Source organism: Haemaphysalis longicornis, unplaced genomic scaffold, assembly GCF_048455015.1.
Source record: "Haemaphysalis longicornis isolate Haplotype H1 unplaced genomic scaffold, Haemaphysalis longicornis Haplotype H1 scaffold_2, whole genome shotgun sequence".
Classification (NCBI taxonomy): domain Eukaryota; kingdom Metazoa; phylum Arthropoda; class Arachnida; order Ixodida; family Ixodidae; genus Haemaphysalis; species Haemaphysalis longicornis.
This window is the reverse complement of record NW_027526295.1, coordinates 229,980,147-230,097,069: the sequence shown is the minus strand read 5'-3', so window position 1 is coordinate 230,097,069 and position 116,923 is coordinate 229,980,147. Positions and strand designations below refer to the sequence as shown.

Genomic DNA, 116,923 nt, shown 5'->3' with positions numbered 1-116,923 from the left:
GGCTAAAGCGTAGTGTTTTGCCATATCGAACATTTACTCTGTGTACAATGAGCCCATCATGCTGTACTTGAAAAAGGTGGCTTTCCTTTATTTTGCACATACTAACAGCGAAATACTCTTTGCATGGATATTTTCAATCGAATCATTGACGCCGCGAGAGCGGTCATGCGGCTTTTCGTCAAGACGGTGATCGCGTGCAAAAAGAGCACCGAACATGTCTCCAGTACGCAAGAAATAACTTTATATAAAGACAATTATCAGATGAATTCTTCGCGAACGTCTATGCAGGTATAAACCTAACTCCTTCTCGAAGGCGAGGTAGTAGGTTTCCCCTCGAATGCAATGTTTTCTCTACGATTTTTATAGGCCGGAGAAGATAGTAGCACTCGGCCCATGGTAGTGCTATTTGCTAGCACAAAGTCAGCGTGCTGGTCAATACATATTGGGGTACATGCAAAGTAGTACGTTTCACAAATGCAAAGAATACAAAGTAGTACGTTTCACAATGCAAAGTAGTACGTTTCACAAATGCAAAGAATACAAACTAGGACAATTAAGCGCAATAATAAGCGACGTCTTCTGCTTGAAGTGGCCTAAGAAGCACTGCATCTTTGCCGGAAATTTCGCGAAATAAATTGAATTAGTATAGTTTGTTGCTACATAAATTGTAATCAATGTAATTGTTGCTGTGTTTTCGTTAATTCCATACCCTCGAGGCTTAGTAGATACGAAGCTAGTGGGATCGATATCCTGGAAGCTAGGTTAGCATCCCCGACATAGCACAGCAAGGAACGGGAATCAGGACCATGGAGCCACCGAAGGTAATAATTGTCTAGCGGCAAATGTAGGTCTGCCGCCATCAGATGTTTTTTTTTTTTTTCGAATGGCCTTGGCTCTAGGGGATGTCCGTAATAGATGGCGAAGGTATGCCTGAGTCGTTGCATTCGAGTAGGTTGGGCATTTCCCATGTGCGTGGTAGTTGCGTGCAGTCACTCAGGAAGGAGTAAGCTCCAACCCCAACCGGATCCTTCGTGGGACAACCTCCTTAATACTGGTAAGGTTGAGAGGGACGAGAACCGAACACGGAGGTACAAGAGAACGCGTTCGGCATCGAAGGTCCTCCTTTGCAGCCATTCTTATGGGTCGCATGGGAGCTAGGAAGGGGATGACGGGGCCGGGCAATCATGTGACAGGAAGTCAGCCCGTTCATTGCCTACAATATTGGTGTAACCAGGCACCCGTGACACAAGCACCTTTGACGACCGTTTTGCTGTAGAGCTGTTGGATTCGTTGGCAAATTATGGGAGTCTGCGCAACCTGTCTGAGATAATTGATCACCTGCGTGGAGTCGGTACGAACATTTGTGTTGGGCAAGGCTGAACTGGAAGCGGCTGCACACAGCACGGCGTCGTGTACAGCCTGAAATTCTACCAGGATTGGGACGCATGCTGCAGAGATGCAGGGAATACGGCCTTCTATGCACGGGTGAGTGGGGCTGACCACCGCTGTGGCTCCACGTGTTCCTGTGCATGCAGCGTCGGCGTATAAGAAACATAGATCGTCTAGTCCCGGGTCATTTAGGAGGAGAGAGGGCTTTGCCTCGCCCTCCTCTGTTCGCCTTTTCTGCAGATGGCTTGTTCTGTTGTCGGTTATAATCGTATAAACCCACGAAGGAAGGTCATCCCGAGTTTCCGGAGGCGCTAAGATGCCCGGATTAAAATGATCGTACAGTGAATGACTGTGTTCCTGATATGATTACCTTGACAGTCGCACAGCTCGGCGTTGAGCTATGAACCTGTGTTGAGTTGAGCTTGTTCTTTGAGGACCGCTATCGGGAGACCGTTAATGACGCGCAAGGCTTCCCGATTTTTGGCTACCTGTTTCGCATGCTGGGAAACGGTGAGACCCTGAAACGGCTTCATAAACGAATCATGGTTGTAGCACAGCGCACACCAGCCTCCGAGTGACTTCAGTTTTTGCACCACCTGCTTTGGTGCAATGCCGCGGATTCGACGAATGTTATTTTCCGTCTTTTGCCTCACGGCTTTGAGCCATCCTGTAGCGATACCAGCCTGGTGGACATGCAGGCCCAGGATACGAAGCTCTGTTGTTTCTGCAAGCTGATGATTACCTATGCGTACAGATGGAAGTTAGACGGCGAGTTTCTTAAGGCCAGCTTTGTTTGCAACCGCCATGTCTTCTCGGCGGAGACAGTGAGCCAACCTTCGCTGCAAACTCCTGGATAACATAAGAGCATTCTGCAGGGCTGTATACTGCATCTGTACGTTTTTGTGTGTCGACCATACTGTGACATCTACCGCATATATGAGGAAGCGTGTGGACTTCACAGTTTCGCGCTGCCAAGCTAAGTGAGTAAATACTATGCTGAAAAGTACGGGTGAATGGACAGCTCCCTGGGGGACACCACGCACAGAGTGAAACAGTCCTACTGGCTTCCACTCTGCACGCGGAAAGCGAACGCGGGACTTTAAAAATTACGCCCACCTCCCCTCGCGGGAACCCTGGTGTGATGCAACGCATCTCATGGGGGGTTCCATTGGCGTTTTCCATCGTATTGATTACGCTTATAGCAGGGATTCTCACGCGAAGGGCAGGTGGGCGTAATTTTCCAATGTCACCATGCAATGCACATGCAGTACACGTATGCTCAGGTACGGTCTTTATTGCAGACGAGAATGAGTGCCTTGTGGTCCGTGCACAGTTAGGGGCTCGACGATTGCATCAAGCAATCGTCGAGTACTGTGACAGAGTGCAAGCGCAACGCGAACGACCGTCGACTGAGACCGTCGGAGCGTGGCATGCCGCTTTATATTCACAGCGCCCGAAGGAGAGGAGAGCGCGGAGAGAGAGAATACTGCACATGCGCCGAGCGCGCAGCGCCGAGCGCAGCGCTGCCCACCGGCGCCTAGCAACGGAGTGAGAGCGCGCTGCGCCAACCCGCAGCTGTTAGGGAGAGAGTGTGCGCTATCGGAGAGAGGAGAGGAGGAGAGGCGCAGCTGAAAGGAGGACAACGCCGGACAGGCGCAGGAAGGACAGAGGGGCGAGCATGAGATACGTTGCATATAAAACGCGGCGACATAATCAACCACACGACACGGCAGGCCCAACTCAAGCATAGCGCGAATGATAGCGTCATGGGATATATTATCATACGCTTTTGAAATGTCGGTTGCAAGTAGCGTGTTGTGACTCGCATCCCAGCTCGTCACCCAAGTTGGGAATCAGTCATCGCGACGCTTCCACCAATGTTGTGTCTCGGCAATCCCGACGCTGCCACCGCTGTTGCTACTGGGCCCTCTCACCGCAGCCACCACTGTTGCGACTGGCCATCCGAGCGCAGTCACCGGTGCAGCGACGTTGCCTTGCTCCTCCCGCTATCGAGGCGGCGCAGAGTAGAGCGATGAAGTTCTTGAGCCGACGAAAAATTGAAGCAACATTTATATACAGTATGTACAAGGGTAATAAAGGCGTTACGTGACTCGCAAAAAGGGGACAGCACCTCTCCACTCGGTGCCTCCGAAAAGTGCCGCCGGTAAGCGCCTCCGTGCGGGTTTTTATACCCCCGGGAGTCTGTTGCAGCTCCGAAAAGTTTAAATCACTCCAATCCGGACTCTCGCTGGCCGAAGTTTGAAATCCAACAAATGGAGGCGGAGCAGTTGCGTTAACCGAGCCGCCAGGATGGGGAAAGGGAAGGCGACACCGTCGCCGTCTCCGCAAAGCCGTCTCCAAGCATGTAGCCGCACGACGGCCACCGCATAGAGTTTTTATTGAGAAACTCCATGGGCCACCTGTAGTTCACCCGACGCATGATTCGGCCGAGGCGCCATGACGGGAAAAGGAGAGGCGACAATGCAGTGACGCGAGTTTGGGCCTGTCGGCCGCAGACTGTTTGATCTGGTTTGGTCGAGGCGTGAATCGGTCCCGCTGTCGCGCGTCGCCCCGTGCAACGAATTTGGGCCGGGCGCTCTGGCACAGCAAGCGAGTGACGAGGCTGTGGGAGGAGACGTTAAGATGTCTTCGGCCAACATCGCCACACCATCCTCCGTGCCCAGTCCAGGACGAAACCCGATTTGGGCTGGATGATGTTTGCGATGCTTTCACAGTCACCAAGAAAGACGTGCCGCCAGCATTCGTTCTCCTAGTTTGCAGATGGTGGTTGTCAAAGAGATCGGGCGGAGATTGTCTAATCGATTAGGAGGTCTTAACCAATGGGACAACTATTTAGTGCTTCCATTCCGCCGGGATTGTTGAGGTTGTCCACGTCTCATTAATAATATGAGAATAGTACTGAGAAGATCTCCCTTCAGGTTTTGATCTTCCTCGCACTGTTTACCATCTGGGCCTGGTGTGATACATTTTTTAGAACATTCAATAGCGGTGATTAGTTCTGGAAACGTAAACGGAGTCCCCTATCCGTCCGTATCTGCGGCAGGAGGAGGCAGATCTTGGGGAAGCGTGAGTGGCACATCGTATACAGGGAAGAATTGTCGAGCTGCCCGTTTGGCAAATTCTTCTGGAGTCTCCTGAACTGTACGGCGGTAGCGTAATTAAAAACGGTGACCACACGCGAATTGTCCCTGTGTATGCCTTCCTAGTTTTGGCGAATTACCTTAGAGCTTGTCTTTTACAGCGACACCTGTTAGATGTGTATATTTACCGATATCCCTGCGCATGCACTGTCTGGCATAGATCTTAAATACAAAATGCGTTTGCTTCTTCTGAAGTTCACGAAACTGAACGCAGGCCCTCCCGCTACTGAGGCGGCCGTCATAACCATCTGGCTACAAGTATTTTTACTTATTTCATGGTATTTAATGCACCTGAATAGAATGCAAATACGAGAACTATTTAAAAGTCAAAGCGCTCACTATACAAAAACAAAGGAGGTAGCTGAAGCCAGGCTAAAAGCTAAACAGCGACATTAACACTTGCGTAATGGGGCTGTTAAAAACATGGAAGGAAGTAGAACAGGATAGCAAAGAGGTCTGAAATAATTGTGTCCAGAGAAACAATTAAGAGATACCCCGATTTAATTGAGCTGCTATTTTGGAGCTGTTATCGATTCGATGAGCCTCACAAACATGCCCGATTCCCTTAATTAAGCTATCTAAGCCCACCCGGAAAAACACGTCACGTGGCACCTCATCGCATCATCTTCATCAAAATATCGCTGTCTGCGGCTTGTCAAGGGAAAGTGCTTTTGGTGTGTCCTTCGAAGGACGCCCGAGAACAGTATAGCATCTTTACAGTCAACGAGACACCACTCAAATGTTTTCTGGACAAAATAAGGCTAATAATTCACAGAAGGCACGAAAATATTTGTACTGCGCAGCCATGTATAAAAGTGCAAGTTTTCAGTGTGATAGTTAAAAAGAACGGTTTTTTCTTACCGGGAGAAAAAAAAAGACATTTTAAAAACTCGCGTAAGAACGCCATGCACACTTGCAAACCACGGTAAATTCTGATGCTTCGAATGCGGCGTACACTGCCAGCTCTACAGGAATGTACTACGACAGGGGCACTTCATTAGTTTGCGTGTGGGCGGAGGGGGTCACTGAAGATAAAGTCAATCACACAGCACTTCGTACAAGCTCAAACGTTTGATGGCACGATTCTACACATTTCACAGTCCGCCGGAATTCTCGCTGTACAGCTTCATGAGAGAAACATTACAAGATATATTTCATGGCGCTAAACAAGCAGACTATCTTCTTTTGAGAAATCCCTTTTTAGCAAATATAAAACTTACTATCTTCTTTTGGGAAATCCCTTTTGGGCAAATATAAAACGTTGGATTTAGCGCTCAAGTTATAACTTTCAGAAAACAGAGGGCTCGCACGAGTGTGTATGACACTCAATGACGTTACAGGATGTTATTTCGAGAGGGCTTCAATGTTTCGTGGGTTGAGCGGGTTCCCCATTTACTGCAGCATTTCGGAACTGCAACCTACTTGTTTCTACTACACTCTGCAGGCGTGGTTTATTGGCAGCTAAGCAGGTGCTTTCATCTTCACAGCGCTTCACGAATACAGCTTTGCAGCTGAGATTGTCAGCGCTTCCCTCACTGCCTTTTGATTCTGTTCTGGGGATATCTTACTGCAAAGCTCGAGGAGTTTAGTTCAGTCAATGCAAGACCTTAGCATCTTGTGTGGCTTTATATTATTTCATGTGCTTTCTTGCTACATCGGCGCAATAAATTACCGTTTCTTAAATGCTCGTCAGTTTCGTAACAACTGTATCCACAGTCTGAATAAATGAACCTTACCCGCATAGATACTGAGCACTCCACCGAAGTTATCCATTGTAGCCGCCACACTGGCCACTTATGTGTCCGAGGCAGTCATGCGGATTCTGTTGAATGGCTCGGTAAATTTATTATGAAGACAAATTCAAGCTCCACCGTTGTTGGTGTTACATTTCAATTAATATAATTCCGGTACTCCAGAGTTCATTGTGATCCCTGGATTGCAGATCCTTCGTGCGCTATTCACGGACGAATTATACTTCATCCGCCTTTTGGAGCCCAATGTCCGTGCACCATAAATGCTTCGACGGGATTTCCGATTACTTCTTGGCAAGAGATCTCGGAACACTCAAGCGCGGCATCAGGTGGTTGAGCTGTCTAGCTGCCACAGACGCACGTGAGGTCCATCCTCGTCACAAATCACGCATCTGAAAGAAAAAGGTACATCAGCCATTGTAAACGCTGTGGTTTGCTACATCCGTGAATGTGCAATGCTGTGATAGAGAACTTGTATGAACTTAGAGTATCCCCAGAGTGCCGAACGTTTAACTATGATGCCTAAAATATACTTCTAAGCACTTTAGTTTTACTGCAATAGTCCGTTTCGTGCGGTTCTGCTAGAAAGGGCGTCTCTCTCTCTCTCTCTCTCTCTCTCTCTCTCTCTCTCTCTCTCTCTCTCTCTCTCACTTCTGCGGATTGGTACGTGTGGCCATTAAACGGACGTACCTTAGCTACCGCCCCACCGTGGCCCGTAGCATGCGCGAATACTGGACTTACGGAGGTTGTCGTCATCTTTTCTTCTGTCATATGGAATCATCCCCCCCCCCCACCCCCCCCTCAAGCCTCCCTTCGCTGAAATGCGGAGATTTTACCATGCCCGTGAATTGAGCGAATGTTGGTGTATACGCGAAGCAGACATTTGTAATTCCCCTCTCTTTACGAACGTGTGTTACTTTTGTTTATTTGACTGAAGCCAATTCTACTTCCGTGTTGCATGAGCTTCCATTAGAAGAGCGGTACTCGAGTTTTTATGCACTTATATCGAAACAAAATAATGCCTCCTTTGTCCGCTAAGGACATAGGCAGGCATAGTTTCGTGGTTTTCTTAATATAGGTTAGAACGAGAGAGAGAGAGAGAGAGATTGAGAGAGAGAGAGAGAGAGAGAGAGATTTACCTAAAGCTATTGATGTGTCTATTGATTTACCTAAAGCTATTGATATTGAGGTGGCCAAAAATACGCTTCTGGTGGGCAGCCAGAGGGGAAAATAAACAGCTGGATATTCTAATTCACGGGGAAAGTAACGTGTGAACCAGAATTTCCAAGTTCTGAGCGCAGATGTCCCCGTCACACTACTGCCAAATGCCGTAATGCGTGCCCTACACAGCTGATTCACGCCACTCGAAGGCGTCCGTGTGTTCTCTTGTGTCGTCCCTTTACCAGTTGCCGTATTCATTGCCGCCCGTTCTTCGCCGTGGGCCTCACGCGATGTGCGTGTAACCACTGCCCATAAGCACTTGGCATTTGCTCTGCGTTCGTTTCGGGGGTATCTTTCGATTTGTATGTTTTGCTGGTCAATGGTGTATTTCTCATTGTTTGGTTTTCTTTTTCTGTCACCCCCTTACTTAAACTCTCTCGAACACTCAAAGCAATACCTTTGATGGGATGTTTGCAGGGATTTTATAGCAGGCGGTATCACGAAAGCTTGAAAGGCGTAACATTTTCTTAAAGGTGCATATCCTTAAAACTACATAATTTTTTTCGTACTTCAGGCTTTTACTGGTATTTTTGGGAGGAGCTTTGCGCACCAATCAACAACTTCTCTGTAATTAGTTGCCAAAAGCTGACCCCCACAAGTTCCAAGGAATTCTCCGGAACGCTGTGGCTGTTTTACACGATGTAAGCTAATACATTGAAATACTGAGTCACAAACACCGCAGGAACAGGACGATAGGAGGATCACACAAACACTGCGTTGTAACACAGCACCGTGTAACACAGGATCGTGTAACACAGAACGCTGTAACACGTACAGGATCACACAAACACGGCGCGGTGTTTGTGTGATCCTCCTATCGTCCTGCTCCTGCGCTGTTTGTGACTCAGTTATGTTCCAACTGGCCCGCCTACAATCCGTATTATATTGAACTAGGTCGGTATATTTCGGGATGGGCTGAGGTCCCCTGCGTGCGCAAGTGGTCGGAGAAATAAATATTCCCCTCTAGTCTTACAAAAACTACGACTACTTGGACCGAAGAGCTTTCTCTGGCGAGAGTAGACAGGGTAGGTAGCCTTGACTAGTGGAGTACGAATCGCTCACCTGCTATACGCAGTGGGAGCCGCCGCACCCTTTGGGCCGGCACTCGAGTCCCCGAGCCTCGCACTCCTCGTCGGTGCACTCTTCGTACTCGCAGTCTCCCCGCTTCACACGGGCGTTCGGCAACTCCACCGAGGCGCTGCAGGTGCTGACCACCAGGCATGCGACAGCCAGGAGTACGAGCAGCGTAGTAGCCTTCATGGCAAATCAGCGTGCGCTCACCGGAGGAAACGACGTCCGACCAGGTGGTGTCTGCCGGTTTGTGAAGGCTGTTTTTATGCCTATAGCGCGCGCCCAACCCCTTCCGCTTTCCTCTCCCACTCTCTGCCTCCTCGGTCTTCTCCCTTCTATCTCTCTAGCGCCAAGTTGAGGCGGCATTGTTTCGTGATATCGGTCTTCGTTCACCCGGACAACAAGTCCGTAGAAATTTCCACCGCTGACCTCAATTATTTGTCCCAATTATCGTCTCCGCTTGTGTCGACAAGTATTACCTCTCGTTCGTCAATACAATGGGTTTGGTGAGCAATCATTTTAGTGTTTCTGCCGGTATTCTTCCAGATAAACATGACAATGTTATCGTAAGCACGTCCTAATGTGCAGAATCTCCTGACACGTTTGGGATGACACTGACCTTTGAATCTAGTATCTGTAACATATATTTCCTGAGAAACAGGGGCGTAGCCTTATAGGGTGGGCAGAGGGGGGGGGGGGGGGCTGGTAAGGGGGTTCGAACCTCCTCTGAAATATTTTCCAGGCAGTGCGTAAGCGAAGCTTACTGTTCCTTTCGGCAAAACTCATCCCTTCGGATAACCCATAACACCCTCCGAAATAAATTTCTGGCTAGGGCCATGCTAACGAAAACGTTTACCTGAAAAGAAAAAAAGGCGCCGCAACCGTCCACCAACGTACTACCGGGAGTTATAGGAAAATGGCAGCTTTTTTGTCACTTCGTACTTTATTTGGCCCACGACGCAATAATGACTTTTGGCTTCTGAGGTGTTTGCTATACCGCGGCACTAGCGCTTGATCTTGCTGGCGTTGAAGTTGACCTAGATTTGTGCTTACCGCCTCTCGGTCAGCGTAAGCCAGCCCAAACCTAATTACAAACTCAGCGTGAAAGAACAAATTTCGCGTTTGTTTTGGAGCACAGTACACGCACTTATCCACGTTTTTTGGGGATTTATCCCTGCGCTCATCAGCGATTTTTCAAAAGTAACGTCACGAGCTATCTGTTTTTTCTTTTTTTTTTTCTGTGGATGCAGCGCCAGGATATCGCCACTGCATCGGTAGCATAATGTACCGTTCTTAGGGGCAGGGGTCTATTCAGAATTTCGATTTTTTTTTTTTGGGGGGGGGGGGTTCCAACTCTTCCTTGGGGGAAGGGGGGTGTTGGGGGGGGGGGGTATATAAATACCTGCTTAGGGGATTGCTTGTGGTGTGAGTAAGCAAAAAAGTGAGGAGAAATTGTGCTTTAACAATAATGTTACGTCCAGCAACGAAACCTGAAGCGGAAGTGTATTTTCTGTCATATGAAGTATTTATTTTAAAACCTAAAACACGAAACATTCTTCAATTTTCTTTAAAAGCGCCTCTTATGCACGGGCACCTTGGCTGGCTCGTCTAAATTTCAAAACAGTTTTAATTGAGTTGTCGTTATCGCGTTTAATCCACGTCCTCCGGGCTTAGTGGGTAAGAAGCGAGTTGTTCTCGAAATTTTCTGCAAATAACCATCTAGTTCGGCGCAGCCGACAAGGGTCGAGAATTCCTTTTGCAATCCCCATACAGTACGGTGAAATTTCGAGAGGCCAGCCAATAGCCGACGTTAGATTTTAAAGACGGTAGTCTTTCTTGGGCTGCTATAGACCCAGAAATTTCGGTCTGCCTGTCTGTCTGTCTGTCTGTCTGTCTGTCTGTGACTCGATTCAGCCACCCGGCCAAAGTGAAACAAAATCTGCGCAATAGTCTTATATACTCACAGCTAAATCTAAACGTCTACGTCCGGTGTCAATGTTCATACTTGTCAACATTGTTGAACAAGAACAAGACATTACTCTAGTATAAAGTAGAAAATCAATACATGAGTAATATTTGCAGTGTTCCTTTATTAAAAATTCACGGATGCTTGGTTTTTGCGACAGCAAATGAAATAATACATCAACTGCAGAAAACCACCGTCTCCTGTTTCCCGCGCTACCTGGTGGCATTTAAAAAATCACACGGCAACAGCAGGGAAAGGTTCCACTAGATATGTTCCACGTTCTGCTTGGAACGCACGTGGAGTAGGGCAACGTGGTTCTATAAACGTTTAATTAGGACGCCTCGATTCATGCGCGTCACCGCCGTACTGCAGCGCTGGCATCGAGGAACCCAGCCTGTAGCAGTAGAACGCGGTAATTTAAATAGCCTTGCGCAAACCTTTAGTGTGTTTACCTTGGGAGGAGCGCGACGGAAGGAGAACAGCGTGAGAGGTGAGAGGGAAAGCGAAGGGGGGGGGGGGCATTTACTTGGCAAATATCCACAAAGACTATCGTATTTTGTCGACCTTTGCAACGAAAGGAGCAGATACGCGGATATTTTTTTTTCTGCCTGATTGCAAGTGTCTGAAATGCTTGCAACACCGTCCGCAACTATTGCACGAAACTGACAGCTGCAGGATGTGGCTGCAGGCGGGTTGAATGCCCCCACGCGCCGCGAGACGGGCTGATAGAGCCCCGGTTCCTTTACAAGAAAGGACGAATAAAAGAGAAGAGGCCTATCTCGATAGCAATCTCTCGTGCGAACAAGCAAAAAGGCAGGCCCGGCAAAGGAATACAACTTTGAGCGTATGCTTTTGCAATATTAGGGTCAAGCCTACTAATTGCTGACCTACACTTAAAAATTAATTCGCAGTGTCCGGAGTGACGTCTCGAGAAAGGAACGTTTGCCTTTTCGATATAGAGGTTCCACCTCAGCTCCGTGCTCCTAAGGGCCGTCATTCGGGTCCTGGGCTTACTGCAGTTTTTTTTACAGCTCAAGCTTCAATTAAAAATTTGATGGCCTGGTTAGTTTTCTGTGTTTTAAATGATTGCTCCCTGCACGTTAAGTTAGGTCAAATAAGGTAGGGTTCCATTAGGTTACGTTTTACAGGGAAACGCTGGCTGACATCACTTTAGTGATGTGCTTATAGTACCATCGGGTGGCCCTCTAGACATAGTAACATTAATTCTGCCACACATTAAGAACACTCTTGGACTTTAAGTTTCTGGGAAAAAAATTGTGGAAGCAAAATTAAATCACGGTTGCATAATATCAAAGAGATTATTAAATTGTTTTGCTTTTACTTTGCCTGTAAGGCACAAAAACAAACTTTTTTTTTCACGTACTGTTGTTTGGTAAAGTCGCAAACTTTTGCCCTTCTCGTAACCAGCTTTCCCTGCAAGGAGAAGCTCTCAGTGACGCCCTGAGTTAGAATAATAATAATGATAATAATAATAATAATAATAATAATAATAATAATAATAATAATAATAATAATAATAATAATAATAATAATAATAATAATTTCAGGCACCCATTGTGCCTTTGCTATTTCGTTACTTATCGCAGGGGTTCAGTACCCACCATAAAGAGAATCAGTGCCCAAACCAAACCAGCCCGTGTAAAGGGCTCAGAAGGATCGCGAAAAATGATCGTATGCGGGATACAACTGTTGATGCCTTCAAAAATTGTCGCGTTCGTCAACATAGCGTGCATAAATAAGCTAAAATACCCGTCCAAAGAAATGTACCAAATAATACACAAAAATCATACTTTGTTTATCTCAATGGCTCCTCATGCCTGTAACATATTCGATTGCGCCACATGCTATATAGGCCTGATTAAAGCAAACATGTCATAGAGTGGTTCACCAGTACACCCGAACGATAATATTCGATGGAGGGTGACAGCATATATTACCATAATTTCTCAGTGCTCGTTGCAAAATACCCCAGAAGACGGAGTCCCCCTCGCACAACCGGAAAAAAGGAGTTATCTCACCGGGGTTGGCTCACTACGCGAAGCGAACACCAAATAAACCGCGGGAAACCCAGGTATACAGCCTGCATTCTGACACACGAACGGTGCAACACCTGTGAGGCATAAAGAAGACGGGTTACGAGAAATGTGTTGCCCACGCGTAAACGAAAAAAGATTAACAGCTGCCGCTCAAACCAATCAATCGCTTGGAGCTGTACCTTCACAGCTTGCGCCGGCCAGTGCGAATCGGTATTACAAAGCTGCTGGAGGGGGACGCATAAGTACCGCGGAGCACTACTCCGTTTGGTTCCTGCGAAATAATTGAGTGCCGTACCCTAGTAGTCAAACAGAAAACCACAGCTCTTATGGAAATTCACGCAGCACCTAAAACCTCATAAAATTCTCGTGTAATAGAAAGTACAGTCTCCACGCTTGCCTTGTCGGTGCAAAAGAAAGCTACGGTCATCGGCATGTATACGTCATCGGCTCAAGGTACAAGAAAAACAAAACAGATGTCAAAATACATCCTTGAAGAATCGATGAAATAAGATGCACTAATTAGATTTAGCATATCATTCTGACGAAACCATAGGCATAACAGGTGCGAATACCAAGCCATGATATTGTCACGGGCTCTTGCACATTGGCAATCCAGGTGTTGAGTTATGGCCAACCTCTCCTCCAGGGATATGCGCCACTGCCAAGCTGGTACACAGCCTTGAGGGAGAGACGACGACGACGCTGAGTATGGCGGACGTGCGCGCTGTACCTGGAACACTGTTGCTGCTTTAGCTACCAGCTCGTATTTGCCTGTCAACACATTTTATTACGAGCAGTCGTCTTGGTGCAAAAGAAAGATGGTTCGTGGCGCTTCTGCGTTGATTACCGGCATTTGAATAGAATCACTAAGAAGGACGTTTACCCGCCCCCTCGTATAGATGATGCCCTCGATTGCCTGCACGGTGCGTCATATTTCTCGTCTATCGACCTACGATCTGGGTATTGGCAGATTGCTGTTGACGCCATGGACCGCGAGAAGACCGCTTTCGTGACGCCGGACGGCTTGTACCAATTTAAGGTCATGCCGTTCGGTCTTTGTAATGCGCCTGCGACGTTCGAAAGGATGATCGACTCGCTGTTGCGTGGTTTCAAATGGTCGACGTGCATCTGCTACCTGGACGTCATCGTGTTTGCCCCAACATTCGAGACACACCTCCAACGTCTTTCGGACATCCTTGCGGTCTTCCGCCGAGCCGGCCTCCAGCTCAACGCGTCCAAATGCCATTTCGGCGGCCAAATTTAGATGCTGATGGTGTGCGACCTGACCCTGACAAGGTGCGCGCCGTCAAAGAGTTTCCTGTCCCTCGATCTGCGAAGGACGTTCGCAGCTTTGTTGGCCTATGTTCTTACTTCCGCCGCTTCATCGAGAACTTCGCTGACATAGCCCGCCCGCTCACGGATCTTCTAAAGACCGATACTTCGTTCTCGTGGGGCTCCGCGCAAGCCACGGCTTTTTCCACTCTCATTGACTGTCTGACCCGTTGTCCGATTTTGGCCCATTTCGATGCTACGGCTCCGACAGAAGTTCGTACTGATGCGAGTGGGCATGGCATAGTAGCTGTATTGGTCCAGCAGCAGGCCGGTCGCACCAGAGTGATAGCGTATGCCAGTCGCCTTTTGAGCCCGGCCGAACGCAACTATTCTATCACTGAGCGTGAATGCCTCGCACTTGTATGGGCTGTAAGCAAGTTCCGCCCGTACTTGTACGGTAAATCATTCGCCGTAGTTACGGATCACCATGCGTTATGCTGGCTTTCCACTCTAAAGGACCCCACCGGACGACTTGGTCGTTGGGCATTACGGCTACAGGAATACGACTACTCGGTCGTCTACAAGTCTGGTCGCATGCACAGGGACGCGGACTGCTTGTCTCGTCACCCTGTTGACCCCCCTGACCCTCGAGACAATGCCGACGACCCTGGCGTATTCGCTCTGTCGGACTTGCTTAACATTGCTAACCATCAGCGCCGTGATCCGACTCTTAGCAAGATCATCGAACGTCTCAGCTCCGAGCCGGCCGACCCTTCTACGCGTGCATTTAGGCTTCGTGATGGCGTCTTGTTCCGCCGAAACTTTCGCGTGGACGGGCCTGACGAGCTACTTGCTCTGCCTCAGCATCTCCGCTCTGACGTCCTCCGCGAGCTTCACGACGCGCCTACAGCTGGTCACCTTGGCGTGGCTCGGACTTACGACCGCGTGCGTCGGCGCTTCTACTGGCCGGGCCTTTACCGGTCCGTGAGGCGATACGTTACGGCTTGTGACCTCTGCCAACGCCGAAAAACGCCTCGTTTGCTTCCAGCGGGCACCCTTCAACCAATCGCTGTCCCCGCAGAACCATTCTTTCGTGTAGGATTGGACCTGCTTGGCCCTTTCCCCTTGTCCCGGTCGGGAAACAAGTGGATTGCTGTCGCCACCGATTATGCAACGCGTTACGCTATCACACGTGCCCTCCCCACCAGCTGTGCCACAGACGTAGCCGACTTCCTCCTGCATGATGTAATCTTGCACCACGGCGCTCCTCGTCAACTGCTTACGGACCGTGGGCGCTACTTCTTGTCTCAAGTTATTGATGACCTCCTTCGTTCCTGCCGTACCAAGTACAACCTTACCACCGCCTATCACCCCAGACAAACGGACTTACTGAACGCTTCAACAAGACGCTCACGGATATGCTGGCCATGTACGTGTCCGCCGACCACCGTGACTGGGACGTACCACTACCCTACGTTACTTTTGCTTACAATTCTTCTCGCCTCGACACTGCAGGCTACTCTCCCTTCTTTCTTCTTTTTGGGCGCGACCCTGCCTTGCCATTGGACACCGTATTGCCTAACTCGGGGACGATGAGAAGCGAATATGCACGAGACGCGATAGCGCACGCTGACTTGGCCCGACAGGTTGCCCGCGCCAGGATATCGACAGCACAAGCAGCCCAGAAAGGGCGCTATGACCAGCACCATCGTGATGTGTACTTCGCCCCTGGCACTTTAGTCCTCCTGTGGACCCCATCGCGCCACGTCGGCCTCTCTGAAAAACTGCTCTGTTGTTTCACGGGCCCTTACCGCATCCTACGTATGGTAACTCCCGTGACCTACGAAATTGGACCCATCACGCCTTCGTCGTCATCCCATGCAACGTCGCAACTTGTGCACGTCTCTCGTCTGAAGCTGTACCATTCCCGCGATCCAACCTGCCTCTAACCTTGTTCCGTCGTTTGCACCGGGTCGGTGCTCTCGCCGCCGGGGGTTATGTCACGGGCTCTTGCACATTGGCAATCCAGGTGTTGAGTTATGGCCAACCTCTCCTCCAGGGATATGCGCCACTGCCAAGCTGGTACACAGCCTTGAGGGAGAGACGACGACGACGCTGAGTCTGGCGGACGTGCGCGCTGTACCTGGAACACTGTTGCTGCTTTAGCTACCAGCTCGTATTTGCCTGTCAACACATTTTATTACGAGCAGTGCCTTCATTGCCACGTCACAATATAACGCTCGTGCGCTGTAGAGCACGAAACAGGAATTGAGGGCTCACACGATCAAAAGTCAACTGTAGTTTTACTAAGGCCAATTAGACTGAAGTTCCCGTAACACAGTCAAGTATAGACCTTGCAACATTATCAACACTTTTAAGCGCTAAAAATGTCAGACGTAGGACGTAAATGACAATTCGACTAGCGCTATCACCTGCCCTTGTTATCGAACCCACAGGTTGTAATATGAATTCAGATTTGAATGTATCGTCCGCGAATGCGAAATATGTCGACGACTCTTGGAGCTCAATTACCGCCTCAAGACGGTTGGGCAAAATCGTAGCAAATAGTTTGTAATCCACATTATTGTTTATTAAAGACATTGGAATATATCCTTTTGACTATAGTTTGTCAGGATCGCTACTGTTCGCGACTAGAGCCGTGCGACCTTCAAAAGCGTAGGTAGAAGATATCCGAGTCTGTAAACCTCACGATAAGCTTAAAGTAAAAACGGAGACCACAAAGAACAGAATGCGTGATAAAACTGGGCAGCCACGGACGATCCTTAGCCCTAACTAAATAAATGTGGTCCAAGTGAATGCGTTGGTATGTTCCACTTACAAACTTCTGTCACAGGCATGTATCGAGGCCTACAGGAGTAATTATGCCAAGCACGTTTACGTACTTAATAGCGTATATGTAGGGCTAACTAGGGCGATTGGTTAAGCCTCACAGTTATACTATATAGAGACGAAAACGACGCAGTCAGAAAATGATCATGACTACTGGCTAATACCCCTTTTAGGTACATGCGAAATACATAGTAAACATTTATTGACGCAAATTTGGGGGTCGGTACCGAATACACCCAAAAGAAATTAAATTCTCGGTTTTTACGCGCCCGAGCTACCACGGAACTGATGCGCGCCGTAGTAGAGGGTTGTTCCGGAATAATTTAGACCACCTGAGGACCTTTACCGTGCGCCGGAATATGGACAGACGGGCGTTTCCATTTCTCGCCCCCATCAGAAAAACGGCCACCGCGGCCGGGATCGAACCCGCGTTTTGGGGCTCTGCGGCCTCTGAGTCAGCGCGCGCGGGTCTAAAAATGCATCGAAGGCATTACTATGATAATGACGACAGTAATGGGAGGACGCAATCGCAGCTTTGGACACATTTCAGCATGTCTGCGCTGTCAGTTCTGCCATGGACTCCGAACCGTTTAACTCACATATGCGGAGAGTTTTCATTTTCCCAGGGGGGGCTCTGCCCCCCCTAATGATGATTATAAAATGTACCCATCATTATGCACACACACACACACACACACACACACACATATATATATATATATATATATATATATATATATATATATATATATATATATATATATATATATATATATATATATATATATATATATATATATATATACAACTATATGATGCATATATGATGATACAATGATGAGGATACATACATACATACATACATACATACATACATACATACATACATACATACATGCTTCTAGTGCGCTTCTAGTGCACTCGTCCTCATATATGGTACAACTTCGAAGGAATAAAAGGAAAGTATGAAAGTAAGCCGTCTACGTCTCCGGCAATTCAATGAGGCAGTAAGCTTTGAGCCCCAATAAAAAAATGAAAACTGATAATGGCATTTGTAATGGCACTGGTAATGACACTTGGGGTAGAGGGGGGGGGCAGGGATCAGCATCGCTGGTGGTGGGGGGTGGGGCGGGGGGTGCAGAGCCTCCTCCGGGAAACACCGGAGATAGATTTTTGAACATTTGAACTGAACATTTTGAACATTTAAACTGAACATTGAACAGAACATTTTCTACAAGCGGGGGGTGTTTGGTACCTCCCTGGTAATAAATTAGCATAATTTATTACTGTAATAGCCTATGTAATAGCCTTTCCTACACGGTAACAGCAGCGTCACTCGTCCATATGGATTGTGATCCAAAAGAAGTAATACAACGGATCATTTGGGGATCATTTGCAATCTATTGTAATCCAAAATAAGCTCTAGGATGGACCATTGAGGGATTATTTACAATATCTAATCCTGCGGATGTCCCCCGGAAGCCCAGAATAGGATCCATGACGTTTGGACCATTTGAGGACGTCCTCAGGACGTTTTGCGTTATCTGGGAGAAGGGAGAAGTGGGCAGTGGCGCACTGCGCCATGCTGACCGGACTCCGAGAAAGACGACAAACCGAAAGCATCATACCCTTATAGTGTGCGTGTAGTCATGGCCGACCAATCAATCATCACTTCAACCATTAAGGTTCGTGTCTTCCGTGTTGCCGCCACCTAAATAATGAGTGTGACGTACATACGGTCAGATGAGACAGCAATGTGGTCATGCTCGCCATTACAAAGTGGAACTAGCTATTCTGTTCCTCCGCCTAATCAAGTCATTTCTATTTGCTGAAAAAAATAAAAAAATAAAAAACTCACACGACCGTGCCACAAGTAAAGGTAGCATGAAAGAAGTCCCACAAGCGGATATAAATAAGTGCATCGCATAGGCGTCAACTACGTGGGGGCAACGGGGCGCGTGCCCCCACCGAGCTTCCCCGGTGGGGGCGTCGCCCCCACCAGGGAAGTTTGCGTGGAAGTCTCACCGTCCGTCCGGCCGGGGCCATTCTATTGATAGTTGGTGAAACCTGTAATGACCTCGCAGCTAGTGTAACTATACCGACCAGTACGCACCCGCTCTTTGCACGCTCTAAAGCGGCAACTACCCCTGACAACTGACATTTCGCCGGCGTTACAAGAGAAACATCGACGTCTCTCAGGTCCCTTCGACGCAGTCGCACAGGAAAACGCGTCTTTCAATACTCCCATACAAATTATCGGCCTTTCTGCTGGCAAGACCGCAAAGGTGCGGCTCTCCGCCCGTTGTGCGCTTAATTAAATTCGCGACATCTTGGTTTTCCCAGAAAAACAATGAAAGCGTGAACGTCTTCCACACAACCCTGGCTGGGTGCATAAGCGGTCCCAGAGACTGTTTTTTTTTTCTCTCTCGTTTTTTTTTTTTTTTTTTTTTGGGGGGGGGGGGTGCGAATTTCGATACCGAAAAAAACAGTAAAAAAAGACAGTAAAGAAGAAATAAGAGGGCACTCGTCGTTATTATTCGATGCTCCGCAGCATGCAGGTGTAGCGGTCCCCTTTTCCGAAATCAGTTAGGGGCGAAGAGGCTTTATTGCACCGCTGAGGATCTTTGACTTGTTCCCAAGCCTGCGCTCCGCGCATAAACGTGACGTCAAAGGTCGCACCCCCACTACAAATCAGTCGATGGCCTAAAACCATTCGTCGTGACGCACGCGGAACGTGCCGAAATGCCGCATGCTGACAGGACCATCCGATACCCAAACGGCAAACGAACACACACCCGTCATGCCTCGGAAGCTGCCGGTGCACTGTTCTCGGAATGCGTCCTGAGCCGTGCGCGCACGCACACACACGGTTCGTAGAAACGGTGAGGAAGCTAGAAAAAGGAGGCGGCCGGTGGGGAAGCGTGCGGCCTTCAATCCAGTGGGACACAGGGAAGCCGCAGTAACCCAACGCTCCAGCCTCCACGCAGTGTAGGCATCGCAAAGGCGGAAAATGGGGCCGGCCGGCTGTTCTGCGGACGCCCCAGCCGTCGGCAACTAGTAAAGGAAGCGACTTCTTCGAAACAAGTGCACGTGGTTCGGCGGTCACGGCTGCAGCCGTGGCCGCTTCTGCGGAGGAGGCGATAACCATGCCGGCGTGTGCGCGTATGCGGTGTAACCTTACGCGAGAGCCGCTAACCTCGCAACTACGAGGTTAGCGGCCCTCGTCTTAGAACTAAATTCATTTGAATTGAACAATGAGTACTTTCGGCAAGTTAGTGGAACCGCCATTGGAAACAAGATGGCACCAAGCTACGCCAACCTGCAGGAAGTTAGAGGCCACATTCCTGTCTGAACCCACTTAAAACCCATCCTGTACAAAAGGTACATTGACGATATCTTTTTTACTTGGACCTACAACGAGGATGAGCTCCTCCACTTCATCGACTGTTACAATTCTGCACACCTGAACATCAATTTTACTCACACCTACTCTCAAGAGAGCACAAACTTCCTGGATGTGACCGTGAAAATTGAAGACGGTGAACTCACGACAAAGCTGTATCGGAAGCCAACGGATCGCCAGCAATATCTGCATTACCAAAGCGACCACCCACGTCACTGTAAAAATAGCATTCCTTATAGCCAGGCCCAACGTTTCAAACGAATCTGCTCAAAATCGGAAGATTTCACTACCAACGCCAAAAATTTAAAAACCATGCTGGAGGGGCAGGCGTGTAACTGATGACGCCATAAAAAAGGCCGAAGCGCGCGTGGACCTATAATTGCGAACCGTCCCCCACAACGCGACTTACAACGAACAGACCTATGCTTAACGTACTGCACCAACTTCCCTAACGTAAAAAAAAAACATCTTGAAGCGGCACTACAACATTCTCGAACAAAGTGAACGCCTCAAACGGGCGTTTCCGTCCGTTCCAGGCGTCGTCTACCGACGATCCCGGAACCTCAAAGACACACTCGTGAACGCAAGGACAAATTCATTGTCCGCGCATAATGAATGCCGGCCATGCCTGAAACCGCGGTGCCTTGTCTGCAAGACAATGCAACAGACAAGCACTGCTCAAAGCTCCAACTCAGAGTACTCTTTAAAAATTCGCGGGAACATGACGTGTGACACTTCCAATGTGATTTATTTGATTGAATGCAATGTGTGTCGAATGCAATATATAGGGCAAACAGGGACCTCTTTCAGGTTCCGGTTCAATAATCACAAAGCGCACGCCAAAACGCGCCCGACCCTGCCCCTCTCCAGACACCTCAGCCTTCCAGATCATTCTTTCGATAAACTAAGCGTCACGCTCTTAGAGACGGGGTTCAGGTCAAACCGGGAACGAAAACAACGTGAATCATACCTCATATACCGATTCAATACAATCAAAAAAGGTATAAATGAGGACCCAGGCACTCTAGCTTGCAGCGATTAAAACATTGTCATCTACCTAACCGTATCAGTGGCGCTGTGTATGTAGCCGGAACCGGATTCTCGAAATCACATGCACGTGAGCGTTTGTTCAGTGGATTTTTCCCACATTGCTGATGTCTTTCCGTTTTTGTTTTCATTTTTCTTCCTTCTCTCCTTTTCCGCTCTTCGTGTTCACTCCTATCCTGTTCTCGTTTTTTTTAATTATCTCTTTTATAATATTGTGTTATAACTTTGGAAACCTTTTCTAAATCTCCATCACAATCTTACAATTAAGTAATGTTGCTTAGTGCCGGTGCTGTTTCAGCAATAACTTCTGTTTACCTTCTCCCCAAAACACGTGTTCAAAAATTGGTTGGGAGATTTGAACGTTCAATTGGATATGGCGCATAACACAGAAAATAAGCAATACAATTCTCCCGAGCGCACATATCTTTGCCGCTGTTATCACTATTCGCCCCCGCGGACTGGTTACATTTTTGACGGCTTGCAAATCTATTTTTTCCTCCCTTGCACCTACAGTCGTCTTCTAAGCCGGGCTACCGAACCACGGCAGCTGGATGAGTGCGCCTTTCATCCAGCGGCCGTGACCGAACCATCGGGGTTTATTTTCTCCGTTTTCCCCTCCATCCCGTTGAGCAGCTTGCATTCTGGTTTGGCTGTTCCCCCCCCCCCCCCCGCATCCCCCACTCAGCGGAGGGGAGACACCGACGACGCACGGGTTGTCGCTGAGCTGCAAAGTGGCAGCTCTTAACAAAGACCTGAAAACTCGGCCTAGCGCCCCGTTCTCGGAAGGCATCCGTCCGGCGAGGGAACGGTGGAATGGTGGCAGACCGTTTCCTTCTGCACGACCACAAAACGTCCTTTCATTGTCTCAGCTCCGGGAAAGGGCCCATAAACGGGCTGTAAAATGCCTTGTTCGCACTTTCCGAACATATGGCGGGACACTCGCTTTCAATCAACGGAAACGCGATCCCTCCGAGCGTCTGGGCGTTTGCATGGTGACGGCTAGCGGCGGAAAATATATTGCCTTCTCTCCTTTGTTCTACAACCCCACTTTCGGGCGCTGTTGATCTTTTCGCGTTTCCGCCACCACTCGAATTCCTGTTCAGTGCTCTTTCGTCTCCCTTCCTTCCTTTTTTTTTTTCAACTATCTTGGCGTCTCTCTCTTCATTGTTTATTTTTTGTTCATTTTTTGTTCATTCTTATAATAAGGAAGATTCCCGCTTCGTGTTTGTGTTATTCACGTATGTTTGTGTGTGGTATCGTTTTCCATTCGTAAACCCGCTTTCCACTCTCGACATATATGCTATCTTCCGAAGCGACCAAAGCCATCATTCCCGTAGAAGACTTGTCTCGAAGTCGAAACGTCGAAATAAACCCTCCGCTGTTGCTGCTACCGAGGTTTCTTTGTGTTCACCACGCCTTCGGCCCCATCGCCAGCATGCCAGTTATTTATATATATATATATATATATATATATATATATATATATATATATATATATATATATATATATATATAACACAGAAATAAGGGTTGGCAGTCGAGAAAACCTCGGAAAGCAAAGGGGAGGATGTGGTAGATCATTGAAACAGATTAAGAATTTGGAAAGAAAGAAAGAAAGTGAAGAAAAAATGCCCGCCAGGTGGGATCCGAACCCACGACCTCCAGAATACCGGTCTGGTGCGATAACCACTACGCTACCGGCGGGGCGATTTTCCCATTCACTTTCTGGGGTATTTATGTTAGGTATGTTTGTTTCCTGTGCTTGGGGTGGTAGCCAGCGCCATTCGGACTAATCGGGGTGAAGGGGACCTTCTTTTTAACCCCCGGGTCGTGACTCGAGTGTCTACGACATGTCCAGAGTGGTCGACGAGCTTTGAACCCTCTTAAGCTCCCTTTGGCAACAAGACTGCCAGAACAGAGGCCCTCGCTATGCATGTAGCGAATCAGAATAGGAAATGAGGGGCTCGTTGAAAATAACACAGAAATAAGGGTTGGCAGTCGAGAAAACCTCGGAAAGCAAAGGGGAGGATGTGGTAGATCATTGAAACAGATTAAGAATTTGGAAAGAAAGAAAGAAAGTGAAGAAAAAATGCCCGCCAGGTGGGATCCGAACCCACGACCTCCAGAATACCGGTCTGGTGCGATAACCACTACGCTACCGGCGGGGCGATTTTCCCATTCACTTTCTGGGGTATTTATGTTAGGTATGTTTGTTTCCTGTGCTTGGGGTGGTAGCCAGCGCCATTTGGACTAATCGGGGTGAAGGGGACCTTCTTTTTAACCCCCGGGTCGTGACTCGAGTGTCTACGACATGTCCAGAGTGGTCGACCAGCTTTGAACCCTCTTAAGCTCCCTTTGGCAACAAGACTGCCAGAACAGAGGCCCTCGCTATGCATGTAGCGAATCAGAATAGGAAATGAGGGGCTCGTTGAAAATAACACAGAAATAAGGGTTGGCAGTCGAGAAAACCTCGGAAAGCAAAGGGGAGGATGTGGTGGATCATTGAAACAGATTAAGAATTTGGAAAGAAAGAAAGAAAGTGAAGAAAAAATGCCCGCCAGGTGGGATCCGAACCCACGACCTCCAGAATACCGGTCTGGTGCGATAACCACTACGCTACCGGCGGGGCGATTTTCCCATTCACTTTCTGGGGTATTTATGTTAGGTATGTTTGTTTCCTGTGCTTGGGGTGGTAGCCAGCGCCATTCGGACTAATCGGGGTGAAGGGGACCTTCTTTTTAACCCCCGGGTCGTGACTCGAGTGTCTACGACATGTCCAGAGTGGTCGACCAGCTTTGAACCCTCTTAAGCTCCCTTTGGCAACAAGACTGCCAGAACAGAGGCCCTCGCTATGCATGTAGCCTTTCAGAATAGGAAATGAGGGGCTCGTTGAAAATAACACAGAAATAAGGGTTGGCAGTCGAGAAAACCTCGGAAAGCAAAGGGGAGGATGTGGTAGATCATTGAAACAGATTAAGAATTTGGAAAGAAAGAAAGAAAGTGAAGAAAAAATGCCCGCCAGGTGGGATCCGAACCCACGACCTCCAGAATACCGGTCTGGTGCGATAACCACTACGCTACCGGCGGGGCGATTTTCCCATTCACTTTCTGGGGTATTTAGTCACGACCCGGGGGTTAAAAAGAAGGTCCCCTTCACCCCGATTAGTCCGAATGGCGCTGGCTACCACCCCAAGCACAGGAAACAAACATACCTAACATAAATACCCCAGAAAGTGAATGGGAAAATCGCCCCGCCGGTAGCGTAGTGGTTATCGCACCAGACCGGTATTCTGGAGGTCGTGGGTTCGGATCCCACCTGGCGGGCATTTTTTCTTCACTTTCTTTCTTTCTTTCCAAATTCTTAATCTGTTTCAATGATCTACCACATCCTCCCCTTTGCTTTCCGAGGTTTTCTCGACTGCCAACCCTTATTTCTGTGTTATTTTCAACGAGCCCCTCATTTCCTATTCTGATTCGCTACATGCATAGCGAGGGCCTCTGTTCTGGCAGTCTTGTTGCCAAAGGGAGCTTAAGAGGGTTCAAAGCTGGTCGACCACTCTGGACATGTCGTAGACACTCGAGTCACGACCCGGGGGTTAAAAAGAAGGTCCCCTTCACCCCGATTAGTCCGAATGGCGCTGGCTACCACCCCAAGCACAGGAAACAAACATACCTAACATAAATACCCCAGAAAGTGAATGGGAAAATCGCCCCGCCGGTAGCGTAGTGGTTATCGCACCAGACCGGTATTCTGGAGGTCGTGGGTTCGGATCCCACCTGGCGGGCATTTTTTCTTCACTTTCTTTCTTTCTTTCCAAATTCTTAATCTGTTTCAATGATCTACCACATCCTCCCCTTTGCTTTCCGAGGTTTTCTCGACTGCCAACCCTTATTTCTGTGTTATTTTCAACGAGCCCCTCATTTCCTATTCTGATTCGCTACATGCATAGCGAGGGCCTCTGTTCTGGCAGTCTTGTTGCCAAAGGGAGCTTAAGAGGGTTCAAAGCTCGTCGACCACTCTGGACATGTCGTAGACACTCCAGTCACGACCCGGGGGTTAAAAAGAAGGTCCCCTTCACCCCGATTAGTCCGAATGGCGCTGGCTACCACCCCAAGCACAGGAAACAAACATACCTAACATAAATACCCCAGAAAGTGAATGGGAAAATCGCCCCGCCGGTAGCGTAGTGGTTATCGCACCAGACCGGTATTCTGGAGGTCGTGGGTTCGGATCCCACCTGGCGGGCATTTTTTCTTCACTTTCTTTCTTTCTTTCCAAATTCTTAATCTGTTTCAATGATCTACCACATCCTCCCCTTTGCTTTCCGAGGTTTTCTCGACTGCCAACCCTTATTTCTGTGTTATTTTCAACGAGCCCCTCATTTCCTATTCTGATTCGCTCTATATATATATATATATATATATATATATATATGTAGCGAATCAGAATAGGAAATGAGGGGCTCGTAGAAATAACACAGAAATAAGGGTTGGCAGTCAAGAAAACCTCGGAAAGCAAAGGGGAGGCTGTGGTTGGTCATTGAAACAGATAAAGAATTTGGAAAGAAAGAAAGAAGGCGAAGAAAAAATGCCCGCCAGGTGGGATCCGAACCCACGACCTCCAGAATACCGGTCTGGTGCGATAGCCACTACGCTACCAGCGGGGCGATTTCCCCCCCCCCCCGCTTTCTGGGGTATTTATGTCAATGTAATTTTGTTCCTGTGCTTGGGGGTAGTAGCCAGCGCCACTCCGACTTCTCGGGGTGAAGGGGACCTTCTTTTTAACCCCCGGGCCGTGACTCGAGTGTCGACGACATGTCGAGAGTGGTCAACCAGCGTTGAACCCTCTTAAGCTCCCTACGGCACCAAGACTGCCAAACAGAGGCCCTCGCTATGCATGTACCGAATCAGAATAGGAAATGAGGGGCTCGTAGAAATAACACAGAAATAAGGGTTGGCAGTCAAGAAAACCTCGGAAAGCAAAGGGGAGGCTGTGGTTGGTCATTGAAACAGATAAAGAATTTGGAAAGAAAGAAAGAAGGCGAAGAAAAAATGCCCGCCAGGTGGGATCCGAACCCACGACCTCCAGAATACCGGTCTGGTGCGATAGCCACTACGCTACCAGCGGGGCGATTTCCCCCCCCGCTTTCTGGGGTATTTATGTCAATGTAATTTTGTTCCTGTGCTTGGGGGTAGTAGCCAGCGCCACTCCGACTTCTCGGGGTGAAGGGGACCTTCTTTTTAACCCCCGGGCCGTGACTCGAGTGTCGACGACATGTCGAGAGTGGTCAACCAGCGTTGAACCCTCTTAAGCTCCCTACGGCACCAAGACTGCCAAACAGAGGCCCTCGCTATGCATGTAGCGAATCAGAATAGGAAATGAGGGGCTCGTAGAAATAACACAGAAATAAGGGTTGGCAGTCAAGAAAACCTCGGAAAGCAAAGGGGAGGCTGTGGTTGGTCATTGAAAGAGATAAAGAATTTGGAAAGAAAGAAAGAAGGCGAAGAAAAAATGCCCGCCATGTGGGATCCGAACCCACGACCTCCAGAATACCGGTCTGGTGCGATAGCCACTACGCTACCAGCGGGGCGATTTTCCCCCCCGCTTTGTGGGGTATTTAGGTCAATGTAATTTTGTTCCTGTGCTTGGGGGTAGTAGCCAGCGCCACTCCGACTTCTCGGGGTGAAGGGGACCTTCTTTTTAACCCCCGGGCCGTGACTCGAGTGTCGACGACATGTCGAGAGTGGTCAACCAGCGTTGAACCCTCTTAAGCTCCCTACGGCACCAAGTCTGCCAAACAGAGGCCCTCGCTATGCATGTAGCGAATCAGAATAGGAAATGAGGGGCTCGTAGAAATAACACAGAAATAAGGGTTGGCAGTCAAGAAAACCTCGGAAAGCAAAGCCGTGGTTCGGTAGCCCGGCTTAGAAGACGACTGTAGGTGCAAGGGAGGGAAAAATAGATTTGGAAAGCATAGCGAGGGCCTCTGTTTGGCAGTCTTGGTGCCGTAGGGAGCTTAAGAGGGTTCAACGCTGGTTGACCACTCTCGACATGTCGTCGACACTCGAGTCACGGCCCGGGGGTTAAAAAGAAGGTCCCCTTCACCCCGAGAAGTCGGAGTGGCGCTGGCTACTACCCCCAATCACAGGAACAAAATTACATTGACATAAATACCCCAGAAAGCGGGGGGAAAAATCGCCCCGCTGGTAGCGTAGTGGCTATCGCACCAGACCGGTATTCTGGAGGTCGTGGGTTCGGATCCCACCTGGCGGGCATTTTTTCTTCGCCTTCTTTCTTTCTTTCCAAATTCTTTACCTGTTTCAATGACCAACCACAGCCTCCCCTTTGCTTTCCGAGGTTTTCTTGACTGCCAACCCTTATTTCTGTGTTATTTCTATGAGCCCCTCATTTCCTATTCTGATTCGCTACATGCATAGCGAGGGCCTCTGTTTGGCAGTCTTGGTGCCGTAGGGAGCTTAAGAGGGTTCAACGCTGGTTGACCACTCTCGACATGTCGTCGACACTCGAGTCACGGCCCGGGGGTTAAAAAGAAGGTCCCCTTCACACCGAGAAGTCGGAGTGGCGCTGGCTACTACCCCCAAGCACAGGAACAAAATTACATTGACCTAAATACCCCAGAAAGCGGGGGGGGGGGGGGGGAAATCGCCCCGCTGGTAGCGTAGTGGCTATCGCACCAGACCGGTATTCTGGAGGTCGTGGGTTCGGATCCCACCTGGCGGACATTTTTTCTTCGCCTTCTTTCTTTCTTTCCAAATTCTTTATCTGTTTCAATGACCAACCACAGCCTCCCCTTTGCTTTCCGAGGTTTTCTTGACTGCCAACCCTTATTTCTGTGTTATTTCTACGAGCCCCTCATTTCCTATTCTGATTCGCTACATGCATAGCGAGGGCCTCTGTTTGGCAGTCTTGGTGCCGTAGGGAGCGAGGGTTCAACGCTGGTTGACCACTCTCGACATGTCGTCGACACTCGAGTCACGGCCCGGGGGTTAAAAAGAAGGTCCCCTTCACACCGAGAAGTCGGAGTGGCGCTGGCTACTACCCCCAAGCACAGGAACAAAATTACATTGACATAAATACCCCAGAAAGCGGGGGGGGGGGGAAATCGCCCCGCTGGTAGCGTAGTGGCTATCGCACCAGACCGGTATTCTGGAGGTCGTGGGTTCGGATCCCACCTGGCGGGCATTTTTTCTTCGCCTTCTTTCTTTCTTTCCAAATTCTTTATCTGTTTCAATGACCAACCACAGCCTCCCCTTTGCTTTCCGAGGTTTTCTTGACTGCCAACCCTTATTTCTGTGTTATTTCTACGAGCCCCTCATTTCCTATTCTGATTCGCTACATGCATAGCGAGGGCCTCTGTTTGGCAGTCTTGGTGCCGTAGGGAGCTTAAGAGGGTTCAACGCTGGTTGACCACTCTCGACATGTCGTCGACACTCGAGTCACGGCCCGGGGGTTAAAAAGAAGGTCCCCTTCACCCCGAGAAGTCGGAGTGGCGCTGGCTACTACCCCCAAGCACAGGAACAAAATTACATTGACATAAATACCCCAGAAAGCGGGGGGGGGGGGGAAATCGCCCCGCTGGTAGCGTAGTGGCTATCGCACCAGACCGGTATTCTGGAGGTCGTGGGTTCGGATCCCACCTGGCGGGCATTTTTTCTTCGCCTTCTTTCTTTCTTTCCAAATTCTTTATCTGTTTCAATGACCAACCACAGCCTCCCCTTTGCTTTCCGAGGTTTTCTTGACTGCCAACCCTTATTTCTGTGTTATTTCTACGAGCCCCTCATTTCCTATTCTGATTCGCTACATGCATAGCGAGGGCCTCTGTTTGGCAGTCTTGGTGCCGTAGGGAGCTTAAGAGGGTTCAACGCTGGTTGACCACTCTCGACATGTCGTCGACACTCGAGTCACGGCCCGGGGGTTAAAAAGAAGGTCCCCTTCACCCCGAGAAGTCGGAGTGGCGCTGGCTACTACCCCCAAGCACAGGAACAAAATTACATTGACATAAATACCCCAGAAAGCGGGGGGGGGGGGAAATCGCCCCGCTGGTAGCGTAGTGGCTATCGCACCAGACCGGTATTCTGGAGGTCGTGGGTTCGGATCCCACCTGGCGGGCATTTTTTCTTCGCCTTCTTTCTTTCTTTCCAAATTCTTTATCTGTTTCAATGACCAACCACAGCCTCCCCTTTGCTTTCCGAGGTTTTCTTGACTGCCAACCCTTATTTCTGTGTTATATATATATATATATATATATATATATATATATATATATATATATATATATATATATATATCTATATATATATATATACATGTGTATTTGCCCCCACCGGGAAATTGAAAACTCTACGCCTATGGTGCATCGCATTTAAAATGAGCTGTGCCACTTCACAGCTGTTCAAAGCAGTGAGCAAATAACCTCTGGGAATAGTTTTTTCAGGAATGATATTTATTTACTGTTTTTTGTTGTTGTAAATTATGGACATTTGCACCAGTTAGCTCGCTTCGACACAGTTGACAGTCGTCGTCCAACGACAGGACCCGTTCTTTTTTTTTTTTTTACTAGTATGTATCGCTGAAGTTACACACTGTCATCTAAGACTTCAGAAACCCTTCTTCCGTAAATATTTTTTTCAGCTCGTCTTGTTCCCTTTCGCTGAGCGGCAGCAGAGGGGACCTCACTGGGCCTCCGTACAGTCCGAACCAGTCCATGGATGCCTTCACACCTGCAATGCCAAACCGCTTCGTCACCCCGGAGTTTGGCGCTATCAGTCGGTGCTGCAAATTGCGGGCATCTTCTACGGCGCCCCTCTGGAAAAGTTCTTGCAAGCGACACACTTCGACGCCCAACGTGTTGGCAAGAGCACAGACGCCGCCGACAGCGCCAACTTGTAGCGACGGGAGAAGGAAACCGGCCGACCCCGCCAACACTTGAAAGCCGCGCTCTCGCGTTTTGTGCACTATGTAGCCAATCTTGGCGATCTCTCCACCGCTGTCCTTCATGCCGATCACGTTCGGGTGAGCCGCGAGACGGATCGCCACGTCGGCCGGCAGGTCCACTCCCGTGTTGCCCGGCACGCTGTACAGAATCACCGGCACCGGGCTCTCGTCGGCCACTCGCGCGAAGTGCCTCTCAAAAGCATCCGCCGTCATGCGGCCCTTGTAGAAACACGGAGTGACCACGAGGACGGCGTTGGCACCGGCCCGCGCCGATTGAACTGCGAATTCGACGGTGGCTCGCGTCGACTCCTGACCGGCGCCCACGATGATCAGCTTGTCCTCGGGTAGCGACGCTTTCACCTTGCGAACAATGTCTAGCCGCTCATCGGTCGACAGCAGCACGCATTCACCCGTGGAGCCGTGGACGACGAGCCCTCGAAACGGCAGGGACGACCAGCGTTGCACGTTTTGCTCAAGCTTGACGTACGACACTTGCCCAGAGTCCGCGTCAAAGGGAGTCGTGATCGGAGGGTAGACGCCGGAGATGTCGAGACATTTGCTCTGCGACACTCGTCGTAGTGAGTTCAGGTTGATAGCCCCCAACTCCCGGAAGCCGTGTGAAAGCAGGGATTTTGACAAGCTGGCGATCATGGCTCCAAGAACTCGCTTGCCGGTGAAGAGCGAGGCGAGGAAGCGTAGTGCAATGTTCGGGAAAGTGCTTACTTCCACATAGCAATGTGGCCTCCGCCCGAGGGCGCTATAATAGGCGTAAGTGATATCTGGAAGTCGTAATCCCTGCAATCTGACACTGCGGCGTTTAGAAACGGAGACAGATAAACAAGTTCACGCCGCCGTCTTCCTTTCTTTTTATCCGTTTAAAACCGTCTTTAATCTTCCCTCTCCAGCACGTGACAGTGTGCAGCCTCAGATTTTTCTACGTAGGCGCTCGTTCTTTGGCTCAACTCGTGCATCGTGCTTCAGCTGGAGTCTCGTAAGCAGGATGCATTATTTTGGAAAATGTCTCGAAGCAGCGCCTGAGTGGGCTTTCATGCATGTGATGCAGAAAGCAGTTGCTTTTTCTCCAGTGCGTCCACAAACACACACACACACGCATATTCCACAAAGTAAAGTAGATTATCATAACACCGCACCACAATTGTCCCATGACACGTGAGTATATATAATTCATAAACTTACATTTACATTAATAAAGCAGCATTGTGCTGTTTAATCCTCCTGTTCTTAGGCAAATGCCGAATTGCAGTTGTGTTCAGACAGTAGATATTGTAATGAACTACATACAGCAATAGCATTGTCAATAAACTATTGGGAATGTCAAGAAGCTTTGATGCTTATAGGTGCAAGATGAACTAAGCGGCTGGCAGTATACATTTTAGCGTGATAACAGCAACAGCACCCTCGCAGCTTACGGAAGGTTTTTAATTTTTTTTCTGCCTAAGCAGTTATAGCCTGTCTTCAAATACGAATTGTTCACAAGTTTTGGATACTAGGTTCAATTCAATTTTTTGCTTCCAATGTCTGTGTATCAAACAACCATTATATTGTGACACATTGACCCTTGACGATATTGCAATCATTTCATTAAATGTATTGTGGCCAAGTGGTAACCAGTCATTAAATGTATTGACATTTTCCCGACATACATGGGTTACAATTAAAATCTGTGCTCTCGAAATAGGTCAGACTGGCCTCGTAAGCTATGTATGCTTGAATCAGACTGGACTTCGCAAAATGAGTGGATATTAAAACAGTGATGCCACGTCACAAATGTTAAACACAGGAAACTGCACGATGGGCATTGTGTTCCTAAATACCCGTTTCTCCTCGCAAGGTCTGAGGGGGTGATACACAGATTGGCTGCCAGCATGTGTAAACACAAGTTTGCTGTCCAGCCAGCTTTTAATGTTCGTACATCTACGATTTCCATTGATGACCTTAAATCGGCTAGAAAGAGCAAGAAAAGTGGCAGCAAAATAAACAATTTCATACATGCTAGTTGCTTAAAAAAACAGGTGCTTCAACTGTAGGAGCCATAGAAAATAGCCATGTGGTGTGTAGCATGGCTGAAATTTCATCAACCTGCAACCAAGATTGTAGTTTAGGTACCGACATGCACATACTGCCAGCTGGAAATTAAAGGGCCCATGAAGACAACATACAAGTTTGGTGCAGTAAAAAGAATGCTTTGTCCTGATAACAAGATACCAGTTCTACCGCAAAGTTCAAACTAATAATAGCGATAATTACAGAAAACAACAGATGAAGCAGTGGAGACTCCCCATCCCTTTCTGGCTAAGTCTCTCTTTTTTTAGTTTTTGGGGTGTTTTACTCCTGGCCGGTCATTTACACGTGGCCGGATTAATGTTTACCGCCTGGTGATCTTCGACGTGCACCGAAATCTCAAAAAAGGCATTTCTGCTTTTCACCTCTATCTGAAAAGCGGCTGCTGCGGCTGGGAATTGAACCCGCATCCTTGGGATAGGCAGCACAATGGCTTGGCCACTGAGCCACTGCAGGGAAGTCTCGATGACGTCACAAAATCTTGTCTGTGCGGTTGGCGACGACTGACCAAAGCCACCACCAAGAAACACGAGTGGGTAATTGCAGTGGGACCTCTAGTTCCGTTTGATCGTACCACTTCAGTGCTGATGTGCAGTTAACACACCGGTAAGCTTTTAGTTTCGGGCGCGTCACTGAAAAGTTTAGCTGTCAATTTCTTTGCTTGGCAACACTGGAAACGACCATAAACATGGCCCAAGCGCCATGGACATGGCGCGGCTTGTGCCGCTGCAGAAAAAAAAACACCGGCGTACGTCGTCTGCTCCGTTTCAACCCGATTCTCAATGGTGGTGTCAACAGAGATGTTATTAATCGCACTCACATTGGAGTCAAGGCAAGGCTTTGCATTCGGTGGGGTAGAGTATGGAACGTCCCACACACATCATGTGCTTAGCACGGACAAGTACCGCTATCCCGCAGAGCCCGACGTAACCAGTGACAGCACACTCACATGGTTGCCTGCATGCGTGCCTTGCCAGTGAAAACAACCTATACTGCATCACAGTACATAGATTGAAATTTGGAAGTTTTGTAATATTTCTTGCATTTCTTTCTTAAAAAGCATTATTTTGTGGCTGCAGTAGAGCTGAGTGAGTTACCAAAAGCTAGTTATTTCAAATTGAACAAGAGTATTGTTTAAAAGTGATCAGAGGACTGCAGGAATTTGTTTAGTAATGCCCCCATGCGCAGCATCCCAGCGCAGTATCTGGGTGTGAGGATACCATACCAACAGACGCACCCAGAGGCTAATGCCGGAGTGCGGCGCATGGGAGCGCTACTAGAACAAAAATTCCCGCAGTCCACTGTTCTCTGGCAAATAGTACATGCATCCCACCAAATCAATGCAGCATGCAGCGTTTTTTCAGCCATGCACATTGAGAAAGAGTAATTAGTTTCATTTCGTACACAAAAAATTACTTGTTGCCAAAAACTGAGCTAAGATGTGTTCATAAAGTGCATGTATACAGGGAATGGTTTAGCACACTACTAATGGAACTGGTAAGCAAATACATCTACTTAGTCAAAACTGCGCATTCGGACGGGACAAGGAAAAGAAGACAGTATGAATATGAATGTGAACCAACTAGCCCAACAACATGCTTTGATGGACATCTACTTAGGCCAAGTTGTGAACCCGGATCCCAATCATGAGGCAGAGATAATTAGGATAAGAATGAGGAGGAGTGTATTCGGCAGGCATTCTCAGATAATGAATGTATGGCAGCTGCATCTTACCGGTACTCACCTACAGGGCGGAAACTTGAAGGCTCACTAAAAGGGTTCAACTTACATTGAGGACGACTCAGCAAGCAACGGAACAGAAGATGATAGGCGTAACATTAAGGGGCAAGAAGAGAGCGGAGTTGGTCAGGGAACAAGCGCGTGGTAAGGACATATTAGTAGAAATTAAGAAGAAGAAATGGACGTGGACAGGGCATGTAATGCGAAGGCAAGATAACCGTTGGTCATTAAGGGTAACAGAGTGGACCCCTAGAGAAGGCAAGCGTGGCAAGAACCGGCAGAAAGTTAGGTGGGCAGATGAGATCACGAAGTTTGCGGGAATAAATTGGTCGCAGTTAGCACAGGAGCGGGATAATTGGAGATCTATGGAAGAGGCCTTTGCTCTGCAGTGGGTGTAGATAGGCTGGTGATGATGAATCAATAAAACCCGCCATCACGTTGATGAGACATTTGGTGGAATATTATTTTGTGGAGTTCAGTTAGCAACAACACTGAGTATTATGGCTCCCAATATGTGAGTAAAGGTACATTTTTTAAAAGCTTGAGGCAAAGCTTCACTGCACCATCAAACTGCAGCACTTCATTCTCTCAGCTTTTTTTTTTCATCTGAGCCACCTACCTGGCAAAGTACCTTTTCACAAAGCATATCTTCTCAACAACCACTTCCCTGTAGCACACTGACGTTCTCACATGCGCCAAGTATTCAAAAATCGCATGCCACATGCTAGTATTGCAAGGATGCCAACGAAAGAAATATTTCAATTATTGTTTATTAATGACTAACAATGTAAGAAAAAAAAACTGCTCAGCATCGCTATGCATCGCAGGTATGTCTCGACACCATCCAGCATTTAGTACCAAATCTTTCAGTGCACAGAGCATTTGACAAAGGCGCTGCACCAAGGAATTACACTGCAGCCGAGGGTTGCTCAATACTGCCAAGGCAATAGGGAGCACACAACCAAACCATTTCCTTGTCTTCTGTTCATCTGTTCAAGCTTGACTGAGGTCCATCATAAACACTGCAACTACTCTCTGGAATGGAGGCTGACTAAAGAAACAGCGCCGGAAAATGGCTGTTCTATTATTTCAAGATCTATATATATGTACACAAATTTGTATAGTAACCACGTCTTGCTTGCTCTCGGCAGGGAAAATTCTGCCGCAATGAAAAAACGGTACTAGCAATGCAGGACTAGACAGTTTTCATGCATGCAAGTGTTAAAACAATAGCAAGGGCAGAAAAAAAAATGCACGTTAAAACACTAACACTCTTTAGGACCATGAAGCAAGGTGTTATTACGGTAGTCAAATTCGAACTTCAAAAGCCTAAACAAAACATTAGAAAGCACCGCAATGCAAATCGCACTGGTAGGGCATTTCTGGGAAATGAGTCTACCAGCTGTAGTCTACATTACACGACACAGCAAATGCCATAAAAGCAGGGTGAACTAGAAAATTGTGGCCAAGCGTATGTGACAAGACAACACACAAAATACAAGCAATATAATAAAAGCAAACAGAATAAAAACAACATAAATATGAGCTCAAATGTAAATAGATATGTGCGTCTCTCCTATGACAAGAAAACTGACCTAAAAATACCGAAACCCGCAAGGGTGCTTTCAAACGAAAAGCAATTCAGCAACTGCACAGTAAAGTTCAACACAATACTTTGACACCAACGGTGTCCAACAGCTTCCGTGCCTTCTTGGAGTCTATCGTGTAAGTGACATCTGAAGACAAGTTAAAGTGAGCAAAGCGCAAAATGAAGCGAGCGAAAATGGGATGACTGATTTTTAAGCCTGCATGCCCAGACGACGGTGGCAGGTTCTGTTATGCTCCTTATTAGATGCTCGTAAAATCCATTGACTTGGAAAAAAACGAAGGTTAGTGAGTGTTCTATAGAAACTCCCCAGCTCGCAAAAGCACACAACGGTCTAAGCTTTGACCAAGCGCCCTTAGTCCTGGGAAGCCTTGATTGAAGCATACTAGAGAACTGCATCACCAGAGGGAAAAGCCGATGACGCAGAAGCAACAGATCGAGAAATATTCGATAATGCATAGCAGGGTGCATTCAAAACATTGTAAGCACAGAAGTGTTGTGAAGAAAAAAGAAGGGAAGATGCTAGTTCAATAACAAAAAAAAGAATTAATGCCACTACGGCAGCGAACTGCCAACCCCGCTTCCACCAACATATCTATGTTGGTTTGCATTAAAAAGGAAGGAGTTACAAAGATGACACATAGGATATAAATTAACAATCTCTACAAACTTCTTGTGCGATGTGCAGTGTTACCTCCATGCTTAGCTACAAGTTTGCGGAAATGCAAGTTAAAAGTAATTTGCTATCTGCTTCTAAAGCAACTTCAGATGCACTTATGTACATGATCCAATAGATTCCTCCCGATTCTGGGGACTGACGTAATAAAACAATTTACGTTGCAGTCACTTAGGGGCTCATGTGCCACTGATTGTGCACAAAATAGCTTTCTCTGTTAAAGCTAACACATCCTTAAATTATTACCTTTTCCAGTCAAAATACCTTTCATTGCAATACGAAATCAATAAAAAAAAAAAGGGGGCTTGCAATAATAGGGCACCGGTACAGCAGTATTGTCTGATGAGGAGCACATTTGAGAACATCGCAACTACAAGACGACCAGACATAACATTAGAAGCACAATTCAAAGCAAACATGGCACAAATGAAGGAACTGTCGCATTCAGGTAATCACCGTTAGAAACTTCTGACACAGCTCTTCCAAGTACGGAAGTTACATATACTGTCAGCGCTTGTAAGTGTAAGAATAATAAAAAAAACCATTGCATACAATCACTTCACACAGGTCAAATTATTTACCTTGAATTGAGATCTGAACTGGTTGTAGGTCAAAATTGACTCGCACATCAATAACAAAAACGATTGTTCACATGTGACCCTGCAATCGTGCGAGATTGCAATAAGGCTTGAAGCAACAAAATATGAGAGCAACTTTAGGTACATAATAACTCCGTCGTAGAGACATCTGTGAACCGCTGAATTATGTCAGGAAACTGGCAACTTGACTTCGTATGGACTGTGAATAAACACAGAGGTGGCCTTGTTGGAGTGAGATGGTGACTTCATAACCTATGAGGATACACATTTGTTCTACACCTGTATCAAACATCACACAAAGTTCTATTCTGCATGTTTTGATCATATCTCATTACAGCCATAAATGTACAATTGTGTTAACAAAACAGACAAACCGTATATAATGATTCCAGACTAGGGCACTCTAGAAAAGTGAGGCCAAGCCATTCAAAGGAAACCTCCATTTCTGCAGCTCCTGCTGTTGGCGAGGTTTAGCTGTCTGGCAAAATCAAAAGTTGCTCAAAAATGCCAAACGCAGTAATTGCAGAACCCTTGTTCAAATATATGCTGCACCCAATTGGCTTCCCATCTCGAGCGAACTTTTATTAGCTTGGCTTTTATAAAGTATTTCAAGTCACTATTTGACAGAAGCAATAATTTCTACCAGTGCAGTTTGCACCTACATCGTAATGGCAAATCACAAAGTACAATCCGATATATCACAATGGGTTCCGATGAATAGTGTGACCGTCAAGACATTGCTGTTTTAATCACTGTTTCAATCACTGCTATGCGCTCAAGGTAACAGAACAGAGCCCAACAAAACTAACCCCGTAACCTAGGATCCATTCTTATCGCTGTCCACTTAGGCAGCTACCCAAAGCTTATCACATCTCAGTTGCATCCAGTACAAGTCGTTAGACCAGGGAACAGGTCATCGTGACAACAATCGGCAAATGGGACTCGCAAATTAAAAAGTCAAGTAACTTAGAACCCCCCCCTTCGTCCCAACAGTCACCCCACTTAAGTGTGGCATTTTCAATTTATGCGGTATTGTACAGCAGCAGGTCAAATTCACAGCCGTGTTATTTCGTCGCGGTCCAAACCATCTGCCTTAGGGGCTGACGCATTGGCAGTGGCTGCAGCCGAGACAGGAGGGGGGGGCGGGACGCCCAGGGGGACTTTCTCCTCGTGGTCGGAGAGACGTGAGGAGAGGCGAGACTCTATGCTGCCAGCTTCGGAAAAGTCGGTGCTCTCCGAAAGGCCGGTGCAGCGGGAGAAATCGGTGCTGCAACGCGACTCCAGCCCGTCCCAGGAACCCTTGGGTGTTGGGACAGTGCTGGCCGGCAGACTGCGAGAGGCCTGGCGCTTGGCCGCTGCGGACGAGGCCTTGGGGAGCGTCGCAAACTGCTTCTGCTGCGAGACTGGAGATGCGTGTGTCGTGGAGGTTGCCGAGCCAGCCCTGCAAGAGTCGCATAAAGTACGCTGTCATCGCCTCACTTCCCGATCTTAAAAAATTATCAAAGCTAGCCTGGAATGCCAAGAACATTACGACTGCTGGCTATAAATTTTCGTTATAGATGCGCAAGCGCACATAAAAATTTAAAGAAGCTATGCCTGCATTTTACATTAGACTGTCCTTGTTGACGAGAGCATCTTGAGATGCACAGGTCTTGAGCATCCGCTTGCAAAGAGGCACCTTAGTTGTTGCTGAAAAGTGGCAGTATCCCCCACTCAATCACTGTCTCAAGCACAAGCATGGCCTACACAACTCTGAGCTCTTTGACAGCAACGATGAAACACACCATTCAAGGCCACATGTGTAGTACAGGCAACGTAGCACAGCCAATTGCTTTGCCCACATGGTCGCAAGGTTGATTGCGAACTGCACCAAGCAAGAGCCTTTGGAAGGCTGGCTGTGGGACCTTGCAAACATGGAGTACTGATCCAAATTCTGTTTACATCTGCACAAACATTTAACTGCTGCCAGAGCAATTACTTTGAACGGTCCCTCCTATAAAGGGTTCTGGTACTGCTAACGCAGTACGAGACCCCTTTATAGGAGGGACCGTTCAAAGGAACCAGTCAGGTCAGCAGTTGCACGCTCCCCCTCTGCACTCACCCTTCAACAGCGCTGGGTGCCAGCTGGTTGAAGCTGCGGTCCGAGCGCATGGAGGAGATCTTGAAGCTGTGCCTGTTCCAGGGCGATGCGGAGAGGATGCGCGCAGCGGAGGTGAGGGCCTCGTCCTCCCGCTGCCAGGAGGAGGCTGAGTGGGGAGCGCCGCCACTGTCCCTGGCCTGCTGCTGCTGGGTGCCGTTGCAGAGGGGAGTGGCCGCCGGGGGCACGTGGATGCCCCTCTCGCGCCAGCCATCCAGCAGCTTGCGCTCTTTCTCGCACAGGCCCTTGAGCTCCGTGATCTTGTCCTGGAGCACCCTCTGCAGCACAGTTACGGCCACTATTGCCGACTTGTGGCAGCACGGAAAGAACATGGCCACAATAGTTGCAAATGACAAGCAGGAAAAGAAACAGAGGAAGCAGGCTTTGGAAAATAAACAAGAATGACAATCATATCGCCATCAGCAGCAGCAGTGGCCCGTGTCCACTGCAGGATGAAGGCCTCTCTCATATTCTTCCATCTGCTCCTGTCTTGCAATGTCCTAGCACATTCTTTGTCCCCGAATTTCCCGATTTCGCCCCTCCATCCACCTGTTGTTAGTTCTCTGCATTACATGCCCAGCCCAAGTCCACTTCTTCGTCTTTAATTTGGACTACGATGCCTCGCACTTAAAGGAGTACTAACACGAAATTTCAAAGCTCAGATAACTATGTAAAAAGCTTCCTTGTATATGGAGATACCCCATCGGAAGTTTAAAGAGGCCATGAGGACAAAGAACAAGTTTGGTTCATTCGAAAGATTGCCTCGTTAGAATCATATTGACAACACTTTTAACACACACTTCGCTCAAATACGCTATATAATTAGGAAAAAAGGAAATGGCTATGCAACCCACTAGCTCATTTCCCGCAACAGAACCTATGATGTCATACCAGCCAGCTCTGCGATTGGCGAAGGCCAGTGAAAGCAAACGCAAATTAGGCAGAGCTTATAAGCTTGCCGAACAAGCTATTTGTGCTCAAATTTAGGGAACATTCTTTTTATATCAGAAAGAATGGTGGGACAAACAGTGGAAGTTATGAAAGCACACCTAAACATAGAAGTACTGATGCGTACCGTATTTACCCGATTCTAACGCGCACTTTTTGTTCGAAAAAATAGGCTGAAAAATTGCATGCGCGTTAGAATCGGATACAAAACCAAAACTGCCGAAACAACGAAACTTTCGTCCCACCCATCGCCATCGCCATCCCAAGATGGCGCCAAAGCTCTTAGCAACAATTTTTCGGAAGCAGCAAGCCTAAGCGCCTAGGCTTTTCTATCGGAGTTCACACAAATCGTCAAATCGTTTCGCTTGCGCGCTTGATAACAGCATGGCAGCAGCGGCTCCCATGCGTTCAAAACGAGCGGTCGGCTGAAGCGTGCACCTCTGGAGAAGCTCTCGGGATGGGCGTGCGAGGCGTGGGCCACGATCCCATAGACCATGGTTGAACGCTCGTTCAGAAGCGTGGCATCGCGAACGCGCTTGAAGGCACGCAAGCCGAGATGTTGTGGTCAGCGGGGAGCGACGAGGAGTGAGATGAGTGAGATTACTTCGGGAAATAAATCGCCCGCTTCTCTCGCATTCGTTTGTCTGGGACACAAAGGCCCGTTCGCGTTACAATCGGAGGTGCAAGTTTTTTCGTTTTTTTTGCCAGGAAAATCGGGTGCGCGTTAGAATCGGGGGCGCGTTAGAATCGGGTAAATACGGTACTTCTGTTGGCACTGCGCGCACTATGCTTGTTTTAGCTTCCCAGCAGTCCGCCGCTTTCGAGTTGTCTTACACGCACTGGCCGATGGGCGTAAGCGACGCTGTCTTACGTGACCCTGTTTGTCGAGGATATTTCATGTTTCACGAAACGATTACTTTCTACAGTAACAAAAGCAATCCAGGTGAAAATACGGTCAAAAAACAAAGCAACGGCAGACAACGGCCCGTGCGTGAGCATGGTAGCGCCATCTGGGAAGACTGACGGCAAGCAGCACTGCAGCCGAAGCACGCAGTGCAAGTTCGTTTGTATACGCCTGCTTATGACTTCATTGCCGACGTCCATAAAACGCACAATTTGGACGGAGAATCAAAATTTTAACCTAGACTGATTAATTTCTTAGTGAATACGGCATCATTTGCTGCCGGACAAGCACTAGGAGCACTATAAAACACGAAATCTTTCGAATAAAAGAAACTTGTATTTTGTCCTAATGGCCCCTTTAAACCGTAACCATTCAGTAGAACATATTTTAAATCAATTTTAATCTTTGCGCGCACAAGAAAGCTCTCTCAGTGTTCGATCTCTCAGTGTTCGATACCTTGCTCCCAGGTCATTGTTATGGCCAGCAATTAGTCTGCATGCAGTATCTTTGATTTCATGTGCAATAAACACTGGCCACGATGTTTACGTACCTGCAGGCGCAGGTAGCGGATGTGCAGCTCCACCTTGTGCACGCAGTCCTCGAAGAGCACCACCATGCGCATGGTGGAGGCACAGCCCTGGATGAAGCGCACCAGGCTCTTGTGGTCCACCCGCTCCATGTCATGGCCGTTGATCGACAGAATCACATCCCCTGCAGCAAGAACGCATCCACACACCTGTAGCACCAGCGAGGAGGAGGAGGAGCAGCAGCTCTCTTTGCAGGCAGCTAGAGAAAGACCCTAACATGGGGGCCCAACCATACAGTGTTTCTGCATAGCCAAGTACTATACGTCTTTACATTTACACCCCCTTTGAAACAGATTTCGTACCTCAAAGATTACCTGATGTAAACAACCATAACTGGGCGACTTCTAAGATGGACCATCCTCTAGTGGGGGTGCAGCAACTGCATGCTGCGTTTATTACCGAGGACCTGCTGAACACAGCTGCGCTGCCTCAGCCGTGCAGTAGACGTACGACATGCTACACAATGCAGATATGACACTGCAGTGCTGTCTGTCTTAAAGGACTTCTACCCTAGGTGTTGTGCATGTGGAGCACGTCTTGGCCTAGTTTAATACAGTCCATGGTCAGCTAATTAAAGCAACAGTGGTGTGAATCGGAAGTGCAACACCAGCTCACCAGAGAACAAAACATTCACTCTCAAGGCTGTCGCTTCAAGCACAGAGGAGATAAAAACTGTGAAATATTGCCTTCCCACCTCATGCTATGCGTGCCGTCTTTTCCCGTGTATAATGCGCCCCTGCATATAATCCGCACCTCCACTTTCAGACTACCGGAAAAGAAGAAAAAAAAAAAAAAATCCTCGCGTATATCCCGCAAATTTGATACAGGAAAGACTGCACCAAGGCTACTGCTCAAGCAACACATCACATACTATGTAGACAGAAAAAGCGTGTGTTTAGCAAGTAGAATACACTGACTGCAAGGCAAAGTCCCAATTCACTAATAAAATTCAGTTGTTAGAGTGCCTCGTCCTTGTTTTTTCTTTCTTGCTCTTGTAATATTTTGCGCAACCGCTGCCATGGAAGGCTTAGTCAGTAACAGTTTCACGGCATAACGTGCATTGCCGTGAAGTTGCACTAAAGAAAAAAACCCTCGTATTATCCGCACCCCTACTTTGCCACTGACATTTTCACATTTTTCATGTGGGTTACACATGCGAAAATACGCTACTTTCCACAGGTCCTGGCCTGAACGGCATTACTTGTAGCACCCAACAAAGTGGAAAACCTGCCATCATCTGAACTTAAAGCCACCGAGAAGGCTCTTCTCAGGATTTTGCTAAACACTGAAGCCGCAGGTATGCCAATGGGTGGAAAGCCGTTGCAAAACAAAGCCACAGAGCTTCCTAAAATTGTAAAGTTGCGCAGCAGGACTGCAGTAGCACTGCAAGGAGCTTCATCAAATCTCACAAAGCTAGTCTGAGAAGAGCAGCCACAGGAGACATTCGAAACTGCTTGCTGCAATGGCAATATTCAAGTGCGCCGAACCCGCCAAAATGTTTGTTTTGGCACACAACGAGAAAGCCACAGCACAGTGAACATTACTTCGGTGCCAAGACGCCAAAGTTCCATTCTCTTGACCACTTTTTCAGAGCTAGAGCTTGCTAAATAGTAACCAAGATGATTGGACCTGCTCTTGCCAGAATGACTTGTTTTCAGCCTGTGCACAAGTCTCAAACAGACAGAGTCACATACTAAAAATATACACCAGGAAGCACCATGGATAGAAAACTTTGGGAAACAATGCGATCACTGCTTACGGGGTCGAACATTTGTCGCCAGCTTGATGGAAGGAAGTGTCAATGGGACCCGATAGCACTGTTCGCAAAACATGACTTAGCCTGCGATAGACAACAACATGCTTACTTCACCGAATCAAGGGACATAAATTTTAGAGCATGAAATGGCTTCAAAGCGAGTGATGTGGCCCATTAAATACTGCTGCCAAGATGCAAGAGCTTTCCACACTGCCTTTGCTTTTTGCAAGCAGTGAAGCACAAGAAACAGCATACCAAACAGGGCAGCATAGGATGTTCTTTTGGAAAAGTTGTTGCTGCTGTCAGCACCCATATGTTGCCTGAACAGAACAAGCAGCAGTACTATTGAAGACCAAATAGTTTTTCACCTTCAACGCCAATCTGTTTGGCCACATTTTTAAACCAACAGCTCTTATAATCTGCAATGCCACCAAGACCCCAGTGGAACAGGATCCTTGCTTTATGCAAAAAATCTCACCAAAGTGGCTTCCTGGTGGTGTCAAGGCAAGTGTTGAATGGAGGTAGGTCACCTTGCATTACTGGTAATGCCAGACATTTCATGTGGGATTTAGCACTTTTGGATCTATTTTAGCAGTGCTCCCAAGTTGGCTATAATCAATAGTTCTTACTCGCATACGTGCGACTGATGCCTTGTCTGTATGAAAAGGCATGGCGAGTCCCACCAAAATACAGTAGAACCCCGTTAATACATTCTCGGTTCATACGATTTCCCAGTTACTACGCTCTCAATTGTGAACACTATATATTCCCCATAGTACGTTTCCCTGGATTGTACGTTGCTCCCTTCCATTTATTTTTAAAACGTATCGACGAGTTTCTACTGCATAGGTGCCAAGATACCGTATTATAATTTGCACACCCCTTTTTTTATCAGAGTTTACAGAAAAAAAAAAAAAAATTTTTTTACTTGCATACTTGGCACTTCCTGTCTCGCCCAACACAACAGATTGGCACACGCGCACAAGCAAGCACACTTTGGGCAGCACCGCGGCGCCATGGTGCATGCAAGTGCGGTGACACACTGGACTATGCGTGCATAGTCCCTTCATTCTTTCCTCCTCCGTGCCTGGATGTTCCCCGTCGCCACCCCTCTGTGACAGAGCAGAGGTGAGGGCAAACATTCCGGCGCCCCACGCGGCAACACTTCCCCTTCTCTACCCTTTCCGACACGTGCACACCCCTTCTCCCGGTCTTTCCACGGAGAGTCGGAATTGCTCGAGCGGCTGCCCCTCCCTCCTTTCCCTTATGCCATGAGAACTTGCAACACATAAAGGCAGGCGCAGAGCCAGTAGCACTAATTTCTGCATCGGAGGCGTGTGAGGGTCTATCAGTCTTGCCTCTCCTTTCCAGCGAACACGCTGCGATGAAATCCTCCTTTTGTGTTCAATTTTCACCGTCAGTAGATCCCCGTTTGCTTCAGTAGTGATGGGCTACAATAACTATACGGGGAAATTCAAAGTCAGCGTCACTGGGTTTGACAAAGAAAAAGGGAACCGTGCCGCCGCAAAGCACTTTTATGTGAACGAGAAAGAAATGCGGTATTGTAGGAGAAGAAGAGTTCACTTCAAAATACCAAACTGGGAAGGAGGGCGTTTCGGGGACCAAAGCGAGGAAAGGTTCCTGCCATGGAAGAAGAGCTGCGGAAGTATGTTCGGCAGATGAGGTCATCCTGTCTTGCCATGTTGTGCTGGATGCTGCAGTTTGAGGCAACGAAGATTGCACACGAGAAAGGGGTCCCCACTGCGGCAGTCAAGGTGAGCAGAGGCTGGGTGACGCGCTTCATGAAACGCCCCTCAGACACAGAACAACCCTCTGCCAGCAGTTACCACAGGACTACAAAGTGAAGATTGTATTGTTTGGTGAACGGGGATTTTCATGTCGCAGACTGCGAACGCCGACGAAATGCCGCTGACGTTCAACATGTCGCACAACACCACGGTGAGCGAGAAACGCATCTCGTCCATGCCGATTAAGACCACCTACTGCGATAAACAACGCTGCACAGGGATGCTTGCTGTGACAGTGGATGGCCACAAACTTCCACCCTTCATCGTCTTCTAGAGGAAGACAGTGCTTAAATCGAAGCTGGGAGGCCGGACCGCATTCACATCTGCGTGCAAGAAGAGAATGGGTGGACGGGGAGCTAGTGAACTGGATCGACACTGTTTGGGGCAAGAGACCGGGGGCTTTGCAGCGACTGCCATCATTGTTGGTGCTCAGCAGCTTCAGAGGGAATCTAGTAAAGAGTGTAAAGGAGAAGTTGCACGGCATGCGGACCAATATACTGGGTAACTTAAGGGGGGACAACACTGGTCTTCAAACAACGTCTTTTAATTTTCAAGTAAACTTTGAGAAAATTGTCAGTCTTGCTGCCTTTTCCCCACTGATTTCAAAAATGCCATTATTTTTGGAGTCAGTCAATTAGTTACCAAGATAATTAGAGATAATTAGTCATTTTTGGTCAAATAATAGACAACAGTGTTGGTCACAAAACTGTAATCTTTGCTTTTTCTAATACTATGAACCCTGATGAATGCAATAATCGAAGCAGTTTTTCGGTGCATCGCTTGGAACCAATTTTACAGCTCATTAAACTTCGGTGTTTGAATTGGGCATCCGAAATCGTTCCTTGCCACAGGTGCAACCAAATTTTAATTAGCTGTAAAATTATTTCCAAGCGATGCATCAAAAAACTTCTTCGATTACTGCATTCACTAGGGTTCATAGCATTGAAAAATATAAAGATTACAGTTTTATGACCAACACTGTTTTGTCTATTTTTGATCAAAAATGGCTAATTATCTCTAATTATCTTGGGAACTAATTGACCAACTGAAAAAAAAAGGCATATCAAAATCAGTGAGAAAAAAACAGCAAGACTTACAAAGTTTACTTGAAAATTAAAAGAAGTTGTTTTAAGACCAGTGTTCCCCCCTTAATGTCTGTCCTGCAGCCCTTGGATGTGTTAGTCAACAAACATTTCAAGGACTATGTGCACAAGATGTATGTCGAGAGGATGACCTGCAGAGAGCGAGCACGGACTCACTCCCACTGGGAGGATAAAGAAACCGCCACTGGAGGATGCAAACCTTCACATAAATGCAGTTACCTTGCAGTGTTCTCGAGAAATAGATGTGATCATTGCAGACCATATAACTCACAGGGTTGGGGCATTTGCTAGGGGTAACCCGCAAACGAAACACGACCAGACACTACGGGAAGAGCACATGGCACTCACCCAGTCACATGTGCTTGGGCATCATTTGGCTGTAATCTGGCTCACAAAGACAATATTTCAAAATAGCACCTTGTTCTCACCGCTCTCCCTAATGCGAAGGTGTGTTCTTGGCATAGAACCACGAAAATCTTTCTTCTACTTTTTTATTTGGTGATGCTACCCGTATACACCAGCACTGGCATTACATACATGCTTATTGATTGATTGATTGATTGATTGTAGGGTTTAACGCGCCGACGCAACGCAGGCGATGAGGCGCGCCGTAGTGGAGGGCTCTGGATTAATTTTCACCACCTGGGGATCTTTATCGTGCGCCGAAATCTCGTACACACGAAAGTTTTTGCTTTTCGCCAACCCGCGACCTCGTGCTCAGCAGCACAACGCCTTACATACATGCTTATGAGTGCGGCAGACCACCTGCTTTTCACCAATACAAAGATGGTGGATGTCGTTTCTATCCTGTTCATTAGGTGGCACTGCTAATTTCGCATTGGTTAACCAGACTGCTCCCATGGCATCAGCACAACGACACACTAAGAACAGCAGAGCCAGACAAAAAACTTACAGTCGTTCAACTCAATGTGAAAGCTGTTGGAAGTGCAGAGCAGCGAGTCACCATAATGGGCTGTGGCGCCGTTATCCGCTCACTCTTACCACCCATCACGCTCTTCGCCGCCCTCATTTCAAACCAACCCAAAGAGCGCTCCTAACTAAATGAACGCAGGCGCTGCCGGTTAATTATGTATATTTTGCCTCAAATGTACCTGCAGTTTTCGTTGCGCTAAACAATGGGGAGATGTATGACAAGCGCCAGCAGCGATTCACGAGTTTCGAATGCTTATGACTATATAAACCGCTTGGCATTTAAAGCCTCTGTGGGACGCCGCGACGACAGAATGCCGTATGGCTCTACTTCCGTCCAGCGAGTGAGCTACAACAAGGCGAGCCCCGAAAGTGCTCTGCACTTATCATTTTCAATGCTCCATTGGCTCTTCAGATGTTGCCACACAAGACACTGTGCCCCTGTGCCACCCCCCCCCCTTTTTTTGTACACTGGATTGTCACCCTACCCTATTTTCAAGCTAAGCTTATATTGGCTGACTTGTGCTATCAGTGGCGGCGTTTGCTGAAACCATTTGCAGCAAAGCCAACTTTATCAACATGTTCTAATGACAACAACGACGATGATGATGATGGCGCCTTTGAAGTATTTATCACATACCCACTCGGGGGGATTCGCCAGAGATAGTGTTTACTGCGCCCCTGTTGAAGCTTACATCAGTGCCGTCATCCCTCGCATCATGCCACATCATAGGTGTAGTCGCTTGCTCTAGTCGGGCAGTTCCCTATCTAGCACGACATGGGTAGGCCACGCATAGTTCGCTCCACAGAAGAGCAGGCAGCCATTGAAGAACGAAGTGTTCGTGATAATCGCAGAAGATGACCTACAATAACATATATCAAACATTTGCATTCTAGTAAACAGGGTTCGTACAGGCTTCAAAAAGCAAAAATTCAAGGGTTTTCAAGGACTTTCAAGGACCAGAAAACACATTTTCAAGGTCCCCACCTAATGTTTTATCTGGGATTATTTATAACTTTTCCAACACAATGCAAAAGTTTTTTATTGCACAATACCTAAGCACATTACAGCACATCTAGATAGGTGCTAACGGGTTCGTAAATGCTCCCCCAGCTTTATTTTTTTTTTTATTTCATGGCTGGTATTTACAGGTTTTTCTTTTTTCTTCGTGTTTTTCTGAGGCTGTTTGATTTCAAAGCTTAGTTAATGTTGCCTGCATCTCCTGCTTTGTCAGCAAGAGTATCAGCTGAAATTAAATCGAGCAAGTGTTGCTTCAAGGCAGGATGAACTATGTACACGTCCACCATTTGCACGTAAAAGCAAACGTAGATGGAGCGTATGAGGAACAGTAAACATGCAATGAGCAAGCGTCCACAGACTAGATGCAAGGTAGAGAACAGAAGCTGGCTTTAACTGGATTGTATCGTGATATGAATTGGACTGACAAGTGCCTGCTCCTAATGTTGCCTTGTAATATAATGAAAATCCACCAAACTTGTAATTTCACGCAATACGCTGAAACTTGATTGTTACAATGTTTCTTTACATTTGTTAACACCTAAAATCCATGACAAACACTTTAAATTCTTGTAAAAGACAGGGCCATTGATTCTCTCTGGAAAAATCAAGGGTTTTCAAGGACCATGTAAAAATTCCAGGACTTTCCAGGCCTTGAAATTGACACTTCTAAATTCAAGGGTTTTCAAGGACCTGTGCGAACCCTGCTGCAAAGCTCAGCGAAATGAAAGGGTTTCATCGATGGTTTTGATTTTAACTTCAGTCATTTGTTCTGATTTTGGCAGGAGTATTTTCGTTTGTGTTTTGCGGTCACTGCGTTTAGATTTTGGACATTTTTGTTTTCACTGTGGTAAGCCTTGCGTGCATCCCCATTTCCGGAGGGAAGGGATTATAATTTGTACAGTCCCCAAATGAATTAAAAAGGGACAAAGGTGAAGTGGATAGTGGGAACATAGCCATGCAGAGGACAATCATTGTCAACCATGGGAATATCGGTGCAATACGACATCGCAGCACGCAGAGATGGAATAATGGAAGGAAAGCAGAGCCGAGCTCGCAGGAAGCAGATATGTTACTTTCAAGCTGAACTTATTTCGTGTGTATGTATGATCTGCATTACTTGCAACAAGTTGTCGCCATGCATATGTAATACTTTGTGCTATCACCCTTCTCCTGCAAGGTAAGTCAGGCAGCAATATTATAAATAAACAAAAATTACGCCCATCTTCCCGCGAGGGAACCCTGATGTGATGCGACGCATCAGGGGGGAGCGTTTGGACTGACGCTGGTATTGGATTGCGTCAGTCCACTCGCTAAAGGGACTGTCGCTTCCATCACGTCTTCATCGGAAGAATCAAGCCAAGCACGAAGTCATCAATCGAAGTCGAACGAGTGGAGTCGAACGAGAGCGAGCGCTGACTGAACCGCCGCAGCGCGCTACCCGCTTTGTATTCACAGCGCCTGAAGGAGAGGAGACAGCGGAGGAGAGTCGCGCATGCGCGCACTTGCGCGACGGGAGCGGAGCGAAGCGCGCGCACGCAGCTGTTGTTTATGATAATGAGACGGAGTGAGAGTGTTGCGCACAGCTGTCGGAGAGAAGAGCGGAGGAGAGTCGCGCATGCGCAGGTGGCGTGCGGACGCCACCGACGCAGGAGGGACATGCCTCAGAGCAAGAGATGCGTCGCATCTAAAATAAAACTTTTGCGCGACTTTGTGGATCTGCATTATCATATTCCTTACAAGACATTAATTGGGGTCCTACACAGCACTGTAACATCAAGAGTGTAACAGCAGAGAGTTATGAATGGATTCAGAGAACCTGGGGACATCAATGCACACCAATATCTCTACCTATGATCCTATCAGAAAAACAGCCACTGAAGCTAATAATCATCAGAATTTTGCAAGAAACTATGACCCAAATGTCACAAAACATTTACTAGAAGATGACTAAATAAAAAAATATACAATTGACAATGACATGCTGTTAATACCCCGAATGTTTAGACTTCCAGCACGTTGCTCTTGCCTTTTTCTGCAGTTTGTGCAAAGCGCAATTTTTAGTTTAGATGTACCTCCATTTTTTATGCTTAGGATATTTCTTGGTATATGCCACAGTTTGCAATATGACAAGCCAGGGCACATTTCTTTCCCCTTGTGTGATGTCCCAAAGACATTGGGTCGGTACTCTTTTTGTTATGAAGACCAAGTGCACTCCATACACATGCTTGCTGCCTAGCCCTTGTGCGTATAGCAGCAAAGCCAGAGCCAATTATTTTCGAACCTTCCACCCTGACAAACAAGCACCCTATGCTTAGCCGAGATGTGGTAGTCAATGGATGAATGGAGACTACTGGTGGCACGAGAGAGCCACAACGGGGACCCACCTGGACGCATCCCAGCACGGAAGGCGGGCCCATCGTACTCAACGTAGTCCACGTACGTGATGAGCTCTATTTCTCCATCTCGCTTGTGGTGGATGCCGTACGTCTGCAAGGGGAGAGTTTCTCTCAGCCAACGTTTGGGCCAGCATTCACGGTAACATGTGCACAATGTTTTATACTCAACTGCCAACAGCACGTATCTTCCAAGTGTGCAAACGGTAGCTCTATCTCGTACACTAAATAAATGCTGGAAACTAACAATGAAAGTATGCTTCATTAAAACAAGTTAAGGAACTCCGAACGCAGAGGTGGAACACGGTACATGGGTTTGGGAGCAGTTGTGGGAGCAGGCAGAATTGCCTTCTGTAGCAGGGTTGGAGCAGCATCAAAAGAATTTTGGAGCAGGTTTGGAGCAGATTTGGAGCAGCCAGAAATGCCATTTGGCCGGGGCTAGCACAGGCTGCTGCGACGGCCCCCTGCCAATTAAACTTATTTATCTACTATATCGGGCGTTCTACCGTGAACTATAGAACCTACTCCGAACCAGGAATGCAGTTCTTGTACTACAGTTAAACCTCGATGTAACGAACTTCAATGTAACGAAACCCTCGATGCAACAAACCACAGAATTTTTTGTACCTTCAAGTATATGCACACCATGTATTTTCACCCCCTGTATAACAAAGTCTCGTTTGCCGAAATTTCAATGTAACGAAGTTTTATCAAGAACTAGGCACAAAATTTTAATTTTATAAGTGGATTTTGGGAGACACAAGTGCCAAAACGGGGTCTTAATAAAATGCGAACGGCGACACTGGCCGCCCAATGCCGCGGATGCAGCGAGCCACGAAGTTCGTGAGCAAGTTCCTGACATGCAAACTGCGTGGCGTGCATACACGGCTGGCGCACTGTTTCTGTTTCTGTCGAAGCTTAATCGCCTATGCGAGCATCATCATGAACCACATGGGGCGTTTTCTGCACGGACACCACCCGCGTGGATGCAATTAGCTCCAGCGACCGCTTCTAACCACTCAATGAAACGCAACTTGAGGGGCATGTGAGAAAAAAAAGCGAATAACGCAGACTACATTTTCACTGTAAAACTTCACAAGCGCCGCTTACGAAAGCGCCCATCAAATATCCTCTGTGGTAATAAGCCTAATCGTCTCTAGCGGTGCCGCCGGCACCACATTCCGCTGCTTTGCTCTTCGTTTGAGTTCGCTCATGCTTGTTGGGTTCCATCGTTCCAGCAAGCATTTGTGAATATTTAAGAGCCTTGCGCGCTCGTTTTTTGTCACTATGCCTTGGCCAGAAAGCGACTCGCGCTGCACAGATTTTCCGGGGGTTACGGCTGCGGGTGGCCGTGGGAGGAACCTGACCAGTTTCGCCAATGGGGAGGCGTGCACCCTATGGCGGGAGCGTCGAAGCGCTCGGGGATGCCAGCTGGCCCTGACAGAGACGATTTGGCTTACCACCGCGGAGGATATTTGATGGCTGCTTTCCTAAGCGGCGCGTATGACATATTGGAGTGAAAATTTCACCCATGTTATCCGCTTTTTTTCTCGCATGCCCCTCTCGTTTGCTTGAGTGGCGTTTCAGCGAGCGGTTAGACGCATCGCGCGGGTGATCTCCGCGGCAGCGTCAGCGCGCCTGTGGCTTGCGGGGCGCGTTTTTGCATGCAGAAAACGCCCCATGCTGTTCACGCTGACGCCCGCGTAAACGATTGAGCTCCAACAGAAACAGAAACAGTGCGCCAGCCGTGTATGCGCGCCCCTTTTTCGTTTGCAGGAAATGCTTCATGCGATGAACAGTTCATTATATCCGCAAATTTCAATGTAGTGAAATTTTGATGTAACGGAGTAAATTACGAATGTTACCGAATTCGCTACATCGAGGTTTAACTGTATATCTGCAAATTTACAATATGCAGAGTTACCTACCCTCGGCCCCATGAATGCACTGCGTTATCATTGTTAAAAGGGCAAACCTCAAGCGCAGAGCAGAAAGGAATGCAACAGGCATCGCTTCGTGTCTGGTAAATGGCAGTGTTTAGTGAACGCATGGCGGCATCCTGTAAAACAAGGCGTTTGCTTGCACTTGTTATATCGAACAGCGGTTTCAGCGAGTGCGAAGCAGAACATAGCTTTGTCTTCCCCGTCACGGGGTTGCGAGAGTCGACCAGCGTACGCCATAGACTACGTAATGAGAGCGTGTTAGATGGTATAATAATGCTGGACCATTGTCTACATAAGCAAGGCTAACCCCAAGGTTCACAGGCAAAAATGAGTAATTAGCTAACAAAGGTGAACCGAACCACAAAGTGAGGGCAAAGCGTCCAAAACCCTGTTTGTTCAATACATGCAGCTACGCTCGTCAAAAATGGTTGACTAATTTGAAGTTCACCTCCAACAAATTCAAACCCTTTTGCGAATATTATTCTATTTGTTTCCGGTGTGACACAAAAACATTTCACTCACTCTTGGTCATTTGTATTGATCGTGGCGCAGTGGCCGGCACCGGCAAAGAAAACCGTGCAAATGCGGCACAAATAAATTCCAAAGTGAAGACGGAGAGGGCGCAGTGCCTGCAGCCTTACACCTAAGCAAAAGCCTACTTCCATAGCCGCTCATAGCCTTGATCAAACCGAAACCATAACCACCTTGAAACTGGAAACAGGGTGTATCAGCCAATTTTTCGGGCACAGGGCATCATGGAGGTCGTATCTTGTGGCTCAGGATGCCGCTGACCAACGAGTTTGGCGCAATAGGGGTGGTTCGGCGCAGGAAAAGAAGTTTGGCGCTCAATGGCGCAAATGGCACAGCTGTTCCGCCCCTGCGAAAGTGACCGTTCACCTTAACGTTTCGTTCACGTATAACGCCCTGCAACCTAAAAGCAATGCTGCACATCGTTATTTGTCAATAGACTGGTGAACAGATAAGAATAACCATGCTGTGCACTGAAGCACATATTTCATGCGTGTAATATTTAAAAAGCCCAGACTAACTTACTAAGGGTGAACAGCACCCCCCCCCCCCCTTGTCCCACATGGCCGGCCACCAAGTGCTGTTTAGGCAATTCATGCTACCCAGCCCCTACCCTGAAAAGTTAGCCACTCCAGCCTACTACTAAATGCACAGTTGGGCAGGCGAAAATGTGCCTACTGCTCCAAGCACCCATACTTCACAGACATTTCCCTTGCTACTGCACACACCAGAAATAAGAAATTTTCTTCCACTTTGGCACGTGCACTGAGCCACAACAAAAAAGTGGGCCCTGACTGATAACAATGGCAGACAGTCTATGTGTCACTAGGTACACATGCGAACCCTTGGAAGTAAACCCGGAAGTGCATAGAAAATTGGCAATGCAAGGCTGTGGCAACCCCAGACATACAGAGCAAGCACTAGCTTGAACAAAGCACAATACAGTGCAAGCAAAGCATGGGCACGGTTTCCCTTTTATCTTGGGCAGCTTCTACTGGATAGCACTATTGGTGTTAGAGCTCCCCTTTTCACAGAGCTCATGCACATTGTAAATATTTGTGACAAGCACCATAAAGGCTTCTTATCAAATGAAGTTGCCAAAGGAGCAGTAACAGGGGGCAAGAACCTCGCAGAGGTTCCGACCCAAAAGAACTGCTGTAGACAAGTTAGCTTGTCCCAATTCCATAATGTAAACGCGACGCCAGCAGTAAATGGTCCAAGGCTTCTTACACCCTCTAGGCAGAATAGTTAGCAACTCTTTCAAAGCTCGGAGTGGAAGACATGCCAAGCAACAGGGTGCCAAATTTGACGATGTTACTGACAATGTGAAAGCAATAGCAACAGGGCCCTGTCAATACAAGACTGCCTCCACAACAGGCAGGAAAAGGCGAAAATTGTAGCAAACCGTTGTCACCAGGCACAAGACAAGCATACATGTTAATTCTTCATGTCAATTGCTGAGAGAGACCGAGGCCCCGATGCAGCAGTCATCTACCCAGTCGCCCTTACTAATTCGGCTTGAACACCCTCTTTCCCCCAGTCGATTTCTGAATACATGTTGAAGTAAATTGAGGATAATTGCAATTTATGGCAAACTTTTGATTCATGCCCACTTCATCCAACCTGAACTGCAAACTCTCCACATATTTAAAAATTACTTTCGTTTCAGCATTTCCACAAGTGCCCAAAGTCATCACCCTTGCTATGTGACAGACAATATGAAACCGTAAATAAGCCTTGGTTATCCACAATGTCCAAGCAGCTGGTTACAGCAGGCAAATGTGCCACACAGATGTGATGCTATTAAACTATATTATGGGTAGTCCCAGAAACCGTAAATAAGCCTCGGTTATCCACAATGTCCAAGCAGCTGGTTACAGCAGGCAAATGTGCCACACAGATGTGATGCTATTAAACTATTACGGGTAGTCCCATGTATGGGGACTGAAGCTATCTAAATACATTACCGTTCAGAAAAGCACTCGGCAAAACCCGCAAAACCCACAGCACCAGATCACTTGTGCTGTGGGAACCAGACAGAAAGCTACAGCACTAAGTTTGGCGAGTTGGTTACTAACTAAGGAATTCATCGTACTAGCGAACATTACGACAGGGACAAAGCTAAAGAGGAGACAAAACACACGCTAGAACTTCAACTCTGTTTATGCCACAGATTCAGGAAAACACCAAAAAGTACATGATATTCGAAAGGGTTATCATAAAAATGCAGCGAAAACAAACAAAACAGGACCGCTCATATCACAGGCCAAATTACAGAGCTGGCCCATATCACATGACGTAAATTAAACCCACACGGGCGAGCAGCCTTCATCCATCACCCATGCGCAACCACCTTCCCCTTTCCAAAAAATTAAATTCCTTTGCGGAAACACCAAGCACGGTGCGCTGATGCACCTTTCCCCTTCTCTGCCTGTCTCGAAAGCCTCAACAATTGCTTTGTCTGTTTCAGTTCAATTTTTTGGAGGGGGGAAGGTGGTTGCGCATGGGCGATGGATGAAGGATGTTCGCACGTGTGGGTTTAATTTACGCCATGTGATATGGGCCAGCTCTGTAATGTGGCCTGTGATATGAGCGGTCCTGTTTTGTTTGTTTTCGCTGCATTTTTATGATAACCCTTTCGAATATCATGTACTTTTTGGTGTTTCCCTGTTTCTGTGGCACAAACTGAGTTGGAGTTCTAGCGTGTGTTTCGTCTCCTCTTTAGCTTTGTCCCTGTCTTAATGTTCGCAGTACGATGAATTCCTTAGTCAATCAGAAAGACATGGCAAAAATTGTTACTTCATGCAGTGAAACTCCATCCACATCACTACAAGCCTATCACGATGAAGGTCTCTCCCATACATAGATTCTATAGTAGCAGTTGGAGCTACAGATGCTACCCTATCCTAAAATGGAATGCACTTCATAGACTGCTTCATGTCCTTTTTATTGAAAGTTTGCTTTGCCATATTGTTTTATAAACCAGTTGCAGAGAAATACCCAAGGTGGAGTAAGTTCATGCAAAGGGAAAATTTGACATCCAGCTGAAATGCGGCCTTACGGCTACAAAGGAAAGCTATATGGCTACCTTGGAAACTTTGCAGTTAAAAAATTCGCCCTGGTCCAGGACTAATTTTTCTTGAACTGCGAAGTTTCTGAGAAAGCAGCATACCTTTCCTCCGAATCCATACGGCTGCGTTTTGGGAGGATGTTGAATATTCCATTAGCTGTTTTGCTTTTGTAGTAGTTAGATTTGGTCACCTGCAGTGTAAATCCAAAGGAGCCCTTGCGTCTTTCCACGATGATGGTTCTCCGGCGTCGGTCTTCGTCCGGGCCGGTAACTATCACCCGGTCATTTTTCACCCTCTCCAGGATTTGGTGCTGAAAGGTGTGCACGTCACACGTCAGTGATCCACGCATACATTGGCTGCTAAAGCAAAGCGGTAGTGCAAGAACATGACAGTCACCTGCTTCGATCAATTACTGCCTACATGAAGAAAAAGGCACGTCACAGGTGGAAAGCTAACAGTATCCATGCAGCAAATGGTAACTCTTCCTTTTAAATAAGTGTGCCTGCAGCGTGTACCGGCTGGCAACCCCAAACACTGCAGACTAAAACGGAATGCGACGCCTGCAGCAAGCTGCGTGGAAAATAATGAGCGTGGAAATGAAATCCCCTCCAAGCTGACAGATTGTCCGAGGTAACCGTGAACACGCACAAGTGGTCGCTCTGAGGTTGCAGTACTGTCATTCACTGAACAAAGTGCACGCAAAAAAAAAAAAAGAAAAAAGGGATGAGAAATGTCCTGTCTCACGGAGCATTAATTAGAGATACTGCTACATGGGTTCCCCGTCACCTGTTGTAAACCCATGTACAGCCTTCCAGAGGTCATAATTGCTCCTTGAATATCGTACGTCAATATGAGCCCATACATTGTCTGGATGCACGGAAGGCATATTCAGATAACATTCAAAGCACAGTGCCTGCACTGTATCCTTACGCAATATGCATATGAATACATGTATTCTGGCACTTGCATGTTTGCAGTTGACGTGGGTTTCAATTTCGAAGCAGCTAAGCAAGTAACGTTTCGCATTTCCATCCGTGTTTTGGCAGGGCCACAAGTCTCTACGCAACCAATCACTAAGTGGTTGCAATGTAACAAACAATGCACATTTGCCCTAATGCAGCACCACAAGACACAGCACTTGGATACCTCAAAGATACCAGCTTTTAGCGATGCGGAACCCCATCCGACCCTGCTATTTTAACACGACAGAAAGATGCCAAGACGCTGGACAAGGAAAGTGTATTCACTACACGCTCGCGGCCACCAACCACGCGTGCTTTCCATGCAAAGTGCCCTTCCAGAAGCTCGCAGTACTTGATAATGAAAGCAAATTCCCCACACAGAGGCGTGAAGCCAAGCGCGTTTTCACTGGCTTTGCTCCAGCATCCCGATGTCAGGGCCGCTTTTCTACAAGGACACTCCGACTGCCTCCAACTTATCAGCTCAGCAGCGTTGCATATGCCCGTTATTGCATCCCGATAACAACACCGCAATATCTCGCACTGCCTTCAGGACACGGGATTTTGATTGAGCCGGCGTCGACACGGAGTGGGGGTAGTAGGGAGGATGCGTGATACTGTCGCAAGATTAGTGAAGGGAAATCCCAACAAGCACCAGGAATACCTGCGGATCGGGCATTTCGGACACCATAACGACGACTCGTGAGCGGCTGGGTCAAGGTGCAACGCACAATCCAGCAGAGCGTTTCCCGGTTGCCCCATCGACGCTGTACGCCTACCTCATTATCTCCCGCGGGCGAGCGATTAACCCAAGCAGCGCTGTTTGGGAGGCAGCCAAGTGCTTTTGTGCTTCTACGGTTATTTTCGCCCTCACGCGAACGCACGCGTACTGCATCCACTCTGCCCGAATATGCGGCCTTGGTCGCTAGCGAAGCGTGTGAAGCGGCCGCCGATGCCGCCGATGCGTTTTCGCTGGGGATATGCTCAACCACTCACTGAAGAACTCGTATATTTCGCAAAATTGGGCGCTTTAGAAGCTCGTACTCCAAGCCGAGTTTCAATTGAAGCAAGTAAAAACACGCAAATCGATCAAGCACCGAGTGTCGTTGCAATGGCGATAGCGGAGTTGGAGTACCCACGGTGTAAACACAGTAAATAAACGCCGATGCTGCGCAAGGTCTCACGTTTCCGAAGAAATAAAAAAAGAATGTAACAACACGTCAGCGGAATTTCCCAGGTTTAGGTCAAGGTACTGCCGAGACCGAAGAAACAAGACTGCCGGGGAAAAACGGGAAAAACAGAGTCGCCGGTCAGATCAGCCAGATAGCCCTTGTTGTTGAAATATTAAGCATGCTCCACAGGCCGCCACTATAATGTAAAAACAATCGCGATGTCCTGGCAGCACAGAACAAAGAAAGCGCACAAAATAAACGGTAAAATACGCCTCCCCGTCATATCGTACCTGAGACGTTTCCAGGCTGGCGAGGACACTGTTGTGTCCGTGGTGATGATGCCGTCGGTGGTGGTGACGCTTGCCATGCTTTTTGCTCACTTTCGGCGATGACATACCGCCGCCAACGAGCATTGTGAGCGCGTTCACTAACCGAAAGTGTGCAACGTCGCTTCTTCCACCGCCATCGCAACTTCCGCCGGCCTCCAAACCCCGCCGCCTGTCGCTAAGCTACGGCGCCTTGTCTTGCTGCTTTGTTGCCGTGTTTATGTGCAAGGTCTGCAGACTCTGCAGACCGGCGCGCCACCAGCGTTGTTGTTGTGAAACTCTACAACAATTCAACGAAAGCCTAACAAAGTAAAATTTTAGTTCATAAAAACCCAACAGTACTTACAATATTTTTTAAATATACTAATAAATGTGTTTGTTTTTTAACTGTAAGAGGTGACCTAAAAATGAACACAAAATGATGACTTATTTCTCGTTGATTTACTCAAAAAACTAATAAGCACATTCTTATTTTATTTTTATTATATTATTTGTGTAGCCAGCACACTGAGAACGCTTTTTTGAGCTTTATTTGAGAAAGCTTTGAGAAAGCAGAACCCCATTGCGCCAATCGCGGGAAAAACAAATTGGCGCGTAGTTTGGTTTTGCCGGTTGTCACATGCGCTCGTTCACCCCCGCTGGTTGCCCCCCAGGCAAGGGAGCCAGCCGATCACCTTCACCCCCTTCACTGCGTACCGCCTACAGGGAGATACTGCTTGAACAGAGGCTCGGCAGGAGGAGATTTCCAGCCCCTCATCCCTCGCTCACAAGATTGGAGGAGGTGTTACTCCGACAACTTCACACAAACACACTTCCAATTCCCGCAACCCTACACAAATACTATCCGGACATCTACCCAACACCACAGTGCCCGCACTGCGACCAGACGGGAGATTTACTCCACACGATGTGGCACCGCACACAAAACCCCAACATGAAGAACATCACACCGAACAACAGATCCACAACACAATGGGAGGCCACCCTGCTCAACCCGCATCCAGCTTGCCAGAAATGGCTTGCGGACCGGGCTGAGAGAGCTACTCGTCGACCATTGGCAGCCCCGGATTAGCGGGCCCGACCATGGCTCTGAGCAAATCAAGTTTTTTCTCTCTCTCTCTCTCTCGACCTGTGTTTCTCAACAGGAATCGCGAGTGTATTAAAAGTTGGTAATACAAATACCGGTAACTAGCCTAAATATTAGGCAGTTTTAGCATATCGTTACCGTGTTTGTGTTACCGTTTACCGTGTTACCGGAAGCCGCTGGTGACGAAGCCTGCGCCGGTAAGTTACCGTTCCCGGTAACTCTTGTACTGCGCAGTCGACTCCCGCAAACACGGTAAACGGTAACGTAAACACGGTAACGATATGCTAAAACTCTCTATTATAATGAGGCTACGCAAAAAATATATGTCTGAACGTTCAATAATGCGGGCAAGGAAAAATTCAGGACTATCTTCTCTGTAACAACACCTATGGGTCAGGCATTTCGTTATGTTGTGGGCTGGAACTTTTAATTATGTTTACTTTTTTATTTATTTTATTTACCTAATTATTTATTCAATAATTCATCTATTCATTTCCAACTGTTCATTCAATTGTGTCCCAAGAAGCTGAAATGTCGCAATTACCAGCATATTTCGTTTACCAAGATTGGCGGCAGCGCTATTTGGTATTTCGCATTCGAACAGAATAATGACAGACGGTTACATTGACCAATGCGAACTTTTAGGAAAGTTGGTACTCCATTTCACGACGTGTGAGCACTCGCCCGTGTGTTCTTTCGTCGTCTCCAATCTTAAACTCGTCGTGAGGCGTTTACACGAATGTGACGTGAACTGTCAGCATTGTCTTGCCTCCCAGCGTCTGTTTCCTCTTGCTTTTAAAGTATCTGCGCGCTATTCTGGTGACCGACCGACAGACGGCTCTTGCCAAATCTTCGGTTTCACTTTAAACTTGATGGACTTACCATGCCTTTAGAACAAATGACACGCTAACAAAGTCCAACCTCCGTTACTGCCCACCGAGACAAAGAGAGAGAGAGAGAGAGAGAGAGAGAGAGAGAGAGAGAGAGAGAGAGAGAGAGAGAGAGAGAGAGAGAGAGAGAGAGAGAGAGGGGGGGGGGGGGGGGGGGGAGGGGGAGGAGGGGGAGGGAGAGAGAGAGGGGAGAGGGTATTTTATTGAAAAGCAATGTGGTTGGATGGCATTAAACACCTACAGGGTTGATACGCTGTTGAAGGTGGGAGGGGGGGGGGGGGGTAGGAGGGTGACAGTACCTAAGGAAAATGTGGTCCGACAGATTACGGGAAAAAGGAGGGAAAAAGAAATAGGGAAAAAGTAAAGACTGGCAGTCTTGCCACTCGTCTTCCAGGTCCTTTATTGCAATGTTTGTTCAGAGTTCTGTTGTGGAATGCCTCACCAGCGAAAAAGTAGTTACCGGCTGCGGTACGGCTGGGGTGTGCGGAAAATGTTTGTGTGTTTTGTGAAAGATGCACATGCTAGTGCGAGTGTGCAATGACTACCACAGCAAGTGATACAGCAAGACGTGACAGTGTTCTCGGTGCAGCACGGATCTGCCACTAGTAAAAGCTTTTTCCCGTTCTGCTTTGACTGATGCAGTGTGTCGAGCCAACGCTCTCAGAAAAATCGTGTTCATCGGACCTCATCTGCCGTGCACAATTGAATAAGTGAAAAACAGCGGATGTTGAGGACTGTTGTAGATTAGGGTAAGAGCTATGCTATCTATAGTAGCTTTATCATTAAATTTATCTAAGGGTAAATACGAGTGCAATACTAGAGACACAAAGCTTGAATGGGTTGGTCACAGCATGGCTGCCACTGCCAGCTACATGTTTGCCTTAAGTTAAGCGCACCCTGTTGCGATAAATTTCTTCGAAAATTTACTGGGAGGCAGTGGTCTTTTTCGCGTAAGGAGCTACGGTATGATGGCCTGAAAAAAGTACACCGCCGAGGTGATAATACGGGTTCCATCCACGAAGGGTAGCTCGACGCTCACGGTATTTTCGGTACTGCTTGTAGAATGAGACGGCCGCTCGAGCCATGATGTCGAGCACGTTGAACACCAGCAGGAAGGACATGCCGACGTACATGCCCATGATGCTGCCCATGCCGCTTACCAGGCGCGGAACCTGCAAAGAAATTAAATTCCCAAGCATTATACGTATATATTTAACCCCATTTTTGAATCATCATGCATCGAAATTAAAGATCAGCTTGGCCACACAGCATGGAAGTCAGAAGAGATGCGCTCTTGGGAAGAGAGAGAGAGAAAAAAAAGCGGAGGACACGGGAAAGGAAACTGCCTTGACGGGGGATCAATGAATACAATGCCAAAATTCTACAATCAGTGCGTATGCAATTGCTATATTTTCCTTGGTATAGACAGCATATATGGTTATCTAACCTGAGAGTGGCAAAATCTGTTGCCATCTCCTGGCATGTCTCATATCTAGCTTTCCCACTCATCCTTATGGTAAAACAATCTTGAGGGAGCCCGCATGGCAGATTTAAAACTAAAAATGGCAAAAAGATGTCTTACTACACGTTTGTGGTTGCCATTACTGTGACTATGGTGAACACACAGGGGGAAAACAGTCGCTCCCACGGTTGTTGTAACCTGTACTAGAAGTGGGACGATGGGTGCTTTGTACGTGTCAGCAGCTCGTTATAGCGCAGAGGTGACGTGATGAACAGCAACATTGTGCAGGACTAACACGGCGCACCTTATTTATCCCAATGCGAATAAAACAGGAATAGAGGTTGACTCTCAATGTTTGCAACTGAATAGAATAAACCAGGTCTCAACTTTCGATCCCATCGATAGATCAATATTTCATCCGCAATCATTTGTAAATGGTCACTTACACTCAAGCAAACATGGTAAGATAACCACCTTGTCAGCCGTAGTGAACATCAACTTTTCTGAAGTAAATTACTAGATAAACCGGCCGTTTTCTCTTTAGGGAGGCATAATACGTGCAGCTCCATCAAAATTTTTAGATTTGTTCAAGGCTAGAGTTTTAGAATGGACGTCAGGTGGTTGCCTGATCCACTGCTTTTCTGCAGTAAATTCAGGCTAAGAGTCAGTCACTGACATCTAGATAAGGAAGCTGAGGCTTCGATAGAGTAGCTGTATGACGGGCAGCGAGCCAAGCCATACCTCCTGGTTTTCACATGCTAATGCCTGTACCTTTTCATGTCCGAAACGCAGATACGGCAAATACGGGCCTCCTGTTATAGACTTGGCCGACGCTTTATTCCGCGCGAATGCAACGCCATCGGGGCCCAGAGCTCTATCCTGGGACACTTCAAGACGTACAGCAGAGGATATCTGCTCCCCCATGGGGCTAAATTGGGGGCGAAACGGTTGCGATTCCCTGCCTCTAAACACTTCTTTTGCGCAGAGTAACATCTCCAAGTAAATAAAATCTGCACTTAAATGTTTTCTCTATCTGTGAAGGCACCGGGCCATACTTGGTCCGCATTATGTGATAAATAAATAAATAAATAAATAAATAAATAAATAAATAAATAAATAAATAAATAAATAAATAAATAAAAACCTCAAGAGTTGATACTTGTTTAAGAGTGCGAACAACTTACGGCTGCGTGAATTAAATTAAAAACGCGGGGGGTTACATAAGCGCATGGTGCGATTATTCAGCGTTACATATAGTTTGTGGTTTCTACCTTTTTCGTCATAAATTGTCATGCATCATAATTGTTATAATCATAAATTATCACTCCACTTATCGCCCAACGCTGTAGTGCCTAATAGTTTCCCCCACTGGCAACTCTGTTCTAATCGCAGCAGAAGTGCCTGTGTCAGCAGAGTGGTTCAGAAAGGGCACTTGCCCCTCCCTCCCCCTTCCCAAGCCACACCAGAACAATTTCCCCCCTTCCCCCCATCCTCTCCTTCTCCTCCCTCAATTCAAGGAGTTTTTCCCCCTCAAGACAAAATCCTACCGACGCTCCTGCCTTTTAGGGAGCAACTTTTAAAGGTAAGCGCCAATGAGGATGGATATAAAAGCGCGGGCATAATAAACAGCCAAGAGGCAGCGCTTACCAACACATTCGCAATTAAAATGTGGGGCTAACAAGACCAATAATTCTGACCCTTTTTAGAGTAGAGAAGCTAGGTAAAATCAAGAACAACTGGAGAAGAGGGCGAAGAGGAAGGAACGTCATATCGTAACAGAACGCAAAACAAAACCAAGATATGTGGACATCAGTGTTGCGGAATGGGCAGTCCCATTTCATTCCGATTCCATTACTCTAAATTCTGCGGAATGCCAAAATTTTGTCTATTCCCACTACTGGAATGACCGGGAAGTCCAATTTCATTCCTCTAATTCCTCAACGTATAAACTACCTCATGGTGTCTGCATCGAGTTACCTATGAATGTAAAATAGGGGTGTCATTATCAGACACGTTGATAACTGCGAAGCTATGCATACACGTCGCCGGTGTCGAGGGATGGTAGAAGCTTGATGATATCCCGTGCAGAACACCCACCCTCTTAAATCACGAAGGGCCAGTATTCGCGATTTCTATTATAATATTTGCAGGATCAGCATGTTGTAATGGCTTGCTCTTGCATGACGCTTGAGCAGGAATTGATTTATTGGTCAATTCTTTTGTTTGGAAGAGGAAGGCTGGATCTCGCTCGTGTAAAAAGAAGGGGTGGGGAAAGAGGTGGGCACCCACTAAATTATGCGCGCCAGGGCGCTAGCAACGCCGAAATGGGCTAATGGGACTAGGTGCTGAGCACGTCTTTACGTACAGCTTCAGTTTCAGGATGTTGAAGAACACTATGGCTTCACACACAGAGTGACAATATAAGCATATAAGGGAAGCAATGGCGCCGCCTGGACGCCGTGGCAGGTGGGGGACCGGGGGGGGGGGAAGGGGGAGGGGGTAGGCAACTAGGTTGTACACGGTCTTGCCGCCTCCTAGTCTGGTCATGCCCAGCCATTCCGACACAGATCGTTCGATCTCCGCGACCACCCCTATGCGGACTCTCCGCCAGAGGGCTAATTTGAAATTGCGCGAGTACGCCGCTACCTCCGGTGCCTTCACTGCGAGAGACTGAAATGCCTCACTCCTCACCACATCTCTAAGGACTTATCCCTCAGCCGATCCCAAGAATTATTTGGCAACAAAGGACTTGCCGCTATGGCCATGGCAGACCCTTTCCTGCTGAAGGAGGAAGAATACGGTGCTGTCTGCTTGCTTTGTTTCGCACAGCCTGTCACGTGTTACCTGGATATGCACTTCGCAAATAATCTTACCAGTGCCAATACACTGGAGTAGCTAGCTCACAGGCACGTCATCCGGACCTTGCTAACATCTACACGTGCTCGTAATCCTAGGCTTTCCACAGCACTGAGGAGAATTGCTGTTGTGACAGCCCGAGGGACAGAAGGGCAGCTTCACGAAACAACGTAGTTTGGCATTCACAGTACGAAAGCCGCCACATCTTTCTTACTAACCTCATTTCGCTTTTTGATGTCTTGGAATCAACTGAACTCTAGCTGTTCAATACAGGACATTATTTAAAACCGCTCTCGCTACTCGGGCCCACGTTGACACATTTTTCTGAGTGCGTCCCCGAGGTGCATGCAACGCTGTAAACAATGAATGCCGCGAGCCTTTAGCGTACGGTTTTGGAGCAAACAGTAGCGCTTGGATTGTGCTATGAATTTGTTTCGTTTGGACCCTGGCGCACAGCGACTGGGTTACAGGTAACCAGTTAGCGCACATGGCTGCTTGAAAGTGTCTCCCACATCCTCCCATGGCTTCCTCGGACCCACCCCACAGGACACAAAACTACCGCCGAGCAAAGATCTTCAGCCCTCATTGCCTTCAGTAATCCAGCTGGTTTCCTCATAGCCCTAAAGCAGCTCCCCAGAAAATAAGTTATTGCAAATAAGATGTATGCAAACACTGCTGGTTCAAGCGCAGCCTTTGATATAGATCCCAGCTGAGAATCGGCACAGCTCGTCTAAAAACCCAGCGCATTCTATTCCCATTTTATTCCGGGAAAAGGTTCGTAATTCCATTCCCATTCCATTCCTCCAAAAGCTGTCGCCAGTCTATTCCCATTCCATTCCGGGGTCGAGAAAAAGTGGAATGAATCCGAGCCATCCCGATTCCAGAGCGATAACTCCGCGACAGTGATCCACGCCTTGCGTTGTTATAAAAGCCCAAGTGCAAAGTACAGTAGCGCTACCACGAGCGAAAGAGGGGAGGGGTCAGCGAAAGATAGGTATTTCGATTCGGTCCCACTGAATCGTGGTTGAAATTCTACTCTAAAGTGCGCGCCTGCAAATTGGTGCGCACAGACGGTGCAAATCGACGCAGGGACGAAATGTTCGAACCGGACTTGGTATACGTTAAATTCATGGGCCACTCACTGCAGGTGCATGATGCTAAGGAAGACAAGCACCACTGCACAGACAAGTCTGGAAGGAGGGGGAGGAAACGTAGTATGCGAATAAAACACTGGGTTTTAGAAACTTACTGGTCACTGTCATGCACGAAAAAATACTTGCCGTCACTTTAGCGTCGTTTTTTCTTAGGTATCTCTGTGCGCTTGACAAGTACACGAGAACTTCTGTTAGGTGTTGTTCATTTCTGCACGAAACAAAGCCAGCATTTGGAGTCTGAGGCAGGGATTGAAGATCTAGACAGTTCGATAGTTCAGCGATGCTATCATCAAACCCATTTCAGAAATTTACGCTCACGGCCTCATGTGACAACGCCTGTTAGGTGCTGAGGATTAAATTCAGTTCAAGAAAGTGGACACCGTGCACAATTTCAAGTCAGCTAAAATTCCAAGCAACGCTATTGGTCTTAATGTTTCAGCAAATATTCAGACTATTCTATGAACTTCATGTATGTTTACAACCGATGACCTTGCTTGGAATTTTAACTGATTTGAAATGGTGCACGGTATTGGTTTTCTTTTACTTCGGGCATGGTTTACTGTTGTTTATGATGCCTTACACTAAAGCAGAAATAGTCATTGTGGCTTAGGTCTATGGAACCCAATCACCAGTTATAAGTCTGGCAACGGACAACAACAACACAATTATTTAACAATTACACATTCACTGCTTTACATATTCTATTTCAAAGCTTGTTCTTTGTCGTTGCCAACTCTGCATAGAAAGTAATAGCTCAGATTTCAACGAAACTTAGGTGTTAAGTTGGTGCAGGACACGATATATCTAAGCTTGAGCTTGATCAGATAGCTTATTTTGCATGCGCGTTAGGTTGCGGCTGCACTTACCTCGTATGGTGTTTTGCAGGTGTCTTGCTTTTTATCTGCAATATATGTAAAAAATTATCTCTGGCAGCATTCATCTCCGATCCCTTTATTGAAAAGACCCAAACATTGCTCGTCTTGAGAGAATTGCTTCATATTTCCTCGCAGTCACACACATGAAAGAATCCATGGGCGTTTGCAGGAAAGAAATTCCGCACAGAGAGAGAGAGAGAGAGAGAGAGAGAGAGAGAGAGATAGAGAGAGAGAGAGAGAGAGAGAGAGAGAGAGAGAGAGAGAGAGAGAGAGAGAGAGAGAGAGAGAGAGAGAGAGAGAGAGAGAGAGAGAGAGAGAGAGAGAGAGAGAGAGAGAGAGAGAGAGAGAGAGAGAGAGAGAGAGCGTATGAGTACGTGTGCGTGCACGGGCGTGTGTGCGCGTGGGTGTGTTATATTGTTGAACGAAGTCTTGTTCAACGACAAGATTACATTGTTCAAGCTAGTGCCGTCATGCCATGCTTGTGCATTTTCACTCGTTTGTATTATGTAGCGTCACGTACATGGCGGGCAGTTCCTTTTATTTCTGTCGCATTTTGCGATATTGAGTAAGTTGTACCAAATTGCTGCCTGAAGTCAGTCGGAAAAGCTGCTTGTGAAGGACTGCCGAGCATAGGTCGGCAGGCTCACTGACGAGTGCCCTCCCCCTCCCCCTCACCACTCATGAGTGAGTCGTGAGTGAGCCTTGCCATCGTTTTGGAATGGAAAGTGTGAGTGCGAGTGAGTGCGAGCCCCACTCACCACTCGCGAGTGCGAGAGCAACTCGCGGGGAGCCCCACTGCCACTCGCCGTGAGCCGCGCTCACCACTCGCGAGTGCACTCGCGCTGATCGCGCCATTTGCGGGGCTTTCCCAGGGGAGCATCACTATTGCGCTTCTAGTCGCTGTGGGCAATTCGTCCCAGGAGCCGCTCGCTGTGATGGTTGGTAATGGCGGGATTGCTTTTAGCTTCGGAAATATGTCGTCACTTAGCTTCTGCTATGGGGCACCCTGGATTGATTTAGGAATATGATTTGCATGACCTTCTAACGCCGTAATGCACTAATTCTGTTCGGTTTCATGACTCAGGGAGGGTCTGCTGCGTACACTCACGTGCGAGGGGTGACGGCGAACGGTGAGCGTGAGCGTAAGCGCAGGTGAGTGCGAGTGGTCACGGCGAGTGGTGAGAGTGAGCGCGAGTAGGTGCGTGGGGTGGAGGGTGCGTAGTGAGCGTGAGTGCGAGTGAGTGCGAGTGGTGACGGTGACCAGTGAGCGTGAGTGTGTGAGTGCGTGAGGAAAAATATATTTTTTGTGTGAGTGTGAGTGAGTGGCGCCCAGTTTTGCCGAGGTATGCTGCCGAGAGCACCAGTGTTCGCATTTTGGCCAGCATGCTGTCTGTTGTATAAATCAGGGTCTCTTATCATAATTCTCTATGCCACAAACCGTTGAGAGAAAATCATAGCGACGTAGCTGTTTTAGCATTCTCGCACCCACACGGTACCCTCCTCCATGAAAGGCACCCTACCTACTATTTCGCCACATGCGAATTCTGCCCCGAACCTTGCGCACTGTACCACGTGACCCGGGAATGATCCCACACTCATTCCCTTATACCCATCCCCTCCGCCAGTCATGAGCAGTGGGAAGGCATGCTGGCCAGCCCGGACCGCGGTGACTATAGCCAGAGTCCTTCAATGCTTTTGAAGGACTCTGCTATAGGTTAGCTTATCAAAAGGGTTCGCCTGGAAGCTACCACCCGCAGCCTTCTGCAGACTAAGAAGACCTCCCACCGCCATGGGCGCGAATTAACTAACTGTTGATTTTAATAGTTTACCCCTCCTCCTGAGCCGTTGTCAGTGACAATACTGCATTCTTAAATTAGATTCTTTAGTCTATCCACACAGACCAACGTGCTCCTTTCCTGTTTTCGTGACTGCCCGCTTGTTACCCGCACATTTGTTTTCCGGCTATCAGTAAGTAAGCAGTGCAGGCCCTGTGTGTTACAAAAATTGGAAGTTTCTCACGATGTGTTTTGTCCACTCCAGGGAAGAGGCTTGCCATGAGTATGTAACCTGTCTGCTTGGCAAAAAAGGAAGAAAAGAAGAAAGAGATGGCAAAAGTTACTTTTACATTAGAAGCGGAAATCTGAAAGAATATCTCTTGTCTCACGTGTTTGGGTACTTATATGTGTTAGGGTGCTTTTGGAGCTCGTGTGCTTTTAATCGGAGATTTTTCTTGACTTAAGTCGTACAAAATGCGAACTTCAAATACAAATTGATTCTGAGCGGGATATAATGGCTAAGCATGATCCTAACGGCGAGTTCGTTCTGAACCTTCACTTAGAAAGGAATGAGGCTAATGTGAGTAAGTTCCTTGTCTGCCTAGCGTGTGATTATCACGAGATGGATACAGTTACGCATAACTGGGAAAATTGGGAATTTTGATGCAAAGTGCACCCAGATCGGCTTCTTCGCTAACACCGACGTTTAGCAATAGTGTTTAAGTACAAACAAGTCTCACATACGGGGCAGAAACTTGGAGGCTCACTTAGAGGATTCAACTTTAATTGAGGACGACTCAGCGAGCAATGGAACGGAAGATGATAGGTGTAACATTAAGGGACAAGAGCCGAGTGGGTAAGGGAGCAAACGCGGGTTAAGGACATATTAGTAGAAATTAAGAAAAAGAAATGGACGTGGGCAGGGCATTTAATGCGAAGGGAAGATAACCGTTGGTCATTAAGGGTAACAGAGTGGATCCCTAGAGAAGGCAAGTGTGGCAGAGGGCGGCAGAAAGTTAGATGGGCTGACGAGATCAAGAAGTTTGCGGGGATAAATTGGTCGCAGTTAGTGCAGGACCGGGATAATTGGAGAATAATGGGAGAGGCCTTTGCCCTGCAGTGGGCGTAAACAGGCTGGTGATGATGATGATGATAATGATGACAAACAAGTCTGGCTTCGACGGTCTCAGCGAGCAGCTCCATCTTCTTTTTTTGATCGTTTTCTTTTGCTATCCTGCCAGTTAGGACATCCCGGCACAAGGTCTGATTTTTAATTGGTTTTTCGTATTAATTCGTAACTGTTGTACCGTAAAATCAACACACTACTTCATTCTACAAAAAAAAAAGATTCATGTATCGCTTACTCAGTGTCGCATCCCCTGTTGTCATGTGCCCGCAAGCATAAAGCTTAAAAAAAAAACTTGCCTGCAGCTTTCCAAGCATGGACATTTGACCTTGCCGTCGTTGATCTTCTTTGTCACGTCCAGTATGCACTGATCTTAAAGAAAAATAAGCAACAGTCCTTATCATGAAGCATTCCTTATAAGATACTGCGCTATTTCCTTTGTGATCATCATTTCACGCTAGGAACATGCGCTAACACTTGACTGTGGACACCTGAACAAGTTGGGGGGACGCCACGTCGTAGTGCGCCGTCCCCCAGGTGGTATAGATCACGGGTCTTCGAACACTTTGCCACAGAGCCACGTCGAATACTTTTACATGTTGATCGGGTCATAATGCACAATAAACGCATAAACTATTCTTTTAAGGTCATAAATCACTAATTTCAGTGAACCTACCTTTCTACCTGACACGAAAAATTAATCACCGCGATTTGAACTCGCTCAGAATCTCTCGCCCTCTTTCTACACGTGCTTTGAGTACGATTCGTCGCACGTGTAATGTCTAAAAATTAGGCCCAGACCGCTCCAAAACGATGCGAAGGAATACAAATCGCATAGCCCATGGAATGCGGAGGGGGGGGGGGGGTGAGGGAGGGGGTACGTGAACGCTGAAGCAAGCTTGACATGCAGCCGTGATGGTATAAAACGTTTGCCTTACGCAGCTTTAGACTAGCAGTGAAGGTCACACGCTATCCGGATATTTGGTAGTGCGCATGCACGCAGACATGCACACAATTCTTCGACCGCTCGCTTGTAGCTTTGGTCACCTGCTCTGGCATTCTTCCCTTACCTAAAAGGTGCACTACATCCCTAATACACTTGGTGTGGGAGATATGTAGTTGCGGCTGCTATTCGTACAAATCTTCAAACGCATCGTATTAATTTGTAATAGAAGCAAATAGTCCATAATCCGGGAAGTTCGCAAGCGCCTCTAGTTAACCTGCTTACACCAGGAGCTTTTTGTTTAAGCTGGGCTGGGTAGAGTGCACTCTACCTCATTAGAGCACACGCGGCACAATGGCTATAGCCATTGTGCCGCGTGTGCTCTATGGCTGTGGACATCAGGCGCACCTTATGCCACTGCCCGCAATATGCTATTGAACGGAAAGAGCGTCGAAGGCACTTGTGCGGCTCCGACGTGGAAGTGCACTAGAACTTTCCCGCTTCCTCTGGCCATGGCTCAGTTGTGGTGAGTCGGTGCTGCGGAGAAAAAACTCTTTTCTTGCGGACTCTGTGCCGGAAGAGGCCACGTGAACCTTCTGAACATACAGATTTTAAACATGAGTACATCTCCCCATCATCAACATTTAAATCATGTTTGGTGTAGCAATATTTAAGATTGGTTTATCGCGCACCTTGCCATTCGCCATTCGTCTGTACGGTTGTCTCGCTTCGCTTGGTTCGCCGCCGTATTGGATTTTTGGCCTTTGCAAACAGCTACGTCACTCTCCAGACCAATCCACCACTTTCCCTCCACGTTGCACTCCTCTATCTTTAACGGTAGGAGCTGGATGCACTTCGCCACATGATCCTGACCCCACTCATGTCTCTGCGGCACACGACAGCGACCAGTGTGTCGTAATGATGAAGATCATGGTGATATTGATACGTGCATCGAATTAAACAAAACAAACAGCATCGTCTCTGTGGGTGGTTGAGGTGACCTTAAGCAAAGGTGCGCCATTGCCACGCTGCAAGAGAAGGAGGCCAAGAGACCATGGTGCTCCAATGTCCCACCACAAGAGAAAAAAATACTTATGTGCAGACATGGTGTTGCCTCAGTTTGGTATAATCTGAGTGAACCCACTGAGTGACTCGTCGTCCTCGTCGCATATGTCGGCCTCAGTGCGGTCCACGGTGTCAAAGTCATGCGACTGGCAGTTACAGGCGCTGATGAAGCGCAGTTGGTAACAGATGTGACGACAGGCCTGAAGTCGGAGAAGAAAAGAAACACGTTAGAAGTACAAAAAAAATCGAATATATTTCGTAGATCGTCCGCTTTTTGAACAAGGCCCAAGGCCCGTCTTCTAAAGTCGATCCGTGCTAAGGTCTCCCCTTCGGCGGAGCACTTCCCACATTTTCTTCTACCTTGTTTCTTCCTGTATAATACTCTCTCTCTCTCTCACTCCCTCATTCATAATGAAGGCTCACACCTGGATTAGTTCGCCATGGCGAAATTGCGTGCACGGCCTCAAATGAAATGCTTCAAAAGTAGTCGCCAAAACGATCGAGGCTCCAAACTCACCTCATACTTGCGCATTAGGGTGACGTTGGTAGAAAATGCTTCGTGAAAATCACGAAACCAAAATGCTACTATAATCGCGTACAACTTAAGAAGAACAACGGACGTTGTCCCTGCGCCTCATCACCGGAGCCGGCTGTTCCTCCGCGCGGCGCAAAGAGCGCGTTACTTTATTTTGAATGTGACATCAGTCGCTTCTGTGATTTTGTTTTTGAGCTTAAAAAACTTAAAAATTACTGCAGCGTCGAAAAAAAAAAACTAGGTGAGTGAAGACAGACGATGTCACGCATTAAGCGCAATCTCCTTTCAGGGTGTTCACGTCACGAGTCCGTCGCTTCGGCGGAGGGATACAATACATGAGCTGTTATCATCTTGCACCAGAGTATATGTCCTATCCGCAAGGTGGCCTTCATTATTCACTTCTTTCCCACTCCTGCCACTAAACAATTTTCCCAAACAAGGTTTTGAGTGGCTTCTTTAAGAGGGCCTCCATCCTGCAACAAGATAAGCAGAACTCCACTGCTTAATTTTTCCACACACAAAGTTCCGGGTAGTGTTCCAAAAATACGGCTGCCCAGTGGACCAGCACAGTTTATTCTTTAGTGATGCTCTGTATAGACCTTTGAAACTTCTTCGTCCTGGGAGCTGCCATTTTATCAGTGGGCTGTGCTAGCGGCTCTATAATTGGCGCAGTCGACATGGATATGTAACTGCCCATGCGCATCACAGCCCACAACATGTCCTGCTCTTATTAAAGATTAATGGATGAAAAGGTTTATAGAAAAATACAGTAGACTCCGGTTAAGGTAAATTCTATCATTAAGACGAACAACCCTTTTGCTTTCTTGTAACGTCCACAATGCAAAGAACTTCCGCTTAAGACAGATTTTAGATGCTGAGCATCTTTTGCTCGGGGCTATGTCCGTTGTCCGTTGGCGTCCGCACCTCTCCTCCTCATCCGCCTCCCCACGCCAGCTGCGCGATAGCGCGCCACTCCCTCCGTCGTCCTCTCCACGCCAGCTGTGCGATAGCGCGCTGCTCCCTCCATCCTCCTCTCCATGCCAGCTGCGCGATAGCGCGCGCATGCGCGCCTCTCCCTCCGTCCCCCTCTCCACGCCAGCGCTATATATAAGCGCGTGCACGCGCCGCTGCCTCAGTTGCTTCGTCGGATGAGTCTCGCTCTGGCGTCTGATGAGTACCGACAGTCCTGCTAGCGGATTGGCTGACACAAGTTCAGCCAGCCTCAGACAACCAGTTAGCAGAGCCGTTTGTCAGAGGGGAACTCTGAGGTGATGCGAAGCATCGCGGAGTTTCCAACAACGTTCACGCGATGTGGGTAACCAACGCCAGTGAAAATAAAGGGAACTCCGCGATGCTTTGCATCACCTCAGTGTTCCCCTCGGGAAGATAGTGTAATTTTTTTTAATAACACGGACTTATTGCCACTCTCCCTTCGAGTCCGTCTGAAGGGGAGTCTACTGCATATTGCATTATGAAAGCATACAACCCCGCTCCCCACTTTGTGCCTTTTTTTTACGAGATTTACTAGTGCTCCGCCCTGGACACATCAACGTATGTAACAGGTGCGGAGAATGAGGTAAAGCCAACAAGTCGGCCAACATTTTACTCTGAAGCTCTAGTTTAGGATGCAATTTTTAGGGGAACACTCACAAAATACTAGCGCCATTCATTCGAGCAAATATTTTTAGAACGTGTGGTTTCATAACTAAAAAAATAGGGGCGATCAGCCTAATTAGCGATCCTTGAAAGATGACCTTCTCTGATCTCAATGATTCTCCTAGTACGTTTTAATAGTTGTAGCTAACAGTGCTTGATCTCACCTTGCGCTCACGTAAGATCGAAATTATTACTCCACTGCTATTCCTACTCTAAAAAAGCACAACCTTGCTGGCTTTAAGGGTTGTCTATTTCTTTGTAAACGCTACTGGGAGTAATTTGAGCTCTGTACTTTAATTTAAATATGGATATCGTATAATTGTTGGCCGAAGCCTACGAAATCTCTCTTCGTATATGTGTGTAGTGTGTAATCCGCCCCCCCCCCCCCCCCCCAAAGGTGTCATATATATTCCAACTCCTGTCCTCGTCTTCTCGTTCAAGGGGACAGTGTCTGTTTTTTTGTAACGCACTAGCTCTCGTTTCATGCCTGCTGCAATGAAAGATTTCTTCCGCATTACTCCTGTGCGACGTGTTCCCCGGTGTGCACTGTCGACAAAATTACATCCCGAGATTGATTTGTGGCCGGAACCTTGGCGTGACGTAAATTATCCAACATTTGTCGGAAGTGGAACAGTGGGCATTCTTGACATTCATACCGTTCTCTGCTATAGCCATCTCACATCTGTGTGCCTTTACTTGCTCTCTCCTCCTCCCAACGCAGAGTGAGTGGCCAAGGGTCTTTCTCAGGACGACCGCTCTGCTTTTCCTGTTATTGAAGTTTGTTTCTTCCAAATTTTGCACTCTTAAATGTTATCGAATCACTACCGCGCGGTCTTTTTGTGCCGTAAAATTTGCGTTTGGACTTTACGATGGAGGTGCAATGGAACAGCTAGACTGAATGTCCACAAAACTTACCTCTTGGGTGTAGAGACAGTCTGGACTTACTAAACGACGGTACTTCTTAGGAAAGTCCCACTGGCAGGGGTTTCGAAATGGAGGCTCTAGTCTGTAGTAAATAGACTGCAAAGAAGTGACGCATCAGTACACCTGCGTAGAAATCATTTGTGTCCTCAGTGAAAATGAAAAAGTCTTCACAACCACGTGTACGTAAGTTTCCCTGTTGCGGAAATATAAACTCAAAAGCATTTGCCAATACTTATTTTTTTACTTGCCGCAGAGTGATTCGACAACCTAAACAACAATCCTTAGGCTGCTTCTTTTTTCTACCATCTGCAGACCGAATTCGTGGCTTGACGGACGTTGAAAATGTCTCATTGTTTCGCATGGTACATGAGCATAGACCTCCCGCTAACATCAAGAAGGGATATCACGCATTTCGTTCTTTTACTGCGACGCTGTATTAGAATCCTTATGCACAATGTTTAATGTCCTTGCCGTAAGCGCGCATAAAAAGCGCAGCGGTCAAAGGTAAGTATCGCGTTCACATCGCATGCGTGCTATAGAATTATTCTACAGGAACAGAGACATAGTTCTATGACGTCAAAAAATAATTTTCTGGCGTAATGTTCTCTCCTATAAATCAAATTTTCTAGTTTAGAGGACGGCTGTTGAGATGGCGCTAAATAAACTAGTCATTGCTTAGTATCTCATTCTTAGTGAATACTAGTTACTCAGGAAAGTAATGTTTCTATAGGCCACAAAAATATAGCACTGAGTAATCTTCCCACAGTAATATTCTATTATTAGGCATAAAAATCAGATGCTGTGGTTAACACTGCAGATTTGCAGTTGTTCTTAGAGCTCTGTCGCAGAATATCGCCGAAGTGGGCAAATATAAAGCATGTTATTTTTTACATCTCTGACAAAAAAAAAAAACGATCAGTAGCGGGTACGTATGTTGCAGACATACACTTTCCTCCATCCCGTCCTATGCCATCGACAGTACCCAGAACGGTACCAGGAAACATGCAAATGGTGTGGACTATCAGCTGCTTCACTCACAGACATGGTTTGGGCCTCTCATCTCAAACCATTGGGCCTCTCATCTCAAACCATCTCAAACCATCTCATCTCAATTACAAGCAGTGGGAGGCTACACTGATCAGCTGCTTCCCCGAAGTACGAGTTGCAGTCATCCAGCTGGCGGTAGACGCCGCTAAGGCCACGGGCTCCTGGCAGTCGTATGACGAAGCGCTCACCCGGAATCTCCCTCTCGTGTGGTTACGCTCAGCCAAGATGACAGTTTTTTAACACGAAAGTGTTGTATTCCGGGATACACAAAGATTTCACTCACGTCACCCCCGTCACGGAAGTGACGCCAGTACAACGAAGCAAGCGGCCTGTAAAGGGTGCACCCCTGCGCACAGGGTATTCGTGCGGGGAAAAAACCTTTAGTACTAGAGAGTACGTTACACTTAGGGTTGTTCGTTTTCAGGTTTTATATTTTACCGCAAGAGTGTTTTATGCCGGGATACACCAAGATTTCACTGACGTCATATCCGTCACGGAAATGAAGCCAGTGAACTTTTGCCGAAACGACCCGCCAGCATGACGTCGCTCGCCAAGCACACCCACAAAATAGCTACCGACCCGTAAATCATGCTCAGCTGCAGATTTCGCAGCACATTTCACATTCGTGTTTTACTGATTTCTATGACAGAGTAATCAACCACAGTTCTCTCTTTATCTCTCTTTATCTCTCTTTATCTCTCTCTCTCTCTCTCTCTCTCTCTGACGTCTTCAGCTCGGTCCATATCTGGCTCCACTAAACCGAACGCGATGCCTATCTCGGAAACGGTTCTCCAAGACTGCCCCGCAAGCACCAGCATCCATGTCACAACAATGACGACGGGGCAAGAAGCGCTCGAGTGGTCTTTTGTTACCTGCGTGACGCTGATGTACGTGGTGCGTCTTGGCAGGAGGAATACGCTGTCGCTGAAGTCGACCCGCACTCCCGGCTGGTGAAGGTTGACGACGAAACCGGCCTCGGTGGAGTGGGACAGGTACTCGTTCAGCTCCAGGTTCAGAAGCAGGCGGATGCCTTTATTTCGTCGGAGGAAGTGCGCGAGGGAGGTAGGGAACAAGAGAAGACGCCTTGTAATAGACATAACGGAGCAAATATTCTTTTCTTGGCTTCTTCGAGCGCAGAATAACGCGTGGTGGGTTGAAATGAACCCTTTTGTATAATATGTCACTCATCACCTGTAGATATTTCAGCCTGTTTCTTTTAATGCCTGCCTAATATTTGCTAGAAATCGTAGGTTTTATGTGAACCAAATTGTTTTCCACCATTTGTGGTAAGAATTATATATTAACTGAATCATGTACTTTTAGTTTGTGTATTAACGAATTACATTGGCCCACTATTAGCAGCAGTGCTAAGGGCCCATGCGCTTCTGACACCAATGTTTTCTATGTATAAGTGCGTGAAATAAAATAACTGAATTGAAGTTGCCACTTCCGAGTTCACGTGAGTTTGCCTCATGAAATATCGCAGTTTGTACCCCTCTCTCAAAATAATTTGGCTATAATAGGGGTACACAATGCAGACACAATTGGACCTTGCCAGGGTACATTTTTGGGAATATTTATACACCGTTGCCTTCAGTATACCTTCACCTTTTTCGTATTTCACAATCTCCGCAAGTGCGGCGAGCAAGACCGCTGCTGTGCCGTACCTTGATTGACACTGTAGGCTGTGTGTATCCTTTCCGCCTCGGCACTCACGTTGCACCCAAGGCAGTAGCAGTTGCCGTAACGTCCGTATACCTTCAGCTGTAGGTACCTTTGAGGAAGAGAATTGCGGGAAAAAAAACAACATCAAACAAATTTGTTGCTGTGACTGAAGGCTAAGCGCGCGCTGGGGAAAGGAGAAGGGGATGGTTTTAAACACTGCATACATAGTGATATAGCATCTGGTAAAGTTAATACACATTATCGAATTGGAGACATATTTGGGTCTTCGGTTTTTCTCCTTCTGTGTGGGGAACATGAAAGATTGGAGATCTTGGGAGCATTCCTTTATATACTAGTAACTCGGAACAAGAAAACGCACATAATGGTTCATTTGCTGTAAAGAATCACCGAACCAATGTTGACGCTCCTTTAGAAAGGGATTTTACACCTCTACAATACACGGAAAAGCAAAAAGAAAGCCTGTGGCTCAACCACTGAGCCGTTATCTCTGAAACCGAAAATTATCGAAGCAAACAGCGCTCATGTCATTGTAGTCCATACTCAACTTTAGAAGCACCCGACAAGTTTACGTGGTCGTTATTGCGTTAAAAAACCCAACTCATCTGTCTAGACTTCGTTTCACCCCACATATCCGCTCACAACACCCCCAAAACATTCAAAGCACCGAAGCAAACACGGGAAAAACAACGGAGGCTGGGTAGTCCAATGCACCTGCTCATTCCACTAAAGAGGGGAGCGCCGAGTGATGGCGCCACCCGTCCAGCTGCCCGGTCCATAGGCTTAATGGCAGGGCAACGCCTCCTTTTAGGAGGCATTTGTCAGGGCCATCAAGGCACGCTTTGCGGCAAAGACAACTCTTGCGCAAGTGCTGTGTAGCCTTCAGTATAATATAGGGAAAAGAATGAAAAAAAAAATACAGTGCAAGTGGCCGTTGAGACGACTCCATAATTACTCCGAGTTTAAGCTACTCGTCATGATTAGTTAGCTCTCCGTGGTTGTGAACAATTGGGAATCCCGTCTGCTGCCAGTACATATTACTCCACGGAGGGAGTACGGATGCAGAAAACGGCTGTAGCTCATGTTTTCAGCGAAAGCATCAAACGACCAGTCGAGCAAAAAAAGCCGGCGTCCGCATCGGCGTCGGAAGACACGAAAAGTCTCTTAATTCAGCTCTTAGGGAAAGACAACCGATTTCTGGGGGGTATACGCTCTGTATCTCAAAAGAAAGGGCGTCACTTGAAACACCTTGAACCGAAGCAGTTTTCCTGATAGGGCCCCAGAACGTTTGCAAGCGGATTTTTTTTTTTAGATCTACCAGCCTTAAGTACCCGTCGCGGGGGCTCAGTGGCTAAGGCATTGCGCGGCTGAGCACGAGGTCGCGGGTTCGATTCCCGGCCGTGGCGGCCGCTTTTCTGATGGAGGCGAAAAGCAAAAACGCCCGTGTGTACGAGATTTCAGCGCACGGTAAAGATCCCCAGGTGGTCAAAATTAATCCGGAGCCCTCCACTACGGCGCGCCTCATCGCCTGCGTTGCGTCGGCGCGTTAAACCCTACAATCCTTAAGTATGCTGCTTACTTAAGTATGCTGCCAAGTATGCTGCCAAAACTTAAGCCTTAAGTATGCTGCCAAAACTAAAGCTGGCAACCGTCATGGCGGTGAGACATGCGATAACATACTTTTAACTACGTGAGATGAAAAAAAGGTGTTTGAAAACTTGCCCCGAGCGAAAACAGTCATGAAATGCAGCCTTTCGTACTCCTTTGCGGTTATTGAATCCCGCATTGAAACCGACGGAGTTGTTTGTATGCATATACGGCAGTGTCACATTTAGACACTACATGGCGCCACCTTTTAGATTTCAGAAAGTTTAGTGTCAAATAAAATGACTTCCTCCAATTCATTCAGAAATTTCTTGCGACTACACTACTGTATAAAATGCTGGCTTTCGTACGAGCTAGAGTTCATGCACTGCCTCCCAAACGGTTGTCCGTTTCTTTACACTTGGCAGTAGCCAAGGATTGCCAATCACGCCAGTACACTGACGATGACTTAAGGGAGCGAATAAATGCAACCAAAAAAAGAAAAAATACTGTGGTTGATTCCTCTGTCGTAAGAAACAGTAACACACGAAAGTGAATTGTGCAGCGAAATTTGCAGCTGAGCATGATTTGCGGGTCGGCGGCTGTCGTGTGGGTGTGCTTTGCGAGCGACGTCCTGCTGGCGGGTCGCTTCGGCAAAGGTGTACTGGCGTCATTTCCGTGGCGGATATGATGTCAGTGAAATCTCAGTGTATTCCGTAATGAAACACTTTCGTGTTAAAATATAAAGCCTGAAAACGAACAACCCGAAGTATAACGCACTCTTTAGTACTAAGGGTTGCTTCCCCGCAAGAAGACCCTGTTTGCAGGGGTGCACCCTTTACAGGCCGCTTGCTTCGTTGTACTGGCATCACTTCCGTGGCGGGTATGACGTCAGCGAAATACTTGCGTATCCGGGAACAAAACACTTTTGTGTTAAATGATGGGCAGCGAAATCCTCCATCGTCATCAGCTCTCTCGTTACACGGCGACAGGAGCGAGCAGCGGCGCAACGCGTGGGAGACCGATGGAAGCTTTTTGAAAGCGTCAAGGCGCAAGCGGATCGCGGAGCCAAGCGTCTCAAGCGGCAAGAGGACGAAGCCATTCGACAACTCGGTGCAGAAGCAAAAAATCTCAGGAGTTGTATTGGACGTAAATGCTTCCGTGTTCAAAGTACATGTAAGTGCCCTCAGAGTTTTTATCAGAACTACGCCGGAACAAATCCCGTGAGGCTGTTTTGCTGAAACGACTGCAAAACCATGTGAAGCTTTATCTAAGCATATGTCATATGTCAAGTTGCAGTATCAATAGAATTATAACATGAAGCCGCCGTTTCTAAGCCATTCAAGTAGCATCATAAGGCCACCGTGAAACGGACAGTCCCATCTTTGGCTGCAGAAAAAAAAACAATCGTATGTTGTGCTTGCCTTTCTTTGGTCTGCGCCGCGGTCAATCGGGTTTTGTGTCGTGCACTAGTTTTGATTTACTGTGCAATCGCGTTCACAGCGTGGATTGGAGGCATTGTTTTTATTAACACGAAAGTGTTTTATTCCGGGATTCACGAAGATTTCACTTACGTCCCATCCGTCACGGAAGTGACGCCAGTACAACGAAGCAAGCGGCCTGTAAAGGGTGCACCCCTGCACACAGGGTCTTCTTATAGGGAAGCAACCTTTAGTACTTGAGAGTGGGGAATATTGCCTAGGACAGAGAAAAAGCAGAGAGGGGAATATTGCCTAGGACAGTTACCACCTGTAACAGGAAAAAAAAGTATTTCGGGCCTAATAAGCTTTAGTTCCTGCCCTAAGCAGCGCTAGTATTAAAGGGACACTGAAGTGAATTTGTCAAGCTCCCGTTTTTGCTTGCACTGCGTAGACTGGCTCAAATTAGCACACTTTTCATCGTTTATCCGGTTGACAAATCGGTAATTATTTTACAAAGCGCGAAAGAAGAAAAAATTCACAGCATATCCACGGGGTGAATGATGATGAGTGGGCGAAGCTCCTGAGGGGAAATCATCGGTAAAACCGTGACTCTTCAGTGAAAGTTCGCCACTACATCTGTGTCCGAACGTAACGTCTAGAAAGTCTCGCTTAAACCGCGCGTCGGCACCTTGGGGCTGAGCTCGCCTGATGCGTTTTGCAGACGCCTCACGAGCTCTCACTGCATCGGGGTCTGCCTGCCGATACGCGCGCTTTCTCGCCGCTTCCCGTTCTCTGACGTTTTGGAGATCCTCTTCGCGCCGCAGCCGTGCCGCTTCGCGTACGGCAGGGTACTCGCGCCGTTGCCGTGACGCTTGGGCCTCTCGTTCTCGAACGCTGGGATCTTGGCGGCGTCGTCGCGCAGCCAGACGACACGCTTCGGCCTCCCGCTCTCGTACGGCAGGATCTTGGCGGCGGCGTCGCGCAGCTTCACGGAGCGCTTCTGCCTCGCGGGCTCGCACATCTGCAGCCTTATCCATCGGGCGACTCCGAGCGCGCGCCAACAGCGAACGGATTTTATTACAACGCTCCCCGCCATCTAGTAAACAATCCAAGAACTAAACTAGAGGTAGCCACGCCATCTAGTAAACAATCCAAGCGCATCTTCTCATCATATACAAGTACCGCCATCTAGTAAACAATCCAAGAACTAAACTAGAGGTGGCTACATACATACGTCGAGGATGGACAGACCCACGCCCTAAGGAGCTTCGCCCCTAAAACTACCATGCGCGGTTTGCGGCGGCCGCACCAACTAAGGCTGTGACGTTGGGAGGAGGGGCGCCGCGATTGGACGATGCCCAAGGTTAGCAATCAAACAAGTTTCGGTTTCGGTTTCGGTTCTGTAAAGCATAACCAATGGCGTTGTTGGATGGGCATTCTCAATATCTCAGTAATCATCGTACCGCGCTTCTTCCATGTTGTCGGCTGTAAAATGCACAAGATAAGCCTCCCAGGACGGCTTGTAGTCGTAGCATTCACTAGCCGAGACCTACGCAGTGCATGAACGCCCTCCGCGTACCCGCAGACGCCCAAATGTCATGCGCTTTTCCCCCATATTTGGAGCTTGCCTCCCTCATGCCTGTATCGTAAAAAGCGTGTTCGCACCAGGCCAAGGGTCTGTTCATTCTGGCATGTGCCCACTGCCTGCAAGCAGTCGGTGCTTATGGCAACAGCACGCCAACGAGAACTCGCTAGCGCGCCAGCGCCAGCCTGCGCGCGTTTTGTGAACTAGTTCGTGTAGCCATGAACGTTGCGGCCCAAAAAAAGGTGAACTCAATATAGAAAACATCGGCGGAAAACAAAAAAAGTTAACTTACGAAAAAAAAAAGCACGTACCCGTGGGGATTCGAACTCGTGACTTGCAAAACGCTTGCAGTGACATACCTAGCGCCCCAGACAACTGAGCCACGGAGCGGGATGCGAGGGCCTTGCTAATATAGGGTATATATTGTACAACCGGTTTACACTTTTATTTAGTTTTGGCATTTCAAGCAGCTTAGGTGACTATTTGTTGTACTGCGCTCGTGCAGTAAGCGTCGCCCGAGTTTCCACAGTAGCTCACGTCTAGCAATTTCATTTCGTAGACGGAAAAGCGTTCGCAGATGCGTAGTCGTGCTGCTGACCGCTGTGCTTGTTCGCCCAGCGCAAAAAAGTGCTTCCCGCGCCCTAGTTTTACGCTGTACGGTAAAAATATCAGTTGGTTTTATTTCCTTAGTACCTATATTGACTTCGCTGACTCTTCTCCCGCCTTCAAGAGGCCTTATATTTTCCTACTGGCGTACCAGTCAGCGAAGCGTCGCATGTGCGCTTGTGCAGCGCTTGTGTGAAGCGACCTTGACTTGGAGCTAGATACAGTGTACAAACAAACCAAGTAAAGAAAGGCACATCCTTCCATTCACAAACGTGTCCTGGCTTCGTTTCAACTAAGCGAACGAATTGCGACCAAGCAATTTTTTAACCTCCTGGATTGCGACGACCCGCCGGCGGCCGGCGGACGAAACGCTGGGCCGACTGACTCTATTGGCCGGGGAGCCGTGCAGTAGCGCCGCAGCCAATTGCCAGCTCATCCCCTCCTGACGTCACACGAAAACGCCACAGAAAATGGGCGAGCGTAAAGAGAGGAGGACAGCATTTTCGAATTAGTTTTTATACTAAATAAAATCGCGTAAACGCGTCTAGAGTGGTCGAAACATGGCCTGGGGACTCCGGACTACAATTTGCGCTAGTAATTCCGCAATGTTTACATATCACTTAAGTGTCCCTTTAAACCAAGAGTGTAAAACATGGTTATATTAGTGCTTTTTGGTAAGATGACATGTCATAACACCGCTTCAAAGGGGAAACCAATAGCAATCATAATCATCATCATCATCATCATCATCAGTACGTTATACTTCGGGTTGTTCGTTTTCGGGTTTTATATTTTAACACTAGAGAGTTCTATGCTGGGATACACAGAGATTTCACTGACGTCATATCCGCCACGGAAATGACGCCAGTACACCTTTGCCGAAGCGACCCGGCAGCAGGTCGTCGCTCGCCAAGCACACCCACAAGACAGCCGCCGACCCGCAGATCATGCTCAGCAGCAGATTTCGCTTCACGTCTCACTTTCGTGTTTTAGCTATTCCCATGACAGAGGAATCGACCAGTTTTCTTCTATGTGTGAGTACCAAAGTTTATTGAGGAGTCCTTTGTCTGAAGAATTCATAATTGTAATTGAGCACATTACTTGCCTCCGTTATTTGTTGTCTTCACTGCAAACAGTAGCGAATGTTTATTGATGCCTGTAAGAGAGAGAGACGCAGCCAAGGAGGCCCTCTTACTCGGCACTGTTGCAGTCCTTGCCTCCGACGAGGCAGCTGACAACCATATCCTCCCGCTGGTGTCCCAGCAGGCTGGCGGTTGTCTGGTTCCGCCGTTGAAGCTCGGTGACCCACTTGGCGAACTGCTCGCGCTCCAATGCGTCGTCCTCACGCAGCTGCGAATGGTCGGGGCATCGATGCTTTTCCGTCAAGACATCGAGTATGGACACATACTTGTTCTGTCCCTAATGCACTCTACGTTTCTTTGGTATCCCGTTGCCTTATTATAGGGTGTACGTGCGGATTTTCAAGTATCGCTTTGCCTCATGTCTACCAATTTGTGTTAATTTACCTTCATAGTTCTGTTTTCATGCTTGGAAAACTGAAAATAATTGTCGCTGTTTAGGCGTCTGGAGCTATTTAAACCAGGACCATCGTGGACCAGTGGTGGCTTCCGGACCATCCTAAGCTATGGACCACGTCTACACGTTTGACTTGAAACCTCCCTCGCAATATAAGTCCTAAACATATATTTCGCGTTAGATATCACTCTCTACTTCTGTTGCTATCGTGCCGTGTCTATACTGGCGAGTGAAGCACCATAGTTGGCGGACAAGTGAAAGTTTATATACGTTTTGGAACAATTATGTTCGCCTCGGTTCGGGCACCTGAACATCCGAGAAACGACCCAGAAGGGTATCATCGAAAGCAGCGCCTAGAACCGTTGTACCGGGTAGCTGAACCGTATTATAGAGAACGCCAACGTTTAAGCTGGCAAGGCAGTATGGCAACAACCTTTCGCCACCACTCGACGCTACAGCAACAGCTCCATTATTTGAGCACCTCAGAGAGTCACGTCATATGGTCGTGACCAATGAAGACGAAGGGGACAATTTTATAGAAAGCTAACGAAGGCGCTCGTGACGGGCTTGACGTGCTTGAGGTGCTTGACATTCATTTGTAGTTGCGTGCCAGGCACTGGTTTGCCTGATCGCTCGTCATGGTAATCAAGAGCACGCATATGAGAAGCAAAAACGTTTTCAGCGTATACTCGAACATGCGTGTCTTCCCCAGGCACCAATTTTGCAGCAAATTCGTCCTTTGGTGTCACGACTAGCCCTATGGACGCGCCAGAACACGTCACAACAGAAAAAATTCACCATCTTCCCGTAGGGGAACCCTGGGTAGTATGCGAAGCAGCCATGGGGTCGGCTTAAGTTCCCATTAGTTTTCAGTTCGATCGCGGCGTTGCGGGAGGAAAATGAGGGGAGCGGAGCACGCGCGCGCGTCATTTATACCGCGGAGCTACAGTGGTGCCCCCAGCGGGGCATGCAGCGGCTACCGTCACGTCTCTAACCCTAAGCTGCTTCGCATTATCGCGCGCGGAGCCCCAGGTGTTGCCATTCGTTGCGCAATCCCGGAGAGGGGAGGAGCTACGGAGAGGAGAGCAGGAATGCCGGAGAGGAGAGGAGTGTCGGAGAGGAGAGGAGAAATGCCTCGCATACTACTCAGGGTTCCCCTACGGGAAGATGACGACGGTGGTTGAACGCAAAGCTATCTCGAGATGGATTCTTTGGTTGACCAATCCCTAGGGGCATCCTGCCACAATCATCATCAGCGGTTCCTGGCCAGGCATGCGCAGTGGGTGTTCGGACGGCGGACAACGACAAGGGAGGGAGGGACACAGCCCTGAGCATGAGATGCTTCGCATCTAAAACACTGACACGGAAACATTGCTTTATTAAGGTAATAGGCGGCGGCCCCAAAGCAAAAAAGTGATAGAAAAATGCACTCAACGTTAGAAAATTGTTGGAGAAGCTTGTAGGGCCTTTTGAACACGACTCACCCACACGGGCAAAGGCCGGGCATTCAATTTGCATATCTTTCTCTGCCATTCGGCGGTGGTGCTTCTATTGAGGTCGATGTCTCCACAGAAAGCCCTCCTTCGTACCTAGAATGGGAAAAATGACCTAGGTGCAGTGTATCGAAAAGAGTTTGCTTTGTGCGCCTTCGCCAAACCGGTTATGCTGACAGCCTTTTGACGCGAAAGCGTTTCGTGGCTAAATTGCCGAAAGCGCCCCTACCCAGTCCACCCGGATGGCTGGCATTTGCAGGAGGCGCCCCCGAAACACCTAACCCTCGGCGCGCGCTCAATTCTCATTGGTTACGACGCGTTCAATGGTGTGTGCACCAGAAAAAATAAAGCGCAATGAAAAGCGCGTGCATCAGAAATCTCTTCTTTTGGCTCAGTTGGCCCATAGCTTCTGTGGAGGCAGTGTAGCATCAGCCCAGATTGAGATTATGTTAGAAGTAGCTGCGGTGAATCTGACGTCGAGTTCGTTGGCTTTTCGTCGACATCCACAGAGTACTGGCGAACGAACCTAGCCAGAAGAAAAAGGCTTTCGCGTACTCATCTCCTAAGAATGTGTTGAGGAATGCTATAATTTTTTTAACGGAACTGTGAGAAAACTGGGAACCGCGGTGCAACGCCTAAGCTCTCGCCTTTCCAACCAATTTGGCGATGCTCACCAATCAGTGTGTCTCACGCTGTCAAGGGCTGCAGCCGACGGTCGTCTCCCTTATGGCGTGCCAGCTTATGACCTCTTCTCGACCCGCAAGAAGCACTCAGCGCTCCTTTATCGGGCCATGCTTCGTGAGATCACTAGACTTGTGAGCCATACTCACATCGATGTTCTTGAACGGGCTGTTCCGGTCCCTCCGATCCAAGAGCTCCTTGCGGAAGCCCGACAACATGACCTTCGGCGGACCCCAACGCCACAGGGGACTGCACTGTACGCCTGAGACCCACGTATACTTCCACAACTTCCGTCCGTCTCACCCCCATTCGTCCGTTACACGTTCGTCCGTTACACTTATTCACCAACGAACCGTCATTCCCCGTTCCAGCCTTATTACGAAAAGGCACTCCAATGCGTTCTCGCGGCGACATTGCCGGATGAGGTGCATAGTTTCCCGGATGCCCGCTTTTCCCCTTCCCATATGGGCTTGGCCTGTCGCTGCCCAGCGCGACCAAACCTGGACGGCTCCCTCACCCGTGAAGCTATTAATTCGTATTGCAAGGCTTAGCGCAATGGGCCACTTGGCTTACGCTTTTACAACCTCGCCCCCTTCATGTATTCGCATTCTCACGGATTCTCACCAAGCCCTTCACTAGCTGCGCATGCCTTTCACCGATCGTACAACCGTGCACGGAATCCAACACATGGCAACCATTGTGGCCCGTGGTGGGACCACTGTCCGTTTGGCATGGGCAACCAGGCCGCACATTATGTAGCACGGGAGCGTCTTTCCAGTAACCTCCCTTTGGACGACAACGCGGCGCTCCCTTCCCACTATCCTCGCCTTCAGCTTGACCACGCACGCCAGGCAAAGAAGTCCCGTTTCTTTTTCGTTATCCCCCCCTTTCCCCTTTTCTCTGGCTCCCACGATGCGGAAATTGTTGTAACCAACGCTAGGGCCGACGCAGTCCTCACACCCCACATCACTGGAACCCAACAGGATTGCCACTTCCTTACCGTCCCCACTGCCGAATGACATTTTCGCCACCGTCGACTGCTTAATCTGGCGCTCTCCGTGTTTTCCGTGCCCTGTTCTACACTGACCTACGTCACTCTCAATATGCCCCCCCCCCCCTCCTCGCCCCCCGCCATTTGAAGGCCGCAATTTCCTCGCAGCTCTTGGGTTGTTCGGCGTGGAGAGTAGTCTCTCAAGATTAGTGTAGCCTGGCCTACCCCGTTGTAATAATTCTCTTAAAAGAGATGATCGCCACCCTTGCTCAGGCTCCGCTGTGGATTTATTGTATGGCATTCATGGACCTATCATTTCTATAATTCGGCTACCCTTCCCTTCCCCTCCTTCCCTCTCCGCATTTTTTGATTGCGTGGCATATTCTTTTGAACAATATTGGACTACCACAAGCGCTACATAAAGGACTAAGCTGTTAAAAACAATGCACGCTCGCAAGCCAACATTACCGTGAAGGCGACTGTAATCTCAAGAATGAAAAGGGCTTAAATACGGCTTATTTTTTGCACAAATGGGAAGTAATAGTAAATATTACACCAGTGAATATTACAATAATTATGTGACGAAATAAGGAGGAATTCAATGCCATTTTCATTTAAACTATTGGCACAGGCTGTACGTGGGGTTTTCTCGCGCGTTTCTTTATGTTGCATTTTCAATTCATTTCGAGTCCCAGAAGGTATGCCTAATATGATCGCAACCACCTAATAAATTCAGCGCCGTCTTCAAACCACCATGCAGATGGCATACAACCATGTACAGGAATGTACATGTCGTGTAAAAACGCGCTAAATTAAAATTACCAGTTAGGAGGCTTTGAAATCAATGGATGCAATCCGTCGAATTTAATACATATCACTGATCTACATCGAAACGTTTTTTCTTAATTTTTGGGGATAGGCACTCCACAGACAGCGTTTTGTTGAGTTGATTCTTTGGTGCGTTTTGTGAATTGACAACGCGGTTTGTTTCTAATGAAAAAGGTAACATGTATTACGCTTCAACTTTGAAGTGATTCGATAAAACACGGAAATGTCAATTAAAACGCAGTTAACCTCATTTGACTGCATAACTAATTGCTAGCAGAGTCTTAGTCTAGAATTCGGGTGATAATCTTTTGAATCAGATGGTTAATTGCTTTCACGACTACCCTACATGCGTCAAATCATCCCTGCTCTTCCTTCATTTTGCATCATGGTTTGTAGTGTAACCAATATAGGAAGCATTTCCGAAATGTCGGAAACATATTTATGGAGCGGACAAAACGAGCCGTTAGATAATATCACGCCCGATCTAAGGGCTTCGTTCAGCTCTCACTGCAACTCCAAACGTGGCACGGTTTCAAGGCAGCCTTTGGACAATTCGTCATAGAGGCGCGTACCGCGTCAGACAAAGGTAAAATGAAAAAAAAAAAAAGAATGAAGTCGTATGGAAGGTCGCGGTGGATCGATATACGAAACGTGCGAATTCCTCGTGACTTTCAGTACATGTCATATATGTACGCACACGGACAGCGTCGGTCTCCAGCCAAGCTTCGGCGACACTAACTGTATGTTGGCGCGTAAACTTTGTTCTTAAGCACAATATAAACATTTTTATTTTCGACACCTTATTAACAACTAACAACTAAGACTTGAGTATGTACAGATGAAAGCCGTTTGGGTGTTTTGTAGGTGAATACAGAAAAAAAAGACCCAAAAAGCAAGCACTTACGAGCATTTTTAGAAGAAATGTGTTCAATAGAATCAAACTCACGTTAAACTGTTTGTTTGTTTATGCAGAGGACAAGTACATCGCGCAGAATAGTATAATTTTCAATCTTCTGCCTAGGTAAACGGGGATAAAGGCGTTTGAGCCCATTCGATCGAGCCCGATTGATCGAGCCCGATTGATCGAGCCCGATTGAGCCGCCTGACGAGGCTCCGTCCCTGATGTAACAGAACGGCAGCAGCACTAGCGAAGCCCATTAAACAACCGGTAAATAAAATTTTAAACATAAAACAAACCAAACGTCAGCATAGGCAAAGTATATCAACCCAATTGTTGGTTATATACAACAATGACAAAGCAGATCACCCTCCTTCCTCCCCGTGTCCCCTACAAAAGAAAGAAAGAGGGAAAATCGACGTTGCCTTTCAGGTGGGCACATTGCAGTGCCTGTGAGCCTTATGGATATTAAAAAGCATGAAAATATTTTTTCTTCCGTAATGCCCATTTTCTCACTTGTCGTATTCGCTTTCGCTCGGCAATTTGCATACGATTGAAAAGAAAAAGAAGTGTTGACAACTATCCGGAATATTGCAAATACCATGTTAGAAAGTCCCGCCCCTCCATCCTTAGTTCCGAAATTTGTAAACTATCAGCTTTTTATTGAAACGACAAGTAGTTTATTCTTCGATGTCATGATATTTTTGTGCGCAAAGCAAGTATAGAGGTCAATTTACTTGTCTGAGTACTTTGTATTGTCTTTTTTTAAAAATTGGACTGAAATGTCTTCGCAAAGTTTACAACAGCGCTGCTTAGAACATAAGGACAGTTTATATGAAGGCACTTACATGGATGAACAAGACGTGGAAGGAGAGGGACATGACAGGAAAAAAATGTTTTATTTATAGCAATGTAGGTTAAAACCGAATTAACGACAGCTTACGAGCACAAAACCGAAAACCGTAGAAACTGTGGATGTGCACGGGAACAAGGGCAGGTCGGGACAACGCGCACTCAGAGGGGCTGGTCTCCAGTGGGATAAACCGGATGACTTCAGCCGCTAGGTGCAAGACGATAGATACTGCAGGTCTAACGAACTTACTGCACGTAACTGGACTACATGTCTACCTGTAGACTCGACCCCTTTTCTGCGATTAGACCCCTTTTCTGCGATATCCGTGATTTTTGTATCCCCCTCTCTCTTGCTTTTATGCTTTCTTCTCCTTCTCGTACTTTCCTGCATTTTTCTCTCTTACCATCTTTAAACTTGCACTCTTATGCCGTGTCGCAAAACACTGAAAAAAAAAAAAAACTCGTAGGGGGTACCTGGTTCATGTTGCAGAAGGTGACGGCGGGCAGCGTTATTCCTTCGGGTGGCCTGGACCACTGCACATCTACCGTGTCGGCGTATTCGAAGTACTCCCTGCGGTGGAGGACGCGTTGCAATTAAAAGGCCGTTTTTATTACTCGGTTGGGCTCCCTAATAGCACATTATAAGCACCACTGGATCTTCTTCATCACAACGCACCTGAATTACCTATCGTTGCGACTAACGAGAAAGTAATTCCAACGTTCGGAACACAAGTTCGGGTGAAAATGGCGTCAGAGTTGTGACGCTGCGCAAAGCCCGCATGACTTGTATTTCGGAGTAAAACCGTGTATCGAGTGGGGTTACTAGAAACAAAGCTTTCGAGAGTCTACGTTTCATCGTTTCCCTAGTATAGCCAGGTATATGCCGATGTTTCCAGTGCTAATAACGTTTGTACCAACACAACGAGAGCGACAGCCTGCCGAAATTACCCACAAATATGGTTGAGTCCTGCACCCTCGTGTGCGCGCTATTGCGCCTTGCTGAGACCAGCTTAGGTTAAAGGTTTTACCAGCTTAGGTCAAAGGTTAGGTTAAAGAATGCTGCTGGCTAATATTAATGCGTAGAATTCTTTGCCGAGTAGCTCCACGGCCAGGAGCGTGTAACGCCCTGCATTTGCACAAAAATAAAGATTTCTCGAAATTTTCAAATGTATTGGTTAGAATAACGTAAATGCAGATAATTGGTCGAACTAAATGTTGAAAAGCTAAAAAATATCAAAAATATATAAAAAAATAGGAAAATGTCAATGCGTATAGCGCATGACGTTTCCACAATAATGCAGATTTCGCGAAAGTTTCACCTGTAATAGTTAGAATAACGTAAATGGAGATAATTTTTCGAACGAAATTTCGAAAAACCCCCCAAAATAAAAAAAAGATATCACAAAATTACGGGAAATGGCGAACCGTGTAACGTTCTGCATTTCTACAGTAATGCAGATTTCGCGAAAGTTCTAGATGTAATCGTTGGAATAACGTAAATGGAGATAATTGGTCGAATGAAATTTTGAAAAACTAAACAATAAGAAAAATATGTACAAATTACGGAAAATGGCGAAACGTATACCGCATGACATTTCCACAATAACATAGATTTCGCGAAAGTTTCACCTGCAATCATTATAATTGCGCAAAATGGAGATAATTAATCTGACAGGATTTAGAAAAAAACCAAAAATATGACTGGAAATACCTCACGCCGGCGGCATAAGAATGCTACGCATTAGTAGATCATTCTCTGAATTTCTGCAGAAATTTTCCTCATTTGCAGTATTAAAACCGCGATTTCTCATATATTTCAATTACACCATGATTGTTGGGGGTTTGCAACTTCGTAGTAGCATTCGACTTTCAGAAATTGTCCGTTACCCCTGTGTGAAAAACACGGAATCTTGAAAACAAGGGGACTAATTACATCTGCTGCACAAAGTCGTCTCGTAAGCATTGACTCGACCCCGAAAAGAACAGCGTTGTTGTGCAAAGTTATAACGAAACGCATTAAAATAACACGCAGCTCGTTAGTTCACATGCATACATACATACATACATGCATAAAAACATGCACACATACATACATACATACATACATACATACATACATACATACATACATACATACATACATACATACATACATACATACATACATACATACATACATACATACATACATACATACATACATACATACATACATACACGCATACATATATACATGCATGCATACATGCATACTGTGAGCATAGGGACGTTATTGCCGGACATTATGCCCGAACGCAACATCACCATCATCACTTGCCCTGTGGACACCAAGGTGTGTGTTTCCCAGTTAGTCATATCTGTGCACCTATCACCATTATCATCTGTAAATGATCATCATTATCCCCTCGCTTCGACTGCGGACGAAGGTCTGGGCTCGACATCCAGGCATGCATACACGCATACATACATGCATACATACATACATGCATACATACATACATACATGCATACATACATGCATACATACATACCTACATACATACATAATACATACATACTTACATGCATAGATACCTACATACAGGCATATATACATACATACAGGCATATATACATACATACATACATACATAGATACCTACACACATGCATGCATACGTACACATTTATTTATTTTCCGGAAAACATAAACGCTGGTTGGTCTTTTGGACTAAAAGCTATGCGTGGAGCATTACTAGGTCCAGGAGACTCGGAGTACCGAAAAAAAACGGCTTCAATAGTAGAGATAAGACTAATGATGTCGGCTACATCAGAATCTTTGAACGCTGTTTCAATTTTTACCCGGGCAAGAGTATAAAAACAAGAAGTAAATATCTTGCAAGCACCAGAATGATATTCTACACGCAATGCCATACAAATTTAAAAAGAAAGATATGATTGAAAAGAAATAGTATTGCGGCGAATTGATTAAACAAAACAGCTTAAACAAATAAAACTTCAATAAAAATCTCAACTTCCAACGGAAATACAATGTACTACCTTTACGAGGAACACTAAGGGTCTTGAAAGATCTCTCTAGTTTGTAATGTTGTCTTAAGCTGGATTTCTATTTCTTCCCCTTTCATCCGACCGCTTGGCTGAGACTAGTTTCGGTTAGGGAAAAAAAGGCAATGCTTATTTTGGAGTTCAAGCTCTGAGACGGGTTTTAAGGGGCATACAATTACGCAGGGCAGAGTACGTACTCCTTTTCACATTTTCGGCATGTCCGCGCAAGTTGAAGAGTGCGCCAAATAGCGTGGCGGGTACCTGAAGACGCCGTAAAGATCCTGCAGGCCTATGTAGACGAGCGCGGTGAGAGCTACGGTCCACGCCAGACGTCGAAATGGGTGGGACATGCCCAGGATGACACGTAGGCCAGGGATGGGCGACTCGGCGAACATAATTCGTAGGCGAAGCAGGAGTTGCAGGATCAGGCTTGTTTTGTCTTCTGCAGCCCTTCCAGCAACTCCCAAATGTTGGTCGACTTGTCTTCGTCGCTCAGGCATCTCGATATCGCCAGAGTCACCGATAGGGTGGCAGCACTGCATTAGAAGTAGCTTGGTCGAAATACGGACGTATGGTAGAACTTACGACGGAATGAAGATGTCACGGATGTTATAATAAATGATCACTCCTAAAAAGAGCTTAACACCATTACTTAAGTTTATTACCAAGATAGAGCAGCACGCAATGAAAAAAAGAAAAGATGGGTAAAAAGTCGAGCAAGAATCGAAGCACAAAAATTTGGCAATATAGAATTATTATACAAGTTAATTATCCCCCAATCCAGTACAGTATAGCCCACTTATAGCGAACCTGGTTTTAACGAAATAGCGGCTATAACGAACAAATCTTCGTTTCCCGTTACCATTGGTATACATAGATTTTTTGTACAGATATAGCGAAAAGCGGATATAACGAAGTGATTTCGGTTTCTCGTTGTGTTCGTTGTAAGCGGGCTCGCCTGCATAAGAATCATCCAAAGGGAACTTCCAAAGCTTCCTAAAGAGCAAAAGTTATTTTGCGACTCCTCAGCGAGTCAAATGTGCGGCGTTGTACACCTGAAACCGTAATTTATTGGGCATGTAACTATTGCTTCTTGGTGTCAAAAATTTGGCTCACTACTTGGTTCCAAACTTCGGTCGCGTACAAGCAGCCTAGGTTCGGATCCTGTGCTACAGTCTTGTATATTTATATTGTGTAACCTGCTTCATTGCAAGAATTTATTGCAGTGATGAGAAAGAAAAAAAAAACAGCGATGAGGGTTGGCACGCATGGAATTCTGCTGTAAAAACTACGCAAAAAAGAACGAGGGTTACTGCCTTTAGAGGCATAATTGCGAACAACAATAAGGAGAACCAGTGCTTAAAATTGTGCTCTAAGTGAGAAATAGAAGCGAATATAGAAAAAGAAATATGAAAACTGCGTCTTTTCCGGTGTTTTCAATGGCTCATTTGTACATTTGCTTGGAACTTGCTGCCTCTCATTACAACGTGCCAACGTAATATGTGAGCGAATAACTACGTCACAGCCATTGTTGGCAATACCCGAGGCGAAAGCTGAAGCATCAAACTTGCGGTGAGGTAAACAGGGTTTATTGTTGAGTGCGGGAAAAGTGATCATTCACACAATCAAACAATGTAAACGCGGGCAAAGTAGGTACGCACGTGCTAATCAAAAATGTCACTAGTTGTTGGGTGGGAGATATTTATGAACAGCACGAAATTCGTGCTGCTGGTAAAGCTTTCTTAAATAGAGTTCCCACTGAACTCAACGCTTTATCATTTTCAAAAGGCTGCTACCGAACTACGGAAATAACAGGTAAGGACGATTGCCTTGGCACAGAAACTAGAGCGGAAGGATACGCTTTACTGACTAGAGTGATCTACATCACTAGTAAATACTGCATTGAATGGGAATTTGAGGAATCTAACTCGGAGACTGCAAAGACATTTTATTAGCTGGAAGTGCTTAAGAATACTTTAACGATGCAAGAAAACACCCGAACAGTTGCCGAATGAACGCCATGTGCGAAAGCTTTATAATTATACTAAATTTTGTAAACTCAGAGGGCGGCAAATATCCGTTTCTTATTGCTTTATGTAATTTGTATTTCATCAATTTCTTTTAGAAATGGTTCTCGTAGGAGATGTATCATGAGTGTTAAAAGAAATATGGCGCAGCGATGAAAGCAGTGAGATAAAAAATGAATTACCTGTCGGTTTGATTGATTTGATTGTGGGGTTTAACGCGCCGACGCAACGTTGGCGATGAGGCGCGCAGTAGTGGAGGGCTCCGGATTAATTTTGATCACCTGGGGATCTTTAACGTGCGCCGAAATCTCGTATACACACGGGCGTTTTTGCTTTTCGCCTCCGTCAGAAAAGCTGCCGCCGCGGTCGGGAAAAGAACCCGCGACCTCGTGCTCGAATTACCTGTAGGACATCAGCGTTAGATCAAAGAGAAGTATGGTCAGACACTCTGGAAGTACGTGGCAGTCTTTCAAGAACAATGCCCTCCAGAAAACATTAGCTCTTCGGTGTGTCCCCAACACCGCTGGTAGTATAATCGCTAGATAATATGGGTGGGCGTTGCGAAAATGTTTTGGAAATGAGCGGAAGGTTATGGAGGCCTACGCACAGTTTGGAAGCTTTTTTATTGTCCCTTTTAACCTCCTTCATCAATAAATCTCCCTTGCCGGGATTATAGACGTGTAACGTCGGTAAAAATAGCATCTACCCAACAGTTGACACCGACAAAGCAAACATAATAGTATCTGTAAGCCAGATGGTACTAGTTTCCATAAAAGCGATGACTCCAAATCTAAGTTGTGATTGTTAGACGAAACTTGCGCTTCTCGCCTGTTTTCGCATGTGCTGAGGTGTCTCAGCGGTTATGAAGCGTTGGGGTATTCAGCACTACTATGCCATTTCTTTTCCTTGCTGTGGATGCTGTTTTAATGCTACGCATTCTTCGCCGAGCACTCCCCACAGCCAGGACCGTGTAACGCCCTGCATTTACACAAAAATGCAGATATCGCGAAGTTTCACCCGTGATCGTTATTATAGCGTAAATGGAGATAAAAAGACTAAAAAAATAAGAAAAATAGCACAAAATTACGGAAATGGCGAACCGTGTAACGCCCTGCATTTCCACAATGATGCAGATTTTGCGCAGGTTCCACATGTAATCGTTATAACAGCGTTAATGAAGATAATTGGTCAAACGAAGTTCTGGAAAAGTAAAAAATAAGAAACTGTAAAAAAAAAATACGGAAAATGGCCATCCGTATGACGCCCTGCATTTCGACAATAATGCAGATTTGCGAAAGTTCCACCTGTAATCGTTATTTATTTATTTCCAATACTGCCACTCTCAGCTTGAGAGCCTTGCAGCTGGGAACAAAAACAATGCATTGATATGCCACAGTAGTTACAGGCAACGAAACAAACATTCGTCACTTGATGACGATTACTCACGACAAACTTTCCGTAGTAGCGTAAATGGGGTAATTGGTCTAACAGGGGCCCTATTCTCGACTGCACAAATTGCCGGCAATTCAGGCAATTTTCCGGAAGTCTTTTCTGATTGGCTTTCAATTTTGGTCACGTGCTTCCGGTTGACAAAGCGGTTGTGTGTGCTGTCGTCATTTTGACGTTTCATGTCGTCTACGGACACCAGTTCTAAAGTTTGCCTTATTTCTCGTCACTAAAGGCACATAATTCTTGGCCGGCAATGAAAAACCAGACTAAATGCAGCGGACATGACAACGTAAGTCTGTCTTTGCTATTCAACAACAATGCTGCTTGTAATACACACCCCCTCTGTGATTGGCTGAGAAGGCGTGACGTAATTTAAACAGTTGGCGGGAACGATTTCGTCATGCATTGGCAACTTCAGCCTGCGTAAAAGTGACGTAATGCTACGTAACAGCTTGAAAATGGCGGCTGTTTTTGTCGCAAAGTACAAGCAAAATCGGGCAAACTATTGCCGCGGCTTACGGCGCCGCGAAATGTGCGGCAATTTGCAGCAGGCGCAGTTTCGCATGCGCGCTGTTTAAAGCCTGTTTCCTACCGAAACAAATTATAGTTTCAACTGCTTCCAAGTCAGCGATCATGGAACATACAAATAACATCCAGAATTTTGCTTTTATGTTTGGCAATGAAATAAAAATTATTTGTTTGGCGTAACCGCAACTTAAGAGGGCAGTACAAGCCTCTCCATGACAAAGAGAACCCAATGCATGGCATTTGTCCATACTTGTCCGAGTAAGCTGTTGGGTCACATGATCGAACTCAAGAGAAAAATAACAATGAAAAGTGACTATTTAGTTCATTACAGCGCTGATTGCAGTCGAGCTTGACGAATGAGTGAATCGGCGACATCGCTGTGCTCCGCGGTTATCAGGCGCAGCGCTTCGCTGCTCTTATGTGTCGTAGAAGCGATGGTCGCGGCCGTCTTTTTCTGTGATCACGCCATAAACTTGTAACATAGCAGCAGACGATGGCGTGGCGGCGGTGGCGGCAGGGAAGGTGATAACGCAACAAAGCTTGCATTGAAGCAGAGAGCCCAGCTATGTTAATAAAAGCGATTGAAAGAAATAAATAGATACGGTAAAAAAATTGTGTGATGTTCTTTAGCTCGACATCCTCCTTTCGCTCGCTTTTGGATCAACCTTACTCGATCGCCTTGTGGTGTTGGCGCCAACTTTGACCTCCAGAAATGTGTTTTACTTGTCAGCCTCAGCTACCGTCGTAATTTTTATAGTACATGCCAAGTGTTTTTATATCTTTTTTGCACAATATTTGATACCTTGGTAGCGATCTTTATGAGTGACTCGTCAAATTACACTGCATGTCGTCATAGCTATAGGTGCAGCACGTCACTGATTGCTTACGTCGTGCTTACGGAAAAAAACATGGGCGAAGTGCCGGCAATTTGTGCAGTCGAGAATAGGGCCCCAGAAGTCTAAATAAGTAAAAAAACAAGAAAACACAAAATATACGAAAAATGGCGTGCCGTAACGCTCTTCATTTCCAAAAAATGCAGATTTCGCGGAAGTAACACCTGTAATCGTTACACCAGAGTAAATGTAGATAATTCGTCGGGCAGGATTTAGAAAAATCGCGAAGTTTGGCTGTAAAAAACTCACACTCAGGACAAGCGGCATAAGAATGTTTCGCATTAGTAGGCAATCCTCTGAATATCGGCACATTTTTTTTTCTGGTGCAGGTGGAAAAACAAAAATTTCCCTGTGTACGGAACTTCCGCGCACAGCAGGGAGCCCCAGGGGGTCGAACTTAATCCTTGAACCTTCCCTACGGAGCGCCTTATGAAGCAAGGCTAGGTTGGATGTGTAAAACCACAACTCGAATTTACTGAAGCTTACGCAATCTCTTAACATGCCCATGAATTGTTAGCCAGAAATTGCGGAAGCTAAGCACAGGCTATTAGTAAATGTGAACCAAGTCGGAAAAAAAAAAAAAAAAAACGAAGAAAAAATTGGTAAGATGAGCGCCTCAGCGCAGGAACTCCTGGATCAGATAGTTCTTCCACGGCCCGGTTACCAGCGAAGAGATAATTTTATAGTCGGGAACAAGTAAAGAGGCGCAATAGCTCGTGTACGGTATCACTCCGCCTAAGCGACGGACCCGGATGTCAAAGGACGCGCGCGCTTTGAAAGAACATTGCTATGAATGCGTGGTATAGTCTGCCTTTTCTCAAGTAGTTGGTTTGTTGTCGCTGCAGCAACCTATAAGCACATTAAGTCCAAAAAATTGCGAAACGGCTCGTGCCTTGTTCAAAATATTCCCAGTAACGCGCTATTTGCGCCGCGCGGGGTAACATCGGGCTGCGGTGATGAGGCACAGCGGCAACTTCCGTTGCCGTTCGTAAGTTGTACCCGGGTATAGTATAATTTTTGGTCCTCATTAAAGGGGTCCTGAAATACCTTCCGCCGATGCATGGATGTACATGTAACCAAATAAGACAATGTATTAGCAATCTCCTCCCGCAAGAATTTTGTTAAAGCGATGAGTATTAGCTGAGAAATCGTAAATCAAAAACCGCGCATTATCGTCGCGCCGCGTTTCCTCCTCTTTTCAACTGTTGACGGCGCGCGAGCACTCCCTCCCATGATGCTGCGCTAGTCAGCGGTGACGTACTTCCGCATTACGCTCCTCCGACTGCCGTCTGCTACGGGCAAGTTTTGTTGACACCATGAATTCCGCACTCCGCTCAAGGATGGATAAGCGAACGAAAAATCTGGCCGCATGTGTGCGGTGGCCTGGCCTTGCCCTTTCGCGGTGTGCGTTGCTGCAGTGCAGCACGTGACTTTTAATCGGCGGCGAACTCGCAGCCGCTGGGGAGGATTTTGCGCTCGGTCCCTTTCATGCACCGCGCACTGTTTATCCAAAAAAGTGCCGTATCAGATGGGGCCCCGCTGATGCCGGGTCTTATTTTGCGGTGGTGGTAATTACTGCCGGCGCCATGCGAAAAAGACATTTTAAACCGATACAGAACCCGTGCACAAAACGCTTCAATCATGTGACCAGTTCAGCTTGGGGCGACGCGTGGTGGAGAGCGGCAACGTTGGCAAAACATGCTCCGGCGCGGCTCTGAGCTTTCTATAGCGCTGGAGCGAGCGCCTTTCTTTGACGATCTCAAACATCGGTTGACTTGGCAACAAGGCACAAACCGCCCCAGAAGTCAGTTACGGTTGCGTGATCCCGGTTCAGCTCGGGGCCCCACCTCGCGACATGTGGGCACTGCAGGCGTACCACTCACTCTCATTAGGAAGTGTGAGATGCGTTTGGCATTACATGAGGCGATGGTGTGTGTGTTGTGGACGCCTTTGTTTCGCGATGAAATGCGACGTTGTGCTTCTGCGGGTGGATAGTGCTTCCCATGGTCTGGATTATCTTTCTCGAGCGACGTACGACTCAACCTCGCATGGGGTATGTGCAGTGTGCGTGGCTAAAAGCCATCTCGGCTTGCGCGCCAGAGTTAAGTGACTTGCTGTTCGTCCCCGCAAACCGCGCGCGAGGTGAGTGCCGAATTTACGACGGGCAGGAGGAGGCAACCCATCGTCTGTCAATCGCGGTTCAGACTTGCAACGCATGTTATGACGTTGTGTTCGTTCGAAACGCATCTCTGGATTGTTTTGAAGTGGAAAAAAATGTATCCGTCAAACCCGGGCATTCGGCTCAGGGCGTTCTCTGCGATTGCACGAAAGAAGTGCCACGGGGCTTCAACGCTTTCTTTATGGAACGTACTCCGGTAAGAGAATATCCATGTCGTGTTATGGCCGTGTTGCATTCAATACGAACGGTTAAGCGTTTGTTTACACTTGTTTCGTTTGTCGTAAAATGTTCAAGCACTCCGACACTCCCCTGGCAGATCAGCCGGCGAGTCGACGCTGAGCAGACGACTCATCTCTTTGCCGGAAGTGCGTGAAAAAGCCGCCCAATAGCAGGGTGTCTAGCTCATGACGAACATCTGGGAATCGATGATGTAGACATGTGAAGATGGCGGCGTCCAAAAACACGAAGGAAAGGGTGAGAAAAAAGCGACAAACTTTGCAACAAAAGTGTGAGCTTTCCGCTGCGCGTAAAAGAGTAATACTTGGCCCAGATGACCTTGACGACCCAATCTAACGATTGCGCTACTTCATTTAGTGTGCTCAAAATGCCTTTCAGGGCCCCTTTAAGTTCACTCATCTTGGAGCTCCTGTCTAAACCACCCCGACTGCTTTCTATCCCACCTTGCAGAAAAAGCGCCAAGGCATAGTCATTACATCAATTTTTGCCCTCAACATGTTCATTACTGCAGCAGCATACCGTGTCCCTCGGATATTTGTTTTGCACTGAAACAACTCAGTAGTTGTGTTGGTGGTGATTATGTTTATTAACGGGTGGATCTAGCCTTGCGTGATATGCCGCCAATTTCTCCCGCGATCAACACCCTCTTCCTGCTACGTGCGGGAAATCACCAGGAGTCATTCAGGCGTGTGTCCCTTAAATACCCGGGGATCAGGCGCAGGATGTCTCTCCTGGTGATCCAATGGCCTATAAAAAAAATTATATCATCCAAAGAGGCAAACGGAGCGGCTCTCCTTCGAAGTTCCTTAAACAAAGCTATAGCGAGGGTATGTGCGATGGGAACGAGGGTATGTGTGGAATCACAGCAACGGAGCGTAGGAGGAGGCGCAAAGGGAAAATTGTGATGATGAAGATGAGAGCACACGCATGCAGACTCATGTATTGTAATGAGAGCACACGTTCCTGCAGTCTGACACTAATGATCTCGCATTTAGGACGTCACAAGGAGGCCTTTAGGTGTCCTCGTAATTTTTCTGAACTTCTCTCATTAAACCATTCTAGTGAAATTGTCATTAAATTAGTGGTTTCCTCCAGACTTAGTCATTTCCGCAACGTGGCGCTGTTTGTACTTTGATTTGCTCCTTAGTGTTATCGTGTGTTGATTCGGTGGACTCCCGCAGTGGCATATTCCACATGCATGCAAATTTACGGCTGTCCTCAACAGAAAGGTGGTAATGCTTTAGTCCATTCTGGTAATGGTAATCCATTCTGTTTGTTTTTCAATTGTTTAAAAACTCGCGACTTTTTACATACTTACCATCATTTCACAAACTCAAAATGGGCACCTACACGCGTAGATTTGTACCGACCAGTGGTAATTCTTGCACGGGGTGGGTACTAATTTTCACTTCCTCAAGCGATGACGAGATGACATGAAGGTGAGCTTTATACGGCACACCGCTCAGGGCCGGGTCTCGCAGTTCAGCGCAAGCAAGGATCAGAATACAGGGAGCGGGTAAGTGTCACCGGGGAATTGATCCAACGCGAGCACTGATAAGGGCTCTTCCTACATGTATAGTAACGGGAATGTAAGCCCCTAACTACTAGCGCTTGCTACACACGCTAGAATACATGTATATATGCACCCCTGCCGAGCCCTGTACTCTAAAGCGCTCCATTACTTTGGAGAACGAGATTGAAACTACTGACCTGAGTGTTATCGCTGATTGCTGTGAAATCACCTTGCTTGATCCAGTAGCGTGGCTGGTTTGGCTCGTTTATAAGACGTCGAACACCACACCATCCGACGCTCTCAACCACAATGAATCGATGCACACGAACAACGAGGGGTGTGCCCTCTCTGTGTTTCACCTGAAAGCGTGACGGGGCCTAGGCACGAAACAAGTTTGAGATATTATTATTCTTATCCGGCTTCCTCGGAGTGAAAAGCCTGGCAGGAAGCCGTGTTGAAAGGTTATTTGCTGCTTTGCGGGCTTTCTCGTCTGAGCACGCACTATCGATTCGCCAGAGGTTGAAAGAACTACTTTCGTGTGCATAAACGCTGGTGTACCCTCGACACTTTGCTTCCCGCGTTCAATATCGCGCCGCCATTTATTCACTAATGGAAATTGAGTGGTCGATGATAAAACATGAATGCAATAGTAAAGACTGCCACTGCAATGATATTTAGGAGTACGATCCGGAAATATGAAATCATCATAAAGAGAACGGGAACTAACTACGGTGAACAGTGGGGCAGGACTTAAAAGATATATTAAGATATTCGTCAAAACACTACAAATCCAAGTGACAACTTAAACTAGTTGGAGGAGAAATTTCTTGGAATCGCGAAATATGTTTTTAGATATTCCTATCAGTAATAATTAGACAGAGGAGCAATTACATAAAATCACAGAACCAGGGATATTTTGGGATTTCTGAAAATATGTTTACCCTTTTAGTCCCGTTAAAATCCTGAAATAAGTTTTTAAACAAGCCGTTCAGTGATTGTGTGAGGAAAAATATCCTTTGACAACTTCGGTGACCCATATATTATTCAGTTACTTTTAAAAAGAGTTTTATACAAACTTTGATTTCTGTGAAATCATCAGTGGTGAAATTACTAAGCAATTCTTGAATTCAAAGCGCGAAAGACAGTGACGAGAGGGTAAACGAGACACACAGGCGCTGTGTTTCTCTGCGTCCCTATCGCCAATGCCTTTTGCGCTTTTGAATTCCAAGATGCTGAAAACCAATTTGCACAAGCTGCAACATTTTTAAACAACCCCTAAAACTTCTGTGAACATTTTTCTCAGCAAGATTTAGGCGTAAAAACAATGAGATATATCGAGGAATTCTTAAACGCGGCATCCAGCCCCTTTTTCTCCTAGGGATGGAATCACGAAAAAGCACGCTTGATCAGTTGTTATAAAGAACTAATATCTTCTATGTATTTACAGTTTCTGGAATATTGAAGCCATTCTGCATCTCTGTGATGTTATGGCAGGTTCAGGGCCGTAGTGGGACCGGCTCACAAGTGACGAGGCAGGTGACCATATTGCAACGGAAATATTTATCAAGAAAATAAAAAAGGTAGGGAAGGAAGGAGAAAAAAAATGAATGAAGATGACGCGAAGTCCGGCGTAGCACGCGAACACCCTCTCGCAGAAGAACAGTCCGAGTCCAAGCCCACGGGAAATTTCACAAGGGGCCTCACAGTTTTGGCGGCGGCGGTAACGGCGGCGAGTCGAAGCTCCGGTCGAAGGCGACTACCACTGGCGGTCGTTGTCGTTGACGCGGCATGGCCCCGGCATCTGAGAACAGTCACAGCACCATGACGACTTGGTGAGGAAGCTGGTCGGCGGGAACACGGGCCGTGCTTGGGGTAGCGCTCCCGCCGTCCGGGCGACTGCCGCTGGAGCGCAGGGTCTTCTCAGGGTCGGCGTACCCGCAGTCCGGTCGACTGCCGCTGGTCCGCCAGGCTACCTCGGGGTAGACAATCAACTCGTTCCCTCGATCGCTTCTCGATCTTGGTTGGTTGGTTGGTTGGTTGGTTCCTTATGATATGGCGCGTACCCACGCGGGGGATTGGCCAAGAAGCTGCCAGTAATAATTAGGCTGTGACCCGGTTTATTTTAGAGAGAAAAAAAAAGGAGTACGAGAAAAAACATTGAGAGTAGAAAAAAAAAATCTTTGGATTGAACAGGATTGTCAGGAAAAAAAAATCTTGCGAATGAAGGCATAGCTATCTAGCAGGGCATCCGGCCTGTCGCCGCGACAAAGGAATGAAAGGCGATCACGACATCTCTGTCTTTCTCGAACCCCGAGCCTCGTTCCTCCTCTTTTTCGCCTCCGTTGTCTCGAGCCCCCTTCGGATGTTCGCTTCTTTCTCTTCACTCGGCCACTCGCGCGCTTGCTGCGTCTTTTCTCGCGATTTCTTCTTGTTTTTCCCGCGCTCGGGGCACTTCATGACAATCTCCTTTAACTTAACGCTTTTGAATTACATTCACTGCATTCAAAAGGCTTAAAGTAGACCAATTCGGCATGAAAAATTTCTGCGCTGCGGCATTGCCCAATGAAATTGCATAGCGTGATGTTGCAGCATAGACAACAATTCTTAGTAAAATGGATTTCAGGCCTCATCATACCAGAATTCGCTCTTTTTTGGCGCAGTGATTCATCATTCAGGTACATTGTCCCGAAGCAGATCCGTAGAGGTTTTTTGACCTGGAGTCGGCCAGTCGTTTGGCCGGCCGATGGCCTCTCCGTTAACTTATCTTTATTTAAAATAAGGACGAGACGTTTTTTTTGCAATACAGGTAAACCTGAATGTAATGAACGTGTATGTAGCAAATTCCTGGATTTAACGAAGTTTTTGAGTTCCCCATTGACAACCCCATTGAAACCCATGTGTTCGCGACCTCTATGTAACGAAGGCGTCGCGACGGTTAACCTGGATGTCCCGAATTCGTTACGCTGATAAGCCATTGTTTTTTGCACTTTTTGTGAAAAAGTGGCTGGAGAAATGCACTAATTTAGCGAACGTTGCCGTATCGCAAACAACCGTGCCTTTCCACGAGTGAGTGCGGTGTTGGTTAGGTGCTAGGCCTGCCTGTCGGAGTATGGTCGCGCGTCTCATCTGCTATCTGTGGCGTCGGTTCGTGGGTGTTGAGGTCTGCTGCCACAAAACAAAAAGTTCGGTCTTTTCAAGACGAGCTCGCGGTTTTAAAAGCCGTCTCCGCCGGCGAGAAAGAAGAACGTTGCCGCCCAGTATACAGTATCACAGCTAGCGCCCCCTCAACAATAGCGGAAAAAAGCATCAAGTTCACGAAAAGGCACCCTTTTAGCATCCTTCTCGTCCTTAAAACGGGTTAAGGCACCGGAAAATGTCAAAAGTGATACTTAAGTTACGTTTGTAAATACGGGGGTAAGTGACCCTACTTCTTTGGAGCTCTGTGTAATTCCTGGAAAAGCAGAAGATACAAATCACGCAGTTTTTCACAGTGAAATAAATCCATCAGCGGTGAGTTCACCATCACTGATGTCTAGAATTTTTGGTTTCGTTTCTCCTCCATTCACGCGCGCCTTATCTCTAAACCTGCATTTAACGAAAACCTGCATGCAACGAAAAATTGCGAATTTTTGTCAACTTCGTTATATCCAAGTTTAACTGTGAATTAAATATTATAAATAATAACTGGTCCTTGTAAGATTTAAAGTACAGCTAACTAAAAAGTCAGACGTAGCAAATCAGAGGTTACGGGCTTTGTGTTAGCAGTTAGGCTGAGATTAAAATGCATATTCAGTCGTATATGAAGGCGAAAAGCAAAAACGCCCGTGTGTACGAGATTTCAGTGCTCGTTAAAGATCTCCAGGAGGTCAGAATTAATCCGGAGCCCTGCACTACGGCGCGCCTCATCGCCTGCGTTGCGTCGGCGCGTTAAACCCTACAATCAATCAATCAATATTCAATCATATACTTTTCGCGACTTTTATTTCAGAAAGCACGGGGAAAATCTGACTATGAAACAGGATATATGGCAAGTTATTATTATTTTTTCCGGGTTTGTTATGTCAAAAGGTAAGTTGCTTGTTTTCATTGAACATACGAGGAAACTCTATTCTCGCTCCCCTTCAGGTGCTGCTAATTCGGATCACGCGGATGCAAACACGTGGATGGACAGCGTCTTAATGACTGTGAAGAGTAACCTTCTGAAAGCTGGTAACATAGCCTTACGATTACAAAACTTGCAATTTGTGTTAGGTGACAAGCAGACCAAAGTCTTGTTCGAAGGAATTTTCGGCGGGGTGCACGGTCTGGACGAGTACTTGAGAAGAAACGGTGACTGTCCTCGTTATTATATGCACGGCAACATTGTTACAGTGTCGTGTCTACTCACCGTCTCCGGAGCCTCCGTGCGCTACAGGATCGCACCGACTGTGACTCATAACGAGACTGATAAAAGTCCTGCACAGTTTGTGGTGACTGTACCCGTGAACACGAGCGAAATAACCCTTGAAGTCAATCAACACAAATGTAGGTATTTAAATAACTATTTTTTTCCTTCTCAGTATGTAGTCATGAAGCTGTATTTATAGTGATAATGCACACAATATATAAATGTATTGTTGAGAGCCAGTAGAGAACCAAAAAAAACATTTTTTTCTGTAGTCTTATCTATTTCTTGCGCTTGCTGCAATGCTTCACAAGCGTGTAAACAAGCTTGAAATCATTGGTGTCGTTACTGCAGCCGCGCAACTTGTCGGCATATGATTTGGTACCGACAAAAGTGCATGGTTTCGTAAAGCCCGCTGCTCGGTGCCAAGATGACAATACTTCGAAATCTAAGACCGTATAACCTCGCCCTAACATGGACTAATGACTTGCATACACGTGTATAGACTAGTATAGACTAGTGATGCAAAATTATCACTAGTGCCATCTATACAATCGACAGTCGATGCACAATCTAACTATTAACAGTGCTGTCGATATCCAACTATAGACTAATTAAGAAGTCGAGGATGCCATCGCGACTCAAGAAACCAGAGCCTTGGACGGAGGTAACCATGATTCTCTATTCCTTGGGGAACCACAGATAGTGAGGACGTTCTCGCACTGCGCGCTCCGCCCGCCTGACTCCTTGTATAGAAATACAATGAAGTTTTCCGTATAATTCCACTGACAGTCGAATATTGCCGTTGTACTATCGATTGCTTACTAAAGTATTTGATATAATAATTTCTCTATAAGTAGATATGCTAAAGTTAACAATATTAATTTTGATAGGCTGAAAATAACAGCAATTTATCTCGCATAAATTCCAATCTCGCATGTACACCAAATCAAAAAATATTCGCACGATTTTCAGCAACATTTATGAACCCTTTCTCACGTGCAGGAAGCAAACTAGGCTCAAGCCAGGTTAACTTTTCTGCCTTCCTTCTACATCCTTCCTTCTTTCCTTATGAGCAGATAGAGAGAATATTACAGTTTTGTAAGTAGTCTCGGTAATATTTTTCTCAAAATGATGGCTTGTATAATCTCGGCCAGTTCTTTAAGTGGACTGTAAAAAACCTGTTTGAGTGCGTTTTACTATTTGACTGCTTCAACACACGGAGGCCGATCAAGAAAAAGAAAAGTATTTCGCAGCTTACAAGTAGACTATGTATCCCAGAAATAGGAAAGTTACCCCGAATAATGCTTACGTCAGTGATAGTAGACAATTTTATTGTTGAAGACATAATTTACAAGCATCAGAAAACACTACACGTGTCTTTCTGTAAAGCACTTTGCCATAGCTAAACAGAAAAAAAAAATATTTTACGCACTGTTGGCCAGTATGAGCCCCAAAGGTGAGAACTTCGTCTTTATAATTTATCCTGAGTCATTTAGCTCTCCCGTTCAAAACGTTTGCACCATGTGACTAGTTGTAGCCTACGATCCCCCTATACGTTCAACCTCGCATGCAGATCGGGATGATAGGGGACAGAAGTTGGCACCGAAGTAATTCTGCTGTTTATCTGGGGATGCAGCAAGCACAGCATGCGTGCTGAAGCTCACCAGAAACGGTACAGGCTTCACCACTGTTGCAAGCCGAGGCGGTGATTATAGTTAGCTAATGTAGAAGTGCCAGCAATTCTATTGATGCTCAACTAAATTGTACTATCGGTAGTATTCATATTCAATTTATGGACAGTCTTGCATTGTTATAATAGACACATGTGCAGAAGCATACGCGAAGACGCACACACAGGCCCACAGCGGGCATATATAATGCGCATGCATACGCTCTTGTCTGCGTCTGTCCTATAGGTACACGTACCCTTCTTCAATAAGGTTTGCCGCGATAAGAGAAGTTTTGCGTTTTTCTATTGGCCGTCAGGAGTTATTACAGTGTTCGTCAGCCGAACATGAGCCCTTAGCAGTGCCGTGCCTATATGCAGGACAAATAACGTTTTTTTTTTTTAGATAAAGGCTACAGTAAACGTTTTTAAACGCGGTAGTCTATCTTCAACTACTTAAACCCAGAAATTTTGGTCTGTCTGTATGTCTGTTTGTCTGTATTTTTTTCTTTATTGCCAATCTCAGACAGAAACACCAGGCACCAGGTACAATGATTAAGGAAAAACCAAAGTAATGCCACCATGTCTCCCAGGGCCGGTGTTGTCATTTAAAATTTCCTAAGCATAGTTAGAGGTTCAATTTTTGACAACCACTCAGGTGGAGACTTCTTCGCTCTCTGAACTTCAACAAACTGCGACGCACTTCCCGGAAATACTGTCGCGTTGTTCGCACGTCTAGATCACAATGAAGCCAAGCCATGCGCGAACGCCAAATGCTGTGCAGACCCAACAACATGACATTGTCAAATGGCACACTGTCCTCTCCATCAATGCAAAAAAAAAAAAAAAAAATGTCAGCCTATCTGCTCCTTTCGTTGCAAATGTCGTCAAAAGACGATAGTCTTTGTAGACATTTGCCAAGGAAATGCCCCCCTTTGCTTTCCCGCTCACCTCTCATGCTGTTCCTGTACCGTCGTGTTCATCTCAAGGTAAACACACTAAAGGTTTGCGCAAGGTGATTTGAATTTACCGCGTTCCACTGCTACAGGCCAGGTTCCTCGATGCCAGCGCTGCAGTACGGCGGAGACGCGCGTGAATGGAGGCGGCCGACTACAAGGTTTATAGAACCGCGTGGCCGTGCTCCACGTGCGTTCCAAGCAGAATGTTGAACCTAGCTAGTGGAACCTTTCGTTGCTGTTGCTGGGTGATTTTTCATATGCCGCCAGGAGGCGGCGGTTTTCCGCATTAGATGTAGAATATCATTTGCTATCGAAAAACCAAGCATCCATGAATTTTTGATAAAGGAACACTGCAAATATCCCTTGTGCACTAATTTGCTGTCTTATATTTGCGCTATGTCTTGTTCTTGTTCAACAAAGTTGACAAGTATGAACATATAAACCGGGCTTAGACGCTCACATTTGGCTATGAGTATATAAGACTATTGCGCAGTATGCACTTTACTTTGGCCGGGTGGCTGAATCGAGTCACAGACAGACAGATGGACAGACAGACCAAAATTTCTGGATTTAAGTAGCCCAAGAACGACTATCGTCTTTAAAAAAACGTATGCCGTGTGGGCTAAGTGGAAAATCTTTCTGGAGTGACCATTGGAGGACATCCCAAAATAACACTGCAGCCCAACAATGAAGAAAGACATGCTCCATAGTTTCGGGTTGTTTACAAATTGGACAGTCGGTTCCCCATGGCACTGAGAGCCAGCCCCCTTTCATCCAAGTTGCAACTGAAGTGTACTTGTGTGCAATTCAAAAATTCCCTCGCACTTCCCCGAGGGGGAGAGTGTGTAAGTGCGAATGCACGGTTGTTGATTGCGCGATTACGGTGGATATCGTGATCTTGGAGTGGAGAGGAGGCGCCCAACACCCGCAGTCACTGAGCGGAGAGAGGAGGAGGAGAGTAGCGCGCGCCCATCTCCCCCCGTTGCTAGGGGAGACGAGGAGGAAGACGAGGAGCGCGCGCACCCGCAGCTGTTGCTATGCGGACAACGGCGGCGGACGATTCAGGCTCGCTTAAGAAGTGCATTCGCACTTAAAAAGAAAGTCTTTGCCCCAGGTGACACTTCCATTCGCTTCACTCTTTTTAACACAACTTGTCTGTCTGTCTGTCTGTCTGTCTGTCTGTCTGTCTGTGACTCGATTCAGCCACCCGGCCAAAGTGAAACGAAGTGTGCACAATAGTCTTATATACTCACAGCGAAATCTAAACGTCTAAGTCCGGTTTATGAGTTCATACTTGTCAACATTATTGATGAACAAGAACAAGACATTACGCAAATATGACAGAAAATTAATAGAAAACGGATATTTACAGTGTTACTTTATAAAAAAATTCATAGATGCTTGAGTTTTGCGAAATGAAGTACTACATCTACTAAAAAAATCACACTGTCGCCTGCTGTTGCCCGCGCCACAATAGCTTGTGGCGGCATTTTAAGAATTCAAGCGACAACAGCTACGAAAGGTTCCACTGGATAGGTTCCACGTTCTGCTTGACACGCGCGTGGACTAGGGCAACGCGGTTCTATAAACGTTGAAGTAGGGCGCCTCGATTCACCCGAGTCTCCGCCGTATGGCTGCGCTGGCATCGAGGCACCCGGACTGGAGCAGTGGAACGCGGTAAATTTAAATTGACTTGAGCAAACCTTTAGCGTGTTTACCTTGGGAGGAGTGCGACACAAGAGGGACAACATGAGAGGTGAGCGGGACAGCGAAGGGAGGCATTTATTTGGCAAATGTCGGCAAAGTCTATCGTCTTTTGTCGACATTTGCGAAGAAAGAAGCATATATGCGGCCAATTTTTTTCCACTTCTCCTCAAGCGTTAATACATTACTGTAAATGGTTTAGGTAAGTGCATTGAAAAGCCTGGGGCTGCCGTAAATGAAGCATTTATTCGTTCAATATTGTTGTTACCTTAAATAATGACAATCGGGTGTGAATCACTTTTCACTTAACTTTCCAGAAATATATGTGCAAAGTATACTTACTGCATATCTGCATATCCAGTATATACAGAGTGCCGCTCCAGGGTATACTGCCTAAGCATGTCATTTTTTTGTGAAGATAGAGACAGACGCGCAGACGCTGGTGCATACAACTAATCCTTGATGAGTGGTCTGAACTTAGTCACTAGCATTAAAAAAATGAAAACGAATTTCACAATCTAACTTTTGTTTTTCAGGCCGAGATGAACATCCTGCTTTACGACTTTTTACCCTAAACAAAGTTTCCTTTGGCCTCCCTTCAGTTGACTACGCCAAACCTCACGCCATTGGGTTGCTTAGGACAGAAGTTTTCAGCAAAATATTGCAAGTCCGCCTGGAGAGTGTTCTTGAAGGTGACATTGTTATGGGAGTCATTAACCGTACTCTTTCTGAGATCTCAGTACCTGCGCCATCTCAAAAATAAATCGATATCTAAGAAAATAAAAATAAAAAAATCCCTCCCCGGAACATCGATAAATCACTATATCTATAACTTTCTTACACAACGTACTACTACCATCCGCTTTAGCCATGTCCAGTCTGATCTTTTCCACATGCCAGACCGCGGAACGCCACAAGGAGCAGTCCTCTCGCCCAAGCTCTTTAACCGCACCCTAATCCCACCTGCCCGCTCTCTCCTCACCATACCCACACTACGCAGTACACTGTACGCAGATGACATTGCCCTGTGGGTTCACTCTGGCTCCGACCAACACATTGAAACCACACTCCAACACGGCCTCAACCAAGTTTTAGACCACATGGAACCTTTAACGCTCCAGTGCTCTCCACAAAAATCTGTTCTCCTAACTTTCACGCCCCCTCGCAGCAAGCCCCCTCCAAACACCCCCATCCAACTTTTTATACACTCTGACCCAATACCCCACACACAGCAACTTAGAGTCTTAGGCCTCACCCTAACACACAACAGATCACCCGCACTCACCCTCCAGCACGTAAAGAAATACGTTACCCAAACCACGCATCTCATTAGATGGATCGCCAGCAAACTTTACGGCATCACGGAACAGGACCGCCTCCGTCTCGTACAGTGTTCTACTCAACCGTATCTTGTACCACCTACCATACCTTAATCTTACATCTACCCAACTCGACTCACTTGATGTCCTCCTCCGGAAGACGTATAGGCATGCACTCCTGCTTCCCCCATACGCACCAACACATCGCTTACTCGGCCTCGGCATACACAACACCATACGGGAGCACCTAGACGCCCACCGCGTCTCCCAACTCACGCGCCTTGCATCCTCCCCAACAGGGCACTACATTCTCAACTCTATAAACGCACTACCACCCACCATCCCAATCCCGCCACTCCCCATTCCACCTCACATCCGTAACAGCATCCGAATCCGCCCAATTCCTCGCCACATGCACCCAACTTTCCATGCAGCCCGCCGATTAGCACGAGCCAACGCCCACGCCAAACTATACCCACCATCACCATGCACACTATACACTGATGCCACCCCCTACCCTCACAAATCTGCACAGTGTGTAGCTGTTGTTAGCCAACACACATCACCAAACGTCACAGCGGCTACCATCCTAACTAGCAATACAACCACGGCGGGGGAGGAAGCCATTGCCCTCGCGCTCACCCAACGCCCCACCCCCCCCCCCCCCATTCGTCCTCTCTGATTGTCAGCTGCACATCCGCAATTTTATTCGCGGTAACATCTCTCCCATGGCATTAAAAATTCTCTCCAAAAATCTTCCATCCGACATCGTGACCCTGCTGTGGACACCAGCCCACACAGGCGTAGGCGCTAATGAAGTGGTGCACGTACGTGCTCACCGGGTCGCCATCTTCACTACGCCTACACGCGATGCCCCTGCAGGCAAGCCAACCCCCCTTCTGCAATACAGGGATATTGCCCTGCACTGTATACCGCCTTCTCCGCCGCCGATACCCACCCCCGCACCCACACATCTCTCCCGAGGCGGGCCACATGCTGCGCACCCTACAAACACACACCTTCCCACACAGAACACAATTGATACACAGTCATCCACACCTCTTTACTGATCCTACCTGTCCAGCCTGCGGGGCACTCGACACTCACCACCATTCCCTCTGCGAATGCCCCGCAGACCCGCACCCCCCCGTTCCTTCCCCTCACCACTGGGAGCAGATGTTGCGTGACCGGGGGGAGTCAGGCCAAGTCCTGAACACCTCCCGGGCCCTGGCGGTCACGGCGGCCCTGTGGGCCTCCTCCACCCCCAACACCTGATCCCAATGGACGAAAAAACGTATTCCTTCCTTCCTTCCTTCCTTCCTTCCTTCCTTCCTTCCTTCCTTCCTTCCTTCCTTCCTTCCTTCCTTCCTTCCTTATCAGTTTGGTAAAAGAAGTATAACATACTAAGGGCTGCGGAATTCAAAGGTTACTTTTTGTTATTTATTGAATTATAAAATGTTCTGGTTTTCTTATACGAAAGCATGCACAAGCATACTGTGGGCTGATATGTATCCGCGATTGTGGTATAGGTACTTCTTTATTTCGTACCAGTGTAGCAATTCAACAGCAAAATCTGGAATTGGACCAATTGGCTGGCAGCAACTGCTTTAGTAAGAGCGTTGAAATACGCAAAGGTGTGCAAAGTTTCAAACGAAGCGGTTGTTCCATCTGTTCACTCCTGTTTTTAACTTTTTGTGCTAGCTGTTCAATGAATGGATGCGATACTCGGCACAGCTGTCCAAGTTTAGACTTGGCAGCCGCGTGGTGGGACCCACTACTTTAAAGAAAAATTAGGGGTTGGCTCATATACTGTCTATGTTGATTATGATATACCCACGATATTTGGGGTAAATAAAGTCATACACAGCAATAATGATTTGCCCATCACTCGGTGCTGCGCCGAATGCGACACTGAAACGCATAGTTTCCGTAGGTTAATTTTCGTCAGAAACTTTACATACACCCTCGGGACTCTCAAATTATTCTATTCTGTCCAGTTACAAAAAAAGGACAAAGTTCGAATTACTTGAGAGCTTCCGATGCGCGCGGAGACAGGGACCCGAGCTAAGGAACTTCTGTGCGTGCTTGCGCCTGCTCTTGGAGCACGAATCACGGAGCAAATCGGGTGCGACGTCTCCCGAACTTGTTTTTGGCTTTGAACGCACGTTGGTACTTCACCTATAAAAGCGAAGGGGGCGCGTGCAACTAGCGAGTGCGTGCTTGACAATGGTGGTGAACTGTTACGCTGACGGATGTAGTACTGTAGCATTGGCGAAGGTGTCACTGAATCGAGCTCCGTCGCCTCCATCATGTAGTGGTAGCGTGGTGACCGAGCGGCGAGCAGCTAGAAGACCTGCCTCCGTTTCGAACGACGAAGGGCCTACTTGTTTAATGCATGGTGAGTAGACAGCAGCAATGAAACAGGGGCAACGCTCTGGCGTGCCAACAGCATAGCAGTTGATCGGGCCGAGCAACGCTCTCAGTCGAGCCTGCGGAGCGAACTAACTCGGCTCGCTGAGGGCAAGAATTTATAACCGGAAGTAACAACGAACCAGAGCTTTCCAGCCCCAAGCGCACTTTACACGCAAAGACCCTAAGGTCTCGTGATGCGTTCGTAGAAGCCTGTGTATGCTGTGCCGGCGAGAAGGGCGGAAAGGAGTGTCCAACAGACGCTAGAGTCAAAACACACACCAACTAAAACACACTTGCAGAGCTGGAGGTGATGATTCAGCTGTCGTCACCGTAAACGGCCGCTCGAGAGGGTTTGTGGCTGCGCCCTATTTTCGATGTCCCATGATCGAAGCAAGTGTTCCTCCCCTCCCAGCACCAAGATATGTGGGAAAGTGCGTCGGCGCGCTGTCGCAATGTGCGCTGTCAAAGCCGGCGCACCGTGTCAACACGCGCGCAAACGGTTGATTCGTAACAGTAGACATGTTGAAATCGTTCTCGCGCCCTATTTAGTTTAACTTAGCTGTGTCCTTCATATCGTTATGAATTAAATAGCTTGAAGTTGGCATCTGGCTCCTCGTCGTCCGAAAGGAATAAACTCACCAGCAAGTAACTTACCAGTCGCGTTGCCACTACGCGGGTCGTCACTGAGGTCCCGGCAGCAACAGTAAAAAAAAATTAATGCATAGTATACCTCACATTGTGGACCAGGTGTTGCTTCGGTGCGTAATATTCCAGTTTTGACTCTAACTTTGGGGCTCTTTTAGTACCGTTGCAGTGGAAAACATCGCAGATGGAGTTACACGTGTCACCCGCATTCGAATCCAGAACGAGTCGAATATTGCTGTTATTTATTTATTTATTTATTTATTTATTTATTTATTTATTTATTTATTTATTTATTTATTTATTTAAAGGGCACTACTAGCTTGGGTTCCAGGCTTTAAGCAGGAGTCGGTGATATAAATATAACAGCAAAAAGAAACAGGTCAAGAAAAAAACGCACTCACATAATTCAAGCACAAATCAAGTACACTTTGGTGGTTTTGGGAGCTCATGCAGAAATGATAAAACATTTTGACAATGTACCACGCTTGCAGGCAACAGATTTCATTCACTTAGGGTCCAGGAAAAAAATGAATTTTGGTAAAAGTCAGTTCTACATGTGTAATCGTTGACTTTTTTGGGTTGTGCGATCGGGTCTGCCAACGAATAGACAGTATGCTCTCGCACTGGTGTCAATTCAAAATTTGTGGTGGTACAGCAAATAAAATGTTTTTAATCTTGCACTGTAGCGCCTAAATGCGCCGTTTTCTAAATTTGCGGTTTGCATGAGAGCTGCGGACGGCGTGTGTCTACTGCAAGAATTAAAAATAAATCTTGCAGCCTTTCTTTGCTCGCTTTCCACCTTCGAAGTGTTGGCTACAGTGTGCGGATCTTACATGGGCGAGGCGTATTGCAGTAGAGGTATAATATAGGTTTTAAAAGCTAGTAGTTTTATATCATACGTGGATTTTCCTAGAGTTCTACAGTGTAAAAAATTTTTGCTCGAAAAAACAGAAATTTTCTGTAAAGTTATGTTTTCTGTTTTTCATGTTTCTGTTATTTTACAAGCATTTTCTGTTTCTCACTACAGAGAATTTATGTCAATTCGCTGTTTTCGGTTTTTCATGGTTGTTATTTTACAAGCATTTTCTGTTTCTCACTACAGAAAATTTATGTCAATTCCCTGTTTTCGGTTTTTAGTTTCCTGCTTTTTTATTTTTCTGTTTTTTAAGGTTGCCTTTTCCTCCAGAAAATCTGTGAACCTTCTGTTTTTCACTGGCAGCTTTTTTATAGACTATTTGTGTTGTGCATACATCGTTTTTTTACCAAAATTATAATAATGTACTGTTTCACGTTTCTTGTTAAATTGTTTTGCTCACTTAACAAGTAAGGTTAAATTGTTTTGCTCTGATTTATTTTGACATCAATCTCTGCTAAAATAAGTCAAAGCAAAAGTATTCAGTGCCGTGACACAATTTCGGTTATCGTCCTTCATAAAATACATGTGCTGTTACTTTTTCACATCTTGAAAGTACTGCAGTTGAATTCGCGGCTTTATGCTTCATGTGTGAGAATAATCATGCCTTGAAAATAAAACATCACCCTGTATCATATTGTTTGAAACTGCCCACACGATTACTGGTGTGCAGTACATAGCATAAAGTGACCACTCAGGCACACAAGAAAGCAGGATGAAAGTATCATTAACATTATTTATTTTTCTGCCAAACTTAAGGCTGTTGCTACCAAGAATTAACTTAGTTACGAACAACGTATCAACAACCTCAAATATGAGGATCTGAGTATGAAAACAAAATCACAATTGATGATATTGTGGCACAGTGAACAAAAGGAGACTTTCAGTGACAGGTCGTACATCAAAGTGTGAACAACTTGGGCTGGGGTTTTTATTAAATAGGTCATATGACACCCTTTGTACCTATGGATCGCATCGTGTTAAGAGTTACAGGAGGTGTAAGTCTAAGAATTCTCACGCATTAAAAGGTAATGGTTTTTTGAAAAGGGCAGGGCGGAAGC

The 116,923-nt window shown here is 46.9% G+C and overlaps 3 protein-coding genes and 2 long non-coding RNA genes across 6 annotated transcripts; all 5 read right to left on the bottom strand.

Annotated features, from left to right (window-relative positions):
* Positions 1-6,370: 6,370 nt before the first annotated feature.
* LOC144170072 (uncharacterized) lies at positions 6,371-8,835 on the bottom strand. Its single transcript, XR_013322560.1, has 2 exons — positions 8,585-8,835; positions 6,371-6,693 (listed from the first exon to the last, which is right to left on the bottom strand). It is a non-coding gene; the product is annotated as an uncharacterized LOC144170072 (long non-coding RNA).
* A 20,913-nt stretch (positions 8,836-29,748) lies between these two features.
* LOC144170070 (4-hydroxy-2-oxoglutarate aldolase, mitochondrial-like) lies at positions 29,749-30,894 on the bottom strand. The gene has a single exon (XM_077699608.1). The coding sequence runs from the start codon at positions 30,793-30,795 to the stop codon at positions 29,800-29,802; it is 996 nt and encodes a 331-aa protein (XP_077555734.1). The 5' UTR covers positions 30,796-30,894; the 3' UTR covers positions 29,749-29,799.
* Positions 30,895-34,716: 3,822 nt separating this feature from the next.
* Positions 34,717-58,667, bottom strand: Ssp6 (PDZ domain-containing short spindle 6). Of its 2 annotated transcripts, none has more exons than XM_077699606.1 (6): positions 58,398-58,667; positions 56,167-56,286; positions 50,426-50,528; positions 41,387-41,547; positions 38,949-39,262; positions 34,717-38,288 (listed from the first exon to the last, which is right to left on the bottom strand). In XM_077699606.1, the coding sequence occupies exons 1-6, from the start codon at positions 58,518-58,520 to the stop codon at positions 37,901-37,903; spliced, it is 1,209 nt and encodes a 402-aa protein (XP_077555732.1). In that variant the 5' UTR covers positions 58,521-58,667; the 3' UTR covers positions 34,717-37,900. The 2 variants fall into 2 exon arrangements, with proteins under 2 accessions (XP_077555732.1, XP_077555733.1); XM_077699607.1 differs by lacking the exon at positions 58,398-58,667 and adding an exon at positions 57,600-57,734.
* A 2,220-nt stretch (positions 58,668-60,887) lies between these two features.
* On the bottom strand, positions 60,888-68,814 carry LOC144167668 (uncharacterized). The gene is made up of 4 exons (XR_013322083.1): positions 68,777-68,814; positions 66,749-66,783; positions 66,009-66,090; positions 60,888-61,582 (listed from the first exon to the last, which is right to left on the bottom strand). It is a non-coding gene; the product is annotated as an uncharacterized LOC144167668 (long non-coding RNA).
* Positions 68,815-69,164: 350 nt separating this feature from the next.
* Positions 69,165-102,163, bottom strand: LOC144168549 (acid-sensing ion channel 1C-like). The gene is made up of 11 exons (XM_077697507.1): positions 102,055-102,163; positions 93,293-93,567; positions 90,461-90,557; positions 85,728-85,832; positions 83,903-84,057; positions 77,496-77,602; positions 76,701-76,858; positions 74,773-74,877; positions 71,746-71,866; positions 69,958-70,030; positions 69,165-69,174 (listed from the first exon to the last, which is right to left on the bottom strand). Exons 2-11 carry the CDS (start codon positions 93,529-93,531, stop codon positions 69,165-69,167), a joined length of 1,170 nt encoding a protein of 389 aa, XP_077553633.1. The 5' UTR covers positions 93,532-93,567; positions 102,055-102,163.
* Between the last annotated feature and the right edge of the window lie 14,760 nt (positions 102,164-116,923).

Bases quoted from the DNA above. Each gene is read 5' to 3' on its own strand.
- LOC144170070 (XM_077699608.1), bottom strand. From the start codon at position 30,795: ATGATCGCCAGCTTGTCAAAATCCCTGCTTTCACACGGCTTCCGGGAG.
- LOC144168549 (XM_077697507.1), bottom strand. From the start codon at position 93,531: ATGCCTGAGCGACGAAGACAAGTCGACCAACATTTGGGAGTTGCTGGA. The intron at 85,833-90,460 runs GTACCCCCTACG...TTCCCATTCTAG, and splicing joins CCTTCTGCAACATGAACCAG to GTACGAAGGAGGGCTTTCTG. The intron at 77,603-83,902 runs GTAAGAGGGCCT...TCTTCCTCAAAG, and splicing joins AAGGACTGCAACAGTGCCGA to GTACCTACAGCTGAAGGTAT.
- Ssp6 (XM_077699606.1), bottom strand. From the start codon at position 58,520: ATGCTCGTTGGCGGCGGTATGTCATCGCCGAAAGTGAGCAAAAAGCAT. The intron at 56,287-58,397 runs GTACGATATGAC...CACACCTTTCAG, and splicing joins CCAGCCTGGAAACGTCTCAG to CACCAAATCCTGGAGAGGGT. The intron at 41,548-50,425 runs GTGGGTCCCCGT...TTCTTGCTGCAG, and splicing joins CCGTGCTGGGATGCGTCCAG to GGGATGTGATTCTGTCGATC.